The sequence below is a fragment of the Alosa pseudoharengus genome, unplaced genomic scaffold (assembly GCF_046254945.1).
Source record: "Alosa pseudoharengus isolate Yale_2024_CS ecotype anadromous, Long Island Sound unplaced genomic scaffold, YU_APseudo_1.1 YU_APseudo_1.1_scf_8, whole genome shotgun sequence".
Taxonomy (NCBI): Eukaryota; Metazoa; Chordata; class Actinopteri; order Clupeiformes; family Clupeidae; genus Alosa; species Alosa pseudoharengus.
Window position 1 is genome coordinate 33,871,212 of NW_027468870.1, and position 144,179 is coordinate 34,015,390.

At 44.6% G+C, this 144,179-nt stretch overlaps 6 protein-coding genes across 12 annotated transcripts in view; 3 read left to right on the forward strand and 3 right to left on the reverse strand.

The window, feature by feature from the left end:
• Positions 1–20,411: 20,411 nt before the first annotated feature.
• zzef1 (zinc finger, ZZ-type with EF hand domain 1) lies at positions 20,412–64,260 on the reverse strand. Of its 2 annotated transcripts, XM_076274839.1 has the most exons (54): positions 63,484–64,260; positions 62,621–62,765; positions 62,226–62,420; positions 61,908–62,091; positions 61,575–61,774; positions 61,198–61,408; positions 60,465–60,581; positions 60,076–60,254; positions 59,874–59,972; positions 59,556–59,647; positions 58,983–59,128; positions 58,627–58,732; positions 57,567–57,785; positions 56,962–57,053; positions 56,583–56,752; positions 56,175–56,308; positions 55,996–56,066; positions 55,712–55,826; positions 54,747–54,906; positions 54,216–54,337; positions 53,707–53,829; positions 53,384–53,553; positions 53,163–53,244; positions 52,776–52,977; positions 52,065–52,189; positions 51,741–51,975; positions 50,985–51,064; positions 50,513–50,600; positions 49,787–50,321; positions 49,054–49,218; positions 48,633–48,752; positions 48,196–48,357; positions 47,260–47,389; positions 46,148–46,286; positions 44,945–45,110; positions 43,890–44,152; positions 43,369–43,538; positions 42,416–42,569; positions 41,991–42,163; positions 41,376–41,677; positions 40,752–40,926; positions 40,052–40,184; positions 39,446–39,672; positions 38,734–39,096; positions 36,352–36,452; positions 35,946–36,078; positions 34,603–34,962; positions 33,958–34,101; positions 33,505–33,673; positions 31,139–31,237; positions 29,927–30,092; positions 27,832–27,982; positions 23,686–23,757; positions 20,412–23,159 (listed from the first exon to the last, which is right to left on the reverse strand). In XM_076274839.1, the coding sequence occupies exons 1-54, from the start codon at positions 63,895–63,897 to the stop codon at positions 23,079–23,081; spliced, it is 9,129 nt and encodes a 3,042-aa protein (XP_076130954.1). In that variant the 5' UTR covers positions 63,898–64,260; the 3' UTR covers positions 20,412–23,078. The 2 variants fall into 2 exon arrangements, with proteins under 2 accessions (XP_076130954.1, XP_076130955.1); XM_076274840.1 differs by lacking the exons at positions 62,226–62,420; positions 62,621–62,765; positions 63,484–64,260 and having other exon boundaries at positions 61,863–61,915.
• Positions 64,261–64,329: 69 nt separating this feature from the next.
• On the forward strand, positions 64,330–68,818 carry cyb5d2 (cytochrome b5 domain containing 2). Of its 2 annotated transcripts, none has more exons than XM_076274842.1 (4): positions 64,330–64,481; positions 66,976–67,116; positions 67,268–67,451; positions 68,538–68,818. In XM_076274842.1, exons 1-4 carry the CDS (start codon positions 64,430–64,432, stop codon positions 68,710–68,712), a joined length of 552 nt encoding a protein of 183 aa, XP_076130957.1. In that variant the 5' UTR covers positions 64,330–64,429; the 3' UTR covers positions 68,713–68,818. The 2 variants fall into 2 exon arrangements, with proteins under 2 accessions (XP_076130957.1, XP_076130956.1); XM_076274841.1 differs by lacking the exon at positions 64,330–64,481 and adding an exon at positions 64,542–64,900.
• Positions 68,819–69,854: 1,036 nt separating this feature from the next.
• On the reverse strand, positions 69,855–92,148 carry ankfy1 (ankyrin repeat and FYVE domain containing 1). The gene is made up of 25 exons (XM_076273504.1): positions 92,131–92,148; positions 89,558–89,759; positions 89,068–89,186; positions 88,393–88,528; positions 86,457–86,580; positions 85,826–85,975; positions 85,503–85,668; positions 84,776–84,980; positions 84,521–84,589; positions 84,205–84,407; positions 83,834–83,931; positions 83,057–83,267; positions 82,640–82,738; positions 82,240–82,393; positions 81,270–81,438; positions 80,920–81,038; positions 80,430–80,586; positions 79,883–80,083; positions 79,459–79,635; positions 78,803–78,950; positions 78,418–78,508; positions 72,550–72,674; positions 72,246–72,392; positions 71,975–72,065; positions 69,855–71,870 (listed from the first exon to the last, which is right to left on the reverse strand). Exons 1-25 carry the CDS (start codon positions 92,138–92,140, stop codon positions 71,738–71,740), a joined length of 3,504 nt encoding a protein of 1,167 aa, XP_076129619.1. The 5' UTR covers positions 92,141–92,148; the 3' UTR covers positions 69,855–71,737.
• A 1,809-nt stretch (positions 92,149–93,957) lies between these two features.
• Positions 93,958–102,754, reverse strand: ube2g1a (ubiquitin-conjugating enzyme E2G 1a (UBC7 homolog, yeast)). The gene is made up of 6 exons (XM_076274111.1): positions 102,572–102,754; positions 99,264–99,366; positions 99,031–99,128; positions 98,595–98,773; positions 96,129–96,255; positions 93,958–95,429 (listed from the first exon to the last, which is right to left on the reverse strand). The coding sequence occupies exons 1-5, from the start codon at positions 102,615–102,617 to the stop codon at positions 96,169–96,171; spliced, it is 513 nt and encodes a 170-aa protein (XP_076130226.1). The 5' UTR covers positions 102,618–102,754; the 3' UTR covers positions 93,958–95,429; positions 96,129–96,168.
• A 5,532-nt stretch (positions 102,755–108,286) lies between these two features.
• Positions 108,287–118,749, forward strand: spns3 (SPNS lysolipid transporter 3, sphingosine-1-phosphate (putative)). 2 transcript variants are annotated; one of them, XM_076273962.1, is made up of 13 exons: positions 108,287–108,502; positions 109,929–110,166; positions 110,326–110,391; positions 111,035–111,171; positions 111,695–111,846; positions 112,441–112,507; positions 112,863–113,005; positions 113,119–113,271; positions 113,567–113,756; positions 113,938–114,003; positions 114,101–114,199; positions 114,487–114,658; positions 118,010–118,749. In XM_076273962.1, exons 2-13 carry the CDS (start codon positions 109,950–109,952, stop codon positions 118,063–118,065), a joined length of 1,518 nt encoding a protein of 505 aa, XP_076130077.1. In that variant the 5' UTR covers positions 108,287–108,502; positions 109,929–109,949; the 3' UTR covers positions 118,066–118,749. The 2 variants fall into 2 exon arrangements, with proteins under 2 accessions (XP_076130077.1, XP_076130076.1); XM_076273961.1 differs by having other exon boundaries at positions 108,288–108,498.
• A 16,122-nt stretch (positions 118,750–134,871) lies between these two features.
• spns2 (SPNS lysolipid transporter 2, sphingosine-1-phosphate) overlaps positions 134,872–144,179 on the forward strand; it is a 75,025-nt gene continuing 65,717 nt past the window's right edge. For all 4 annotated transcript variants that reach the window (XM_076275214.1, XM_076275216.1, XM_076275215.1 and 1 more), the window contains exon 1: positions 134,872–135,383. In XM_076275214.1, the coding sequence (XP_076131329.1) occupies positions 135,152–135,383 (232 nt within the window). In that variant the 5' untranslated portion in view covers positions 134,872–135,151. The remainder of the gene's footprint in view (positions 135,384–144,179) is intronic.

Below are 144,179 nucleotides of genomic sequence, written 5' to 3' on the forward strand. Positions count from 1 at the left end.
CAATAGTTGCGTTCAGCTTTGTTGAAGGATCGACTGTAATACTCAATGACCCTCTCCCAGGCCCGGGGTGGGTAATCGGGAGATTTCCCGGTGGGCCGCTTCACTTTTGGGCCGGTCGAGGAAAAAAATATTGACATTTGTCACGTTAGTCTATCTTCTCTTAAAGTAGACTATACACGTTCCGCATTCTGTGCATGACACCGTTGCCTCTGTATGGGTTGTAGCCTACCATGTGAGGGAGTTCTCCCCTCCTAAAAAGAGTTGGTTGGGTCCATATCGCCCGTCTTTTCCATAAAGTTTTCTCAGATAGCCTACGGATAGCCGGGCCGGCCCTACAGTAGCCATAAGCGTCAGGAAGGATGGATGTAGAAAGAGGCCAGGAGGGACTGAAACGGCCAGGTAGAATGCTGCTAAATTTGCCAAGCTTCCAGATTACAGACAAAAGTGGCAACTGGTAAAGAGAGATAGCCTATAGGCCAGGGGTCTCAAACTCCGGCCCGCGTGACAAATCCGGCCCAATTCCGGCCCACGACCTATATCAAAATAATAATATTATTCGGCCCTTGAGGGTATTTTTAATTGCGATAAACAACGATACTGATTTAAATAGACGACAGATCCAAGTACGGTGACAAATCTCATTTGTACTCTCCTCCACTATTTGCTAGACATCCAGAGCTTGATTCAAACCCAAAATCGCTGCACAATGTTTTCAGGAAATACTATTACACGCGAGAAACACGAAGACGTGCATTTGTTCGTAATGACGCGGAAGCGATGCAGGCCATAGTTTTGCACAAATTGAAGCAGAAATAGGCCTACACCAAATGTTGAAAAACGTTGACGTGTAATGAAGTCTTGGGTAGGCTATGTTATTCATCTATTCTGATTCTGATGGAGATATTATATGCCTTTTGGAGATTATGATCGATATTGACAGTGATCACGGTGCGTCTGTAAATGGAGGTGCGTCTTTGCGTGTATACGACGGTGTCCACTATACCATGCTTATTTCGACCCTCTGGCCAACATAGCTTGGAGGTTGCAGTGGTAATCGGGATGATAAGTGTCCGTAATGGACGTGGTACAGACAGCAGGGGTAGTAGAAATAGGGCTCTGAAGAACTACAAAGTCACCCGCGATAGGAACTGATTTGACCAGGAGGCACTTTATTGTAGGCCTTGTGGATATAGGCTAGTAATAGTTTACTATTGTTGGTATACATCTTAGGCCTACTGTTTTCCTGTTAATTTGTTATGTGGTTAATATGACAAAAAAGAAAGTAAACCTGCTCAAATATGTTCAACTTCCAGTATTTACTGAAAGGTGCATCATTTGAGGTGCTTGCCATCCAGTGGCAAATTAGATGGGTAAATTTACCCTTCATAAACGTTTGTTTATACTCAAAGATTTTTACATTTACAGTAGGACTTTATCGCCGACCACTTTCAAGCCATGGCTTTTTGAAATTTTTGATATAAAAATCCAATGGTGTTGCTTTATTAACCCTGGCGCCTAGTTTGCCAGGTTTAAAAAAGTTATAAGAGGAAAATATTTTTATTTGGTGTGAAACACACACATAGGCTTACCTGTTTTTATGCTTTTTTTTGTTTTTATAATTTGTATTAATATTTATTTTATCATTATTTTATTTATAAGCTAAGGTTGCTAGCAGAGGAGTCTAAAAATAGATAAAAAGACTTGCACTTTCAGTTTGTAGTTTTGTGTTTGAAAATACAGTATTTGAGAAAAACATTGCATTTTAGGAAATAGACGTTCTTTTTTTTTAATTATTATTCTTTAACACTGACATGGCCCTCCAATCAGAAGACATTGGCAAAAGTGGCCCCCGGCTCAATTGAGACCCCTGCTATAGGCAATAATTAGCCTATTGGCAATGCAATTATTGGGCTAATATTGGACGTTTGTTGTCAAGATATTCGCAAGCAACATATTAAATTACTTAAAATATTAGCCTTTTGTTAAATTGAAGATTGATCTGTGTAGGCCTATGCAATAAAAATTGTAGCCTCTGAGCAGCAGATCAACCAGTTGACCACTGAAAATGATGAGCCCGAAATTAGTGATGAGGAGCCATGACTACAGGGACAAGTAGAGAGGATCATTTATAGTTATTTAATGTAAGAAAGAGCAATTATGCTACATGATAAACCTATATGCCTTGTTTGCTCAGAAGAGGGTGTAGTAAAGGAGTAAGCTAAATCACCAAACAACAATATAGCCTACCCATGCAAAAACATGTAGCCTAAACATTAGTTCAATATGCCTCTTTGTGGAAGCGTGGGATAGGCTACATTTCAAAGGCTTTCTTTCTTTCTTTCTGTTTTTGTTAACTTGTGGAATAGTGGAATATTTTTTGTTAACTTCTCAGTTGAAGTGAATTATAACCTTTACACATTTGTTGAACCATGGTAGGCCTACTAATAAAAACTACAGGATAGTAAGAGCTGAAATGTTGCTTCATTCCAATTTCCACCACTATGGAAAACGTGGGCCGGTCTTGGGCCTGAAACTCCCGGGCTGAAAAGTGGCCCCACTCCGGCCCTGCCCTCTCCCCATCTGCTGTCACCTGGGATAGGACGGCTCCGAGACCTACATTGCTGGCGTCCGTGTCCAGGATGAAAGGGAGCTTCGGGTCTGGTGCCACAAGGCTTGGTGCACTACAAAGAGCCAGCTTCAGATTCTCGAAAGCACATTGTTGCTCAGGCCCCCAATGAAATTTCTGTTCCCTCCGAGACAACTGGTGGAGTGGGGCAACCACAGTGGCAAAGCTTGGAACGAAGCGGCGGTAGTATGAAGCAAGACCCAGGAAAGACCTTAACTGTCGTAGGTTGCAGGGGGCTGGCCAGTCACAAACAGCTTCGGTCTTCCAGTGCTTGGTGCTCGGTAGCAACCACTCGGTAGCAACCACTCCAGTCACGTGGTGTCCAAGGAAGGTAAGCCCTACGGTAAGCCCAACCTAGTGTGAACCTTGCCCTGACGATCTAGCATTACATGGTGGTGCTCTGTTATAGCCATTGAAGTGCATGTACATTTATCCTGTCTTAAATAAATAAATGCTAGATTTTGCTAACAGAGTGGCCCAATTAGGGGCTCGTCATCACTTTTGTTGTCACGTTGTAGTTCGTTTGTAGTCCATGTGGCCTTTCATGTCCAACAGTTTTAATGTGAACTTGGGAATTTGCCCTTTTTATCACTTGAAAGCTGCATATCTTTCTTTCACAAGCATCTTACACTATATTTTAAGCAAATACAGTTGTTTATTTAGGATTAGTGAGTGTATGTTTTATGTTTTATGGCACCTGCTGTGGGAAAAACAAAGTAGCCACGGGGGCGGTCCTTGTCATTCCCAAGTGCCATGAATGCACCATAAGCAGACAGAATGTTGTCACCTTACAACAGCAAATAGTGTACCTAACTAATTGTTCCTCCACTAGAGACATCTTAATTGAATAAGGCCATATCACTACCCGTCCCCACCCCCTCCAATTTGACCCCAGACATGAATGTATATTCATGGCATTATAATTAGCCAGGAGTTTCCTAGATCTTTGCTTCGTTCATTACCTTGGCTTCACTTTGCGACACTGTGCTGTCCATACAAAAAAGCTACGGAACTCTGTTGTTACATCCAGAATAAAGAACTATTCTTTCGCAAGCCAGCTTCAAGCTTTTACCTGCTCTTAACTGCACTGGAATATACTCGGTCAAAGTAGTCTCCATTTGGAATTAAGGATAGCATCCTTAGCTATCCTTAGCATTTATAAAATATAAATTATAAAATAATTTAAAAACTAGAAAATATAATTCCAAGGAATTGCTAGTGCATGAAAATGCAAAATATATGATGTAAAATATACAGTGTTAATACAGATAATGTAGAGATAGTTTTGCTTTGGTAAACATGGTTGTTGCGATGCTAAATAATGCTGAAACTGACCCCAGCACATTACAGACACGAGATGCCTCGCCTTAAGTGGAGGATTAAACCGATTATGATGATGCTTTTTTTTTGGGGGGGGGGGGGGGGGTTATGCATTTAATCAAACAGGACAGTAGAGAGAGTGACAAGAAGCAAACGTGGACCCGAATATAGTAACCAATTGCTATGAATTGGTCTGAATATGTGCACATGGTTTACTTTATTGAATTCAGGATTCCCTGTGAAGATTCAATTGAATGGAATGTATGTGGAAATGGTGCTGAAGGAACAAAAGGCGGGCAATCACACACATGACCATGGGAACATGGGAAATAGCTAGGTGTTCATAGGCTTTGAGGTAAATCAAACTTGGATTTTGTTTTCCAAGGATGGTCATTCAAAATACTCTTAAAAGAAAGCCCCATCCCATCCCCAACTCCTTTCCTTACCCGAGTCTGTATCCAATTCCTACCCTTACCATATTTGAAGTGATAAACACATGAGACTGTGATGCTGAAGTTTTTATTGCAGAGACAGAATCAGAAAGAACGGTCTAACATCAGTGATCGCTGAGATAAACAGGAAGAACAAAGGATCACCATCAGCTTAGCAAGCAAAGGTGCCTCCATCAACTGGGAAGTCCATGTGCTGTACTGCTCACCCTGTTTCTACACAATGCTATCCCGCCACCTGCAAAAACAAACTCACAACCTATCAGACATGAATGACACAGCCATCACACGCCTAGCACATACAATAGCTGACACAGACCATCCTCTGAACCAATTTTTCACACTACTTCCATCTATCTATCTATCTGTCTATGCTCAGGAACCAAGTCTATTCCCAGAGTATTACTAAACCAGGCTAGTATGGCTCGGAGACACAGACACACACACAAACACTTTTTTCAGTCAAGTCAATATGCAAAACATGTTTGTGTCGAATTTAACCAAATCAATAAATCAATAAATAAACTCTTTCTTTTGTAAGAAACTTTGCACACATAACTCAAAAGAAAGCTGACTCCTCTTTCGCAGGCCTCCTCTGCCTCAGACAGATCTTATGACCAGGCACTGATGTTAGAGTACAGCGAGGACATCTGCGCTATACCAGACAGGAAAGGCTCCAGGAAGCCATTGCTCCCTGTGGTCTTCCTACCACTGGACAGAGAGATGCACACATCTTCGGCCTGCTGATGGACTACTGGGCTTAGTCAATTCAGGGTTGTGCTGTAGCACTATTTAAGTACCTTATTATTTGTGCTTTTTAGTTTCTCTCAGTGGATGGATCAGTGTTTTAGCACTTGTTTTGTTAGTCCCTGTAGGCAACTACAAAAGGTCTTGCACTGTACTGTGGCTATATTTAAATCAGGAAATGCTTTGTCTGTCCTCTAAAAGGCAACTAGGATTTAACCTGAAAAAGAAGGTTTTAGGTCACACATTTAAGAGAATGACAGGGTATAAACAGTGGCAGGACGATCAAGACGTCAGGAAGGTATTGCATATTATTAAATGAAAGGTGAGACAAAAAATAGACTGAAATAATTACATTTGAGTTCAAGTTTCTCAATGTATGGATTCTTAGTAAACACATCAAGCCTGTGAGGATGACTCTCTGCAAACAGGATTCCTCTTGCTAAGGCAAACAGTTGCTATACATCACATACACAACACGTAAAATATAGAGAATGTTTGGGTGGAGGAACAACCTAAACACAAGCCATATACACAAAAAAGCCATTGGAGAGGCCCATAGACATATGCAAAGTAATGAAATGATAACTAGGTTAGTCAGGATTCATAGCCTACAGGAGGTGCTACAATAATGATCTGATTGAAGTAATCATCAAGGCATGGCACTGGCATGGAGTAAACATGCACACACCCACGCGCACGTACACACACCCACACGCGCACGCACACACGCGTTAGTAATGGGCGATATAAACGATATAAAATTGGCCTACGATAGAGATTTTAATTCTATTGCACTATCGTGATATGCATGTTGATGATGCAATCTAACCACGAAATTAAGAGACAAGCTGCAACCAGCTGCAACGCATCTTCAGTAAACATGGCTGAAAGCGAAACGGAGGAGCTGGTGAAAAAGACCAGTGCAACATCATTATTTGGACTTGGTTCGGATTTAAAGAAGCACTGCAGGTCTGGTTATTCCTTCACTGTTTCTGGGTTTTAGCCGGATTTGGGCTCGCATTTTTCACTACACAGCTCCCCCTGCAGCTTCGGTAGCAAGTGACTGCTACGCTAAACCCCCACTAGCTAGCGAACTAGCCATCAAGAAACCAAGCTAAACACATACAGGGCTCACAATAAAACAGTCGAGCAAACACATTGTTCAAAAGACTATTAAACCACATTACAAAAACAAAGTTCACCCAATGGTAGGCTACTTACAATTTCAACAGCAACAAAGCCAAGTCAGCGTCCGTTTTGCAGTCTTCTTCGAAACTACAACCTGACTAAATTTTTGAGGCGCGATTGGATATTTCCGCTGAGTCACATCCGGATTTACCCGGACCGGGTCCAGAAAGTTACATATTTGTTTTTTTCCGCGGAGAAGCGATAGTGGGAGACGAAACACCCACCAAACGACCCAGAAAGTGTTGTAGAACCATCAGAACACTCTCAACCTGCATAATTAAGGTCATTTTTAAGCCGTCCGAGGAGCAGCAGCAAACTATACCCTGTAGAGCAGAGGTAGGCAAACTACGGCCCGCCACGCACTTTAATCAGGCACGCCAAGCATTTTATTTGGTTATCTAGGCTGTTCGCAATTTCCCCTGCATAGACAACGTTGTGGTTATCTTTATGGCAAACTGCTTTTCACTCTTCTTAGAGAACGTTTTTCAATGTCAAAACCGCATGTTACATAGAGATGATGATATGTAATCTCCATTGCAGCAGATCTAACTTGAACATTATGCTAGGCCTACTCCATTTAATTGTGAACACATTTGAGCGCGCACCAGAGGGAAAGAAAGAGAGCGGCAGGTTCTAACTGGCTTGTCATTGTTGATAATTGATATTTATTTTTTTAATAAGAAACTTAGCAAAGATCATTATGAGAACTAAAGGTGTGGACAGTGCACCATTTATAAACAGCATCAAATTTAAATGATATTGCTTTGTCATTATTAGCATTTAAATGATTGAATAAATAAATAATTCGGCCTGCTGGCCAATTTTCAAAACCCAACGTGGCTCTTGAGCCAAAAAGTTTGCCCACCCCTGTTGTAGAGTGTGTGGGGCAACAGTTCCGTGCAGTAATCGGTTCTACCACCTGAATACCAGCATTGCTAAACTTTTTTAAAAGTCTCTGCAGCTAGTGTACTTAATGTGGCAACATTATGTTGTATAATAACAGTTTTGCCCAATAAATGTTCTCATAACTACATACTATGTTTCTTTCTTTTAAAAAAAATACATTTAGCAGTTTGGCTTTCCTTAGTGTCTATGTAACAAGTTCTGAAATGGTTCTATTATAATTTTTACAGTATATCGCGATATATATCGTTATCGCAAGAGGCTGCAATATATATCGCAATATGGATTTTAGGCCATATCGCCCATCCCGTCAGACGCACACACGCGTACACACACAAACACACATGCACGCACACACACACCACCTTTTCACCTTTGTATCCGTGTAATGTTCCTGCTTGTGTTTGTGGTCCTGTTGTTTGTTTTGTGAGCATGGAGTGTGTGCATGTGGTGGGTGGGCAATCTACCATTATCGATGAGGAGGCGGTGAGTCATCACGATCAACCCCTTACATCACACACGCATTATGCGCGTGCACACACACACACACACACACACAGATATATCCAGACACACACACACACACACACACACACACACAGATATATCCAGACACACAGATAACACACATTTATATATTAGCTGGGCACCATCATCCTCCCACAATGCCCACTTAGCCACTTCTCAGTGACCCTCCACACATACCTCACATACAAAACAATATGTGTGTGCCAGAGACCACAGGCAGCCTACCGCTCCTCCTATGCGCACGCACACACACACACACACAGAGTAGAAACACACTCTCGCAATCAGATGCATCTGACTGCACTCCCTAGCAAAAAACAACCTGCTCTGATCCCCCTCTCCCACACAGAGAAATACCTAAGAGTGAAATGAAACGCTTACAGGCACACACACATGCACGCACGCGCACACACACACACGCACACACACACACACACACACTCCTTCTCAAACACAATTCCACTGACCTCTCACTCCCACACGTTTTGCTTAAAAGTGTGTTTTTTCTTTCTAAACAATCACACAAACTCAAATGGTGAAAGTCACTTCTGATACTATCCACTGGATCTCCAAAGCACTGTGCACACATGGATGCTGTTCTGGTGTGTCAGAGCAAAGTCACCATTTCAAAACAAGGCAATCTGAAAGACACCAGAAGAGAATAACACTAGTGCTACACTCTTAAAACAAACGTGTTAGAAACCACACAAACTGTTGTTCCTATCTGGACATAGAGATGTGTTAGAAACAACAAGTTGTGATATTTTCACAGGCAAAACACATGTGTTATTTTCAACTCCGACACAAAATAAACTAGATCCCTCTGTCCCTCACACACACTAACACACAAACACATTTTTTTTATTTTCTCAACAAAAAAACCCCCCATCATCTAATGGATCTCTAAACTTTGCAAGGTGAAATTGCTTAGATGGTAAAAATGTGCTTTCTCACTTTCTCTTGTCACCTCTATATGGGCTATGCTGTGCTGCAGAGTCCCCAGTGACAGATCCACAGTTGCTGTTGGAGCCTTTAAATAAAACGCTGGCCTGATTAAGTTACCTCAGGGCTGGGCACAGCCAAGGCGGTGCCTCTTTATCAGCGATGCGCCAAAAGCTCAAAGAGCGTCAGATCATTCCGTGAGAAAGAGAGACAGGCAGAGAGAGAGTGGGAGTGAGAGAGAGAGAGAGAGAGAGAGAGAGAGTGTGTGTGTGTGTGTGTGAGTGAGAAAAACCACAGAGATTTCAGGCAGACATATACAATGCAGGAAGTGGCAGGGTTAGAGGAGGATTGGGGACACAGGCAAAATAAAGTATAAAATAAAAAGACCTTTCAGAACCTAAGGAGGCAATAGGAATGTACAGTACTGCATCATGCCAAGTAAAGGTGAGAGATAGTGAGTGGGGACCTGTGAAGGTCTGTGCGTTTCCTTCATTGCACTCAGTGCATTGCTTTGTGTGGTGATTACGAGCTCGGTAGCATTTTACTGCCATCTGGATGACTGGTTAGCCCCAACAGGACTTGCACAAAGTAAAGAACTGCCTGTAGCTCATGACGGGCATCCCCTGTCGCTCACCCGCACTTCGGGAGAGAAAAGTCGGGATGAGGACTCATGGCTCATGCCGTGGAGGAGGAGGAGAGATGGAGAGAGAGAGATCAGAAGAGAGGTCAGAGTTGGCATATTTGCAACCCAAATGATGGAAGGGCAGGCCAAGGCAGTGCACACACACACACACACACACACACACACAGCCATGGAAATATGCCCAACTGATAGAGTCATCAGCAGATATGTGAGCAGACTCTATGAGCGTGTCACAGCAACAACCTCCCTCTGTGGTTTCTGCGTCTAACTAAGGCCCGTCAGCACCTCTGTGGAAGGGCATTCTGGGGTGACGAATGGACAGGGCCAACCTCTGTGGCTGTGAGACGTAGCCGTGCTGTGAAAATACAGAAAGGTTTAGCTTTAAAGAGGTTGGTCAGGACAATGCTTCTGTCTGCCTGCTGGAACATGGCTGTTGGAAGGGCTCCTAATCTTGCCTTCACAGGATTTGTCTGAGCATCACATCAATAAAGCAGTTAATTGGCTCAGCTGAGTTCGGTTACAAGCGCTTGGCTGAAATGGTCCCTTTAATAGTTTGGACACAAAAACACAACACAAAGTCTGGTGAACAAATGTCAGGATAAAGTTCTGCCTTTGTGAGCACTCATCTGATAGCAAATTCAATCTCTCCCTTTGCCAAGGCTAAAACTTGTTTACTGACCACTGCAATGGAAATGGAAAAGAGTCTGTACGAGGACATAGCTAAACAATGACCTCAATCAGTTGTAGCGGACAATGGTTCTGGATATTTTGTCTGACATTTTGTCAATTACTTTTTAATCAAATAACATCAGGAAGGGGTTAGTGGGAATGCCCCTCGCCTCTCTCCATCTCTCTCACTCTTCTCTGTGTCTCTCTCACTCTCTCTTTTTCTCCCTTTCATCCATTGTTTGTTTGTTAGTAACGTAAGGGCAATAGACTGCCAAGGGAAATGATGGGCCCCATATTGCTTACATGGCCATGTAACAGTATCTACTGGACTATGTGCTTTGGCACCCAGGTGGCTCTGACGTGAACTTAACTTTAACGTTCAGCCTGGCCTGCTGCCTCTGACGGAGAAGGACTCCGGCACAATGGATTCCTCTCCACAACCCACTCGTCCTCTCTTAGGACCACTACCAGGACTCTGCCCAGAACACCCACCTACACTCTCTCACCCCCGCTAGCACAGTTATGCTTACGAACACACACACACACACAGTCATACTAACTAACTCACAAACACACAGTCATACTAACCAGCTCACACACACACACACACACACACACACACACATGTGCCGATGTGCACTTTCCACAGGCTAGTTAACACAACCTTTCGGCAACATTAAACATGGATGAGGTCGTTTTCATATCATCTGGAGGCTTTGTATCTCAAAGTCAACAGCGTGCTGAAGCCACACAAAGCCACTGGCACGAGCCACGGCATCAAGCGCACACGCCTGGCCCGCCATCTTTTCTCTGCCCTGGCTGGCTCCATTGTGCCCGAGCGTATCGATTTCTTTCCAGCAGAAAGGAGACTGGAGTTCCGATAAGACCGCACAATAGCTACCTAGGCCTGCGCAGAGGAGCTAATCAGGATAGCGGTGCAGGGAAGAGCAGAGCAGTGGCCCAATGGCTGTGATCTCCAGAGACCTGGACAACACTGGACAGTACTGGGTCACCGAGAAGAGGAGGAGGAAGGTTGGGAGGGGAACGCGAGGTGGTGCAGGGGGTGGGGGCAACACAAAGGCAACACTGAAACTGGCACCAGCAACTCTAGAGGAGATGATGGCATGGAGCATTTGTAGGCTGGGTGAACCCAGCCTGATCTGCCGGCCATTTTTTTTTCACCAGCTCAGGCTGGAAACTAGGGCTGTCACTTTACGTTCGAAAATCGATTGCACAATCGATTGGACCAACCAACACAAGTTTCGAAAACTAAAATAGGGAATCGATTTTAACCAAATATGTACACTATTAATTTTAAACGAAGTAAACAAATGAAAAAGATAGATGTAACAAAACTCAGGAACAAGCAGAAAAATGACAAAGAATTCCGAAGTGCAGTAAGCATTGCGAAAGCTAAAAAGAAAATTCCCACCAATTTTACGCACCGGAAACAGCTTTTTCAATCGGCTGCTGTGCTGCTGGTGTTTCGCCAAAAAATTGAGGACAACGCGATCAACCTGTGCGACATGAGAGATACGAGTGATAGGCCCTAATAACTTGAGGAGTTCGATATGGAAGCACTTCGGGGTTTGGGTATATCAAACTATGGAGAAGGACAAAGCGGTATGCAAACTGTGCAGTCGTGAGTTCTACGTAGGCGAAATTTGTTTGACATTTCTAATTGTAAACGCAGCCACGTTGAAGCCTGCAGTAATGTTTTTCACTGATGTTATGGCAGTCCACTCTGCTTATTGTTTTTCGAGAATGTTGCACTCCTGTTTGTCATTGTGCACGAAACTTCACGCCATTGTGCGTCTTCAAGCGCCCCCTTTACGTTCGTCCTAATGCCTGTTAGTTGTTCGGGGATTGTCCTATATTTGGTGTTGAAAATTGAAACGTCTTTAGACATGAAAAATCGATTTTACAATCGATTCAATGAACAATTATGTCTCAAGAATCGAACAGGATTTTTTCACAAAAGTGACAGCCCTACTGGAAACCTGTGCATCTTTTTCTGCTGCTTCCATTACAGTGTGGACTTTTCGCGTCGCTCTGCAAACGTCACCCGGTTCGTTGGAGTTCAACTGAAATTAGGCTACTTGGAAACAAAACATAATTTTTTTTTTTAAATGAAAATTCATTCAAATGGAAGATATACTGTAGCGTTTTGGATCCAAATTCTAATTTTGTGCAAGCTGTCTTAAATCAGTCAGAAATAACATAGCTTCTTCTAACACTAGCTAATACAAACTATTCCGATATATATTTGCACTGACTTCACAGTCAGTCTCAAGTAGGTCTTAAAATATCTTTTATGGCTAATCTTTGTTGCTTTGGAGTAAAAGCATCTGCTTAATCCTACACATAAAAGGATCTGTTAAAACATAAAAACACCAACATGATATGAGTTGATCTTGTAACGGTTGGCATTATAGAGTGTCCCAGTGACTTCCGTTTTACTTCCGCTACAAGGGACCTATCTTTCAAAAAAATATGAACGGGAGTTAATGGAGAGATAACAATTATTTTTTGGTCCAGTTTGAATTGTCCCACGAATTTCACATATGATGTGTGTGAATTTAAAAGATAATTTTTCACGTCAAAAAAGTACTGTTGTTCGATAGACTTCAAAAGTTATGTTGGTTTTGTGCGGATCCGCTCAGTGGACTACATCTCTTGTCTCAAACGATGTAGGCTACGTCACCAACGTAATGAAACAAGATTAGCTGTTATGCTAGTTAACGGTTGCATCTTGCTGCCTGCTATATAGCACTATAAGTCACTTAACAGTATCGAATGTATAGTCTATGGACGAATACAACTTACCTGATGTGTTTAATCCTCTGACTCATGGTATTTTCATCGACAAGGAAAGCCCAATTAAGACCTGTTGCTGGTATGCTTGTACAAGTGTGGCTGTGAATGAGCTAACTTAACGTCACTAGCGCGACTGATGGGTTTGTAGTCGTTGGAATTACGATCTTTCACAATGTTGTAATTCAATAGTTACGAAACAAACTGCAAATGTCTTTACATGCAAAGTTGTCTTTAAAATTGACAAACATCATATGGGTAATTCAAGGCACAAGTCAACCGGAACCAGAAGATTTCTTTTTCGCCATAGACTGGCGTTCAACATTTTTTGAAAGATAGGTCCCATGGAGGCAAATGGAAGTGGCGTCACTGGCACACTCAATATCCATGAGGAAGCTTTTTAAGATTGACAGTCTAAAACGATCCGCGCCCACACACAGCCCTGAGGAAGGATTCCCCCTGCCGAGGGATAAAAGAGTTTGAGCTGTGTCTCCCTACCCAGCACATGACGACAGAGAGAGAGACAGAGAGAAAGAGAGATACACACACAAAGATAGAGAGAAAGAGAGAGCGAGAAAAAGAGAGAAACCCAAGGTCCTCGTTGCTACACAAAGCAATTACATTAATAAGAATCATGACTTGCATGCAGTGTGCTGTAAAAAGCAGCCTGGTGTGACCCAGTGACGTGCAGCCTGCCGTTCCCTCCTCTCTCCACCCTCATCCCAGACCCCATTTCCTTTATTTCATTCTCTTTCTATTTCTCTCTTCTCTCATTTGGTCACAAACAATTGCTTTCCTTTATCTTTCCTGCCTAATGTCTTTTAACCTTTATGTTTTTCATCCTTTGCTTTAATGGACCCACCGATAGAGACTGTTCCCAGTGGCTGTTTTGTAATACTCTTAGGTTCTTTCTCTCTCTTCCTCCCTCTACCTCTCTCTCTCTCTATCCATCCATCCACACTGCTGTTAAGTGTCATCCCAGGCCTCGGCCTAGAAGCCAGCAACTGCAGCAGCTTCAGGTTTGACCTTGCAGGGGCTTCAGTTCCTCAATGCACCACACACACACGTACACACACCCACACACACACACGTACACGTACACACACACACACAGACACTTTTTGCCAGCACCAGCTCGCGAAATCTCATTTCAACCTTTAGTAGCCGTCGGCCCCTCAGACAGACAGACAATAGCAGCATATTAGGCAGACAGACATTATTATTGCCAGACCTCCTCCATTCATACTGAGGCACTCTGCAATGGTGGAGTGACAGGACAAAAGGGAGAACCAGAGCAAACAACAGCATCTGCTCCTGCTCCTGCTCAGGCACGCAGGACTGGGAGAGCAGCAAATAGCTGCAACCTGCTCCACTTTTAAGGTGCTCAGTAAAAGTATCTTTTAATAACGAGACCTGTTATTTTTTGTGCAGTGGAGGTGGGAAGCAAAAGGGGATTGTGCCTGCAATCAAGGATCAAGGACCTTTTTTTTTATTATCATTCATATGAGTGAAATTCAATACTCAGGTCCCAGGGATTTAACAGAAACCCCATGAACAAGTTATGATCAAAGTACCACATATAAATATAATATATCAAATTGAATAAAAAGATCTAATGAGTTTAGAGTGGAAATCAGTAAGGACTGATCTCCTCATAAGACTGCCAGTAGAGATGATAACACTACTTCCAGAGATGGTAAATGTTGTTTTGAGAACAGAAGCCATTTGCAGTCAATGCCTCAAGATGCTGATAATGGGCACACAAATTGTGGTGGTAGTTCTGTGATGAAACAAATGAGACAATAAATAGACTTAATATGACTTCAGCCTCCTATATGTTAAGTAACTTGTGCTAAATGTATAAATCCAATTACATTTTTAAGCTGTCAAAACACAAATCTCTTAAAACAGACTAAATGGCGGTAGGTTTTGAAAGGAATTGAGGACACAATTCAGGCAAGTGTAAATGCATTGGCTTCAGAGGTGAGTTTTTCTTTATTTAAGTGCGCTGACTTGAATCCAGCATTCTACATGTGCTAAGAGAGGGATTGTGTAGTTTTGAGTCTAAACCAATCAGGCAAGTGCATGAGGAGAGAGAAAAGAAGCGACCGAAGAGAAAGAGCAGGACCAAGACAGATTGGAAGCGACTTAGAGAGAGAGAGAGAGAGAGAGAGAAAGAGTGAAGGAAACAGGAAGAAGGAGGGAGAGATCTAACAAATGTGTGTGTGTGTGTGTGTGTAAGACAGAGAGAGAGCGAGAGAGAAGCAGGCTTTGTTACACAGGTTTCTCCTGGAGGTCTGTAGGCAGCGGAGAGGGACACAGGTCAGGGAGGAGAGAGCTCTGCTCATCCTCCAGCAACAGAGCCGGCCTCCTCTTACAACATCCAGCCTCGGAGCATCCAAACGCCCAGACACGGAGGAAGAGGAGCAGGACTCTGAAAACCAGAGAGGGGGTGGGCGATAGAGGAAGTGTCCTGAGGTAACAACAGCATACAGGAACAACCAAACCTCCTTCTCCTCTTACCGGTTGGTCGTGCTGTCTACCATGAGCACACAGACTGAAACTTTCCAGTAGACTGGCAGGGCCTGTCAGAGAAGGGAGAGAGATGAACACCATATACTGTAGTCTCACCCCACTACTCTATTCGGCTCCTTCAACATAGCATACATCAACCTGCCATTTCAGACAGCCTGTCTGTTATTTAGTATGACTACATTAGACAGCAGAAGAAAACAAATGGAGGGAGCTACACTACTGTGTTGCTCTTAGGTACAGGCAAACCACTAAGGCGTACGTCACACTTGTTTTCACATTTGCTGCCAGGTAGCGTGTGAGCAGCACTCCCTCCACTGACTGTCCGGTCTCTGGTGGGACAGAGGTGCACTAATCAGCACCGCGGGGACCATGAGACGAGGAAGCGGCAGGAACAGGGTCAGCCCCACGCCACCTCGGCCCTCGGCTCGTCTTACACAACAGTAGAAGAATTCATAGAGAGGAATTATACATGACTGGAATTATACATGGAGGGTGGGGGGTGGGTGTTGGGGGTGTTACCAGAGTGACCCCCTGAGCAATCAAGCGTGTCCCCCTGTGGCGGTATTAAATCTGGGTTGAGGGGTCAAGAACGCCCCCTGCGCTTATAGGTTATTTAATCTACCCAATTATCGTGCGGAGCTCGTGGGACGCGGCCCGGCGGTGCCCTTCCCGTCCTGAGCGAATGGCAGGAAGTAGGTGTCATTATGACGACGGGGCATCCTGTTCATGAATTAAGGACAGATATCAGAGAGGCGGACGCCAACGAGAAACAGATGGACTGTAAGGTCTGCCGCTGCCAAGGACGACGCCGGAACACTTAATTTCATTAATGAGGATGAAGCGTTTGACATCACCTACGGATGAAGTCATGCACAGCACTAGAGGGCTGTACAATTCCGAGCAAGTGGTTTTTTGAAAGGTGTGCACATGCATAAATGTGAATGAGATCAAAACAGTTTTTTGTTGTCGTTTGTTTTGCTCACTGGGTGGGGTGTTGTCTTGTTTCCTGGGGGAAATACATTCAGTTTGCTCATTTGGCAGATGCGGCGGGAAAGAGGAAGCGGGAGTGAGATAATTGAAATAATCTGCGCTCAGGTGGCTCTGGTGGAGGTCTGACAGAGACACTGCTCCAGTAACCCCCTTTTAACTTTGCGTTGAAGGACAAATCACGCCAGCGGTCCAATCTCATTTTCAAGGAATGTTGCTGGCAAAGGGGAGATTAAGGGAGGATGAAGGAGGAAGAAAAGCACACAGCTGGAAAAGAGAGAGAGAGAGAGAGAGAGAGAGAGAGAGAGGTAGAGACAGAAAGAGAGAGTAGGAGCAGGAGAGGGAAATAAGCTCAATGTATACGTTTACAGTATGTCTCCCTTGGTATGTCTCATCATCGTGGGGGTATAGACTGATGGATGGGCAGCTCAGTGCATTCTGGGATATTTTCGAGCCGCCACCCCAGTGACAGGCCCACAGAGCTATCTCCTCATATGTGGTGTTGCGTAACAGAATTGCTGGATAATTCAGCTTGCTGTTCAGGATTCCCAGTTAATTTCAGAGAGAGGATGTTTTTTTTTCCTCCAAAAACAAGAGACTGCACAAATAAATAGAGGATGTCAAAGTCAAAGCAAAAATCTGAGATTTCAAAATAGACAAAATTCACTTATACAAAAGGTCAACGTAATGCAAGTGAAAAACTAGTCTCTAGGCTTTTATCAATTGTTTTGTTGTGTATAGAAAATGCTCTTAATTCAGTTTTTAGACGCTGTTTGCATTCTGGAATAAAGGTAGACTTGTATAACATAAACAAATCCCAAAAATCATCAGTCAACTGACTTCCATAAATATGTCACAAGCATTATTAAGAGGCCTGATGTACTTTCCAGTCATAATCACCCCCTATTCATGAATCACTAATCACGTAAAAACAAAAAGAGAGAGGGAGGGAGAGAGAAAAATCAAGCAGCCCTGCTCCTGGCTCTCTCTGGGCACTCTCACACCACCGTTACCTAACACACTGGCAGACAATACAGTGCAAAACAAATGCAGGATTCCTCTGGAACGAGCAGCCAAGAGAAGAGTTTAGCGAGAGGGGTTTCCGCCCACCTCTTATAGCAACAAGTACAGCCCCAAGAATCTTCCACACAATCTCCTTAAGAGACCTTATCCAGGAGGACACTGAGTGACTCCTATCAGCACATACTCGACTGCAGGATTTACACAATATGAAGGATGAACTCATCATGATACAGGGGACACCACAGCATTCTGGTCATTAGATGACGATGGGCATGAATGTACGATAACAGAAACCGTTTTTATAATCGTATGACCCATACAATGAGCTTTCCATTTGCTTTCCCACCACGCACCAAGTCAATCTTTGGCCTCATAGCCAACTGATCTTTTTTGGAATGGCTACAGTGAGCCTGCTTGCTCGATGTTACAGTGAAATGGTCAGGAAGTTTGTGTGAGAAAAAGTGCATTTGGTTCGCAGCACTGCAGCTGCGACTGGACCTAACCTTCCCTCCCTCTCTCTATATCTCTCTTCTCTCTATCTCCCTCTCTCTGTCTCCCCCCACCTCTCTCTCTCTCTCTATCCCCCTCCTTCTCTCTCTCTCTCTCTCTTTCTACCTCTGGTCCCTGGGCTGGCAGTGCCTGCCTGCTGCTCGTGTAATTTCCCTCGTCCTTCTCTCTGATGCATTATCTGCCCAAGCGTGGGTGACCGAAATGGGCTTTTCAGCATCGCAGTGTCACAGGTTATTTATAATTCGCTTAACCCACCGGGCTCACGTCTCGCTCTGATGACATCATTCCTCCCGCGGTGCCCACAAACTCTCCGCGTGGCGGAGCTCACCTTGGCTGGGTGAGGGGGTGGCGCTAGTGATGGTGGTGCTGATGGGAGGTTAGAGAGGAGGTGGTGGGGGTGGGGGTGCAGCTGGGGGTTGGTGGTGTGCGGAGATGGAGCTGGTGGCTGACTCACTGCAGTGAGGGGGCTGCAGAGAGAGAGAGAGAGAGAGAGAGAGAGAGAGAGAGAAGGGTGGCTCAACTCTGAATCATTCCTCCCTTTATCGAATAATTCCCCCCTCGCCTCGATGTTATTACCACCCGCCATCATCAGCCTCAGCACCACTGAACACACCCTCTCACTCGCTCTCCCTCTGCAGCTTCTGGTGAGAGAGAGAGAGGGACAGAGAGAGAGAGAAAGAGAGAGAGAGAGAGATGGGGGTGGTAGTGAATGGGGAAACACTGAGAGGAGGAAGACAGGCATTATGACGGCAGCGGAGAGGCAGACACGTCCTAGATTTAGAGGGAGAAACAGAGATGGAGACAGACAGAAAAGGAGGGAGAGAGAGAGGGAGAGTGAGAAAGAGAGAAAAGGAGGGGGAGATGGAGAGAGAGTGAGAAAGAGAGAGAAGGAGGTGGAGAGAGAGGGAGAGATCACATGAGGTAAAGCAGCACACAACCATTGAAGCAGGTGAAGAATGGGTTTAATTCAAAGTGCAGACGAGGGCTCTGCCAAGACAAAAAGCGGGTGGTGTGCATGTACAGTAGGGGGGCGACTGATTTATAAAAGGCAGGAGTCGTTTGAGATCCAAAAAGAAGGGAGGGGGTGAATGAGTCTGGGACGACTGCAGGAGAGCACAACAGATGGCCAAGCCTCCTCAGAGGACGTGGAGAAGCGACGAGAACGACAACGAACTAGCCATTGGGCTGCCGGGGTTAAGATCTTGGGTGTGGCTCTGAGAAGGTCAGCGTCACAGAGTAAACACACACACACCCACCCACGCACAGTGACTGGATAGGAACAAACCACACCTTACCTGTGCCTCACACTGGGCATCAGCTGTTGTGGAAACTAGCCGTCCCTCTCCCTGGCTCTCCCTCTCACCAGGCTGTGGGAAAGACTGACCATCAGTGACAACACACGCAAGGCCTGAGTTATGGAGGCAAATGCAAATGGAAGTTAAAAGAGCAGTCCTCAATTCTAGTGAAGTTGACGTTTGAGGTGCACCGCCAGTGTTATTATACACCAGCCTTGTGTGTCCCTACAGCAACAAGTGAATTGTCTGGGAGAGCATTTCGCTCATTTCTCATTCACAGAACCAGGCCTGTGCTCGAACATTGGAGTTTTTGAGTTGAGTGCAACTCAAGGGGAATGAGAAGAGAATCTCATAGAATAAAATGAAGAGTGTAATTGATTGCAATTAGGACACACCTTGAAAAACTGAAGTGTAAAACGGACACTTCATGCAAAGCAGGGTGCAACAGACCTTCCACCGCATGTCTGCTCCATTATAGTATGCTACACATGAGGCAGTTTAGTGCTGACGAGCATTTAGTGAATGAGGGCTGCACTGAATCATTGTGTAAAAAAATACATTATGCAACACACTGGTGATACAAAGGAATTGGCAAAAACAGCAGGCATGATTCAACACCAGTTACAAAGCAGCATTTCTCTGTCAGAGTGTAGTAGCATTGCTCTGTCAGAGTGTAGTAGCATTGCTCTGTTTGTCATCACCCATGGACCCATCTCTCACACCTTACTGATGGACATCACAACTCCTCTGCAATCCTTAGGGAGAGTAAAGATGTGTGAAGTCAGCAAATATGTCAGCACTTCATGCACCACATTTGACACTGAAATATTGCTATTATTTGCACATGTATGGTGTTTGAACCAGGTCTGCTGCTGACTTCAAAAGCAATATTTTTTTTTGCCTTGAAGTGGCGCTTGACGTAGGCCTACTGTAGAACAGTCCTCAGAAATGCTTAGCCCAAAAAAAGTCAGGGGCAGAATACAGAATACAATTTTTTGGAGTGTCTCCTCTCAAAGTGCGTAACTCACAGCCTTCGTGCAAGTGACAGACTTCAAGGGCAGAAGGCAATGAGGCGGAAAACTGCTTTGTTGGGTGCGTGTTTGACTTTAGCGTATGGGAGAAAATACCTCAAAGACATCATCCTTATTCATTAAAATGCTACATTTGGAAGGCAGCCATATTGTTTGCCCTGCTGAAAAAATTACCCACATCAATGAAACCACCACAGTAAAGAGGTGCACACCAAAGTTGTATTTTAATCAAAAAGGTCAACCACAAATCAGTTCAGGTATTCGTTCCCCAGTCACATCAATACAATAAATTAGCATTTATTTGGACTTCTTTTTTCTTTTCTTCAAACGGAATAAAGGTCTGATATGAAAGTTTTACTCATTAATTACCCAATACTTATATGTGCAATTAACAATATTCACAAGTATTTACATTCAAAAACAAAATCAATTTCAACTTAATATTGACCAAGAGGAAAAAAAGAAAGAAAAATAAACAATTTTACCAACTTGAAGGCAAAAAAGATAGAAAAGGTTTAAATGAATCAATACATTGTTTTTCTTTAAAAATATATTTCATGAGAAGAATGATATGAGAATTAAATTAAGATTGCTTCATTATTTAATCGTAGGCACATATTGTTCATATCTAAGGCGCAGTTGAGGTAAACCCTCTGGGAGTGAGTGCCCCAACTGGCCATGCAGCCATGCTGAGTTGGCCCAGGCCCAGAGCCGACGACCCTGTGGCGTGGTGGACAGCCCTGACTGATCCAAGTGTAAACAAAACCGGCAGAGACTGACTGTAAAGGTGGCTTAGATGTCCGAGAGCTCCTCTCCTCTCCTCTCCAGGCTAAACGTTAGACAAGAGGACCTCCACAGCATGTGTTTATAACTAAATAATAATAAAAAACTAAATCAATCAACAGATCAATGAATCGGCATCTCACTTCTTTCCATACAGTACTCATCGTGAATCCTACATGAGAAGCAGAGGTCACAACTGCTCATATATCTGCACACACCCACACACACACACAAACACATACACGTGTCATGGAGAGGAGTAGAGGAGCTATTGTATGGGCGTGCTTTTGACAATGAGTTTCTTTGGCATATATTTCCATTGAAATCACTCTCTCCCTCTAAAATCAAATTAAAAAAGGAAAAATAAATATCAAAATTCTACATGTCCTGGTTAATTCCTATATATGACCATTATACAGTCTTGGGGGGAAATGTGGTATTGGCATGAGACAATCTATGGTGAGATTGTAAAATTGAAGACTACATTCTTGTTCATCCACCCTTAGCTGATAGACACTGAGCGATGAGTAAAGTGATATTGTTTCTCTGCAAAATGACAGCCATGCAGTTAATATATATATATTTATATATAAAATAAATGGATGTTCTTGTCATTTTGTCAAACATTAAGACCTGCAATGTGTCCGTCTCTGAAGTGACTGAGCACGCACACACACAGACACACATACATACACAATTAATTTGGACAGCTCGAGCAGGGAACACATAGCTGAATAAAATTCCTGATCTATGAATGACAAAAATTCGGACAAGGACCTGCAAGGGGCCGTGTTGCTGTGCAATGTTATGCAAATGTGAAATGGTTATTTCACAAACCCACCAGGGCACATCATACCATGCAAATGTGCTCGTGCACGGGTCTGTAGCCTACTGGACGTGTGCCGCTGTCCACCTGACGGGAAGCAAGACTGTGAAGGCTGTGCAGTGCTCATGTCACCCGAGTACAACACACAGACTCTCTATTCGATTGTTTTAATAGTTAAACTTAATAACTGTTAACTCAAGAAAGTTTTATGATGTCCGCTGTTCATTTATCATGTTAGTATAGAGTTCTACTGACAGCCTTTTCGGGTCAGTTTCGGAACATGACATGACATTCGTTTCTATGCGTTCAGAGGCTTGACGCCCCTGGTTTGTTTTGGCATGGCACGTCACAACCCATCTGGGTTTTAGCTGCTAGCCACTGACTGCTGCCTGCGAGAAGTAAAGTTCAGCTCAATGTCAACGCTGCGGTTTAACGAGCGCTTCCGCAGATGAAGAACAGTCGCCCAAGGAGACTCATGGGTTAAAAGGCAGGATGAAGAGAAGTTTTTTTTTTGTGTGTGTGTTTCCACGAGTGCTCCGAGAACCAGTCTGAGGCCAGCGTGACTGATGAGCCTCCCGAGCGCACCGCGCTGCATTTGGGTATTTTTAGTCGCCGTGTCCGCCAGGAGACACAGCAGAAAGGAAAGAGAGAGGGAGGAAGAAAAAAAAAAAAAAAAAAAGAAAAACAGGAGAGGCAAGCAAGGTGACCTGCTTTCCACGATGATCGATTGTCTCACCTAAGGTGGCTTGTCTGTTAAAACAAAACCAAAAAAAAAAACAGAACCCGCCCAGAAGTAAATGTGGCAAATTTGGCACACTACATGTGTGTTAAAATAAAGTAAAACAATAAAAAAGAAAACTTCAAGTAATACAGCTCATAAAAGCAAAACAAAAGTGAACCGAAAAAGGACAGCACGTTCCCCCAAAACCCCCATGTCGTACGGATATATCCACTGCATTTCACCTAAGGCAACAACTGTTGTGATCAGGAGGGCATTGCTAGAAGTGATGAGAACAACAATCATAACAAGAATGAAATAGAAAAATACATCCCTTCTTACTTCACAGCCTGTCAGACAGGAACTAATGGAAGTAGTTCCTTTTACAGGCAGGTTTCTCTGGAAGACATCAGGAGGGCTTGACCCCTGGTGTGCCTCTAGCCCCCAAAATTAACCCCCCCAAGTGTCCAATCGGGAGCAGGAAGCTTTGTCCACCTCTCCATCTTTGTCTTTGCCCCCTTCGGTTTCTTACTCATTCCCTTTAAGGAGAGGTGCTGAGAAGTTTGGTGGATCTGTTGGGGTAATTGATAGCCAGGCTGATGGCAGCAATGTTCTTCAGTGCCTGCACATTAAAATGAGAGAGAGAAAGAGAGAAAGAGCGAGAAAAAGAGAGGGAGAGAGGAAAAAAAAGAGATTGATGTACGAGTGTGTGTGTGGGAGAACAGTGCATTGGTGGTAGAGAAGGTGAGAGGTAGGGGTAGGTAGGGATGGGGGTGGTGGGGAGTTGGATTATGCCACAGCGTCTTCTGTCATCCATCACGTTTTTACACCTCCTCTCAAACTCACTCACTCACTCCGCTCGCTTGCTCACAGCCAGCCACCCACGCACGCCTTCCACACACTTCTCTCACAAGCGCGCACGCACGCACGCACACACACACACACACACACACACACACTAGGTCCGCTGTAGTCTGTAACACCGTTAGACCCATTAGATACACACAACCACTTGCGTGCACGCACACACATACTCTCATGTCTGCATACACACACACACACACACACACACACACACACACACACACACACACACACACACACACACACACACACACACACACACACACACACAGAGTGAGCGTTACCTGAGCTGTGTGGTTGAGGAGCTGCTCGGTGGTGGTGAGGGCCAGCAGGTACTCCTGGAGGATGTCTTGTTCCTGCAGAGGACACAGAGAGAGAGAGAGCAGAGGACTCAGGCTCAGCGCTGGCAACACGCCACGGACAAGCACACCAACACCATCATCAATGACAAACAAGACCTTGAGACGCGCATAAAACTGCACTGACAAATCCTAATGCAAGTGCTAGCGCGACCTGAGGGCACACTCAATCTAATTTACGGGCTCCCGCCAAGTACACTGAAACTAGTATGGAAGTATGCCCGAGCAGCCATTCCTCATCAACAGTAAACTAGTATGGAAGTATGCCCGAGCAGCCATTCCTCATCAACAGTAAACTAGTATGGAAGTATGCCCGAGCAGCCATTCCTCATCAACAGTAAACTAGTATGGAAGTATGCCCGAGCAGCCATTCCTCATCAACAGTAAACTAGTATGGAAGTATGCCCGAGCAGCCATTCCTCATTAACAGTAAACTAGTATGGAAGTATGGCCCAGCAGCCATTCCTCATCAACAGTAAATGCCATTCCAATGCTTTCTTGTGTGTGCACCGTTTTCAATTCATAACCCAATAAGGGGGCTTTTTCACAAAAGCAGCATTTTCCTCAAAGGAAGAAAAGATCTTCATGCCCCTGGGCGTCTTTCTATCTGAATCACATCAGTTTAATTCATGACCCCAGAATTAAGAGCAATCTGAAGGGATTGGCAGCGCGCAGCGGATCCCCTCGGTTACGTAATCCACGCGACGGGTCGGAGGGTAGAGGTAAGCCCTTGCCGCCGGGACTCAAATAGCACGCCGCCACACAGCCGGCCAACAGGCAAGCGGGGGTATTTAGACAGATAATGTCCTGTTGGAAACAGCCCCCATGATGCAAAGCAGCCGCGGCTCTTGGCCAGGCCGTCGGTGTTTACACTGCCGGTCCATTCTCAGGGTGCTTGGTACATCGGGGAGTGCATTACCTGCGTCTGCATCTAAGCTCATGTTCGCAAGTATTTATAAAAACCCGACAGATAACTTTCGGCCATGCATGCAACCGGGGGAGGTTGTAAATGACATGGAAATGGCCTGCTATGGTAGTCTCGTATGTGTGTGTCTGTGTGTGTGACTGTGTGTGTATGTGTGTAGAGGGGTTTGTTTGGACAAGGTGAGAGGAATCTGCTTAAGGGAGGCAACCCTGGTAAACCTAAGGCCCCTGTCCCGTGATGTCCCGTAATGTCCGAGAGGTCCGGGCAAAGTGAAGTCCAAACAAAGAGGGCCGATGTTTAACTTGGCCGACTTCTGCTCTTTTTCTTGCGTGTGCATTACAGGACGGTGTGTTAAGAGCCAAATTGTTTTGAGAGCACTTGACTAGTTCATCACAAAGCACATTTGGTATTCCTGCGAGTTCAATGGTTCGTATCTTCTCTCTCTCTCTTACTGGAGCTGCCTGACAGCCCCTCTCTTCAGTGAGGCAACAAACACTGGAGGCTGACACACTCGAGATGAAAGTATTGAGACAGTTTTAACTCAATTGGCAAAAATAGACAAAAAAAGCTGACTCACTTGACAATGACAGAGGCAATGGTGTTTGTTTTAGTGTGTGCTTGTATGTGTATATGTGCGTGTGTGTGTGTGTGTGTGTCTGAGATAGAAAGAGTGAGTGAGTGAGAGAGAAAGTGAGTGAGTGAGTGAGAGAGAAAGTGAGAGAGTGAGTGAGAGAGTGAGAGAGTGTGGGTGAGAAACCAGTAGAGGGTGAGCAGTGTGCAGACACAGGGAGAGCACCAGCACATATCTTCAGGAAGCCATTGAAGCAGTTTTACAACCTTTCCTGTTCTGCAACTGCCACCTGTCAAGAGCCCACAGTGGCTCAACTACTCTGCCGTAATGACATGGCGGGAGTAAAACGCTACCTTACTGCCCAAATGAGGAGTGAGAGAGAGAGAGTGTGTGTGTGTGTGTGTGTGTGTGTGTGTGTTTGTGTGATTAGAGGGCTTATACACCAAAGTATACTTTTCCATATGCCCTGCGTATGAGCTACTTATTACTGTGGCTATGTTGTGATGTATACACGTGGTATACAATGTGGATGCTGAACTGGTGCAGAGCAAGCCCTCCACTTCATTGCTGGTTGTACCCGTGCAGACAGCTGCAGTTGATGAGGTCCATGTCTGCCCTCTGGTGGCCATCACACGAATCACAAGCTCTTCCGCACAGGGAGGACAATGACGTCCTCTTTGATTACCATAGCACACATAGGAGGGATGATAACCAAATCTACTAACCAAACCCATCACACCGGACATACCGGACAACAGAAGGAGAAATTCTTTGGTTTCAACAGCGGAGCTAATAAAACACTGATAAAGAATGAAACCATGCTCGTGAGGGGAGTGTGGATTATGGATATGGATTCTCTCCTGATTGGTCACTCTGATAGGCAGGCTACCCTGGGCACGTAACTGAAGCGCTCCGTTCACCAAGCGTCTGCTGCAACACGTAGCCTCCACTGTAATCCATGGAACTGGCTACACCAGACGTGATGGCGGCGTGCACTTTTTAAGAAAAAAATAAAAACTGTCTGTCTTCTAATGTTTTTTTACGCTCCGCGAACGGAACGTTTCACTTGTGGACCCAGCATAGCCCGGGCATGAGAGTGACTTATTGGATGTGGAGGGTCACAGAGCTCTCAGCGTGGTCTCAGACTGCCGGAGGGCCCCAGATGGCTGGCCTCAGATCAGCGTCTGGTGAGCAGCGGGGTGGACAGGTGGGCACCACCATTACAGCGCTCAGTCACTGTCAGCATCACACGTCTGGGCCTCACACACACACACACACACACACACACTCACTCACAAGGAAACGCGCACACACACATACAGTACACATGCATTTCACAGACACACACAAAAGCATACAAACAAACAAACTCAGATAAAACCATCTTGCTACACCTCAACCATTGATCAAATACCACTATCTGACACCACCCTCAAATTACATAGATAGATAGATAGATAGATACTTTATTGATCCCCAGGGGAAATTCAAGGACTCAGTAGCATACAGACAACACACACACATTCACTAACACATAGCCACAATGTAAACAGACATCCACACACACACCCACACCCACACCCACACCCACACCCACACCCACACCCACACCCACACACACACACACACCCACACACACACACACACACACACACACACACACACACACACACACACACACACAGCCTTCACTGCAGACAGGGTGCTGTATCCTCTTCTAAGACATCCCTCATCCCCTTGCCAACACGTGCAGTGCTCATCAGTATCGTCCTGGTGAATGCCCTATAACTCAAACTTCTTAACCTACTGTAACTGACCTCCATCTTGTATTCTCCATCATCTGCAGTGACTTCAAATGACCGTGTTGTGCTTGTTCATCCATCTGGGCAAACTGACTGGAGGCCATGAGTGTTGTTGGGCTTAAAAGCAGGGGTCATTTCTTTACCTGAGGTTATCAGAGATGTCTGAAGTTGCTATAATATACAATGACCCAATGATCAGGGCCTAAGAGCGTTAAATACTGATGTCATAGTGGAGATTGAGGAAGGCCCTACAATACAAAGCCCTTGACCTAGTTTATCTCCATCTTGTAGTTTGTGCGGTGACCTAAAATTAGAGGTGGACCGATGTGGGTTTTTCTATGGCTGATGCCGATGCCTGACATTTGGCCGTTTTTCCTCTCTACTTGCATGAGAAAGGATAAGATAAGAATTTAAGCTTTCTGATTTCTCACAGGATCAACATTGTTGTTCACTTCCAAAAGTTCTGTCTGGAGTCTGCTGGTAATTTAATTGACGTAAGGGGCAGCGTGTTCCACAGCGACAACAACACTGGGATGTTCCTGCATGCACCTGCTAGTTAATTAGCTTAATATACTTTAATATCGCCCGATACCGATTATTTAAAAAAATAAATAAAAAAAATGCCAAAAATCGGCCTGATTAATCGGCCGGCCAATTAATCGGTAAATCTCTATATAAAATCACTCTCAGTGAAGGTCACTGAAGGTCCTGAGGGGTAACTGAAGGTCATGAGGGGTCACTGCTGGGGGGTCATAAAGGGGGTTGAGGCTCACCACAGCTTTGGCCTCGGCGATGAAGAAGAGCTCGGTGAGGGCGCGGTGGAGCGGCAGCAGCACGTTCACGCTTGTGGGGTCCCGACTGGCCGTGCTCTCCATGGAGGTGAAGAGCAGGAAGAGCGGCCGCAGCAGCGTCAGGTCACAGGCCCTGTGTCCACACACACACACACACACACACACAGCAGGAGATAGATAGATAGAGAGAAAGAGAGAGAGAGCGAGAGAGAGGGAGAGAGAGAGGGAGAGAGAAATACACAGAAACACACACATACACAAGAGGTACACACAAACAAAACAGATATACACACACATTTTAGATAAATGGAGGAAATTGGGTTTTCATTTCCTGCACAAATTCATTTAACAACAAATTGTGTGTGTGTGTGTGTATACTGTACATATGTGTGTGTGTGTGTGCGTGCGTGCGTGCGTGTAAATGTGTGGAGAGGGGGGCGATCCTGGACGTTTATTTATTAAACACAAGCGCGTTTCTATCAAACATATTTTGCCTGAGCCACTTTTCCCCTCTTCAAGCCTAATCCATTATTCCACTCATTTACTGGCGCTGATGTCACCGCCGAGCGCTGGCCAGGCACGGGGATTCGGAAAATATGCAAACAGCCACGGAGGCCTGCAGTCCCGTCTCCATGGCAACAATCAAGGGAAGAAGCCTCTAGATGGAGTTTTATGCAAATGTTGTGTAAATCAGTAGCAATACATTGCTCAGACAAACACACACACACACACACACACACACACACACACACACACACACACACACACACACACACACACACACACACACACACACACACACACGTCACTAGGGGACTGGGTGTGTGTGGTACTCATCAGCGTTGTTGATGAGCCAGTGTTTAACCACAGCTATGCACTGCTGTGTAGCAGACATGTGAGTGAATGGCCACTGAATGTTTGTCCGGTTTCTACGGTGGGACCCACAGGTAGGGGTGAGCACACAGGCAGTGATGCATAGCCAAGAACAACAGAAGAGGCTCCACCACCCTAAGACATTCTAAAGTTATCTCTTTAGCAGATGTGCCCGCCCAAAGCAACTTGCAGAACAGGCAAAGTTTACTTTTTGAGTGTGAGTGTATGTGTGTGTGTGTGTGTGTGTGAGAGTGTGTGTGTGTGTGTGTGTGTGAGTGGGTGTGTGCGCATGTGCGGGATGGAGCAATGGAGGTCACTGACCCAACGCACTACCATCTAACCCGTCGTAACTGCTGTCAAAAACGTACAGAAAGTGTGTTATTATGGCAAGAAAAGTGCTCTTCATGATATGTGTGTGTGTGTGTGTGTGTGTGTGTGTGTTTGTGTGTGTGTGTGTGTGTGTCTGTGTGTTTTGTAAGAGCCAAACCAATCATCTTGGAGACACGAGTATCAACTGTATAAAAGACTTTAGCCATCATGTCATGTGGTAAAGTTATATACACGGTGAGTGTATAAGTGCCAGTGTGAGTTTGAGTGAGTGTATTACATGGGAGACTGTGAGTGTGTGTGAGTGTGAGTGTGTGTATTACATGGGTGAGTGTGAGTGTGTGTGTGTGTGTGTGTTAAATGGGTGAGTGTGAGTCTGAACTCCTAAGTGGAGCCTGTCAGAGCCTTGACTGCGCTGACCTCTGGAGGCGGTCAGACGGCTAGTGCTCCACACTCAGACTACTGGCTGTGGGCGGCACGTGCTCGGCCACATTTGTCCCCGAGATGGAAAGTTTGGTCAAGGCAGAGAGGACAGGAAGGACCTGTCAAAACAGCTGCAGCTGGGATCTGCTCCCAACGTTGTGTAACAGAGAGAGAGAGAGAGAGAGAGACAGAGAGAGAGAGAGAGAGTGTGTGTGTGTGAGAGAGAGCAAGAGATGGGGAGAGAGAGAGAGAGAGAGATGGGGAAATGCTCCCAATTAAGAGGTAGAGAGAGAGAGAGAGAGAACAAAAGAAAGAGTGAGAGAGAACAGACAGACAGACAGAGAGAGAGAGAGAAAGAAAGAAAGAAAGAAAGAAAGAAAAAAGAAAGAAAGAAAGAAAGAAAAAAAGAAAAAAAGAAAGAGAGAGAGAGAGAGAGAGAGAGAGAGCTGCTCACCACTGTGTGGGGCACTGCAGGAGGCGCAGCAGCAGGTGGATGGCCTTGAGGCGCTGGTTCCCGGTCTGCCGACAGGCCACGCCCACCTGCCACTCCCAAATGTCGGACAGGGGCAGGTGGACCAGAGCCTTCTCGTCCGCCAGCATCTGCTTCAGGATCTCAAAGCCTGGTGGACACAGGGGGAGAGATATACAGAATCAGAGACCAGAGAACCACGCACACACACACACACTCGTCACTAGGGGACTGGATGTGTGTGGTACTCATCAGCATGGTTGATGAGCTTGTGTTTCACTACAGCTATGCACTACTGTGTGGCAGAGACATCTGAGTGAATGGCCACCGAAGGTTTGTCTGATTGCAACCACAGCCGTAAGGTGAGCAGTCAGACATTTCCTAGGGCAACAATCGCTGCCATCGTGTGACGCACTGGAGGAGTTTTTCACACAGCAGTGTCATCCAGGCATCTTAGAGTAGGGCAGAATCACAACAACCTCCTTTGCTAACAACACAAGCAATGAACGCGTTCTGGCGGCTATCCTTTCAAAATGACGGATGCCGTGATTTCGGGGGGCGGGGTGCTGTGGCATGATGACAACTCCTCATTCTCAATGTAGAAGGAGACTTTAGACCATTAGCTATGGTGTGAGTGCCAGCAGAAGAGCATTCTCTCATGCTTAAAGTGACTATGTGTGCTGGGACATGTGTGTGTGGGTGGGTCTCTGCAGTCTCTGGCTTTATTTGTTTGCGGTTTTTGAGGCTACAGGAGGGGGAGGGGGGAAATTATTCTTCCAATTAAAAAATGACGCCACCACAGGTGACGAAATCGCAGGTGCCGAGCCACTCCGGCTGATTGCGCTGATCAATCACAAACGTTCACACCTCCAGCAAGACAGGAGACTATGAGGAGAGAGCGAAGTCCTCGCTGAATAATATGCACTCCTTTTCACTCATTGAAAAGAATAAAGCCTGGATCCTGATCTGCATCGTCCTGATTAAGTCTCAAGAGAAATATGGTAGTAAAAATATACTATCACTGTGAGAAGGCCTTGAGTAATCAGGCAGCATACTTGCAAACAGCAAAACAGACCAGAAAAATTAAAGGGACAGAGAATAGAGGGGAGACAAAAGGACAAAAAGACAAAGAAAAGAAAAGAACTAAAAGAAAAGAACAAAAAGAAAAGAACACAAAGAAAAGAAAAAGAAAAGGACCTGTTTGGAAGCGTCCTCGATGGCCCCCAGTCACAGTGAACTTGTAGCCCCATTCAGTGTTACTCATGTCAGAGACGAACCTGTAGTGGAGAGTGTCCCCTGGAGGAAAAGGTCAAAAGCATGTCAGTTACACACACACCACACACACACACACACACACACACACACACACACACACACACACACACACACACACACACACACACACACACACACACACACACACACACACACACACACACACACACACACACACACACACACACACACACACACACACACACACACACACACACACACACACACACACACACACACACACACACACACACACACACACACACACTCACTGCTCTACCCACAAAACACACAACGGTCAACCATAGAAGACAACTCTTGCCAAACACTGCACACCCCAAACACAAACACAACTCCTTGTGTGATATCAGTTGAGTCTGCTTCGAGGCAAAAGCCTGTCTGATGCTTCACTGAAAACAAACAAAACAGCCAGCACATAAGACCTTAGCATCAAGTCCAGTCCAGTCAGGTCAAGTCCAGTCAAGTCTTTCTTGTGATTCCTCACAACAGGGTCCCGAGACCATGTATCAAGTTTGGTTTTGATACATGAAAGTGTTGGGGAGATATCTTCAAGAGAAGAGAACAGTCCAATCAAGTCCAGTCCAGTCCAGTAGATCTCTCTTTGTGTGGCAGGGTCGGACTGGGAACAAAATTCGGCCTTGGCAATTTTCTCCTGGACCGGCCCACCACTGGACCGACGACCCCCCCCCCCCCAAAAAAAAAATCTGATTCCCCCCATAAATAACAAACACACAGTATTATGCTGTAGCAACACTTCATAAACTGGACCCAAACATTTAGATTGGGACCTATAGCCTAATCACAATAACACGGGGGTCTGGGGGTGTCTCTCCGGGATTTTTTTTTTAAATTCTGGTTGCTAATCACACCATTTTAAAGTGATTTGAGAGGGACAGGATTCAGGGATAGGCTATAGGCTACTAAAGACAGGCTCATCTTCTGTCTGTCTTACGTCATGTTACACCATGCATTAAACCACGTCACTGCTTGACTAAATGAAAAATATAGGCTACTGAACATGGACATCGTCATAGTTGACAGAAATTACGTTTTGTGCCAACATGTTGTAGAAACACAACCACAGCCTTTATTTGGTGCAAATCTCCTTTACTTTGGTTATATTTCGCAATTCACATTAACACCACAAGTGTAGGCCTATACTAAACGTTTTTGCCCAAGTTTGTGTGCCGTTGTCACATTTTGCAAAATTAGGCTACCTTCGTTACTAACCTACTAGTTGATACTTTTTACCTGCATCGACTCGCGATTGATTGTGCATCTAATGTAACACTCGGTGGAGAGACTTCCACTTTCCAAGTTTCACTTTCACTGTCGTTGTGAGCTAAAAGGCTATACTATATGGGAAATACTTTGAAGTTCCTTTTGAGTAGGATCAGCTCCAAAAATTAATGGGTTTTCTTTAACCTGTGCTACACTTTACCACCAAGTTGTGCGAAAATTGTAGGCTACCCGTAGGTTTTTTTTATGTTGACAGAACCGCAGTAGCCTACATGGCGCAGTAAATGGAAGCTCTTGGTAGCGCGTGCAACTAACGTCTATAAAAACAATATATATTAATGGAATAAAACTAGACCTCTTATTGCTGTTTACGGTTAAACTGCGATGATGTGAACACCAGCCAGTAGAGGGCAATTATACAGCTGCCATGCACTCGTAGGTAGACTATGTTTCCCCACAAACCTAGCGGCTGCTTGGACAAATCCACTTGAAGGGTGGGGCAGGGGGGCGCGATCGTAACAAACACTGAACCTGTCGTGAAGAGGCCAAAATGATTGACCTGTCACCCCCACTGCATTTATAGGCTAGACCTAGGCCTACATAACGGGCCGCAAATAGGCTAAATAACTTTTTTAAAAAAAATCCCGGAGGTCACCGGCAGAGGTGGGAGTAAGTCACACATGTGCAAGTCACAAACAAGTCTCAAGTCTTAACCTTCAAGTCTCAAGCAAGTCCAAGTCATTTTTTGTGACAGTCAAGTCAAGTCATAGCTAGGGTCAAGCAAGTCAAGTCATGTGACTCGAGTCCCCCATGTCTGGTCACCGGCACACATGTGGACCGGCCCACCGGGCATTTGCCCGGTTGTACAGATTACCAGTCCGAGCCTGTTGTGCGGTATCAGTTGCGTCTACTTTGAGACACAAGCCTGTCTGATGCTTGACAACCGAAAAACAAAGACAGCCAACAGATTCGGATGCAATAGTCAAGCCAAGTCCAGCACTGTCCATTCCAGTCCAGTGGGGCATCACCTGGGATCTCGAAGTCGGTCCACTTCTGGTGGGAACCGCTGAAATTGTGCATGTCCTGCAGGAAATCAGCACTGCTGGCCATAAGCAGCTCATCACAGCCCTCCTCCGTGTGACAGCGCGGGTCAAACTTCACCGACAAGTAGATGGCCCCGGGGATGTGCACCTTGTCCTGGTCACACAGAACAGAGGAATAATGGATATAATTTAAACGGAACACAAACAAATAAAGAAAGAAAGAAAGAAATAGTGGCCACAGGCTCAACATGTGGATGTGACTTCAATGGCAAGCAACAAGAGTTGTGCTTTACATGTTTTTTTGTCTTGTCCTTGTTTGCAGTGGGGGTGAACACAAACAGGTTTCAGAGGAGATGCACAATTGACATTGCTATATCTTTTATATATATATATATGTGAATTTCTTCCATGCGCAGGCACACGGTCCTCCAAACTTACCTGGAAGTTGGTGTCGTTGTCGTAGGGGTGCTTGGATTCGCGCACCTGCACGGCCATGCCGGGTTCCTCCATGAACTGGCAGGCGGTCAGCGACAGACTACCCAGCATGCCCTGGCTGCAGCCCTGCAACACCTTCTGTAGGATCTGAGAGTAAGTCAGAGCAAAAGCCAATCAGTATACAAAGAGAAGTGTAATGAGAGAGTAGGAGAGAGAGAGAGAGAGAGAGAGAGAGAGAGAGAGAGAGAGAAAGAAAAAAACAATGAAAGGCATATCTTTTTCAACAGGTTTTGTTGTTAATTGTAACAGACTCAAACTGCAACCATGGGTGTTAGAGTCTGACACTAACGCATCATTCCTTAAAGTGTTGGGGAGTGAGACTTGAAGGGAGGCTACACCAGGCACGCAACTCAAATGTTCCGTTGGCGTAGCATCTGGAATGCTTCAACTATCATCCATGGAACTGGCTACACCAGATGTGATAGCAGCACATATTTTTGAAAGAAATTACACACGTCTTCTAAAACTATTTTTTGGCGACGTGAGTGGAGCGCTTCAGTTGCGGACCCAGTGTGACCCGGGTGTTTCTCACTGCATAGCAAAGTACAACACAAACACAAACACAAACACAAACAAACACACACACACCCTTTCCCAGAGTGGGCGCTCCTCCAACTGCATGAGCATGTCCAGGATGTAAGCGAGGTGCGAGGCGCCGCTCAGCTCCAGGTCCTCCTCGCTGATGGGGGCGCCGGCGGGCCAGTCGGCCAGCAGCGAGGCCAGCACGTGGCGCGCGTACAGGATGGCGATGGCCTCGTTGACCTTCACCAGGTACTGGCGCACGGCCTTGTTGCTGCGCGCGTCCAGCTCCTTGTGCAGCAGCGCCGAGCTCTTGGTGCGCCGCTGCTTGGCGTAGCTCAGCTGCAGGTCGCTCTCCGTGTTGGTGATGAGCTTCTGCGTCACCATGTTGCTCTCCTCCGTCGCCTTCTCGCACCGGCTCGGCTTGGACTGGACACAGAGGCACATGTTATTTCCCTCACGGGATCAAAAGAGTATATATACTTACTTACATAAGTTGTAAACAGTTGTAAACATATATATATATATATATATATATATATATATATATATATATATATATATATATATATATATATATATATATATATATATATATATACATATATATATATATATATATATATATATATATGTTTACAACTACAGCTGTGGTATAAGTATAATTATGTTGTGGTAGTTGATGTTGTGGTATTGTTATTACATTGTTGCATTGCAATGATCTTGCAATTACAGTTACATCAGAGACTTTCTACTGAGGAGACACAGCACTCAAAAAATACTCCATAGAAATGCATGGGGCTAGTTTGTCACGCCAATATGGCCGTTGTCTACACATATCACACCCCTTCCTCGGCAAAACGTCGACATGTGAATACATTGAGCCAATCATGTGGTGTGATGTGAATACATTGAGCCAATCATATGGTGTGTTGTGAAGACATCGTGTCAATGATGTGATCTCGCCGCTGGAGCAAGATTGGTGTCGTGAAGCCTTGCACACGCGCAGTTCGACCCAAAGACTGTGCCCGATGAGTGCCCATAAAACGTTGGTATATGGCCACCGAGTGGAGGGACTTGCCTAAAAGGACTTTGGTTACATGCTGTTATTACTGTATGTTGCAGTTGTTTCATAGTTAATTTGCAATTATGTTGTGGTTGTGTTACACGTTGCAAATATGTTGTGGCAACAGTATACAGTACTTAGCTTGTAGACCTGATACAGTTACAGTACAGTACCTTTGTAGGTGCATTACAATTACAGCCCATAACAATTACAGAACAAAGCAGAGTGCAAAGTATTGTCTATTTTGTACATGGAGAAGATCAGGTAGAGCAAGAACCAAACATGTACAGTTTTTGTTCCCCAATTAAGTTCCTTTTGTAAAGCGCTGTGACGACGAGCCACTCACCACACATGGTACAACAACCATGTCAGTGTCCACGGCCTTGGTGGTGACCGAGGAGCGGGGGTTTTTAGTGGGCTGCCACTTCTGGGCTAGAGTGCGGATGGCCTCGTCGGTTTTGATCCGATCTCCATCGAACCTTTTCATGAGACAAACAGAGCATGTGACTGATGGCTTCAAGACACTGCAGCCATATGCAGATGGCAGAGACAGCAATATCATGAAACAAACCTCTGACAAGGCAAAAGAGATAAAAGTAAATCATGATTAAAGGTAATTGTGTAGCCTATTGGATTAGAATTACAGGTAGACATCATAATAGCCAGGTGATTCAACAGAGGTTAACAGACACAAGTGATAAGAGAAGATACTGAGGGCTTCACATCAAAACATTGGAGTATGAAACACACACCTTTTCTGCACCTCCAGGAAGAACGAGTCCGTCCTCTTCATCTGCAGCTCATACATGGCCCTCAGAATGTGCAGGGGTGCGTTCAAGGCATCATGGGTAATCTGCAGAGAAACAACATGAGAGACAACATGAAACAATGATTTTGGTGGCCACAAAAAATAGTTCCGAGACTAGACTGTGTCCTATAGGGCTTATTCGCAAACACCGCCGCGGCCATATTGTTGATATGACATTCCAGTTCTATAGGCTATTCTATGTGACAATCGCCTGTAGCGCGTAGATTTGAGCTGAGCAGAGCACAAAGCCTAACGGCTTCATCTCGTCAATATAAGTAGCCTAAATAAACGTATGGACCCATATCTAATAGCATTAAGTAAAGATCCGTCATTATTGTCAACTGTAAATTACCCCGATATTTGTTTATAGCCTGTCTTGTTCATACATCGGCACACGTCGCAGCTGAAGGGGACAAGTCGCCTGAGTCAAGGTCGGCGAACTTATATTTGTTACACCAACGACATCGTCTAACATTGCCATGATCGCAGAGAATAAAGTTGCATCTCATTGGACTGCAATTGTATCTTGCGTTTGCCTGTTGCTCACAACCTGCAGCCAAGGACTTTGCTAAAGTAGTTTAAAGTGGGTAAGCCAGTGATCTTTTTTGTCTGTCTATGATGCAACTACATGGTCTGGAGGCAGAAAAGGCTAACATATTTCTCTGTAACATTTCCAAAATCCAAGTGAACAAAACACTATACAAATCAGAAGTATCTATTGATATCTTTCTCCGCTGAGTTTGTTCCTACTATTTGCCACTTGCCGTGCCACCAAGACAAGCTGAAAAGGGCGCATCATGAATAAATATATTATAGGCTACTGTAAACGTTGGCTAACGTTGCCTACCTAGCAATGCTATCTATGCAAATGCAATATGTCCAAAGGTAATCTACGGTAGGCGACTACATCAGGCTACTGCTGATGTCTCCGCATTGCATAGGGGCAGCTGTCTGCGCTGTCTAAAACGTATTTAACTTAAGCCCACAGAGGACAATATAATATAGTATTAATAATACAAATAATAATGGCGATGTGAGGAGTTGGCTGTAAGTTTAGCCTAGGCTATTTATCCTATGTAGCCACAAGTCTCTCCTGCGCTGACTACTTCTCAGTCTCATTCTTTTCTCGTTTTCTGACCATGTCAACATTGAGCAACGAAAATAAGGGAGATTTTCCGGGTTAATTTCAACATTCGTCTTTCTGTTGCTATCCCTCTGCCGAGAGCAAGAATTCGTAGGCCTACTACAAAACTGCTGCACTAATTAAACGAGGTGTGAAGCTAAGCCAGGTCTAATGAGATTGGCGTCAAATCGTGCTCTCTCCCACACTGTTCTGTGTAGGTCGCCTTCAGGCAAGCAAAACGATGCTTTAAAAACATATTTTCGTTGGAAGGGCAGGGGGTACAGGACAACAGTACAGAGACGGCCAAGTCCGATGGGGCTAATGTTACGAAAGTAATAAAATATGGGATATTTTACGGGAAAATATTAAAACAGGAAGACAGCTGGAAAAAAGTTGACAGGTATGTTTCAGACAGTGGGTGACTCTAGGGCTATTTGCTGTTTTTAGAACGGCCTGTATTGCTGTTGTTAGAACGGCCTGCCCTGTAGCCTAGGCCTATTGCAACATAGGCCTTCCATCACGTTAAATTTTGTACAAATAAATAAATAGCCTACAGCGATCATACCGGCGCTGTCGCGCTTGTCAATTGACAGCTGCATTAAATATAACCACCTATGCATTTTCTATATCAACAAAATGGCCGCTGCGAACGTTATTACCTGATTATTACGTAGATCGAATAAGCCTATATTACTTTACAAACCCTTTAGAAGGTCATGGCTTTCTATAGATTGTAATGAAGTTATGCATAAGAATCTCCCTTTAATAGTGCTGATTCCACTCCCGACTTGCATTATCAGTAAGGTAGTGTTGTGTTATGCACTAAATCTAACACACAACACCCAGCACTAGCTATAATTCAGACCGTAGGCAGAGTTGGTGAAATGTCTGTCAGGGACATCAGCTGATTCTGAAGCTGATTCTGTGTAGGGGTAAGGCCATGATGGTTAAAAAAAAGCCTGTCATATCACAGGGAAAACAGCTCTAGGCATTGCTCCTGTTAATTGTCTTGTTCTCTCCACATCCACATTTCCGTAAGGTTTATATACAAGGTATTTTGGAATATATATGTTGGTACTTAATCCAGCTATGAAAAGGGAAAATTACATCACCCAAATTCATAGATATTTTCTATAATTATCTTTCCTTTATCACTCAAAATGATATTTAAGCGGTCGTTTCAGCAGATGATACACTCTCTACCTGGAAGCAGATTTTGGTCTCCTCGTCCAGCCCCTCCAGAGGGTCCGGCCGGCCGGGCTCATTCTCATCCGCGCAGCAGCTGGAGTGGTCCGAGTCGTGGCCCTTCTCGCCGGCCCTCCCCATCACCTCCCCCTCGTCCTCCCCTTCCTCGTCGTCGTCCTCCTCGCGGTCGGCCTCGCCGTCCGTGTCCTCGGCCATGGAGTGGATCTCGCGCTTGGACGAGTAGAGCATGATGGACAGGATCTCCAGGTCGCGGAGCAGCCACATCTTGCTGAAGCCCGTGCCCTTGCTGCACTTGCGCACCAGCAGCTGGGTCAGGCCCGAGCTCTGGATGGCCTCCTGGGCCTGCGCCACGCCGTGCTTCTGCAGGGGCAGAGGACACACGCTTTTAGGGCTCACTACAGGCTAGTTACTACACGCAGCTCAGAAGAGTGGATGTCTATGGCTTAATGGCTCTTTCAAAAAGCACACATCAAGAGCATTAATCTACTGTATGGTTTCATCAATGCATAAAAAGCATTGGCGTTTCTGATTTCATTTTCCACAAACAATTCCCTTCACATTAAGACATATTTAAGAAATAATTCTCTTAAGAAATAAATATTTGTCTATGAAGCACACGTCTTGCCATATTTTATTTGACCTGTCTGTGTGTTTGTGGTGTGTGTGTGTGCACGTTGTGTGTGTTTGTGGTGTGTGTGTGTGTGGTCACCTTGAGTGTGTTGTAGAGGCCCTTGAGGGCCAGGGAGAGGACCCAGGTGGCCTCCACGGCATCGGCGGCGCTGCTGTCCACTCCGGCCTGGAGCAGGTGGCTGATGATGGCGATGAAGTTCTGGAGGTAGCGGGACAGGTGTGTGGAGGTGGGGCTCGGGACAGGGCCCTCGCTGTACGAGTCCGTCCTGCTGCTGTCATGCTGCTGGACGAGCTGGTAGTCCTTCACTATGAGAGGAGAAAACAGCCATAGAGAAATGGAGGGGTGAAAACAGCAGTCGTACATTAACAAGCATGTACATTATCTGTGCAGCCTAATGCTTATCATGCATACATTAATCTTGTAATAGTTTTGCCTTGAGATGGATCATGGGTGGTATGTTAGCTTCCCTGAAGTCTAAGGGCTTCTACACTGCCAGCCCTGGAAATATGGCTACAGGAGTGTGTGCGTTATTATCATGGCTAGAATCCTCCATTTCTACACAGTAGGAGAGATGGAAGGTAGGGATATAGAAATGTAGGGATACACATGGATATAAAAATGGCTACATGCGGCTTGTGACACGAGTTCTGTTTTTGCTGACTGCTCTGAATTCTCTCCTCTCACCTGTTCTCCTCTTACGGGTTTTCACGTCAACCACAGCTGCCCGGTTCTTCTCAGTGAAGTGCTTCAGCAAGATCATGTTGTGCTGCTCGTTGGCATTGTCAATGAACACTGACTGAGTTCCCATACACAGAACCTGTTATCACCATGGCAGAAGGAAACCACGTCAAAATTAAAACATAAATAATCCCACCAATACAAAAACACTCAACACAGTCTCTTTAGCTGTACTATACAATTGAAAGTTGTCTTCTGTGCCAGTAATGAGTGAATGTTGTTGATGTAAATCACTAAAATATTTATACATTCATAAATATTCTGAAATATCTTTTTGGAATTACAAACAAAAACACCTCTTTAGTTTAAAAGGCATCTTGTGAAAGTACACGCCATTGGTACACTTTTGCTCAAGGATGTTTGTGAGCATATAGACACCACATAATGAGAGCATGACCCACATTCCCACACATGAGCTTTATTTGCTTTGATGTTGCAGCATTGAGCCAAATGTAGCCTGGAGGAGCAGATAGAGAGAGAGAGAGAGAGAGAGAGAGAGAGAGAGAGAGAGAGAGAGAGAGAGAGAGAGTGTGAGACAGGTGGAGGATAGAGACAGAGAGAGACAGAGACAGAGAGAGAGAGAGAGAGAGAGAGAGAGAGAGGCTAGGGGTAAAGAGAGAGACAGGTGAGGGGGTTTGTGTCGTACCTCGGGGAAGCCCACCAGCACCAGCAGGGTGAAGAGGTTGGTGCGTTTAAGTTGCTGAGGGAGCTGCTGGACACAGTGGTCTGTGAAGCCGGCTAGGACGCCCGACCACTGAGGACAGACGTTCAGGTTGCGCAGGATGTCGGCCACTGTGCATGCCCAGTCCAGGCCGATACGACTGCAGGGGACACAGACACAAACCCACACGATCACACATCTTCGTGTGCCTAAATCAAACCTTCCTTAGTGGTAAATTGCATACTTCAGTGTCACAAGTTTTAAAAAGTTATTTGAATTTGAAATCATATTTAAAAGAAGCTGTACTCATCTTACCCTCTCATGTCGCAAGTCCATGAATTATGTGTGTGTCTGTGTTGGTGTATATGTGTACATGTGTGTCTGTGTGTGAGTATGTCTGTCTGTGTGTGTGTGTGTGTGTGTGTGAGTGTGTCTGTGTGAGTGTGTGTGTGTGTGTGTGAGTGTGTCTGTGTGAGTGTGTAAGTGTCTGTCTGTGTGAGTGTGTCTGTGTGTGTGTGAGTGTCTGTGTGTGTGTGTGTGAGTGTCTGTGTGTGTGTGTGTCAGTGTGTGTGTGTGTGTGTGTCTGTGTGTGTGTGTTTACTGTCTCACCTGTCCAGGCAAACAGCGCCCAGGCTGAAGAGCAGCTGCGTGGTCTTCCAGCCGGGCGTGTTCAGTGTGCTGCCCGCTCCGCCGCCCGCTGCCCCGTCGCCCAGGCTCAGCAGCTCGTACTTGTCGGCCAGAGCCTCGATCACGGCGGCGTCGGTCTCGGCGGGTGCGATGCGCAGCAGCAGCTGTCCCAGCAGCCCCAGGGTCAGGTGATAGGTCTCGTTCAGGCAGCCCGCGTTGGAGATGACCCCACGGAAGAGCAGCGGCAGGATGGCACTCAGGCTGCTCAGGGACATGCTGCTACCCTGAGGGGGGAGGAGGAGGAGGAGGAGGGGGAGAGAAGGAGGGGGAGGAGGGGGAAGAAGATGAGGAGGAGGGGGAGAAAGAGAGGAAGAGAAGAGCAAAAAGAGGAAGATAAAGAGCAGGAAGAGGCAGAGGAAGAGAGAATAGAAGAGGAAGATGTTTTATTCTTTGGTGAAACACTGTTCTACATATTACAAAGAGAACAAAACCATGACAACCTTAAGCTTGCCAAACACATGTCTATGAGCATCTCTACACAAGCCTAACCCGTCTTAACTCAACAAAGACACTGGCGTGTTGATCTGGGTGATCTACCTGTTTGGCTGGGGGCAGCATGGCTGCCAGCAGGCCCAGGATCCTCTCCCTTGAGCACTCGGCAAACACGTGCTCCTGAAGGGGCATGCGCGCCGTCTTCTCCTCCTGCACCTTGTCCCCCTCCACGGTCTCTGTGGTCGGAGAGGTGACCGTGTCCCCCTCGGACTCCGGGGCTGTGGAGTGGCGGACATCAGTGGAAAAAATGGACACTCAGTCACGTCCACAGAGTAAACAAACACAGCTGCTGTATGGCAAGTAAACTGCACCTTCGGTTAATCTCTAGGGTTATTTTTTTTGAATTTGTTCTACTTTGCTACACATTTTCATCATTATTATTTAACTATAAACTACAAGCACCGTACAAGATTTCTTTACAAGCCCATATCTGATGCCGTTAGTTACTGTGCATGGCGTTTGCGTCTCACCTCTGACCCCAGGGGAGAGTGTGCCTTCACTGGACACGGACGGAGTCTGGCTCAGGCTGGACGAGTCCAAGGTGTCCTGGGAGACCAGCTTCCTCTTGAGCCGCTCACCCTCGGCTTTGGAGGGCAGGGGCACGTCAGCCTCCTGGCTTTTCCTCTGCACAGGAGCAGGGAGAGGAGCAGTGAAGAACATAGAAACAGAGGGTCCAAAGGACTGCAACTGTTTTTTTTTTTATTGCTGTTATTATTGTTGTTGTTTTATCATTTGGAAAGCACTTTGGGTCAACCCTGTTGCGTTAAATGTGCTATAAAAAAAACGATTTGATTGGCTGATATGACTAACATTCTGAAACGTGATTGGATATAATCTGTTCTCTGCCGTCCCCAAGCTCTGACAAAAGACCTGTCGTATATGACATTTGGTCACTGACATTTTTGATTCAACCTTTTGGTATGTTTGTTCAAACATAGCTAGGCCTGGGCCACTGCTGGCCTTACCGGTTCTACAACTCATGAGAGCACGGATAAGTACCCAACATGAAATGATATCTCTGCCCCCTAATGTCTAAAACGGTGCAATTTGATTTCTCATTCTGTGTTTGGGAACAGAAGTATGTCCACAGAGAGTCAGACCACCTGCTGAACACAATGTATGGATCTGTATTTGTATGTTAATGTATGTCAATGTATGGGTCTGTATTTGTATGTTAATGTATGTCAATGTATGGATCTGTATTTGTATGTTAATGTATGTCAATGTATGGATTTGTATTTGTATGTTAATGTAGTGAATGTATGGATCTGTTTTTGTATGTTAATGTATGTCAATGTATGTATCTGTATTTACGTATGGACCTTGTCCACCATAAGGACAAAGGATGAGGATTGTTCTACATCTAATGCAACCACAGTACACTCTGAACATGCTGACTGATAGTTTGAGTGCAGTTCCTCACCCTGTCTTTAGGGGGCGGTGGTGAGCAGACGGCGGCCGTGCTGGCGGGCAGGGAGGACGTGTCGGTGGTGCTGATCTCCTGGGAGGACTCCGGGCTGCAGGGCTCCAGCTCACTCTCTGTGGCCGACTCGGCTGAGGACAGCATCGAGATCAGAGCCGACGCCTTCAGACCTGCACACAGGAACACACAGAGAGGGGGGGGGGGGGGGGGGGGGGAGGTGAAATCACATGTCTACTCCAACACACCTTTGGGCACCATTACAAGTATACATACCTGAGAAATGGCAATGGGAACATGACATTTTATTTCTCAACGGATGTACATTAAACAACAAAAACAACTAAATAAACATAAATAATAATATTTTAAGAAGGTTTCATTTTTAAGCCTTGTGAAATAAAGCACTTACCCTGATTGCGAAACTAGCCCTTTGACCTACAATGTAATCAATTCCCTTCAGTGCTTTTTAAGTGTGTAACTTAACTAATGGCACAATCATGACCATGAGGCCTGGCGCCCACCTTTGCCCGTCTGGCCCTTGAGCAGGCACTCGGTGATGAGCTCAGAGCAGCGGGCGTGGAGCCCGGTGGCCCGCTCCAGCGTGGGTGCCCCCAGGCCCTGGCCCTCGGCCGGCAGCCGGCTGGTCAGCTCGGAGGTGAAGAGCGCCAGCGCGGCGAACAGCAGCCAGGAGTAGTTGTGGATGTAGGGCTGGATGAGGCGGTGGCGGTCACTGATGCGGATGGTCACCATCGGGTAGACGGTGATGCGGTGGGTGGGGAGGTGACTGAAAGGGGTCCAGAGGAGAGGGGGGGGTGGAGGAGTGGAGACAGAGAGAGAGAGAGAAAGGGAGGGAGAGAGAGAGGGAGGGAGAGAGAGAAAGAGAAGGAAGGAGAGAGAGAGAGGGAAAGACAGGGAGAGAGGGAGGGAGGGAGAGAGAGAGAGAGAGAAAGAGAGAGAGAGAGATAGAAAGAGAGGAAGGGAGGGAAAAAGAGAGAGAGAGGGAGAATGAGATTGGGGGGAAATGAATTCAATAAGACTGGAATGGGACTTAAAAATAACAGCTACTATGGTTCTGGTAATTACTGAGGGACTGTAAACAACACATAGTAGCAAGTACAGCAGTAAAGGCGTCAGTGTTTCCTCTATGTTGATTTGGTAGTGGCGGCCCCCCACGGTTTAATTTTCTTCCCCCACTGTATCAGAAATGGGGCAGACGTACAATAGTCACAGTTGCCTTTCAAAATTCATTGTGCAGACCTGTTGTAGATTCTCAAAATATACAGCTCAATCACAACTGAAAATAATGCCTCATTGTGTGTGAATAGAGGTGAATACATATAATTGTTTGTGTTGCAGCGAAGTGTCAGTTGTTAGTTCCGTGGGACGGGGGGACGGTGGGGGGTTTGGACAGGCCTGCCCCCACTGCTTAAAAAAATCCTAGAGGAAACACTGGGCGTAATTGTTTTGTAGAGCAGCAGGGGCCACTCCATTTGTGGAATGTCTATTTAAGAGCAAAGTTCAAGATTTATCTTTTGTCCAACACACCCAGGTGACGGCGCTCCAGTCCAGTACTTACCTGTCTGGGTATTTCTTGGCGTTGTAGCAGCCGAAGCACAAGTCAAAGTCCTCACACACGTTGCAGTTGATGCGGCTGCCCACGATCAGGCCTTGGCAGTGGTCACAGGCGTACTCCATGTTGACCATTTCATGGTCATCCTCGTGACCCTCGGGCTTGGCACCACCTGTGGATCAAACACACTGATTACCGTTACCTGTGCTTCAGACATGAGTGTTCACAAGGATCTTATTGGAACCTGATACTGTCTCACAGAATGTATTTTATTATTACACATTTACTATCCTAATACTCTACTACTTTATTACTACTTATCATAAACATTATGACCACCTGCTCAATATGCTGTTCTGTATCCACTACATGCAACTAAAACAGCTCCAGCCTGCCCTGGCATAAGAGCTCTGAAGGTGCCCTGGCATAAGAGCTCTGAGCCTGCCCTGGCATAAGAGCTCTGAGGGTGCCCTGGCATAAGAGCTCTGAAGGTGCCCTGGCATAAGAGCTCTGAGGGTGCCCTGGCATAAGAGCTCTGAGGGAGCCCTGTGATGTCTGACACCAAGACATCAGCAGCTTCATCTGTGAGAGGCCATGAAGTATGGGCCCATCAGCACGCTATTTCAGCACTGAATACTGAGAGTCTATAAGATCTTTTTCTGTTTTCTAATACTGTACTATGTACTATAACATAAGACTTCTGATACTGTACTATATATAATGCTATGTACTATAGCATAAGACTTCTGATACTGTACTATATATAATGCTATGTACTATAGCATAAGACTTCTGATACTGTACTATATATAATGCTATGTACTATAACATAAGACTTCTGGTGATAGTGTTGTCTTCGAGGCCTCAGTGAGACACTCAGTTTGGAATCTGTATAGAGAGACTAACTACCCAATGGTAATGGACTTATCTCTACTTCACCTGTTTATTTTTGGTCAAGTCAAACATGCCAACGTTTCGGCCACATGGCGTTCATCAGAGAATGCTGATAAACAGGTGAAACAGAGAGGAGTCCAGTTCTATGAAGATCGTGTGTGCAACCTCATTACTTTTGGGTAGTTAGTTTGGTATTTGTGTCATTTAGGTTTAGCACCACACAGCAAGGCTGAGAAGGCGCATCCTCTCTTATACAGACTGGGCCCTAATGTGCAATACTACTGTATGTGCATCTGCTGTGGCGCAGGGACTCACTGAGAAAGCAGGTCTTGCAGAGGTCCATGTCGGTGCACTGCAGGCAGCGGTAACGGTGCCATGGGGCGATCCTCTCACAGCCGTCACATGAGATCTCCACGTTCAGCAGGTCGCAGTAGCGCGCTATGAACATGTGCATCTGAGGAACCGCACATGCACACACACGCACACACACACACACGCACACGCACACACACACGCACACACACACGCACACACACAGACATACACACACACACAGACACACACAGACACACACACACACACACAGACACGAGGCCACTGTGAGATGCCTGCTCATATCCAGTCATGTTAAGGCAGATTCATCTGTTTGATACTGGCAGTTGAATGGATACGTGAGGAGTTTGAATGACGCAAAAGTTGAAATGTCATCATGTTGTACAACATGAAACTTCACTTACGGTAATCCTCCTTTTCAATGCACACACAGGGATCATAACATGGCTCTTGTTGACATAAGAGCTGATCAAATGTTTGCTCAGAAACGGATGACCTCAGCTCACAATGCAAGATAAAAGACAGGTCCTGGTCCAGGATGATCTCAAACACGGGTACAAATAGAGTGAGTGCTGCAATTGCTGATACACAATTGTTGGATAAACAACCCAGAGATCACAGTTACAATGCAGGGCAGGCCACATCTGTAATCAATATTTGGAATAACTTAAAAGCCAATGAGCAGCTGACACTTGTACATACAGCCCACGGTAGACTGAACAATAATATGACTTAGACCTGAGAGAGCCAGACGTCATGTTAACAAGACTCTTTAAAATAGATGTACAGAACATAAAACTGTGTATAAGTTCCAAAGTTGACAGTGTTTGCCTAGTTGCTATTCTGGGTGCTTGGACCCCAGAGATCTTATTTTATTGACCATAACATTCCACTTCTTGTAAAGACACGGCTAAGAGACCTAGCTTTTACCACCACAGCGAAAACAGAGAGCATATTTTTACAAACTCTTTATAGCATGTACTTCTCAGCTCATCAACAAAGAGCACAAAGTCAGTTAAAGAGGAGGATTTGTGTAAAGAGGCGCTTATGTAACTTCAGAGGACCAGAGCAGCAGCCGGTCTCGTGGGCTTTACCTTTCTTCTGCTCTCCATCGTCCCCTGGATCACCTTGTCGTACCACTTCTCCAGCATACCGTCCATGCACTCGTCCATCCACTCCATGTTCCTCTCATAGTCCGCAATCTCATCCTCCTCTGTCCACTGACTGGGACAACACAAAACAAATACAACATAAAACACTGAAGAAAAAAAATGCCTCTAAAAATGCCTCTAGTTGAGGCAAAGATAGTAAAGAGGGACGTTTACACCAGGAACAATAACTATAACGGCAAAAAAGTATCGCTTCAGCTAATATGAAGGACAACGTCCACACATAAACTATAACAATAACGACATGAAGAACGATATAGTTGGGGATCACTTTCAGAGCAATTCTGAGAATGATAGAAAGCTGAAAGCCAATCAGAATCCATCAAATTGTAGACGTCACATTGTTCCACACAACGAAAGACTTTCCTTATCGTTGGTCAGTGTGGACACTTTTATCATTATAGTTATTGTTACTGGTGTGAATGGCCCTTAACTGGGTGTAATGTACTGGGTGTAATGTGTGTGTGGTTGTACTGGGTGTAATGTGTGTGTGGTGTAATGTGTGTGTGGTTGTACTGGGTGTAATGTGTGGTTGTACTGGGTGTAATGTGTGTGTTGTTGTTCTGGGTGTAATGTGTGTGGTTGTACTGGGTGTAATGTGTGTGTGGTTGTACTGGGTGTAATGTGTGTGTGGTTGTACTGGGTGTGGTTGTACTGGGTGTAATATGTGTGGATGTACTGGGTGTAATGTGTGTGGTTGTACTGGGTGTAATGTGTGTGGTTGTACTGGGTGTAATGTGTGTGGTTGTACTGGGTGTAATGTGTGTGGGTGTAATGTGTGTGGTTGCACTGGGTGTAATGTGTGTGTGGTTGCACTGGGTGTAATGTGTGTGGGTGTACTGGGCTGCATGCTGCAGCTACCTGATGGCGATGTCATGCACGCTGATGTTCTCCTGGGACATGGTGAGCAGCAGGTCGGGCAGCTTGATGTCCAGGAAGAGGGACAGGTCCTCCACCTCCCAGCTCATGTCCAGCAGGTGGAGCAAGCAGGTCTGCACACACGACAGGGCGGGCAGCAGGACCCTGGGGACACGGGGGGGAATGAGAGGGTCAGGAATACAGCACTGCTCAGGTTTAAAAACAGGAAGAACTCTTTTAGACCAATCAAAATACATTTTTTTGTAAACCAAAAAATATGCTACAACTAAAACTGCTCAGTGCTGCTCATACTCTAGTGCTGTTTTTGATAGAAACATACCTAAACATGACTACTGCATATTCCTTTTTGCAATCAAGTATGTGGGCTACTGGTGGGATGTGTATGTGTGTGGGTGTGTGCAGAGGGATGGAGGCGTTACTTTGCGTTGAGGCTGCTGAAGCTCTGGACGGCCTCCACGAGCATGAGGACCAGCCGGTGGTAGGAGCGCCGCACCTGCTCCCTCAGCTCCTGCCCGCAGCCCGACAGCTGGGAGAAATAACTACACACACACACACACACACACAGGGTTATAGGAGTTGGCAGTGCAGGACAGTGCACACACAGATGCACTGCACCAAAGTTGAAGAACATTCAGTACACATTACAAAATTACAACAGCTGTCAATTAATGCATTTAACCCCCCCCCCCCCCCCCCACACACACACACACACAGCACATGGCTTAACCTAGTCCTTAACCTAGTCCTTTTAGTTTAGGACTCGGCTTAATCCCTGTAGGGGAAAGCAGCCCATGCTGATTGAATGTGTTCAGCAGAGTAGATGGCCCGTACGGTCCCTACCTGGAGAAGTCCTTCTGACAGGCCAGCAGCTCCTGGAGGAAGAGAATGCAGGGGGCCTGGAAGAGGTGCGGCTTGCCCATGGAGCGCAGACACCACTGGACCGTCTCCAGCACCTTACACACACTCTGGGCCTGGGTCTTCTTTAGCGACAGCGTCTGCAGGACACTACGGGAGGCAAAGCACTGGACATCAACACCCCACACAACACAGGGTACACAACACAGGGTACACAACAGGTGGCAGAGGAGGAGTTGTGCGACCAGTACGTTGATTTGAGCCTGACGACTCCTGACCTTGTCGAGGTGTCCTTGAGCAAGACATTTAACCCCTAACTGCTCCCGATGTGCAGGTTGGCGCCTTGCATGGCAGCCTCTGCCATCAGTGTATGAGTGAGTGTGTGTGTGTGTGTGTGTGTGTGTGTGTGTGTGTGTGTGTGTGTGTGTAAGGCATGCATGCGTGCTTTGAGTGCTCAGAGGATTAGAAAAGCGCTACATAAATGCAGTCCATTTACCATTTACAAATGATTCAAGCTGGTTTCAAACCTGCCATATGTATTAGTATGTTAGCATAATTTGCATTAGTTACTTGATTCAACAGTACAGTGCTTGTTTTTGTGTTTGAAATAATAGCAGGTAAGAGAGGACAACAAGGACAAGTTAATGATGAGTGATCACATAATAAGGGACACTCTCCTGTTCATAAGTATTCATGTGAGTTTTGTGCTGACCAGTACCTGGCCACGCTGATGGCCTGGTCCTTGGTGAAGTTGAGGATGTCCTTGAGGATGGGGAAGCGCTCCTTGACGGAGGGGGCCATGCGGGGCTCCTCCATGGAGCGGAACGAGAGCAGGCGGAGACGCTCGCGGCTGAAGAGCGAACGCCGCTGCAGGGCCACGGGCGAGACCGGCTCTGTGGTTGCAGCAGCGCTCCCGCTGCCGCTGCCGCTGCCGGACGCTCCGGGGTCCGAGGCCGAGGACATCTGAGAGTGGACCCGGCTCGGGTGAGACGACGGCGGCAGCCCCGGGGCGGGGGCGTGGTTGCCGGCGATGACGGGGGCGGGGGGATCGGCGGAGGCCGCCTCGGCCTTGGGGGGCTGGGACGGGGAGGGGCCCATGCTGGCCTGGAAGTCGGCCTCGGATATGGAGATGGAGCGGAGGAGAGGGTTAGCGCCGGCGCCCCCCTCTGGTTTGGAGGACTCGGACACCTGAGAGAGCACTCCCCTGGGAGCAAATCTGAAGAGCAGCAGGCTCTTCTCAATGCACACCTCCGCTGCAAGACAGGCAGACAGACACAACAAGGCAAACAGGGGAATAGGAACAGGTGAGTGACAAGTGAGTTAACGAGTTCTTTGTGTTTAATACAGTTACAGTACATTTTTAGGGTATTTGAGGTATTTAGCACATAAAATGTTGGAGACTAACTCCCTGTGGACCACAGCGGGACGCAAGAACGGGGCTCACCTAATGAGTCCATGCTGACCTCTACCTGCTCCTGGTCATTCTCCCCCACGTTCATCTTTCTGACCAGGTAGCGCTGCTTCATCTCTAGCTGGGAGGGGAGAGGAGGGTCAGACGCGCGTTACTACACATGACACGCTCTTCATTCAGGCAACCAACATGTCATGGACAAAACGTGCAACACTATCTATTTCTGCTATTTCTATCCTTTTCTGAGCTGGACAGCAAATGCTACAATGTGTTCAAATGTTTTCAAAATGTTCTTCTCTGCAAGAAATGACTTGCCAGAGAAATTAACACAGTATAGGCAACATTATCAGAAATCATCAACATAGTATAGGCAACATTAGACTATCATCCACATATTCTTTTTATTGAATAGAGCTTGAATTGCTTTTATTGAAAATAATTACACTACATCTCTTTTACATTTAGCTGTGTAATAAAACGCATTATTATTGTGTGACAAACTTACCATCCATGTGCGGATACTATCTGCCAGCTTGTAAACCTGTACCAGGTCTTCAGGGAGACTGACCTGGCCACCCTTGGACACTGCACAGAGGACAGAGAGAAAACATTACAGCCAACAGCAAGCCAGTAGGACCCTTTGCTAATCAGTCACACTATCACTAGTAAGATAGCTCAATGCTCTTGTTCAAAGTTACTGGTGCGGAGCAGATAAGTATCATATTTGCATGAGGCTTCCTCAGACCCTATACCGCCATGAAGACATTAAGCTGCTGCTAGCAGCCTCTTTGTGTGTTGTGCTTCCATTCATTTCACTTGCTCATGTGGAAGCACATTTGTGGGAAATGCAAGGTGGATCTAAACTCGCTTCTGCAATATGCCTGCAATTTCATCTGGCCATCTAGACAGCTATTGTCTCAGAGCTCCTGGGCTCAAATTACAGGAGAGACCCTAAAAAAACCTCATGCAGAAAATGGCTGCTTTTATCTGTAACAGTAATGTCCACTAGGCCTAGTAGACCAGCTCACTGTGCTCTTTTGCCCTTTTAAAGAGATGCTGGGTGTTACCGTACCATAGAGTCTGAGGCTGTGGTGGAGGGCTGTGTGTTACCGTACCATAGCGTCTGAGGCTGTGATGGATTTGGCATTTTAAAGAGATGCTGGGTGTTACCGTACCATAGAGTCTGAGGCTGTGATGGAGGGCTGGGTGTTACCGTACCATAGAATCTGAGGCTGTGATGGAGGGCTGGGTGTTACCTTACCATAGAGTTTGAGGCTGTGATGGAGGGCTGGTGTGTGGTAGACCATGGCTGACCACACGGCATTCACTGCCTGGTCCACCTTTGCGCCGCCGGCAATCTCGTTCCGGATGGCCTGCTTCTTGCAGGTCAACATGAGGCCTCTCATCAACTCCACCCTGGCGTCAGGGGAATCCGGAGATGGCTCCCATTTGGCAAAGGCCACAAGGAAGTCCAGCAGCCCATCCTCCGTTTCCACCTGGACAAAAGGGTGAGAGGTTGAGGTCAGCTGCAAAAAACATAAAGGTCCTCCAGGACATGACGGGGTCCACTGCTGGGGACAGTTACCTTCTCTCGGTCCTGACTCTGGGAGCCAGCGTTGCTCAGTCCGTGTCTGAAGATGGTCTTCCACAGCGTGGACGAGAGGACATGACTCATCTTCCCCGCAGGCTGCTCCTTCCCTTCATGGGTGTCTGAAGACATGAGTCATGACAACACAATGCTTCATTACTACATCGTCCCCACCTATGTGTAGAAACCCTGGCTTTGACCGTCTGACCGTCACACTGTCATATTCTCAATCCATAGCAACATTTCTAATCTCTCCAAAAGCATTTGATGGCTGAAACAACCATTCGCATTACTGTGACTCTAGATAAACCCTACCAGCCATTCCAACTGGATATAGAACGGGAATATGTGAAATCCATAAATAAAGAAATCAAATAGAAGGCCGGTGGCCTGGTTCTCACAATGCACATCCCCCTCTTCCCTCCTCAACATCATCCTCCTACCACACTTTGACTAGTACTTAGAAATGTCTGCACTCTTATCCTGCAGTAATAGTATTGACTGATGCAGTAATAGTATTGCACTCTTATCCTGCAGTAATAGTATTGACTGATGCAGTGATTCCTAGCTGGGGTCTCCTCTGCACTGTAGCTTAAATATTATTCCTCTTTCTTCTACGGCGCTTTGGATAAACGTGTCTGCTATGTCTTGCTGTACAATGACAATAAAGTATCTATCCAAATGTAAATGTAAATGTGTAGTCCTGACCCAGTGGCATTTTGAGGGCCATGGTGCGGGACGCCAAATGGCCCATGAGTCTGGACACCAGCAGTTGCAGGTCAGAGATCCAGGAGACGGTGACGTCGGGCAGGCCATAGGAGGTGACGGTGAACTTGTAGCCCCACTCGTTATTACTGCTGTCCGAGTGGAAGAGGAACTGCAGCTGAGGGCCTCCTTTGAACGTCACTTTCTGCAGAGAGCAAGTGTGGCAGAGCACAAGAGTACAAGGGTCAGAACTCCAACAGCGAGATTCAGTTTCTTTGGTTTCCTTAACATTTAGCGTAACAGTCGAATGTCCCAAAGGTCCACATACACACACCGGCTAAATGGAATTCCTTCAAAAAATGTATATTATGACATGTCCTCCATGATTACCTTTGGCCATTTCTCTGTGCCAACCTTCATGTCGTATCGAACCTTCCCACCTCTTGCATCAGTGAACTCCAGGTAATCGTACCTGCCAGAAGAAGAACGGAAGAGTACGCCACTTAAGTCACCTCCGTCACATTTTTGGGAAATGGGGAAATTAAAAAAGACATTATTGGGGAAATTGCTTTTTTGCACCAGACACTTCATCAGAAACACAGCCAGGCTACCTCTTCTCTGTTTCACAGCGGTCATCGAACTCCACCTCAAAGGACGTGGCCCCGGGGCAGACGAACACGGTGGTCTCGTGCTGGCTGTTCTCGTAGTTGTGAGGTGACTCCATGTCCCACGTCTTCAGGACCACTGGCTGCTGAGGCTGCTGACAGTTCTCCATGTCCGCCTGTCCCAACACACAAACGCACAGCCTCAGAAATCTAATGACCCCTGAATGTACATCCCTACACGCGCACACGCACGCACACACATAAACACTGTAATGTTGGAATGACTGTAAAGTTTGATGCAAGGATAGTGCTGCCCATGAGAAACTGACCGAGGAGAAGATGTCCCCTGTGTCGCAGGAGAGGCTGGACAGCAGCTCCACCACAGAGCAGAAACTGTGCAGGAGCTCACAGTGAGGAATGTCCAGAGAGCACAGCTCGAGCAGGAAGATGATCTACACACACGCACACGCAACACAAAAACATATATCACACACGTTGACATGTGAAACTATGCCAGCTCTGAACAGAACAAAACGGAAAGATATCTAAATTTACCAACTTACTACTTTTTATGGAAAAATGCTAAATATTTACCAGCTTACTAGCAAAAAAGTGCAGTTCCTATTCTATATTTCTGTTGGCCACTACCTGGCGACAATACTATGTGATACTTTAGTCACTGACAAAAGTCTTGTCACCCCTTTTGAAATGTTGGTTTTTAAGCAAAATACACAGATATTTGGAGTTGATCTATGCTAAGTATGCTTAGCCACCATAAAGAAAGGAAGCGCCTGATCTAAGCTGAAAGGCCAGTGAGTGCGTGCGTGAGAGTGTGTACCAGCTGCCTGGTGGCGATGGCCATGATGGAGCCGCTCAGCTTCTCCATGAGCTCCGTGGTGCTGTGGCGCTGCAGCAGTGACGTTAGCATGGTGCGCGCCCCCGACAGGAACTGGTGCACGTCTACAGGAGGAGGAGGAAGGGGAGGAGGGTCAGGGTCAGGCAAACACACCAACAAACTGGGTAAAATGCTGGTGGTGACATTACAGAAATAGTTTGAGAAACTATTATGGTTTACCGTACATGGATTACCGTTAAGTCTTAGTTAAGTCATAGACTAAAAGACTTAAAAGACTAATAGACTTCATTGAAGTTTTCTTCCAGACTAAGACCAGGCTTAATCCATGGAAGGGAAAATCGACTCATTATCTCTGGGTTCTTTCAAAGTTTTCAAGGCAAGTGGGACATTAAATAACTTGAAATGGCATTGTTCATGCCAGCTCCTAACAAAAAAAATTATAATAATACTGAATATATATTTCATATATAAATACATTTAAGAATTGATCCCATCCAGAGGCAGATGTCTTACATTCGGTGAGGATGGCCTTGGCCAGCTCGGAGGCTGTGGACGGCCCTGCTTTGAGCTGCAGGTAGCACCAGGACAGCAGGTTCCCCTGCAGCGCCCAGTAGAGGGACAGCAGAACCTTCCGGCTGGGCCCCCCGCTCGGTTCCACCATCACCGCCTCACACTGATGGACAAAGCACACATGGACACACACACACACACACACACAGACACACACACACAGACACACAGACACACACACACACACAGACACACACACACACACAGACACACACACAGACATTAGATCCCAGTGCAGCAGTGCTATGCTCAAAGGACAGAGGTCCAGAGGGGGGCCTACAGTATAGTTTGCATACTTTCAGGCTGCATTGAGAGAGCAATGAATAATGCAAAGCATGGGAGAAGCTGACAAACTGAAAAGCCTATGAGGTTCAACTATTTAACTCTGTTTGGAACCTGATTACACGGTACAATTTTATCACCAAAGCTTTTGGTTTAACCCTTTGACAGAACAAAGAAAATTATTTTAAATCAATCACAAATATCTGATAAATGACTCTGCCAGGTTCAAAATCATTTAAAAAAGTGCACAATGTATTTCAAGGCTTGGCAAGTTAGGAGGCTAACCAGCTAACAATGTTGGGTAAGCAGCAACACACTCCAGTATAAGAGCAGAGCAACAGTGAAATGTACTGCAGAACATCAAACGAATCACACTGCTCCAAAAATAACACCTTACAAAACATTTATCCAGAGCACATTAAAAATAGCAAGAGCTCTTCTTTTATTTAGACTGTAGCAGTTGGAGGGAAATTATGATGAATGGGACTCATGAAAGGATAATGAAGCTCTTTTGGGTTGTCAGGACCTATACATATTTCATGTTTAAAGAGGCATAAACAGGCATGTTGTGGGCAGCTGAAATCACTAGGCCCCCCATCTCTGAAAAGGTAACCCCATCAACCCACCTCTCGCATTGCTACACGGATGAGCGTGTCCATCACACTGAGGACAGGGCTGATGTTGAAGTCTGGGGGGGCATCTTTTGGGGGCAACAGGAGCAGACCGCTGGGGTCTTTGTCACTGTAAAAGCATAGGACATGGACAGGGTTAGGTGTTGAACATATCTGATTAGTGTGAGGACTAGGCGTGACTTGTAGTGTATGTACGGCATGGACACGTTAAGACCCTGAACAAATCCGATTAGTGTGTGGACTATGTGTGACTTGTAGTGTTGGAATGCATGACTCACCTGAAGTAGTTGCACAGAGACTCAAAAGTCAGTTTCACCGACTCCAGCTGATCTTCCTCAGTGATGCTTGTCTATTAAGAAACGTAGAAAAACAAATGTTCAACATTAAGCATTATACAGTATAAATACTGTGATTACTTTAAAAGAGGTACATTTTTCAAACTGATCACTCAACTAACCATCAAGTCAAAAAGCTTGTCCCTCCGACTTTGTTTGTAAGGGAAGAAGATGACCGCTCCATTCAGTATGGCTTTCACGGCTTCCCGTCTGAGCGCTTTGTCCACTGTTGCTTCGCCCTCTGGACCATCCACCACTAATAACACAACACAAATCCTCTGCAATTACACAACATGTCTACCAACGTGTTCAAAATATTACATAATACAAAATTAATTTCATAATACTGCTCTCATAGCCCTGTCCAGTAGACAGAATAGCACTAGTAACAACCAATCAGAAAGCAGGTCGTGTTAAATAAACACCATGTCGTTTTTTTACCTAGAATAGCAGATTCAAACTCATTTTGATTGTGTATTGACTTATAATAGGCATTCCAGAGCTAAGAGAGTGTGTGCTGGGGCTCCTACCCTGACACAGGTGACTGTAGAGGTCCCACACGGCCTCGGAGTGGTCTCGCTCCGTGCTGACCGAGGCCTCCGTGGGGCTGCGGCACGCCGGGGGACTGGGCAGCACGGGGAAGCAGTTCTGCAGCAGCTGGAGAAGCAGGACCCTCGTCTTCACCGCCTCCTCTCCCTCGCTGGGCAGGTGCACACACACACACATGCACGCACACACACACACACGCGCGCACACACACACACACACATACACACACACACAGACACACACAGACACGCACAGACACGCACATACACATACAGACAGTCAACACACAAGATGCTTACTACATATTCAGAGACAGTTGGTGATTGGAAGTAACTGTGAATGTACTGTATGTGTACTCACATATTCCTGAGTTTGTTGTAGAAGTCCCAGAAGAGTTGCAGGTTTAAGCCACTGAAGTCCAGCAGGAACTTCTGCTTGTAAAGGGACACATCCTGCACCAAATCACATCAACAGCTTGATCAACACATCAACATCAGAAGCCACATGACCGGTAGACAGATGAATGCAACAGAATGGATCTAGATCACAATCACTTCTGGTGAATAGAAAATCAGAACGGTGAGTGAAATGCACTGACAAGTTCTGTGAAACTTAAATAGGCCTTTGTACCTTCAATAAAATTAACTAAATACATCAGAATACATCAATACATTATTCAAAGGATAGCATGACAAGAAAACTAATATGTACATGTGCATAACTGCTAAATAGGAAAAGTGATGCTACATTATTGCTAAGTGAAGTTGTAAATGATGGTGGTGGATGACAGATGGCCCAGACGCCCCACTGTAAGTAAAAGCGATGTCTAACTGTGGTAAGTAAAAGCGATGTCTAACTGTGCTAAGTAAAAGCGATGTCTAACTGTGCTAAGTAAAAGCGATGTCTAACTGTGCTAAGTAAAAGCGATGTCTAACTGTGCTAGGAGGTGCAGCAGCAGTGTGTACCATGTCTCTTGTGAGCTGCTGGATGAAGAAGAGGGTCTTCCTCAGGAGGGTGTGTCCTGTGGTGAGGCCGCTGTCGGCCCCCTCCGGCTCGAGGCTCAGCTCCTCCAGGGGCTCAGTCTGGTCGGCCCCCGGACACAGGTAGCCGCTGAAGCTGAGCTGCTGCACCCCCAGACGCTCTGCAGACTCCTGCCGCGCGCACAGGAACTTCACCATCAAGAACTGGACAGAGAGACGGAGAGAGTTTTACTCATGTGTTTAGTGTCCAGCAGCCAAATCAATGCCACACACACGCACACGCACGCACACGCGCACACACGCACACACACACACTTTAGAAATTGCTTGGGGAAAAAAGAGCTTAGCTAATTCATGAATCAGAGGAGCTGTGGCACAAAAAAGGCTGCAGCAAGCGGACCCGGGTTTCACATCTGACCTGTGGTCATTTCTGATCCCATGCTATCTTTTGCTTACTGTTCTATCTGAATAAAAGCAAAGAGCCCAAAAACATACTTAAAGATTAACAACAAATAAGTTATTTTACAAATGAGTAACTGACACCTACTTAACCTCTCTGGCACAAGTACATACAATAAGGTCAGAGTTCTGTCAGGGTTATACAGTGCTGTTTGAGGGTCAATAGTTAACAGGTAGTGCTGTGGATACGTCAGGGTGGTGTTTTGTCTGAAAGTGTGGCATTGTGGGTGGACTGTGTGTTTTATTGTGCTCAGTCCTATGACTCACAGGCACTGAATGTGAAGGGGCTTTTCACACGAGTTTAGAAACAGACAGGTACGAATGCTGACCATTGACAGCGAGAGGGAGAGAGAAGTAGACACAGAGAGAGAGAGAGAGAGAGAGAGAGAGAGAGAGAGACAGAGAGAGAGAGAGGTAGACAAGGAGAGAGATAGACAGAAAGAGAGCAGGACAGATAGAGAGACAAAGAGAGAGCAAGAGAGAGAGAGAGAGAGAGAGAGAGAGAGAGAGAGAGAGAGAGAGAGAGATGGGGAGAAAGTGAGAGTGTGAGAGAGGAAGAGAGGGATAACAGTGAGTGTGTGCATACCTTTGACACCCGACACTGGCGCAGCTTGATCTCCACATCGTTCCAGTCCTCCTCCAGCTCGAAGCAGCCAATGGGATCATCCTCCGTCTGGCCTACACTGCTGGTGCTACGCAGGACCAGAGGCATGCAGTGGTCAACACACACACTCACACTAAAGGTTGAGTCATATTTACAGCCTGACCGGCCAGAAATACACCTACTGACATTACGGTACACGCCACAACTGCACATGTCATATGTCAAGCCAATACAACTTCACAACACGTGGATAAACATATACATTTGGATAAAAGCACACAAGCCTGAATAAGGCTTAAACATATAATAAACGAGCAAAATTGCCATGTGTTACTTACCCGTTCTGAACAAAGTCTTTATAGTCCTTATGATCCCATACATCAAACTTTTTGAAGCGTTTAAAATGTTTGTCTGCATTAAAAGCGTCTGGATCATTGTAGGCAAACACAAATCCACACTTGGCACCTATTGCTCCCTTGCGCACCTACAACAATAATGGGGTAAAAAAACAGCAACTTTTCAGTGTTTCCAAACAAGCCATTTTGAAAACTACAAAAGCTTCCTTTGGCTTCTAAAGGCTGTCTACAACAATGACGTAATTCTAGTTGAAACCAACAAAGGTAAAAACAGTACTTCCCTATTGTGCCTTATATGACATGCATTGTCTTACTTTACTTTTCTGTTATAACTAGAACTCCCTGCTATCTTCATTCTAAGCTCAGAGAAACATAGATGAAGGCAAAAAGTTCAAACAAATCTACATACACTACAATTACCATTGGAATGCTTATCTCTGAATATAGACCGGTATTACAGTACTCTAAGTCTGCTGTCTAAACAACATTACTCCAAGACAGACATGCATTTCATTTGGGGACCGCAGGGTTGAATCCATAAACACATGGGCTTACTTTGATTTTTATCTGTGTGACCTGGAAGCTGCTCTGGTCCTCTGTGGACAGAATCACACTGGCTCGCTTCTTACCCGCCTCAGTAAGAAACCCTGCAACAACCAGCAGACAACTCACGTTAACATCTCAACTCAAATTCCAGGCTATTTCATGCTGTCTAACGAGCAAAGACAAACAAACTTTTCAAACCTATGAATCTTGGATTCTAATTAAGTAAGCTGAGGGTTTTTTTTTGTACCACATCTATTGAGATTGTTCAAAACTAAACAGAAAAGGACCACAGCAAAAATGAAAAGGCTGCATCCGAATCTGCCCTACCGTCTCCTGTGGTTGGTTCGGTCAGCATGCTCTCTGGACCCGACTTCTCCTCTTTGCCCTTCACATCACAGGCCTGCAGGCAAAGCTGCAGGGGTTTCCCTGTGGCCCAGGACAACACAACCGCACAAGTAAATAAACAGCGGAACAAACCAACACAATGGTGAGTCCCATCACAGTTCCATGGGTCTATAGGAGGGCTTACCGTGTCTGTGCAGCAGGCGTAGTCTGACCGTGGCCATGGACTTGAGGAGCGAGGATGCTCTATACTCCAGGTCCAGGTGCTCACAGATCCCCGACAGGGACTGCAGGACTTTGGCCACGTTCCCTCTGGCCAGGGCGAAGGCCAACAGGGTCAGCTCTGCATCGGGTGTCACACAACAGCTAGGGACACCATAGACAAAGACAGAGATATTTAGTAAACATCCAAATCGCTTGATAACGTACAGTTTCCTTGCCCAAATTACGCTATTCACGAAGCCTGAGTGACACATAACTTGACCCACATGGGGTCACTGCACTGCACCTACAACACTGACCAAAACCTAGATCGCTTAATGCGAGGGCATAATAAGTGTGGGGATTTGGAATTACTCTGCTATTCGGAGAAGGAAGCCGTCCACTTCTTCCAGGACGTTTGAGGAGAAGAACTTGGGGAACTCGGTGGAGGCTGGAGTTAAGGACAGCGGGGGCATGTGCTGTAAGGCTTTCCTGCAGACAGAAGGGAGAGCAGAGAAGAGTTAAGGCAATAGGGAACTTAGAACATTTTGTGGTTAGGACCAACAACAACAGTGGTTAGGACTTAAGAGTTTGACTGCTGTCTATTATAGCTTATGGGTGCAGTAAAAAAAAATAAAAAATCACTGACACTAGTTTTATGTCTCCACTAAAAGCCAAAATAATGCATGTAATGCCATTTAATGTCATCATGACAGACGGAGTGGAAATGTGTCTTGGAAATGTTCAGCCAATGATCATGAAACACCTACATAGATGAAGAGGACACCACACTGCAAGTTTTCTCTAGCAAAGAAATTCAGTCAAGAGCAATACTGGCTCAGACTAAGACATAAAAAACAACTAGCGAGGCTTAAACTACAGTTTTTGAAATAGGCTAGACAGAAATCAATGCATCAAAAGCATATGCCAATATAAGTAACCATAAGTCAGTAAAAAAGCAGAACGAAAAGACAGTACTTTGGAAAGAAAACAGTTTCCAGAAACCACCACCTCTGTTGGCCCGGAGTGTGTTCTAGCCTCGTAATGGCATGAGGTGCGATGAGGTAACCCTTATAAGCCATAGAAGAAAGCCCAGATAGTGACTCACTGAGTGTTCTGTAAGACCGTCTGAGCCAGGACGGGGTTGGTCTCCATGGAAGCGGTGACTAAGGAAGTCAGGAGCGACAGGTACCAGATGGCTGAGGCGTCGGTGACGGACACCTCCTTGCTCTTGGTGATCTGATAGCCCATGGTCTTCAAGCCGTGGATACGGGTGTCACAGCCGTCACTCAGACACCGCTTGATGTTGATTTGTACATCTGAGGTAGGCAGACACAAGACAACCATATTAATAAGACTAAACCACCAATACAGAAATGGACTCTAAAATAATAACAATAACAACATATTATAAGCTACATCTTTTGTATTATTGTAGTTGATAAGTGAAAGAGAGTTAATAGAGAAGAGCGGAGGGTGGCTGACATGGATGGGTGATGTTGGCGTTCTCCAGCAGGGCCACGTAGCCCATGACGTTGCTGGGGATGCGGACCTCGCGGATCTCCTGCAGTGAGTGACGGTTCTTCCCCACCGCCACCGACACCAGCTGGGGCATGTAGCTGTGGTCGTTGGAGGCCACGGCAATGGACAGTCGTCTCAGCACCACGTCCGGCTTCATCTTCAACCTGTGGGGTAAAGCGACAGCCTCTTACTTCACCAACCGTGCCCTGTCCACTGCGCAAGTGATCGGAGTGCTACGGTGATCAAACACACTTTTGGGGGGGTTTTGGAGGGGCGTTAGGAGCTCATTTGTATAACCTTATCCAGTGGGAGCGGGCGCTGCCGTCGGACTGCCAGTACGACGTAGTCTCTCCGTTTGTCATTTTGCTCGCTTCGTGGGTGTTGGAGGACACCTCGATGAGGCTGTAGCACTGAGTGACGACCTTCACCTTGTCTACTTCCGGGTCACGATGAAACTCCGCTCTGTATTGAATGTCTAAATCTAGAGGAGGAAGTCATCAGCAAATATGGGATCAGGTCAGTTTATGAACTAAAGAAATAGTCAACTCTGTTTAAAATGAAAATGTTTTGAACAGCCTAAAGCTTGACTGCGATATAATGCATGTGATTGCTTACCTTTCTCTTTTTGCAGCAAGTAGTCCAGATAGTCCTGCATAACCTTTGCCCTCATAGTGCAGATGCTGTTGTAGCCCTCCAGGAGGGGAAAAGGAATGGCATTACTGGGGATACGATTCCGGTGCAAAAACTTCAAGATTTTGGAGGCGTGGTCCCCCAGGCGATCTTTTGACTTAGAGAAAATGTCTACAAAACCTGGAGGGGGGGGGAAACCCACAGATGACGAATGATTCACCATAGCAATCTCATTACAATCATTCACCTCTTTACCGCTTTCAGATGTAAACAACATCCTGCCAGACAGGCAACCTTAACCTCTAATCAGAGTGTTTGTTTACCTTCATAACATGATCACCTGGACAGAGGTTTTATCACCTGAAGGGAGGTTTCTGTACCTGGTGTGAGAGAGCAAGCCTGGAGCTGCCTGATAACATGACTGAGTTCCCCCTGCAAGTTGGCGCCATTGCAGTTCTTCAGAGCCATGAGCATATTCTCCACATCCACAAAGCCATCGCCCTCTGCATCAAACTGCCCAAAAGCCTACACATAGAGGGGGAAGGCACAAACACTTTCTTTGAGCTAGGTGGTGAATACTGATGAAGTCCATCAAGCCTCTCCTAATAGGACAATATCACACTGCATAGGCCTAGTAGCTCTACAGCATGGCTAAAAGCACAGCTATAAATGAAAGCCCTTGAAAAAGTATTGCTTAAAGTTCTAGACAAATTTAATAGGCTACAATTTAAAGAACTGAACCTCTACATTCAGTCCTTGTTGTTGCCATGACAGTTGCCGAGGGAGGCTACAGGCAAGGGACATAAAGTAAGCCTGGGAGATGACAGATGGTTCACTGACACGATGACTAAACAACAACGTGAGCGTAACTAGTATGTTTATGTTCTTCTGCTTGAACCATATTATTGGTTTACATTTTGGCATCCCGAAGTTATTTGTATTGCGTTGTCGATGCCTGGAGACTAGCCTACAATGGTGAGCACATGCAATGATCACAGTTTTCAGATATCCACAATCAGTGTCCGTGTGTTTAAGGCATGGAAGGTGACAGCAAATAAGTTTGCGAAAGAAAAATCAAGCACTTAGTAGGCAATCAATGAGCTCTCACAATTTGCCAAGAAAACGAAAGCAAGACAACAGTTAGACCATAAGACCGGGGAGATCAGTTCACCCCTCTGGAACATTGATCACATTAAACTGAGTTGACGCCTGTTTGGCCTGCTGTCAGCCTGGCTTTTTATACCTCCTCGCACTCCTCTCGTGGGGCGTCTCTGCTTTCCAGCATCTCACAGAATTGCTCCACAGTTACCGACTCCTCTCCCCGGCCCAGGCGTTCCTCCAACCACCGCACCAGAGCGCCCTCATTCCGTGTAAGGACCGACTCGGATATAGCGACCCAGGAGTCGCTCATGCGGGCCGCTGCCTCTCTCAGTTTGACTTGCTCTAAAAGGTCTCCGGGGGTGGGCAGTCCGCTACTCGGTACGGCAGGGTTATTCGATCCCTTTCCGTTTCTTGCTGAGCCAGAACCTCCGCCACTGCCAGCCCCTGCGCCCGTGGCCGCAGAGGCCGGGCTGCCTTCCGCAAACCCTGGGCTTTCCGTCTCGACATCTTCCTCGTCACCACTACCACCACCGCAGCCGCTCTCTCCGTTGCCCATGCTGATCAATGTCCCCAGGATTTCTTTTGATTTTCAGCGGCGCGGTAGGGGTCAGTTTCACACTTGGGCTAAACAAATCCACAGCCCTTCCCAGCCCGTGTGTTCCTTCGTTGTCACTAACGTTAGTACTACCGCATTGACGTACTGTACGCAGCACGTAAGCTACGTCGGCACTTATTTGAAACTTCCTTGTTTGGTTGGGTGCCTCTAGTGGCTAAATGAAAATAAAATCGGATCAAACAAAAATCTTTTAGATAGATCTTTTTAGCCCGTGTGAAATACTCTCTCCGTCACACATTCAACTAGTAACGGCATCAGGCAGTAATTATTCCATAATGGCTGACAGTTTGACCTGGTATTCCGTTTTCCACAGAGAACATGCCATGTTGTGAAAATGGTTCTTAGAGCCTTTTCATTCGGCCAACGAATGGACTAGCCAGTTAAACAGGTGAACTTTACACGCTTCAATTGATAAATCTGTCTACAGACACTGTACGACAGGTCACCGATTAGTATATTATACCTCAACAAAATGGGCATTTCATTTCTACTTAACGACGGCTATCCAATTGATGAAAGATCAGGTATGCTACATGACACCACCAACAGACATGCGCGGTACTGACATAATGATTGACTTCCGGGGAAAGCCTCTGTAGAAGATGTTTGTATTTGGCTAGGCTAGCCTGTTTATGATATCTTTCTACGTTATAGTAATACGTTTGAAAAGCGATGTTGACATATTTCATTGTGCTTGTAGTGGCGTGTTTAACTGCACTCATGGTTCCATATGATTGGGCAGCTGTATGGGATGCTGTGTCGATGCTTCGCTCACTTGGAGTATCAAATGCACCTGTCCAGATGATAACGAAAAGTGAGCTCTCTAAATACAACGGGGAAGTCAATCGCCCAGGGTTATACGTGGCAATTTTGGGACAGGTATTTGATGTGAATAAAGGACGCAAACATTACGGCCCAGGTGGAGGTTACCATTTCTTTTCAGGTAGCCTTGGTTTTCATATCTTATGTTTGGTTTTGGTTATGTCAATCACGACTTCTATCCAATTAGTCATATTTTGTTGCATTTTACTAATATCCTGATGTTGATCCATCCCACCACACAATCAACAAAAATATGTCATATGCATGGCCAATCTTTGATGATAGGGAGACCTCTAGGGTTAGGCCTATAGTCTAATTTGAACAATATAGGACTGGACATTTGATGACCGAGCATGCCATATTTAATAGCAGTACAGTGGTCTGATCAAAATGAGAGGCTGGTGGTCACATGATAGCCAATTATATAATTATGTATGCCCAATCATGGCACAGACACCAGTTTTGCAAGGATTTGCAATAAACTGTGCATACTGTACAGTGTCATAGGCCTATAGTATTTCCAACTTACTGCAGATGTTTACACACACAATATTTGTACAAACCTGTAAGTTTTATGACTAACCAAATCACTGGTGAGTTTTTGTAGCTTGTTGGTAAGCAATATCATAGTGGGCTCAAAAATGACTATCACAGTTGTAGTTCTACAGTTTTCAGATATGAAGTAAAAAAAATAAATGAATACATGCATACCCTTTCTCATCTAATCTTTTAAGAATACCATCCAATTGAGTTTAAGTTTAAAGCAACAAGGAGTTAGGTCTAAAACTAGCAAGCCAAATGGGCCATCTAATGGCCTTTGGGATTTGGGAAAGATTCTTGAAAGATTGGAGTCTTTTGAGTAAAGCTTGAATGGGGGGCATTAGTTAAAAGACTACACAATCTTTCCGAAATCTTGTCAAAGTTGTTTGGTGTAAGGTGGCCATTAGACATCAAAACAATGTTAAACACCACCAAGAGGCAAGAATCCACAGCTATATTTCTTTGCTCCAGTAGAGGGCAGCCACACACCTAGTATAGGATCATTAGCAGTATGGTGTTACATGTAAACTAAACCTTTGTGTCAGAAATATAAGTACAAGAAACACATCCGTTATAACAAAACTTCGCACTCAGCTAACATCTGAGATTTTGTCCAGGATATTGTAGTCGTAAGCCTTCTGATGTAGGTCAAAATTATCATAAGCACATTACACACAAGATTTATTTGAATTTGAATTTGTTTCTACTGTTCATTCACATTATTTAGATTGTTGTGATTTTATAACTATTTTATAACTGTCCAAGGGCACAACAAGGGGTCTTCTGTGCCTATGGGTCATTCTACAGATTTGGTGACATTTAGTGTAGTAGTGTCAGTGTCCCAAGCTGTTCACCTGTTATAGCTTTTCAGAACATTTATCAAACTACACTTAAATTGCAACATTTCAAAGTTTTATATGTAATTGAGAAGATAATTTAAACAGAGATTTATTTCAACAGATATGTTTGTTTTTCCTAAGACTATTAAGAATTTCCCCATTGACCATTATGGAAACAGCATGACTCATTTTGTGTACATATAGTGTTAAATCATAAAGCTGTTTTTTGTTGTTAAATTCAATGAAGATGACCCCCTTGTTAAGCGTAAATTTGAAAAGAGATTGAAAAAAAGATTTTATTTTCAGAGAAATGTAGGCTTTTAACCCTGTCCCTATGTTTCAATCAATGCTGTAAAGCAACCATTTCCCCCTCCCAATAAAATGGTAGTTTGATCCTTTTCCTTTTCAAATCATTTATGAAGGAAGTGGCATCATCAGTTTTCAGAACAGCATGGTATGACAAGTGGTCCGTTTCTCTCTCACATGTGCACTTATGTGGACTTATGCACATGTGAACTTGGTCAATCTCAGGATTCAACACTGTTATAGGGGAAACTCATAGTTAAGAAAAGGTTTTACAAAAAGGTGTTTTTATAGCTTGGAAGTATAACAATATCTAAATTGACTTATTCAATGTGACAATGCTAACAGATTAGCGGAAAATCTTCAACCCCGTCACATTTTTCAATGTTAATGGGTTTAATGGCTGAACATTGTTCATGTTAAGATGGGAAAAAGTATTTTCTATCAAGTACACACATTACTTTGTCACATCAAATAAAAAAGCTTAACATTGTAATGCTTTCTGTGGTTTCAGGTAAAGACGCATCCAGAGCATTTGTGACTGGGGATTTCACAGAAGCGGGACTGACTGATGATGTGTCTGACCTTTCCCCCTCTCAAATTGTGGCTCTGTATGACTGGCTGACGTTTTATCAAAAGGATTACACCCCAGTTGGTAGGCATACACCTTACACTTGTCACCTACAGAAAGTGCACAATCTCAAAGGTTTCTATCTTCAGATGAAACATTAATTTACTGTTTTAGTTAAGTGACATCTTTAAATGTATGTTTTACCTTAGGAGGTCCTATGTGTCCTGTGTTAAAGGAAGGGCGGAGGGCTATTTCTACAGCGCTGATGGGGAGCCCACAGAGGCCCTGCGGCAGGTGGAGGTGGCCTTAGAGCAAGGCCTGCAGCTCAAGGCCCAGGCCCAGGCCCACAGTGTGCAGTACCCACCCTGCAACACAGAGTGGAGCTCTGCAGGGGGGCGCGTCTGGTGCTCCACACAGAGGTGGGGTCTCGCTGACTGTAATCATGATAAGAAGTTAGGGGACTATTCTCTCTGGAGCAGGAATGAGAAGTAAATAGACAATGCAACAAGTCATGATCTGAACTGGTTATGATCAATTAGTCAAGAGACTATTTCGGTGTATAACCATGCACAAAGAACCATGCATACAGATGTAGTGTAAAATGCACATATGACTATGGAGGGGCAAGGGATTGAAGTGGTAGAGGAGTATACATTCTTAGGAACAATAATAGATGCTAAGCTATCATGGAATCCCAACGCTGATGCCATCTATAAAAAGGGTCTGCAGCAACTATATTTCATGCTGAAGCTGAGACAGTTCAGAGGAGAAAGAGACATGATGGTCCTTCTGGACAGCAGTTAAATTCTCTGACCACGATCTGCGAATCCAGGGTGGTGAGGAAAGGACAAGCAATTTGCGGTGACAGGTTACATCCCCTATTTGAGGCGTATGAGGTGCTGCCATCAGGCAGAAGGTATAGGGTGCCATCCTTACAAACCAACCGGGCTCGCAAATCATTTATTCCTACCAGCATTACACTGATGAATACGTTAGGGAAAATAACTTGATCCTTTCTGTGTGATGACCTTACTACTGATAGCCTACTGGTACTAATGATACTGCACTTTACTATTTTATAATGTAGAGATACTTGGTGCTGTGTATTGTTGTTGTGTGGGGTTGTGGGAGAGTTTAGCGGTCCTATTGTTGTCTGTTGTCTGTCTATCTGATGAGCCGTATGGTGCAAGATGAATTTCTGAATCAATAAATGTCTATCTGTACTTGATGTGCAGTAGAAAATACACTTGATGCAGCAACACCTGATCAGTAGGGTAAAACTAACCTGTCTCACAACAGCCTAAACCCAGCTCACATTCCCCATGTGGGTGGATAATACAACGCTTGGTGAATTCTGCTTTACAATGATAGGAAGACCCGAAAATAGCAAAGAGTATCTAATGTGCTAAGTATCTGACTTTATGGAAGCTCTGTTTTGAGTTCTTCATATATTCTTGGTGATTTCAATGTATTCATGATGCTTACTGTGTTATTTGTCTGTCTAGTGGCGGTGTGAAAAGAGAGTGGGTTGGCGTTCCGAGGAAGCTCTTCTCTCCTGGTTCCAGCCGCTCTCGCTGTGTGTGCCTGCAGCAGGAGCTCAGCCGCTCGGACAACCCCAACCTGCAGGAGTACAGCGGCTGTCCAGCTGAGGCAGAATCCTGCTTTGTCAGGGAACACTGAACTAGCACAGACATTTCAATCACACAGTCCCTCTTAATCCTAATCTGAAATTCTTGAAGACTAAAAGTCTTTATCACTGGTTGAAAATAAATGTTTTAGTATGTCACAGAGTTTCTCACCACAGTTATTTAATGAATTGTTGAGTTTTGGTCTAAAACAAGCATATAGGATACAAAAACTTTGCTAACAGTATGGTTGGCATTGCTAAAAGCTTGCTAATATGCTAACTGACAAGCATTTTTGCGAGATGTTCCATCCTGAAGCAGTCCACAGGACTACATAGTGCATAGCCTGGATGGGGTGTGCGGGAACAACAGGTGTTCATTTATCCTTCATATCACCATGTTCACCATAAACGTATGTGTTCATTCACTCAAGCCTGCTAGTTGCTATTATAACCTTGTTGAAAGTCTCCAGCTAGGTCATGTGTGGACTTGAATTTGAGGGAACAGGGGCCTGGAAAGTCTTTGACAAGTTTAAGAAGGTGCGGGAGTCCTGGATCAGTGGAAGAGCAGATGGGGCATAGATCCTGCTTGGGTGAGATCAAGTGCAGCACTGTCTGCAGGTGTTTGGCTGAATTCCCAACCTGGCTCATTCAATCTGGCCCCCTAATAATCCCCCAGTGTAATTGGCTCATTCATTCATTCCCTCGCTCTCCACCTCAAGCTGGTGCGTGGTGAGCGTTCTGGCACATAATGGCTGCCATGCATCACCCAGATGGCTGCTACACGTTAGTGGTGGTTAATGAGGCTCCCCCCCTGCACTCTGAAGCTCTTTGGGTGCCTTAAAAAGTGCTGTAGAAATGCAATGTGTTGTTGTTATAGCCACTCACTATGACCCACAACAAGCTGGACACAGCAACACGCATAAGATCAACAGCTCTCTCCATGGCCTAGGGAGAATGTTTGATTTATTACTGTTAGGCCTGAAATTAAAGATGATGGATGGGTTTCACCTGATGGTATTGCTGAGAAATTGGGCACATGAAGAAAGAAGTATCCAAAAATCAGAAATGTAATTTCCCAGACTAGTTGATTTTCTGTGTTCACATTAGTATGAACAAATTAACCTTCATGAAGGACTTGTTCTTGGCGCTGCCATTATAATTTACACAGACAATGCAAAATAAGCAAAGATGTGAACATGGTTATATCAGGCTATTTTTATTATTATGACCTTTATGTAAAGTTGTCCTCCCTTTCTTGAAAAGGATACTAGAGGAAGTGACAGGCTAGATATCTGAGCATACAGATACGATACAATGTGCATAAAAGATTAAACAATGTGCATAAAAGATTAAGAGGCGAGATTTAGGTTTGTCACATAGACAAAAAAGCACAAACTGCATTAAGTACAAAACAGTTGTAGTGGTCAAAAATATCATACATTTTATCTGTACAATTTAACAATACCTAGAGCGGACCATAGACTGATCAGAAATGTCAAAATGTAATTTGATAAAGTGCACCTGTTCAGCTCTGTCACGGAGAAGCATTTTAAAACATGATAGGTCAAGATAACATGAATTTATGCAAAATCAAAAATACAAAAAAATATAGAGCAAGACCTCCCACAACTCACACACGTAGGCCAAAGACTGAATGGAATGGATCCTTTGGTGCCCTTAAAGAGCAATGAACATGATTATGATACAACACTGAGGCTGCAAATTAAATGGCATGCATATGCATAGTAGGTGTGTCATCCAACTGTTTGTTCCACCCGAAGGACAGTCTTTACTTGAAAAGTTTACAGAGAAACAAAACAAACGTAAATAAGCTGATTCCACAAGCGCAGTTCTTACTACCCACATAGCTACAAACTGGAATGGATCCAAACCCAACTCTGATCCATTCCAGACTGCACTATTGTCTGGGTAATACATACTGAAAATCATGAAGGAGATGGAAATAATGTTCACAGACAAAATGTAGGTATATGAACATATCAACAATGCCGAAGTCGACCCGTTCATAACGGCCCTTTGAACTGTTGACAATGTCCTTGAATGTATACGAAGATGCAAGACAGGGCTGGCAAGGCGATGTTCATTTAAGTGTAAATACACTTCCTCTTTATTGTATTAGTGTTATACCACTTCACACTTCATTGAATCATTGATTAAAATGATAGTTTCAGAAAACATGTTTTGTTCCTGAAACACAGTATGCCTGGCCAACAGCACAGCCAGAACCAGAAGCTTTCCCTCATGACCGAGAGCTTAGGGACTGAACCAGAAAATCACTCAGAACATTTGAGGTCGACCACTGCCCTTTGGCTCAGCATCATATTGTTTTTGGAGACAGTTACACAAATTCCTCTAATTAGGTCCACTGGTCCCTCCCGTTAACAAACACCTTCCTGCGTCAAACAGGGGACTCAAACAAACAAATCTTTCTGTGAGGATTTGTCCACTGCATGTGGTGCCATGAACTGTTTTCGATATACAATTTGAGCGCTGCTCTAATGTTGATTGAGAATGTCTTGCCTGTACTGTGTAGGGTATGCGCCCTTCATGAATGACGAATCTGTGGGGTTTAAATGCTAAACGTAAAATGATATCAACGTCTTATCATGACTTGGCTTGGTCTCTCAAATACCATCTCCTCCATCTTCATCTCCCTAATCTGTAATACTCATAATGCATGACCGTGATAGATCTGAGGTTGATTACATGGACTTGGCAGCAACCTTGGAATCGCCTTCATCATCAGCTAAGCCGCTTTCTCCTTCTAACGCCTCGTCAGGTTGATCCGCAGATGATGGTGCACTTCTAAAAAAGTACAGCTATAACATACACATCGCTTGATTTTTTTGTTTGTTGTTTCCTCTGACAGACTGGAATAGTACAGTAAGTTGTGGTCCAAATACATATATATATATTTATATATATTTTGTCCAGGGCCTCTTGTTTTCTTTGCCACTTCATTCCATTGGCATGTGCCACACCTCGGTGCCAACCTGCCTCTCTGGCGCAGCGATTGATGCCCTCCACTCTCGACGGCGGCGGCGGTGGTGATGAGTGTTAGGACACCCCGCCCAGAGTCAGCACGTCGAAGCAGATGTCACACACGCGCACGGGTTTGTTCAAATCAAACTTTATGATGGGGATCTCCTTCACAGAGCACTTGTGGCAAAGCAAGCGTCCACAGTGACGGCTGAGGTGCAAATGGACACAGAAAAGGGAAAAAAAAATGTTTGGTAAAGAATGGTGTATAATATAATATCATACAACATAATATAACATTTTGCTAATGCTTACCAGTGATGTTTTCTTGTGGTCACTCCAAACTTGGCCACGCACTCATAGCAGTTTGATCCATCACACCATGGAGGCTCTTTGGATAGCATATCTGCATGAGGAAAGGGAGAAAAAAAGAATACGCAATCTCACTCTGAGTTCCCTTCCACAATCGTCTGACTGGACACGCCATGCTGCCCACACTACACCAGCAGTCCCAGGGTGTTTAGTGATGGCCATCTGAGAGCAGTCCCAGGGTGTTTAGTGATGGCCATCTGAGAGCCTCACTTACCTAGAAGGCGGAAGAGCAGCTGCTTGGTTGCCACCTGGTAGTTGAAAATGTTGACGCCCTGGTTGTTATTGACGCCCAGACGAGCGCCTGACCTCACGATGGCACGGCACAGGTTGGCATTTCCTTTCATGTAAGCTAACAGAAGAACTGAGTGGCACACACAACAACAGCCAATTAACCTGGGATCAAGAAGGTTTCTAAAATAGAATGTGAATGGTAAGAAGTGTACAGTACACATCCGCCTTGAGCCCTCGGGCGATCATGGCCACGGTGTCAGGATAAATTCACCACTGTGTCCACCTACCCGTGTTCCCTTCATTGTCCGGTTTGTCCAGAGGGTACTCAGGCATGCACTCCAGGAAGAGCTCGAAAATGGCAGCAGCGTTCTCCTTCCCATAATGACCGAGCACATGCATTGGTGACTGGCCCCTGGAAATCAATAGGCATTATGTACACATGTAATGGTTGCTCATACTTGAGATACAGCTGTCTAGGGCAGGGCTATTCAACTTCATTACCAAGTGGGCCAGACAGGACAACCACTGGGTCTTCGCAGGCCACCCAAAATATGGCGTTGCTAAAATGACTATTGTGGCTATACGGCCATATATATATATGTAAGGGATAATGGACGACACGGTGGTCTTTTGGCGGTCAACCACGGTCGAGGTTGTAAAACGGCCCCGACGCGAAGCGCAGTGCCTCGTAATGCCTCGTATGTGCATTAACTTCTGTGAACAGACCACCGTGGAGTCCATTATCCCGCTTATTCCACTGTTGCCACTTGCGTTGTGTTCATTTCCTGTTACAATTTAAACGTTTTAATCGCTAAAACTTGTATTGTTTGTAGAACTACTTTCTTCCAACACATATCAACTAATTACAAACTGCCGTTACTAGTTCTAAATGGATGGTTGCTACGGCCAAAGGCCAGTCGTTAGTTATTTCTCCCGTTGTCAAGCGGGCGTATCCCAAGATTCTGATGAACTTTAGCTTTGAAACATTGCTATTTTACTTAGCCTGCTGTCATCAATCTAGCTAAAAGCCACCTCCGTTATATGCTACAATGTTGCTATGTTCTGAACGTCTGCATTTTACAGCTTGGATGCAACGTGACAGTTCATTCAAACTTCACAACGAGTCCGGCGAATTAATATACAAGTGTGATACGGCCAAAAATCTACTTCATAGGTGTGCAAATAACATACGGTTAATGGTCGTTCTAAATTAGGACAAAGGGAAATTCAACCAAGCAGTGGAATAAATATATATATATAGCCACAATAGTCATTTCATATAAACATGCATTCATACATGTGTTCATAAGTATCCAGCTACATTTAATAAGTTCAGTTAAAGATATTCACAAATACAGAGGTGGAAAAAGTACGAAAATATTGTACTAAAGTAAAAGTACCAATACCTTGATGAAATATTACTCAAGTACAAGTTAAAATACCGATCTGAAAATGTACTCAAGTAAAAGTAAAAAGTAGTTCATTTAAAATGTACTTTAAGTAAAAGTTACTTAGTTACTTTTTTTTTTTTGGGGGGGGGGGGGGGGGGTACCAGAACAACAAGTTTTACCAGAGACTTTCTAATGAGGAGATACAGCGCTCAAAAAATCCTCCATACTAATGCATGTGGTTAGTTTGTAACGCCAATATGGCAGTTGTCTACACATATCACAACCCTTCCGCGGCAAAACGTCGACATGTGAATACATTGAGCCAATCATGTGGTGTGTTGTAAAATACATTGAGCCAATCATGTGGTGTGCTGTGAAGACATTGTGCCAATCATCTGTTGTCATCTCGCTGCTGAAGCAAGATTGGTGTCGTGAAGCCTTACGCACACGCATTTCTGCCGAAATAGATGCACGATAAGTGCCCAAAAAGTGTTGCAATATGGCCGCCGAGTGGAGGTACTTGCCTGATAAGGACGTATGTGAAAAATCACCGGAGTTCTCCTTTAAGTTTGAGCAGTAGTTGATTTTCAAAGTTAGTTGCACTCATCTTTGGGTCGCTTTGCAGTGAACAGTAATCCAGCACAACTGAAAAGCCCCTCACAAGCAGCTGAGGCAGGCAGGCCAATGTTGAGTTGCAGAGTTTTTTTTATATTTGAAAACGAGCAGAAGGTTCAGCAGATTAAAGGGTGTCGAACTGGGGGGGAAAGTGGGAAGTATAGGGCCCCAATGGAGGTGAGGGCCCTTGAAAAGTGGAATACAGGGGGCACAACATTTTCACCAGGCATTAGTAATAACTCAGGTAACCCACAGATAAAAAATCCAAACAACTCCATAAGTAGAGTCATGTGTAATGAAGTGGAATAACACAGGGAAAAAGTATTGAACACGCTAAGAAAAAGCACTAAGGCAAGGAAAGGGAAGGAACGAGCTGGAATCTGTAAGTAGTTAGAGAGTAGTTATCCTTTCTATCTGTGCAAATTAATATAAGCTTGGTTAGTAGCCTACATATTGATGGGCTATAAAAAGGTTTTTCATTACCAAGGTGTCACACAAGAAACATTTCATGATGGATAAAAGCAAAAAGCTCTCCCAAGACCTTTGCAACCTTATTGTTGCAAAACATATCAATGAAACTGGTTACAGATGCATTTCAAAACTTCAGAATCTTCCAGTAAGCAGCATGGGAGCCATTATCTGCAAGTGGAAGAAACATCACTGCATCATCAACCGGCCTTGCACAGGATCTCCTCGCAATATTTCTGACCAGGGAGTCAGAAGGATAGTCAATTCCAAGAGCCAAGGACCACTCGGAGAAAGCTCCAGAAAGACTTGAAGGCAGCCAATTAAATTAAATTCAATTAAACAGTTCTGGAAGTAACTAGAGATCAGGATTCACAAGAGGGACCCCTGCAATCTGTTTAGAACAATGGGCCAAAATCACAGCTGATACTGCGACTAATAAGTTTTGTCATACAGGAAAATGTCTTGAAGCTGTCTTTACAAACAAAGGCTTTTCCAGAAAGTGTTGAAGAAGTGTTGAAGTGTTGAATTTCAGTAGGCACGTTCAATACTTTTTTCCTGTGTCATTCCACTTTAATACACAAACTCTTATGTTTGGATTTTTTATATGCGTGTTAATATAATGTGTGGTGAAAATTTCGAATAGACTCACTGGAAGTTTAGGCTAATTACTGAAAAAAAAAAAAAAAGCGTTCAATACTTATTTCCACCATATATTTATTTTACCTGAATATTTTAACTTCCAAATTAAATGTCAAAATGAATGTCAGACAAAATGTAAAGTTTGACTGATTGGATTTTGTATACAAAACATAGTGAAAACTGTCTAAGGTCACTCTCACTCTCCCTTGCTAAAGAGCTAAATGGTTTAGTCCGCCTACACGATTCATAAACGATGAATTCACGATTCATCTTTTGTTTATTTAGTTGAGCATCGCTAGTAGTGGACCACTAATTGTTGTGCTGCTGGTGCAATGTTTTTCTCCAAGAAAGCCAAGTCAGGTTACTAAAAACAAAGGCCAAGACAGGAAAAAGAGAGACATCAAAATGAGGGGAAACAACTGCTAATAAACTTCTTTCCAAAGAAAGGTGAGCACAAACGTCACAACACGAAATCCCATGGTGTTTGCTTGAATATCTCCGCAATCATTGGTGCTAAAACGAACTGAGACAACCCATTGGAATAGCGGAAAATACACTTTCATAGGTTAGGCTAATCTGATGCATCTCGTGATCCAGCTCCATCTCCATCACTTTCAGAAAGACTGCATGGCGCCAGCTTGATTCATGTCCTGTTAGGCTACATGCTGATCATTATCACTAGGCTAGTGGTTTAGGGCGCGATTTTTTTCCTCTCCCTTTCTGTTTTCGTTAGTCTTAACTTTTTTTTTACTCAAGTAACGGATGGGATTTTTGATGTAGCGAAGTAGCCTACAATACTTCACTCAAAATGTAATCAAGTAAAATTTAAAATACCGATTTTATAAACTACTTAAAAAATACAAAATACACAGAAAAACTACTCAATACAGTAACGTGAGTAAATGTATTTCGTTACTTTCCACCTCTGCACAAATACTGGATGTGGTGGACATTCCTTTATTCTGAGATACATCAATAGGCTCTCAAAACAATTCCAACGCGGGAATTCCTGTGTTATGGGTGAGTTCGTAAATTGCCACACCGAGCGCTCCGAGCACACTGAAACTTTTTAATCATGCGTTATTCTATTTTTAGAGTGTAGATTGAATTTACAAACTCTGACAGCGCAGTGTGACAGGCGCGAGCCACGCGACATTGTTTACTTTTGTAGCCAATCACTGCTTATTTTATTGATTATAGCATAGTCATGAAAACCAGTTGAAGGCAGTTTGCGGGCGGGCCGCAAGTAAAATTCAACAGGCCGCTAGTTGAATAGCCCTGGTCTAGGGTATTCTGGCCCAACCTATTTTATCTAATACCATCGGGCTATTAACCTGACTCTCGCCAGATGATTTTCATTCCGCCTAGCTACACTCACATCCAACTGGGATCGGTTCCGTTGAGAGTGATTTCGGCACGAGATTGTATGGTGGAGCCAATCAGGACGCAGGGCGGGAGTTTCATAGATGTGACGTAGCGTAGAAGCGACTGTGAGACTGTTCTCAGCGTCAAGGGTTGGCTTCGATGTGAGTGGTTGAAGTAGCACGTCAATAGATGACGGACAAGTGGCTTATCCAATCTTATGCAAGGATTTTTTAATAAGGCCCAGCCTTCTGAAGCACCACTCCAATGGATCGATAACAGATAGATGAGTGGAGCTAGGCGGAACGAAATTCATCTGGCGAGAGTCAGGTCATCTGGCTATATCAGCTGACCACGCAATGCTAATGAGGATTTGTTTTTAATTTAAGATTTGCTAGGTTACGGGTACGCTGGCGGGTCACGCCGCTCCGTCTAGCTTCTTGTTTATGTTTGAATGTTTGTCTTTTTTGTCTTTTTATGTATAAATGTGTCCTGTCGAAGTGTGCACTCTTGAAGATGAACATAATGAGCATCTGTAGGCGCTTTTTTCAACGCGGTTTGTCGCTAGCCTAACACCTGTTTCGAGTCCGAGACCCCGACCACAACATCCACGTCCACTAGTGAGGATTCTGCCTGTCGCTAATATGCCTGATGACTGCACTACGAGAGATACCTTCTAGGTGTCTGGTGAGAGATTACATCTGTGGGAGCTGACTGTGAGCTTTTGAGTGTTAGTTGAGCTGAACTGTCATCCGACGTCTGGATGTCGACGTAGTGATGCTAGCTAGCTAACTAACTAGCTATCCACTATCGTCAACCATCAAGACGTCAACGCACAAGCTGAGTCAGGATTTCACCTTGAGAAGCTGCTGGTATGAACTTTTACATCGTCTGCCAAGGGAACTCAAACTCACCGTCTGCCACCGCCTGCCAACTTTCACACCTCTGCCATCTAGCTGCAGGCCTACGTTTCGCCACTGGACTGTCCAGGAGCAACGTACAGGAACATCATGCAAGGGACTTTTTAATCACCATGCCGGAGAGAAGAGAGAGCTGCCCACCACCACGGCCACCGCCCCCTAATCTGCTGGCTGATCTGCTCACCGGGCTGAAAGGGGACTTGTGGACTAAACTGCTAGCGAAGCATCATCACCTGCCTGCGGACTTATTGAGTGTTTTTCTGTTTGTCTTTATCTTTGTCTGCATGAGCGCTGAGTCCGTTTGTTTGATGTTTTATGTCTGGTCTTGTTCTCTAAGCCTATTGTCTTTGTAAAGACAGGCTTGCTTTACTGTCACTGTCTATTTGTCTGTCTGTTTATTTGTGTAGCCTATGTCTTGGTGTGATGTCACAGGTACGCTGGCGATTACGCCGCTCTGTCCGGCACCTGTCTTGTGTCTTTTGTTATTTTGTAAATTGTTTGTTTGTCTTGATGTCACGGGTACGCTAGCGACTACGCCGCTCCGTCCAGCATTGTTTGTCTTTATGTGTCAATGTCTTGTGTGTGGAGCGCTTTGGATTGTACTAAGTACATGTTAAATGCGCTTTATAAATAAAAATGACTTGACTTGACTTAATAACATGGCTCTATGGACATGCATCATGCTGTCCCAAATGGAAAATACGTGCAGGTGCAACATACACACTATATACTATATGTGTGTGGGTGTGTTTGTGTTCACCTGAGATTGTAGGCCTCCGCATCTATGTTGGACTCCGTGAGGAGCACTCGTACGTTGCCCAGGCGACCATGCATCACAGCCAAGTGTAGAGCTGAGAACAGCCATGAGGAACACAGTGAGTGAGTAAGTGGAGAGAGGGGAGAGAAGCACTTCATGGCATAAACACATTCACAAACCACTAAAACCACCAATCAGCCTCAAGGACCAGTCAGGCTCCCCCATTGACCATGCAGTGGTGTAGCATGGGTGTAGCTCAGCACTCAGACAGGGTCACGAGATCAGTGGAGGAGCAGACAGACTCAACAGGGCATGAGTAGTGGTGGTGGTGGTGTTGTCTGTGTGTGTCGGTGGTGTGTGTGTGGGGGGGGGGGGGCACGCCACTCACCGTTGTTGCCGTTCTCGTCGACGGCGGTGAAGTCCACGCCGTTCTCCAGCAGCACGGAGCAGATGGTGGCCAGGTCCTGCTGGGTGGCCAGGTGCAGCGCTGTCTGCCGGTGTTTGGTCAGCTCGTTCACTTTGGCCCCCGCCAAAAGCTGCACATGGCAACACACAACAGAGTAAGAGCTTGAGCATAGCTACTGCTTAGATACAGACCACACACACACACACACACACACACACACACACACACACACACACACACACACACACACACACACACACACACACACACACACACACACACACACACACACACACACACACACACACACACACACACACACACACACACACACACAGAACCAAGCAAAGCAAGATTTTATTCCCATGACAGGCTTTTGGCAGGCTGTGGTCAGGTCAGTTCTGCATATTGCTGATCTCAAATAAGACAACATTTTACTGGGTTGACCGACATGGCTCACATCTTCAAGGGGTTCTTAGAGAGAAGGTACTCATGAACCAAGGACCATGATTAGCAACCACCATCACAAGGGTTGGTGTAGTAAGAGACCATGCAGACAGGTACACACAATATACAATTACACAGGAGGGAAACTAACCAGGAGCGGTCAGACAAACAACAGCACTTTGGCGGCTCACCAGATTGCGGACGATGATCTCTGAGCCAGCCTGCACGGCCAGGTGGAGCGGGGTGAGCTTGGCAGCGTCCTGGACTCTGGAATTCACGTTGGCCTGGACGCTGATCAGGAACAGCACGCTCTCGATGTCAGAGCCCTGCACAGCCACATGCAGGAAGTTGCGCCCTTTGTTGTCCACCTGCACAATATAGTGTTTGTGTGAGTGGAGACAAAACATCCGGACAAAAACACCTGGATCTGAACAGATGTGAACAGAGATTCAGATCAACATCCCATGCTAGCCAAAAATGCCCATCTGACAATGTAGTCTACAATGCTTTCCCTTCCCACATATAAAAACATGTGAATGGATGTTGGTGCAAGTGCACATGGCTTGCTTACACACACACACACACACACACACACACACACACACACACACACACCTGCTCGGCTGCTCCTGGCTCTCTCTTGAGGATGGCCTCGGCGGCCTTGTTGTTCTTGTGGGTCATGGCGCAGGCGAAGGGCGTCATGCCCTGCCGGTCGCGCAGGTTCAGCCGGATGTCCGGGTGCGAGATGAGCAGCTGGATGATGACGGCGTGCTGGTTACTGATGGCCACGTGGATGGGCGCCCGGCCCTCAGCGTCCTGCCCACGGCAGAAGGGACAGGAGAGCAGAGTGAGGGGTCACAGAGAAGCAGGGGTCAAGGGGGACAGGGAGTCCTGATGGGGACTCCATTCTATTCAGCTATACTCCGCTCCAGTGCATTCTGTCAGCAATCTAACTGAAATCCACTAACAAAGTTCTTGAAAATGTAATGTGTCTAAAGACATGACCGCATTACAACCAAACATCTGTCACCAAGTAAAAAGCTGATCTTGGGATCTTGTGCAGCAGAAAATAGACCCGTTATTATCCACAATTGCCTCCCTAACATCCCCCCACCCCCACGGAAGAACCATAGCTCAGAGACCAACACTGTGTGTGACAGACCTGTGCGTTGACGTTGGCCCCAAACTCCAGAAGGCACTGGACCGCCTCCTCCTGGCCCCAACACCCAGCCAGGTGCAGCGGGCTCTGACCGTCACGAGCCTCCTCGTCCCCCTCACCGTTAGGGCCGGGCTGCCGCGGGCTGTTCACGTCACACCCACTGTACGCGCACACACACGCGCACACACACACACACACACACACACACACATACACGGAGGAGGGGGGGGGACAGGGATTAGACAAAATACTACAACAAACATCTCCGGCCTGCAATGACCAACCAATGGGGGTGACTACCCATCAAACACTCTGCATACTTCCCGATTATGCTTCATTTTACAACTCCTACACAGATGCTGGCAACAAGGACCACAAACAGTGCAAGGTAAAATTGTCTTAACTATATCAAATAACTGACTCAATACAATCACTATTTTCCTTCAATAGGAAATCTTGCAGTTACAGGAGCAATGTAAGGATGAGCACCGACCTGCGAATCAGGAAGCAGGCGGTCACCTCGTTGTTCTCATCGATGGCGCGATGGAGGAGAGTCTGCTGGCACCCCCCGGGGCCTGGACTCCAGCAGGTGGCATCACAGCCATGCCTGACCTATCAGGAGCAAGCACTCGAAGAATTAACCAATGGCATACTACCAGACGTGTACGCTCCACCCCCAAACACACACAGAAATAATTAGACTGACAAGTCAAAAAAGGACCCAACTTCTTCAAGGAAAGTGCAACTGTTTTAGCTTCCCGTTTCCTGATCACCCTTGTGATGATTTTTACTGGACAATAATTGACCATAAAAGCTCAGGGCCACCGTGGCCCTCGTCCTTACCAGTGTCGAGGCGATGTCCTCCAGGTTGCTCTGCAGGGCCAGCCACAGCGGGGGGTTGCCCTTGTCATCAGCCACAGACATGTCAGCCCCGCGCGTGCACAACGCATCCACCACCAGGGGGAGCTGGTTGCTTATGGCCAACTGCAGAGCTGTCTGTCCATCCTTGGTCCTGAGCAGAGAGACAGTCACACGTCAGTTACTTTCCACTAGGCACGCCACTGCCATGCCAAAGCATGAGACTGACCAGTTCAAATCTTCAACAGGAGTATCACACTAGCCACGTTTACATGGACACTTCTATTCCGATTAGAAACTGAATAATGGCTCAATCTGTATAAAAATGGTCAGATAAACACCTCAATCGGAATGAAAATTCCTGATCTAATCAGTATTTTAATCGGAATGAAAGAGGTGGTGTAGTCCGCTCCTATTCTGAATGAACAGTCATGTATACGGTCATTAGGATTGACTGCTGTACCTTCTCAAGGAAAAGTAGGCAACAACAGCTATTCCGATCAAAGAATCAAAGATTCTAAAGCGCTTGAGAGCACCTGATCGAAATAGAACATACCCCATGTAAACGGAATAGTACTCGGAATGACCAAAAAAAAAAACTGTCCGCGTAAACGTGAATATTGATTATACTCGCTGGCAGACGCAAACACACACAACTGCAGACACCATGGACGCATAGCTGTTCTTATTATTATACTTTCTAGTCCACTCCGTCCGTGCACAGTTGGTGCCCTTGAAGTGTAGAGGGTACAAAGACAAGAGCTGTGCGAACACCCTCCGGTGACCAAATCTGTGTCACTCGGACTCTAGTGGACCCTGACGTACTCGTGGACACTCAAAGTATGACATTGGATCAAGTCCACTAAATGCCCATGCTGATGAGGCATTGGACCCCATTGTTCACAAAGGGCAGGGCAACTAGTTTGTTGACCCCTTGTTCTGAGGGCACTGGTACCTGACGTTGATGTCCGCCTGGTGTTCCAACAGGAATAGGGCACTCTTGCTGTCCTGCCTCTGGATGGCCATGTGTAGAAGGGTCTGCCCGTCTGACATGGGGTCATTAATGGCCGCCCCAGAGCCCAAGAGCTGGGCAGCAATCGTGTGCATACCTAGTGATGGCAAAAAAAAACACACGCTTCATGTTTGCCTGTCCCAGAAATGTATTTCTGTAACATCATATTCATTCTCACTTCAATCAATTAATGTTCATTTAGCTTTTTTGACTTTTTTTTAGGCACTTAAACTGACCTACAGTCATCTGTTGATTACATAACATCCCATGATTATTGATTACTTCAGTGATACACTTCTGAATTTGATGACTGAGACATCTGTTTGATCGAAGACGAACCTACCTGTCCATAGGGCAAGACCCAACACGGTCTGATCCATGGAGTCTTTGAGACTGAAGTCTGGAATGATCTGTAGGTTGTTTGTGGCGTGGAGTGCGTTAGCTGCAAGTCAGTACAAATGGTTGTGGTTAGGACTCAAAATAACACAAGACAAACTCATGCTCCAACATGCACAACATGATGATGATTAATAATTATTGCATAATGATTGCACAAATCCATCAAGAAGTGTTCAGGTTAGCTTTTGATCATTCATTTCAATTCAGTTTTATCATAACATCGTAACTGAAGAGTATGTTTTAAAACCCTTTCCAGAGCTCAGCTTGCATTTGACCCTTGACCTCCGTAAAAGCCAAGCATTACAGCAAGAACATGTCAGTGTAACAGGTGCTGGTCAGGGAGCGATGTCCGGGGCCGTACCTTTCTGTTCCAGGATGACGGACACCACGTCGGGGTGGTTGTAGGCGATGGCCATGTGGAGGGGGCTCTGGAGGGAGACGCCTTGGCCGCGCTCCCCACTGTCCGGCACGGCGCTCTGGGTCTGCAGGTTGGGGTTGGCCCCCTGCTGGAGCAGCTCGGCCGTCAGGTTGGCCAGGCCACAGCGGCAGGCTGTGTGGAGCGGAGTCTCTCCCTACAGCAGGAGGAGGACAAAAAGGATGGCTTTAAGCTGTGCGATGCATGCAAGATGAGATACAAAGATGCCCACACTGTATGTTGAGCTAATGTTTTCATCAGTTTTATTCTGGCAACATTTTTTTTATCCAGAGCAACTTGCAAAAACAAAAACAAACACACACAACTATCAAATGAACAAAAGAGTAGGTTTACCAAGCTTATGACCAGACTCACAAAAACTGAATAGACTCAAGAAGAAGATAGCTGCATAAAGCACTTGAGCTCCAGCCAAAAGGCAAGGCTGAGTGCTGTAAAGTACAAGTACTTCTCTGCTAACATTCTGTAAAATACCAGCCATCAGATTCAGTTTGTGCTCCAGCTATCCTGAGATGACACACTGTGACAACAGCATCAAGGCCACATGGTTCCAGTTCCAAGCAAGGTTCACATCATGTGAGCATATTTGCACAAGGTATACATTCACACAGCTAGGTCTTTTTTTACTCTGGAGTCTAGACGGACACTCCACAAGCACAAATGCTCCTCCACTGAAAGACCACTAAGCACTGTGATTCTGCTTACCCATTTGTTGGTGTGGTTGACCTTTGCTCCGTGGGTAGCCAAGAACAGAGCCGCAGCCTCACTGTTGGCAAGGGACGCCCTCTGCATGAGGCAGTTATCTAGTAGCACAGGAGACAGTTACAGGTTAAACACACACACACACACACACACACACACACACACACACACACACACACACACAGGTAGAGGCAGGCACCAAGAATTTCACCTTGAATCCAAATCTAAAAATAGACCCAATTTTTTTTTTTGGTTTGGTTATCGGACTCCAGGTGCTATTAATCATATCTGCAGGCAACACAGGAAGACAAGATCATTTGGAGGATGCGGCTGGGCTGTGTGTGTGTATGTGTGTGTGTGGGGGGGGGGCGTACCTGTGGCTGAGTCTGGACCATCGGGGTTGCTGCCCCTCTGGATGAGCTGGGCGGCAAAGCTATTCTCGTCAAACGTTGTGCCGTTGACCACCGGCGCGTTGTCTTCGAAGGGGTTGACGGAAGGGTCGGAGGCCACGGTGATGTACTGGATCGCCAGCCAGAGCGCCGTGCTGCCCTCATGGTCCATCAACTCCAGATCTAACCTGGGGGGGGGGGGCACAGCAGGGGCAGGCGATGGTGGTCGGGTGTTATATGGCAGCGGTTGTTAGCCAGGGCTCTGTTTGGATGGTGTTTGGATGGTGTTCGTGGGACTTACTGTTTGCACTGGAGGAGTTGCTTGAAAACTGTCTCGTTTCCTGAAACCACAGCTTCATGCAAAGGGGTTCTGAGGAAATGTTTCGAGAAATACAATCAGACTTCTGCTTTTATTTAACCAATGTGAAACAGCTAACAACCAAGGAATAATAAAAAATAAAAAAACACATTACTGTTGTTTCCCTTTAAAGGACCCATATCATCTTTTATCAAATGAGTTGACATCTTCATTAAAGGTTTGGACTACATTACCCACCTGCCCTTGCTGTTTTGCATGTTGGCATTGGCTCCGGCCTTGAGCAGGGCCTCTGCGATGCTCGCCATGCCCTTCATGACCTCCTCGCTGTGCTTCTTGGGGCTGAAGGAGCACACCAGATGCAGCGGCGTCTCCACCGCGCCCACCGTCGCCGCGTTGACCTGCGCCGAGTGCCGGATCAGGAAGATGGAGGCAAACTCATCCCCTGCGGATTCAAGTCAATTTAGCTCAGCTTTATCAATATAGCACCATAACAAGAAAAGGTCTCAATACACTTTACAGGCCCCAGCTTGAACATGAGTCTTATGATACACGTGATGATACATGGGGCAACTTTCTGAGCAATGTTGCTGGGCAACCACATAGCCAGTTCCATGTGTTCTGGTTGCATGATCATGAAAAATTGTCAACTGATGATTAAAGTTCTTTAGACAAATAATTGTTGCCCAATATCAATGGGAACATGCCAGAACCACAATACTTAGGATGACTGCACAGCAACATTGCACAAAAAAATTGCATCATCAGCTTAAAAAAGCAAACACTAAGGTGACAGAGGCAAGAGAAACTCATTCCCTTCTAGGAAGAAACCTTTGATCAAGACAAGGGGCAACACCAACAGCACGGCATATTTTTTCACATCTTTTGGTTTCAAACATGGAACACACGCACACTTCATTCAGTTGGGGCTCTTCCCATTTAGCCAGAGGTCAACACGTGTTCCTACCTCGCTGGATGGCTTTGTGCAGGAGGCTCCAGCCACTCTGATCCACCATGTCTACGTCGGCCTTGTTGTTGACCAGGGTGGTGGCTATGCTCTCCAGCTTGCTGGACAAGGCCAAGTCCAGAGCCAGATCTCCATTGTTGTCGAGCTCATTGAGCTTCCCTGGCAGCTAAGAACAGGAACATTCATTCCAAGTCAGACTCATTTGACTTCTGTCCACATTCTCCATATGACAACATGACAGCAGTAATTCTCCAAAACGCTTTACTGTGAACAAACATCAGTCATGGTGGACATACAGCATGTGGAATAGGAAAGTCACACACCTGCGAGTCCATCTCGATGAGGTAGAGGAAGACCACGTCTTCACGCTCCACCTTGATGGCTTTGTGGAGAGGGTACTCCGTCTTGGACTTGATCATCTTGTAAAGCAGCTGAGCACTCATGGTGGTGAAGTCCTCTTTCCTCAGGTCATCCTGCCAGAGCACAAGTCACAGACGGACCACTTCAGTAATGGGATGATATCATTACTCATACAGAGAGTGACAGAACCATTTCTGTCATCACTCACAGCTTCAGGGAGGGCACGTTATACGTTATATGAAGTCACTGTATAAATGAATGTGTCAGTGTGCTTTGCCAATCCCCTGGGAATCCAATTATCTTGTCAAATGGCTTTAATCGCAGGTGGAGCGTCGAGTAATAGTGATGTAAGACTTGATTTAGCCTCTTAGAAGTCAGAAGTCAAGCCGTGCAAAATCCGCCAGGACAGAAAAACAACCTGAGCGACTACATGCAGATTTTCCTCTGATGTGAAGTCTTCGACATGACCAGAGCAATGTGGACGACCTGTATGACCGCCTCGGGACTTGGTCACAGACACTGTGCTGCGTGATGAGGTCCAGTCACAGTGGGCCAGGTGGCTGCAGAGAGGACAGACAGCAGAGGCTGACTCACCCAGTGGCTGGCGATGATCTCCCCGCAATAATTCATGAGCGTGGTGGCGTCCAGCTCTTCGGCCGTCTGGTAGAACCGAATGCAGTTCCTCACGTTGACCGACGACATCACACCTTTCTCACACCTGCCATACCATACACACCAGGTTAACACTTCCAAATCTTACAACAGATTACAAACGATTAATTCCCAGTTACAATGGTAGGAAGTCAGAAGTGAAAAGTGAAGCCTCGAGACCAAAGAGTGATCGTACTTTCCAAAGAAGGCTTTCTCAGTTCAAACTCTTTTAACAATAGCAACGAATACAATGTAAAAAAACGTTGGTTAATATTACATGACTATAAAAGTGTATTTATTATTAATAATAATACAATAATAATTATACAATTAATCTGGGAGCATAAACGTTCATTTTAAACTAGCCCGTCATGTACAGACTAGAGGTTTTTGTATTGTAACAGTCAGGCATAAAACCAAAAACAAAGTTCAAAAGTAGAGAGTAAACCAAACAGCAAACGGTAAAGTGTGTGAAGTGATAGGCACACAGACAGTCACACCTTCTAGAGGACTGAGTGATATCATTAATAGACTGCAACACATACTGGCAATGTATAAAGACCCTGAGATATTGCTGAGTCATGACAATAGTGTTAGCCCCGGAACATGTATGAGTTAGTGGGCAAATTGCCCAGCACGTAGCACAGGATTTAGGCCCCATGCTCTTAAATTCCTAAAGCCCCACGTTCCTCAGTCCTGCTCAGGCACATGGCAGAGCACAAGCAACAGCCATCACTTTATCTTGCACTCTTAATGCAAGATTGATCACAGTGTGGTCCAATCAGCCTGTTCCTTACTCCACACACTTTGATCAGGGTGTCTTTGATAGGGTAGCTGACACAGGGGCGGGAGACCCTGTCCAAGATTATTATAAATTTGACACCACTTCCCTCTTAAACACCGCTTCTAAAGTAATTAGTCCCAAGGGCATAATTGAATGACTTATAAAAATGAGCGTTTATGACAAAGGCTGTCCACATTTTCAGACCCACTGCTAGACTTAGCACTACTCCGTTTACACCTACAACACCTACAGAGGAAAATAACATCCCCTGACATTTAGAAACGCCACACTTAACAGCCATCGACATTCAGCATTGACATTCAGCAACCACTAGTGAGAGCAGACTGGGCTTAAAGGTGCAACAGCGATGTTCAGCAACTACTGGTAAGAGGAGACTGGGTTTAAGGTGTGAGGCATTACTGTTAAGAAAGAAAGAAAGGAGAAAATAACAGACAATGGTCTAGCATCGGAAATAAAAAAATAATCAAGACAATTCAGGGAGCCGTAACAGATGTCTAAAAACAAGGACTAATAGATTTAGGAATAGCTTCTTTGCCAAAGCAATAACAGTCTTAAATGAAGCTAAACGTGTTTAATAATGCAGATTGCAATGTTACTCAGCACTTTATCCACATTAGATATTTATTATCCACTTATTGTGAGAATGGGCAAGTGGCGTTTTTATGTTCATGGATAGGATGCGCTCGCAGGAAGATGAGAAAGTGTTTGCTATGAATGATGGGTGAGATGTATTCAGTACATGTGTGGTTGAGAATGTGGGCGTGGATGTTCTGATGTGTGTGTGTGTGAGATGATGATGATGATATATATATATATATATATGTGTGTGTGTGTGTTGCAATGATGATGCACCTTACTAGAGTGGTTCTACAATTTCATTGTACTCAAACGCAATGACAATAAAGGCATTCATTCATTCAATATTAAGCATGCTTCATCTAAGAAAATCCTTTTAACGGCATGCTATTCACTGCTCCCTATTCAATTCTGCCTATTACTTCCTGTCTTAAAGGCAATGCGGCGGCTTATTGCTTCTTTGAACGCTGAGCAGTGGGGTGGGGGGGGGGGGCCCACCTTTCCCGCAGCACTTGCAGCTGGAAGCGGTTGGCCAGCTTCATGAGGTCTATGAGGAAGGCATCATCTTCACTGAGCTCCAGCTCGTCCGTGTAAGCCCAGCGTAGCATCGCCATGGCAACCTCTGTCTTGGCTTCTAACGAGCCGATCAGTAAGGAGAGAGTGCCATGGAGGAGGGAGAGAGCGAAGAGGAAAATACACAACAGCCATGATTAGGAGTCGGTACTCCATACCAACTTTCATATGGTTTGTTATCAAACCAGCTTCATACAGTCCACAGCATAATATTTTTGTTGTTAATTCATTCATATACAAATTCACATTACTGTCAATATGTTACAACAGTGTTTCCCATACATTGACTTATTTGTGGCGGCCCACCACAATATCAACATTGACCACCACACAATGATTTTCCAGGTTGTACTAAAAATTGTGCTTAAATCTAGTTAGCATCATAACCATGCTGCGCTAATTTAGTAAAAACTGTTGCTTTCAAGTTAATTCTGCAAACCTGCCACCACAAATAGAATTCAATTCTGTGGGAAACACTGACCAATATTAAAACCTTTTATTTAAAACAGCTAAACGTGCTCTATGGCAAACAGAACAAAACTCAGTTTAGTCTTCCACGCAAGTCTATGAATTCCTGAGCAGGTAGTGGTCTGCTCTTACCTGACAGGTCCAGTTCGGAGGTGGAGGCCATGTTGGCCAAGCTCCACACATCACTGCGAGCAGCCAACACAAACTTATGGGCACTGAAGCTTTGGTCTCCAACTTTCACTTTCAAGTCACTGAGGAGATACCACACAAATAATTAACACTTACGTAGAACACGACACTTCCACCTCCACCTCTATAAATAACCAACGCAATTTAAACTGCTGAGACAAAAACAAAGCAAACTATTCCTTCATGTAGGTGAACTCATTTGCACTGGTGAGAGCATTACTGATGCAGGATACTATTCAATTCCAAAACAGCACTGCAACAAAACTACACCAATGGTTGTGAATAATAAGTCAATAAAGACATCTCACACTCATCAACCCCAGTGTTCACAACCCACCAGCATCTACCCTGACCAGGCAAAGCACCATGCCCAGAAGAACCCAGAGGAACCCAGGGTAGATGGACCTGTGGAGCGCCCTGGTCTCAGCCTCACCTGTACTGGTCCTGCTGGTAGAAGTCGGCCACGATGGCCAGCAGGCGGCTGATGAAGGAGTCGCTGACGACCGAGGTCCCCGGGCCTGAGGCCTGGGCCGCCAGCACGGCGCACTGGCGCTCGGTTTCCACCAGCTTCTGCTGCATCTTCACATACTCCTGCCGCAGCAGGCTGAGGTGCTTCTGCAGCTTCTGCACCTCCTCTGAGAGAGCGAGAGAGGGAAGGAGGGAGAGAGTGACAGAGGGGGACAGAGGGAGAAAGAGAGAGAGAGAGAGAGAGAGAGAGAGAGAGAGAGAGAGAGAGAGAGAGAGAGAGGGGAAGGGAGGGAGAGAGTGACAGAGGGGGACAGAGAATGTGAGAGAGAGAGTGGGGGGCACAAGGCAGGGACAGAAGACACATCAGTGAAAGGACTGGTCATTGTAGATGCCCAGCAAAGCATGTGGGGAACAGGTAGAGATTCCCTAAATGGGAATACTTGAAAGAATCTTTTCCAGGCAGTTTTCCAATGGCTAAATTGGTGAATTATGCCACAAACTGTGCTAAAATTGTCTGTTCATTGGAAAGAGATTTATTTCAAACATCAACATCATTAAGGAGGAGGAGCATACTAGCACTGTTTATGGTTGCTGTTGAAGATAAATCAGATCTAAAACTAGGCTATGCCTTCCCTGTTTAGTCTCCCATTAGTCTAAATGAACAACAGATTGTATCAGTGTTAGTATAAGCTGATTGGTCCTGTAGATCACATGGCTGAGCATGATACTATCATGGCCACTGGAGGTTACATTAATATACAGTGAATCAAACAGCATTCACCACCAGGAGACAGAATGCTCTGCAGGAATATGTCTGTGCTGAGCGGGTGAAGTTTTATGTTCCTGAGAAAGTGATTCATGTCTTCACTTCCTGAAAAAAAGTGATTCATGTCACAATCCCTGCAATCGGCAAATCAGAGCTTCGCTTCCCTCCTCGTCTCAACTTCTGAGACGATCCTGCTTCCTTCCCCCTTCTTTCTTTTGTGGGCCCTGAATGCCTAGTGGTTTCCACATAGCGCTGATGAGGCAGTTTGCCTCTGCCCGCCCTCGGCACTGGACGAGGCTGACGACTGGCTGGCTAAGGAAGTCACTCCCAACCACCTGACTTATACTCAACAGGAAAGCTCAATAGTGCAAAAACAGCAAGTTTTGTCCGTAACGTGACAAAAAAGCAAGACCTCAGGATGACATGAACAAGGCCCATAAAGGCCATAATGCTTATGCAACTTGAATAAAAATCCAATTCTACTAAGTTACCTATCTTGCAAGGAGACTCAAACAGGGCAATAAAGTGTTATTATGAGCATAAGAGAATTGTAGTCACCTGAGCGGTGGGAACAATGAACTCTTTATGCAAGATCTGGAAAAATAATGGCATGTCTGGATAAAACACAATTTTCTTTTTTTAATGTGAAAGGTAGGCTGGACTCCTCACTGCTTAACCCTTGGACAGCAAACCTATAATGGGCAAGACTTCAGGATTAGTCCTTAATTTAAGGTGGCAAAAGAAAGTTTGAAAAGCATTAGCCTTTTGCTGCACTTAAACCTGTCCCAGCGCAGATGCAAACGGCAGGCTGCTGCTGCTGATAGAGATAACTCTGATAATGGCAACGGAAACTTTACCAGTGACAGCGAAGAGTCAATCAACCTCGCATTGAATTTCTGAAATCACAACCTATTTCGCCAATTATAATTCTGTTGATGGGCCTGAACATTGCTTTTCGCACACTATTTCATGCACCTGATTGATCCCCCAAAAATCTAGCAGCTACAGCTGTCATCGCATTGTCGATATCATTTTACAGTGAAACGTAAGCCTACATACTAAATGTGTTACACTCAAGGTAAGTAGCATACAGCCAGATATAGCCACATTAGCCAGCCATTCCAAAATGAATGAGTGCAGGCTACTTTAATTGCTGCGGTGTCGGCAAGTGGTCTTTTTTGTTGAACAGGTTGTTAGAGGACACATTTTGTTGGCAAACGGGAAAAAAAACAATTCTGTTTATTAATAACAGACAACACAGTCATAATCAACACGCCAAGAAACGTTGGATACTGTTAAACCCCATCTGTAACATACTAATAAACGACAGCAGAACTAGTCCATGTCATTTACACCGGTGCACATTGTCTACCCATTCTCTCTCAAGGGCGACCTATATAAAAATTAACACAATTGGCAACCATAACACTGTAGCGACGCATAATGGTACCTGGCGTACACTACGACTTAAAGGGATTTTGTACCAGCAGCATTTTAACACAACCACCGTAGTATGGAGCCACAAGTCACCCGGCAAATTAATAAGCCACAGTACCACCGCCCAACCCACCACTTGACTGACAATCCTAACTCAGGAGGTGAGCTTGGAAAATTAACATAAAAACGATGACGCCAAAGTAAATTAGAATCATCATTCTTTCTACTCGACACGTCTAAGTTTCCATTTTTCATCATGCAGCCGATATCCACCCTAATAACGCCTCGACAAAACCAGCTTGGGCGTGAAAATATGAAAGAAATCAGTCACATACCTTCCGCCATGTTGGATCCGTGGCTAGTCACCCTCTATCGCGAGAGAACGTAGTCAAGAATATTTGGGCGGGGCAAGGAGCAACTCGTCAGACAAAAACACTCCAATTAAAACCATGCAGAAGCGCACAACTATCCATACAATGGTTTTTGAGGAATATGGGTCGTGTCTACTAGGTCAGTTTCCTACGTGAACACCTGGTGAACACGCAGAGTAAGCTACTGAAAGCCTATGACAGTATACAAAGACTACGACCATGTCCAAATGGCAAGCGTAGCCTAGTTTTGTAGAGACCAGTGGTTTTCAAAGTGGGGGCCGCGAGGGGGTGCCAGGGGGGCCTCAGCAAGTTGGAAGAAAAAATAAAAGCAACAAATAAATACATTTAAAAAATGTTAAATATACCTATTACTATGAGGGTTGTTATACAATGCCATTATAATAATGTGTTGCATATCTGAACATTATATTTTCCATGATGACTGGGAATAGTAATACAATTTTTACACACTGTATGCGCCATCGCGAAGTGCTTGTGGCTAAAATAATTATTAGGATTAGCTTAATGTATTTTTACATTTGCTGTTATTCTTGATGGGTTTAATAACACATCAAGGGGGTCCTTGGCCAGAACCTAGTAATATTTGGGGGGCCTTGTCGTGGAAAAGTTTGGGAACCCCTGGTCTAGACCACTCAAAACTGGATGAAGTCACTAACAGATGTCAGAAATTCATAGAAGGAAACTGATTCTGGGACATCCTGTTGCATAACCTCATTCAAGTTTAAAATATCCAAATATTTTTAAAAAGATATGATTGCATTACTGTGAAGGTTGATATGAACAGTCAAGTTGACGCAATGGGTCCAAAAGGGGCTGAGATTTTGGTGATGGACGGGTATCAGGTTGGTCCAAGTTGGACAGCATCAGGGGGTATTCCAAGTATGTGGTTTAGTGACAAACCTGGGTAAGTTTACCAGGAGGTATGGTAAAACTCCTAATAAAAGAGCTGTATGGCTTCATTCTCCTAACAAAACAATGACATAGGGATTTCTTGTAGGTTCCCCATAACTTACCCAGGTTTGTCAATAAACCAGTACTTGGAATACCCCCAGAACCAGTGATATGATAACGTAACACCTTTGTCATTGGATCCAGGGTTTGGCCTTGAGTACATATTAAAGATTAAATGAGCTATGACTTTATAGCTTAACAAAACTAGCTAATACATAAACATGCTTGCCCTAAAAAACACACCGATTCCACATTGTAGGCCTTTATCTTTCTCAACAGATGATCAGAAGATTTCTTTGTTGTCAGAAAAATGCACTACTTTTAAATAATGTATCTTATATAACTTATTTCATACATCTGACCTGATCAGTAAACCAATAGGTGCAGTGACATGTTTGGCAAGTTACATCGATCAAAATTGACTTCACACATGGCACTAACTGCCATGAGACACTTCCACTTCAATGAGACATTTTTGCTGAGTTAAGGCTCAGGAAGCCACAGCCGAGCCCTTTAGGATTCACACATGGGTAGAGGACTGGACGAGATTAAGTCAGGTGGTCTGCTCTGAAGAGGGTGCACAGAGTTGAGTTCAGTTTCTGGCTGGGCAGTGTTCTCCAAGTTAGCAATTTCATTTAGTGCTGATGATGCTCACCCCTCTCTCTGATGACTTGTTCACAGGACCTTCATGACTATGATTGATCAGACACCAGTTGCGGCATGGTTCTGCTGATGAAGTACTATTGGGTCACTGTACAGCAGTGTATAAAGTAAGACTTCTTTGCTACACATGTCCAGGAGCCACATCAAACACAAACATGCTGGAAAATTTTTATTTTAGAAGAACTCACTAGAGAAGGTGACCGTTCATAACATGAAAAATATACATCAGTATTTTTGTCTTTGTACATTAGGCAACATAAACTGCAGTAGTCCACCAGAGCCAGAATAAAATAAATTGAGAACACAAAGGTTGGAGGGTGGGGTGGGGTGGGTCAGAGAAAGGGGTACAGGGTAAATTAAACACACTCATCCAGACAATATTTTTGTCTTTTTTTTTTTTTTAAATAAAAATCACAGGAACTCCTGCAAGAAAACCCTACTATTGAAGCATGCTGCATAAATGCTACCAAATCACCACACAAAATGAAAAAGCTCTGCAAAGTACAGGTATAGGCAAGGGATTATTGCTACACCAATGCATTAACAACATTTCAATAATCATAATGCTGGTACAAAGGGTTATAAAACAAAATGAAAAAAAAAAGCAAAAAAAACCACCACACACACACACACACACACACACACTTCACACATACACACACTCGGGGTGTATAGCAAATTTGCTGACATTTGCTGACATATTACACCCTTTTAACGTCTGTTCAATGCAGGTGTGTAACAGCCAGGCAATTCCTTAGGAGGCACTTTTAAAAAGAAAACCAAATGAAACCAATAGAGCTCAAACATGCATGAATTACCACTGATGTGCACTGCGGCTCCCCAGAGGCACCCCAAACAACTGGACCCGGTTTGGGTGCGGCCTTGAGGTCTTTCAAACCGAACCAACTCCACTTACTGATGACTGACAGGAGCTTTCGGGCCATTTGCTGTTTTTTTTTGTGTTTGTTTTAACCTGAAGTGTTAATTGAGAATGTGTCCAAGATAACAAGGCATGCTATAGGTATCGATGGACTTCTCTTTACTAATCACACAAAATGACCATTTAAGTGGCTTTGCATCTTAGCATTTGTGAATGAGTGAGCTTACACAATAGTGGGAATCTACTCATAAAAAAAGTTAAATAGTCTTACCCTTCTCAATTTTTACCATGTTGGCTTTCATTGCACCTGTGACAGAGCTAATGCACACTACTAAAAGACTAAAAGTCTTTGTCGATAGGAGGGATGTGAATACTCTCAAGAATTTACAGGATTCAAAACTAAATATTATTTGGTGCTAAGTGTTTTACTGGATGGAGAGGTTCAGTCTTACCTTATATTATCCATTTTTTTAAGTCTGTGCTATGTACACGTCTTTACAATTGCTTCCTGAAAGGCTGTATCACTTCCAACGATTAGAGAGAGTGAGTGATGCTTTGTTGTTTTATTTTTCTTTGCTTTTATTATATTGGCACTTGCTTGGCCTCTGCCAGCATGTGTGATGGTCATGTGTTCTACTGCAGTCTATTTTTTTGCCCTGTCTGTCTCTGCAGAAGCTCAGTCAAGACAAATCCATCAGGGTGGTAGAATGCAGGTAAAACAGTGCCATGTTGTTCCTTAGCTGGAGACCTGACAACAAGACCAGAGAAATTATGTCAACACCAATCTAAAAATGCACATAATTCTCCTTTGTCATCTGGATGTGGGTTTTGTTGGGAGTGACATTCTGATCGGAGAGCAGATCAAGTAAGGGATAACCGTCTTTGAGGTGACCCAATATACGGAATTAATGGATGATGTGAAGGCAAAGAACTCCCTGATGCAAAGTGCAGTGGAGTTTCCTTGGCCAAGTCTACTCATTCTGTATAGCAGGACACCTTGGGGGCCGTTATCCTGCTCCTCCCCCTGGTTGCCACTCATGTATAGAGGCAACAGTAATGCCTTTATAGCACAGAAAGGAAACATGCGGTTCAGTTTAAAAACACTAAAAACTGAAAACTGAACTGACAGTAGTAATAGTGGGCTTACCACTATCAGTAGTAATTACTAAGCTTAGTTACAATTCTATTATTACAAAGCTTGCCTGCAGTGATTTTACTTTTTTACCAGATCTACTTTACAGGTGTCCTAATATACAGGATAAATAACTGTCAACCAATCAGAAAATAGTATTTCTTGTTTCCGGGATAACTGGATATATGTCATGGGACATAAGGCATTCAAGGCATTTTGCTAGGCATTCAACAGCATTTTAACTAGTCCAGAGTTTAGGACAGTCACAAGACACAGAACTGTAAAACAGTGCAGGTAAAAGTACAGTTTACTTACCCTGAAAAAAATTGTGAAGCTACAAACTGCTGGATTAGCATCAGTCAAAGGCAGTCTCTTGGCTCCTCCTTACACAGCGTGCAACTTTCTTCTTAAACTCTCCATGCCTGTCTTCCCTCCATTCCTTCTGTAATGTTGAGAAACACACAGGACTGATTACAGGACTGATTACAGGGCACCTCCACAGCATCGCCCAGTCCTGTCCATGCAAACAAAGAGATTTCTGAATATGATCATGCTACTTCCACTGGATAGACTGCATTTACAATCCTTGCAGGGTCATTATTTATTGCCTGATGAACTTGGCAAACTGATTTTACATGTTTGTCAACGCAATGCATACACACAGGGTGGCACAAGTGGCTATCTGCAAGTGCAAGTGGCTAAAACTCCAAAAACCTTTAACCCAAACCTCTTGACACTTCATTCATCACACCAGAAATTAAAGTAACAGTTTAACCAACATGGAAACGGTAGCTTTTGTGATTACATGCAAACTGATATATGATTACAGTGGCAGAGGCAGTGCTAAAAATAAAGATAATAAGTCAGCAAAGCTCCCGGGTGAACAGAAGAGAATTCCTGTGGATCCACCACCATGATACAAAGAATGTGTTGTTCTATCAAGCAGTTCCTAAGCAAGCTAATGTTTATGAAGGCAATGTTATAAGTAGCCTAAATATTCTCAAAAGAATGCATTATATTTATATATGCCATTACCCTGAGTTGCACACATTTTGCCATTTGGGATCTGCACCCTAGCCTGGCCCCACGACCTGTATTTCCGCTCATTTTCATCTCACTGAGCTGACGTTTGCTTCGAAATCAAAACTGGTAGTGGTCAATGGTAGTATAAAGCTCGGTTAATAGTTGGGGAATTACACCTTGATTGGAATGAAAGGGGTTGTGTTTTTCTTTCTTATTCCAATTGCTTGCTGCAGGCAAAATATTTGTGCTTTCTTGGCCCCTTTAATAAGCCCTTACAAAACAAAGTTTTTTACAGTGCTTTTGTGAATACCAAATTGGTTGGGAGACCTGGGGCCCGTTGCACAAAAGCAGAATTAAGACATCCGGGATAAGTTACTGAGCTGCGCTCAATGAATCCAAAACAAGAGCGTACAGGCTTAATTGGTTGCACAAAGACCAAGCCAGGATGAGCAGACACGGATTCATCAAGCCAGGTGCGTGCTCACGGCTCCCTCAAATAGACCCCGCCACCGATCACAGATTCACTGATTCACCATGGCAACTAGTAGCGGCTTCATTGCTTCTTCTACGGTGTAAAGTAGGTAGCGATAGCCTTTTCACAACAGCAACACCTCTGTTTAGGAGAATATTGCAAGTGGTCCCGTGACGTCACATTGTTGCATGACAGGTCGGGAATGGCGATATGTAAAAGTTCATTAATGATCACAAATGTTTAAATAATGACAGTGGGTCTAGTTATATGTGATAACAATGTGTAGTGGACAGTGGAATAACTATTGGTTTCCGTTTGCGGTGACTGCTGACTGAGATAAGGGATGAGATTAAATAGATCCTGGAACTTAACCTGGTCTGGAGCAGGCTAGCTCCACAGAATAAATCGCCATGGTGACTTATACCATAACACATCCTGCTGCCCCCTATCCCGCTTTTGTGCAACCGGATCACGGATAAATTGAGCCAGGATAACCAAGATATCCCGGCTTAATCCCTTATCCTAGTTTTGTGCAATGGGCACCAGGTGATATTCAGCACAGCTACCACGCCTGTAGAGAGTGGCTGTGACATGCATACTTCAGGGTATAGGAGCTCTGACGGAGACTTCATCTGGACCCATAAATCTCTCACGTCATCCAGAAAGTTTTATTTCCATTCAAGATCTGAAAATTCAAAGATGGCTCAAAGTTGGACCACCAACAAAAAGCTCAGCCTCTTATTCTTGCCTTCTCCTCCCCATAACGCCCAGTAAGAGCCATGCGTTATCACGTTGCTTGATCAAAAGTACGAAGTGAACGGAATACTAGCGGAGTGATATGAAAGACATAAATCAGAAGCACAAAACCTGTTGCCATTGACAGCGGTAGTTATATGTTTGCAGCGGTAATTACATGAATTTATTTTACCGTAGAATGTTGGGAAATCCCATTCAAGTCAATAGAGCTTTCTATTAGCATTGTGAAGAGCCGTATAATAAACTAAAATAATGGCTTCAAACTCATTTTGAGTGCATGCCAATTTATAATAGGCAAAATGGTATCTCATGACCACTATACACCTTGAATGTCTGGTATTGCACTATTGGTGTAGGAGCATGACCCTTTTCCCACCCATACCCTTCTGCATCATTTCCAACCAACGGACTGGACATAAAAATGATGCTTAAGATATGCCCGGTACAGGGTTGAGGCCAAGGAGTAATTACCAATTTTTTATTATGTTGCCTGCAATGTTTTTTTAAACAGAGAGTCTGTAAAGACTTACAGCAGCATCCACATTAGCGGGGGAGTCTCCGTTGGGGTCTGCTAACATAGAGATGACACTGATCATGATGGTCTCCACCGTATGGATGGGTAGCCAGCGCTCTTCTGGCTTCTCATAGCCGTACTTATCCTCCCCAGGCTCGTGCAAAATAGAAATACAAACATCACCGTTCTTGTCAACTGGAAACAAGATTGTGAGCACAAAATTAGAGAAGGGGAACATTAAGGGCAGGCAAAGTTGACAGTAAAATATAAACATGGAACAAACAAATAACAGATACTTGGATAATTCAGGATTAACATAAAAATCTCATAAAAAACAATCTCCTAAGTAAGACCTCAATATTTGTTTAGCTATTTGAAGGAATGGACTACAACAAAACAAATGTCCATGGTAGGTAATCCAGGGAGGAAAGGGTACTTGAACAAGCTCTTACCATTTGGGTGCCATATTTCTGTGATGAATTTCATTTTGGGAGGCCTGAGCGGGTAGTCTTTGGGAAATGTGAGGTGTGCTTTAAACACTCCCCCTTCGCTGAATGCATCAAGAACAACACATGTTAACTAGAGTGCCAGTGCTTAACAAAAATAATAACAAATTGAACATCTAACCTCAAATGGCAAAATCAATATAGTCTATGGCAATTCATTATAAATGGGTCATACTTACTACAGTGTGTCTGGAGGTCCAATTATTAGAACTTCCCATCTGTAAAGGTCATTATCATCTATCAAACCTGCGGAGAATCCTTCCACTGGGTTCTTATTTAGTTCTATAAGGAGAAACAAAATACAATATAATCTGTATTAGTGTACTTGTTTTGTTTTTTTAAATGTGAGGCTGTATACTTTCTGTGTGCTTGTTAAATGAACTGAGAGGTTAACACGGAACTGTGTCAACATCACCACTGATGTAAGAAGTTTTGGCCTAAAACTAGTGAGCTTTAGCCTGGGAACCAGACAAATCTGTTAGCTCATTTCATTTGGCATATATATCTGGCCTCTCTCCCATTCCAACAGATTTCCACTCAGCTGAAAATGGCCAGGCCAATTGCAATCATTTGTCTGTTGTGGGGCAGGCTTTATACAATAACAGACAGACGAGTCAAGTTGAGGCACTTTAGTAAGCAACCAATGGCTGTCGCTGGTCACATCAGAATTATGATATGGAAGTTTATTTTCTTTCAAAGGCTAGGCTAAGGGAGCTCACCACCTACAAGGCATGTAACAACCCTGCCAACATCAAGACCATATTTAGCACTGTTGAAATCTTGCTAGCAAGCTAACTGGTATCTGCCAATGTTGGGCTGTGAAAGCTTTTTTCATATTTTCACATCCTCATGAAATCCAGACCACAGAACTATATACTGCACAGTCTACATGACTAGTGGAAACACATGTGTCTATCTGCCACTAATATGACAAATAATAACAATACAAAACATTGGGAAGTAGTTCCTTATAAAAGCAATGACAAACTGCTAGGCCTACATGTTGGTTAATGGTAGGATCAGTGATGAATTCCATTTTTAGCAAGTTGATTAGCATGGTGCACAGTGTGTCATTTTCTACACCTTCTTTACAGTTATTGAGGTGAACAGACACTGGTATCTCTCTATGTCGGTATACATTCATAATACAACCATTTTGTGGTCGCCAGTTGTAACACAATAATGGACCACTTTGGATATGTTTTGTCCCAAAACAATTCGACCCAAAAGGATGGGAAAATTAGGCTCAGATTATATAAATAAAAATACAAAATGTTTTTTCTTAACTCAAGTTCTTACACATCTCATGTTATTGTGTTACAACTGAAACACATTAATGGCTGTTCATGTTCACAAAGTGCAGCCGCAGTGCCCTAACTGGTTGGGGGAAAAAGAGACACCTGATTGGCTGACATTGACACAAATGTTACAGAGGACCTTGTGTGTGTGAAACAATAGTTTTGCACAGTTAATAGCCTTTTGAACACAGACAGCTTGGAATCCATGTGAAAACAGGTCTCTTTCCACAGACAACCAAGATTTCTCAAATGATCATTGGCAAAAACGATTTGAGACAATCATGTAAATAGTCAAGATAGTAAAAAAAAAAAATAGTCAAGACAGATTAATGACCAATTTCATTATTAATGCAATCTAACCTTAATCCACTAAATAAAACAATTCATTTGCCCTGTGTTTGTGCAAGAGCTCCTTTCTGGGTCCATTTGGCAAATAGTGGCAGCTTCACACCGTTTCAAATTGGGGGGCCAAGCTGTAGGCCAGTTGTTGGAGGATCCACAGGGGGTGCGCTGTGTGAGCCGTTTGCTCCCCTGAATCCGCGCACCCCCAAGAACTGCCTATGGCTCAGCTTTCAAGCAGTGATTGTCTTGAAGCATGACATGACTGCATCTTATCTATACTGACAGGTCTGAAGAGAGAACTGAATATCAAAACCCAAACTCAGGTTTAGTGCAAAGCATTTTGTCAGGCATATTTGAGCTGCTACATAAGCAACCACACAATTCTATTGTGTCCAACCGAGTCGTCTATGCGTGGCCTATGCCCAAAATATGTCATTTTTGAGCAGAGAGCTTGACTGGGTTGCTGAATCATATGGCCATATTAGTCTACTCGAACTCTAGAATCAAAAACTTCTGTAGTTTACAACAGAAAATGTAGACTTGCGTAGAGCTAAATATATCTGCACTGGCTTCCACATGATTTAGGTGGGGCTTTAAAACTTACAAACATAATCAAAATCAAAACAAACAGACTGAGGTGAATTGCTTAGTGCTCCTAGTATCTCAAGCAACATACCTGGCTAACGTTATTTGGCTGGTAAATGCCAATGTACAGACTAAGCCAAATGTCAGTACTGCAGTACACGTTGATGTAGCTAGCTAGCCAACTTACCAAACCGAGTTTTGCTTTTGCTGTCTACAACGCAGTAACGTTAACGTCACAGCAAATAAACCAAGTGAAATACTCCTGGTCAACAAGCAATGTTAGGATACAACTACCTAATGTCATAGTAATTATCTGACATCATTAACTAGCAGGTGACAAGTCATAACTGGGTAGCAGTTATGGTTAACAGTTTTTAGGTCAACGGAATAGCCAGTTTTCAAGCAATGTTAGCCAACACCGACAGCTTATGGCTAGCGAATGCCGACGTTAGCTAGGCTTCACAAGCTAGTTTGAAGAATTCGTTAGCTAGCAAAATATCATGACATTTGAATTGTCACACAACAGCTTGGTGAGACGATTATCATTTCCCTCATGAAGGAAAGGAAACGGTGCCCACTTGATTTCAGCTAGCTACTGCACCGTCAGGAATAGCTCCATAACGTTACATGTATTTTAAGATTTTTATGTAACGTTAATTAAAATGACTTCACCTAACGTTAAGTGTTCTGGCTTGGCGTTAGCTACTAACGTTAACGTTAAACTTCAGCGACAACCCTACTTAATGTTACACAGAGCAGCTGCCGGCTAAGTTAGCAGAGGCAAACTTCGGTGGTAGAAGATAAAACACCAAACAAAGTAGCGTTAGGTCCTAACGTTATAGATTGATGATTCAATGAACTCAACGTAACGAGCTATTTGTTAGATATACTTAGATATGCAGCATATAGATGTACACCTATCGTAATTAACGTTTCCACCTATGTTAACGTCAATGATGTATAAATTGTTGATTCTCCCTGCATTGCATTGTTTACAAGCAAAACAAAGAGGCATGTATAAATGGGCCAACGATTTGCATTAACGTTAACGTTAGCTAGCCAGGACAATCTGCTATGAGTCTTACGATTTAACTGGCTAACAACTTATAATGCTAACCCTTTGCTAAGAGACATATACAAAGTTAGCTGGCTAACTTATTATCGTTAGCAAGCTAACAGTCGTTTGTAGGCTAGTCTTTTACTAGCTAGCTAACTAACATTAGCTAGAATTGCTATCTGGTCAAGAGCCATAGAAGAATTACCTGCCAGCTGTCTCCTGAGTAACAGCGCCGATTGGGTTTCCGTCATTGTTTTACACACTACAAATGAGAAAATAAGGTTGGCTTTAAGAAGAAAATACTAGTAAAGTTTAATTTTAAACGCCAATGCCTGTCTGTCTTTTCTAGTCCGTTTTGCTCAACATTCTGTTCGACTATGAGCATGCGCTTAAAAACCAACGACACCACGAGAACAGGCTGCTCGAGAGCACCTAGTAGCGTTTCAATGGTGCAATTGCTGAACCTTAGGTCTGTAAAACAGGTGGATTCAATTTAACTTCCTAGTCAAATAAAATCACAATAACTAAGATGATGATCAGGGCATCAGTATAGCTACAGATCGGTGTTACTGGTAGGCCTATTTTAAAAGTTCATTACATTGTAGACACATGCCTGATGACAGGTAGGCCTAGAGTAGCCTAGGCTAACTATATCTGATGGTGTCTTATGGCAGGCCTACATGTTCATCAATCATTTGTGAATCGTCATGCTGTTTAAAACATTTTAAATGGGTTTCATGTAGTGGTGTTCTAGGCCTACAATTACATTGAAGAGTGAGCTGGTAGGAGGGATTGTCTGATAACCTAAATCAAAATGTCATCTAGCAAGGTCTGTGGTGTGGATCAGGAATGTGGTGTGAGCAGTCATCCCAGTCCAGCCCAATGCAATTTATACCTATGCTGATCCCAATTAACTGGCATGAAACTGGAGAAAACCTAATTTATAACCAGCAGCAACAAATAACATGTTCAATGCAAAGTATCCCAGCTCATGATTGTCCATCCATTTGTCAGGTTGTGCATGTTGCATAAGCTCCAGCAACAAGGATAATATGAGAATGTTCATCAATCTAAATGTGGAATATGACTGACAAGCATCTTAAGGTATTTACATTTTGTTACTCATACTTCAGAAATATAATATCAACACATAAAGGAACACATGGCTATGATTTTCCTTTACCCCTCAATTTATCTTCTTTTGTTTGTGAAGACCTGACCATTTAATTCACTCTGTTTTGTATGTCACATTGCACAAGTATAACTCAGTTCAAAGCACAGCTTGTAATCTTAGTTTGTCACAGTGAATCCACACAGGTTCCTTGTTGCTGCAGTAAAACAAGATAATCTCAGTCAAGATGAATGTTAGTCATCATATATTTAGACATTCAGATGCCACACAGAAATCTTGTGTATGTGCCTCAGAGTAGAATATTACAGGTCTGGGAGCAGCTCCAGTGACATGCAGGGTGAGTGGCAGACCTCCCACTGGAGATTTGGTTCACATGTTTTACAAGCTTAAATTTCAGAGTAGTTTGTTAAACCAAAATTAGAAAAGTTCTCAGAGTCATTTTCCATTTACAAAGTAATTGATAATGTTATAAATGTTGTAATGTAAAGTCCTAATGTACTTAAAGGAGTACTCAAGGACACCTCTGTGCCAGGGTGCCATGCTGATGTTTTAGCAATTTTATTTAGAAAAGAAATAAAGAGGAGTGTGGAACCGCTATCCAAAAATATCCCAAAAGCGATATTTGCGGAATATGTCACAATTCAATATTTTCATTACAGTTGCCATTGTGGATGCAATGTGAATGCAGTGTTCATTTTCTGCAGTATATGGGGGGAAATTAAGGGTGATTTGAAAGGGTAAATTCAGCTTTTCTCCTTAATCGACCTTAATCTATGCACATTTCTACTTAAACTGCTTAATTATAGAAGGTTTTTAAGGTCAAAGCAAAGGTAAGGCGGGGTGAAATTAAGGGGTTTTGTTTCATATAGTGATACGGATGGATTAATATGTAATGTTTTGCATGTGATGCCTGGAATATTCCACTGTCTTCAGAGTTTATAATCCTAAATACAGGCTAACTTTTATTGTGCAATTAGGATAATTCATTGATTATAATTCATTACACTTTTTGCTGAACTTCTTCTCACATTCTGGGGTGTCAAGAAATTATTTTTTTGTTCATGAAAACCTTTGGCTCTATAACTGGGAGATGAAAGGGCTTCATCAATCAAAAAATTGTTTCAAGAGCATGGAGAGGGGTGTAATTTGATTGGCTGTTGACAACCATCAGCAAACAAACATCAACAACCCTTTGCCAGAAAGGTCTAAATTTATCATGAAGCTAATCAGAAAATAGCTTGATACAGAAAGCATGATGCAAAGCACATTACTTTTTCATATAGTCTTATAAACTTGCAGTAGAAAAGTTCTCAAAGAGTTATTTTCCATTTACAAAGTAATTGATAATGATATAAATGTTGTAATGTAAAGTTATAATGTGCTTAAAGGAGTATTTAAGAACACAGTGAGTCTCCTTGTGCCAATGCTGTCCAGTAGATGGGGGTGGAGTATCTCTGCTGTAAAGATGGTTAGATCTTCTTGATGTTATGGAATTATTGGCCTGTTTTGTTGTATACTTGCATCTTTACTATTTCAAGCTTCCACATCCTGCATCATTCTTTTAAAACGATTTTAAAGATTTACAGTAGTAATGAAAAATCAAGTTAATGGCATCATTCCAACTGATGAATGGTGGTGTCCCTATACCCCACTTTAGCACTGTAAGGATGAAGTTGAGAAGCTTTTGATGCTCACAATATCACTTCATCAACACAGGAAATAGCACTCTCAATCACAACCACACACTCATCTTCCAAGGTCCACACCAGCATATGGCTGGCTCGAAATCAAACCGGCTCTTCACCATGTGTCACCATGAAGCACAAACAGAAACCCTGTCTCCATTAGATTTTTTTTTTAATTAATGGATGTTGAATTCTGCCAGATGTCTCAACCATAGAGAGACTTCTCAAGAAGTTGACATTCTATGTATTCACTCTGCAATTCATGAACATCACCTTCACGTCTTTCACCGAGATAGAACTATCGGTATACACCTTGTAAACGAGGGCCTCAATATGTGTATGGGCAGTTCCAGCGTTATGGATGTGACAATTGGACTCATATTGGTAAACAAAATGCCTTAGAGTGGGGGCAAAATTAGTTTCAGTGAATTAATTTGCATAACTTTTAATGCAACCTCTGTCCTCTGAATACTGAGAAATCCTCAAATTTCATATAATCAATTTCATCCTAAGAATACAAGGCTTTTTATTAACGTTATGGATGTGACATGAAATGGACACACTTTTGTGAGAGATTACAGGTTTTCTACAAACTCTGTGAATTTTAAAGGAAACTGCCGAAACTATGACATATGTACCATGAAGGAGACTTGAATGAACACAAAAAGTGTGTTTTTGAAACTATGCGTCATTTTCGTAATGCATTATGTAGGAAAAACTGGCGTTATGGATGTGACGGTTTCACGTTATGGATGTGACGTGTCTGAACCAGTCCTCGACAAACTTCATAAAACACATAATTAAGTAGTGAATTTTGATATGAAACAATTGAAATGTTAATCATGAAAAACTAGCGATGAAATTATTGCTTCCGCAGTGCCCACTAAGATCCACAGGAAGAATCAGGACAACAAGTCATTTAAAATATAAAAAAGAAATTAATTTTTTTCTTTTACCATCATCAATTTTGGTCAGTGATTCCCGGGTTACTGAAACACCAGGGAACATGAAACTTGGTGGCCACTCCCCTAAATAACTACCTGAACCGTTGCACCCAAGATGACAAAATATTTATGGTATGTTAGTCTCAAGAGCCCGCATCAACCTAACCCATACCCACTCATAACCCATACCTACACATAAAGTACATGCACGCGCACGTGCACACACGCACATGCACACACACGCATGCACACATACACACACACACACACACGCACGCACGCAAACATACAGACAGGCAAGCACACACACACATAAACACATACAGACAGGCACGCACACACACACACACACACACATGCACAAACACTCACCCACATGAATGCAGACACATAAACACACACACAGGCACGCCTACGCATGTGGGCATGCAAACACATACGCACACACACACACACACACACACACATAAACACACAAACACAGGCACACATACGCACATGCACACATACAGACACACACACACAGACACACACACACACACACTCTTATAAACAAAAGCAAACACACATATGCACACACTCATTTACATGCACATGAGTTGCAGGAGTAGGAGATGGAGACAAATTGACAAGCGTGATTTATAGAATAGAGAGAATATGCAGGACTGAGAGGCGGTCATATTTTGATATTTTGTACCGCTATGGGGTACATCTAGTTTATTGCTGCCCTTACTCATGTTACTCTGTGGGTATTAGCTACAGAGGACCTGACACTTCAAATGCTGTCATATCGCGTCACATTTAAAATTAAACTGTGTTAAGCAGACGTGAACGGCAGGCTGAGGAGATCTGCAACAGAAGGAGGTTGCTATGTTAACTCCAGCTGCAAAGTCAGCCATCTTCACCAGCTAACACGATAATCCAGTTACTGTACAACATTAGTATGACAGTTACAGGAAGATAATCGCTCAGATTTTCGTTATTAGGCCACTTGAAAATAGGCTATGGCTAGGCTAATCACTGGAGGTATTTTAATATTATGTTTGTTTTGCTAATGGTTAGGCAAGGCCTCCCTGTGGTTTTGATCAACCTAATAATCTTTTAAATGTCAGTTGTAAACACTAAGTTGAAATGCGTTGAAACTGACATGCCACCAGAACAGACGTTTTATCGGCTTTGAGGTATAATAAAGTCCCCAGTCTTGTAAATTCACATTATGTAACATCCATAACGTCACATCCATAACGCACCATTAAAGGTTTTAAAAGTAAGAAAGGGGCACAATTTGGTCATCACACTTTACATTGATATAAATCAGCTTTGCACAGACACTATGGACATTGTCGCATCAACACTGTATGTGTAGCATAAACTTTTCCTATAAAACGTTATGGATGTGACATGGCCATGGAACTTGCTGACTTAAAAACAAAAGCCTTACAAATGTAAGGAGTTGTGCTCTTAAAGGCAAGCAGAGCATAGACATTGCTCTACCATTCCCTTGTCAATCTGGAATTTGTCAAATGACACAATTTGTTTGAACATTGGGTCCATTTATCCACTTTTGAAATATGTATAATATTACCATGTAAAAAAAGTTGTTTATGTATGGTTGCACACCATATTTATGATGTAAAAAGAGTGTCATTCTCCATCAAATTCAATCAGATCAGTTACAAACAATAAAATATAGACCTAAATGAAGATTTTGACAACAGTTCTATTTGCGTATGCACAACTTTTTTTTTCCATGGTAAGGATGACCTTTGCATGGAATTGCCCGTATACGTATAACACATATCTTATAGTAATAACAAAAGATTCCCATTTAAAGTTATATACCCTCACAGTAAATAAAAAAGCACTTTAGTTAAACCTATATCTTTTCTAAGATGTTCTCTTGCATTTCCCCTAAATTAAAGAGGAACATATGTGTTGTAGACAGACTACCAGACTTCTTGTTCAGTAACAGCATTGCACACTCAAATTAAGTAAGACCTAACTTCTCTTGAGAGTCGAGGGCTGTTGCAGTCCCACAGCACCACCTCAGTGCTCTGCAGTGAGTGTTAAAACAGGAGAAAGGGCTGCTGGCTTGTGGTCAACAATACGTCACAGTGTGGAACTGTGTTTAAGCGTGTGACTTGCTAGGGGAGGGGACAGGGTTTTAACTTGATAACAGCAGTTATAAGTCACCGAAATTCTAGCTTTTGCTCTTCCTGTTCTAAATCAGTGACACAGCCCTTGCTACTAAATTCTAAAGAAGCTACAGAAGCTACTGAGAAAATAAAAACACAGACGAAAAAGGAATGAAAGAACTCACAAAAGAATAGCATGGAATGAACAGATCAAGATTTCCTGGCATCATTCATCTGTAGGTATAGTTATCTTGTTCCATTATAGCCTGAGATGTTTGAGCATGCCTGATTTTCTGATTTTTTTTAAATTCTTTTTGGCTGGAAACGTCTGGAATGCCTGTAGCTCTTTCCCCTCTAAATTCACACTAGTCGAACGGATATGGATATTTCAGGGACAGAGCTAGTTCTTTTGCAGGTCTGAATTGAAGCAATTGTTCAACATTGTTCGTTGTTGTGGAGAGCCATGGCGTCCATAATGAGTTCAATTGTTATGGAGACACAGTTCTGCAAAAGCAGCCTCTCAGCAAACACAGATAGGCCAGAGGCATTTTATGTATTAAATAACTTAATGTGACATATATTTTACTTATCACTGACACAAATGATTGGATACATGCAGATTTTGTATGGTTAGCGAAATGAGCACTATCCAGAACATGAGTTCTTGTTCTTATCATGTAATTACATAATGCAATTTAACTCTTTTCAAAACAGTCTTTGATGTCCATTGGGGAGACTATTCTCATGAATAGGTCTCACGTGAGATTGTCATTGTCCTCTTTGTCCAGTCCGTCACACAATAAGATTAAAAAATCTTCGGCTATTTGGATTGCACAGCCCAGGTCGAGTTTATGTGAAGTGCCTTAGCAAATGAAATTAACTCATTTGAAGCTTCTCTGTAAAAATAGTTAAGTGCTGAATAGTGGATAACAGGTTTCCAGAGTCTTTAACCGAGTTAAAGACATGATATAAATACATTAACCACAACCATAACCACATAAAGGTCTAAAATCTCTAAAAGAATTAATCATATTTTTCTCTTCAGACTTTCTCTCCTTAGTCACTGGAATATTGTACATAGAGGACTGGGTTAAGACTGGGTTGAGATGTCACAACTGGTCACAAGTTGTCCCAGAGGAGTCGAGTTGGTGAAAGTCTTTAGCCAAAAGGCCAATTGTCTCTGTTAGTGGGGCAGTTGTATGCATTATACCAGAGCTAAGAGGACAGTGACAATCAAAAACACACACTCTCTCTCTCTGTGCACACGCGCGCACACACACACACACACACACACACACACACACACACACACACACACACACACACACACACACACACACACACACACACACACACACACACATTATATCGCACAGTAAAAAAAGTACACCCTATGAACAATGTTTTCTTTCAATGACCATTTTGTGGCACATAGTATAGAAAAGCTATCAATGATATTTTCAGGCTAAAACAATTTGACAACATGAGACTAATGAGAGGTTCTTCTCCTGCTTTCAGTAAAAACATCAAAGAGTAGCTGCACAAACATTTCACAAAAGCAATCAAAAAGCAAGTTGAGCCCATTGAGTCATTTAGTTTCAATCCACGTATACTAGAACTATAACTGAGCTATGCGTTCTGACTTCCTCTTCCTGTGTGCTACCAGCACTGCACAAAGTGGTTTGCCATGGAGACTGGCCCCCCTGCAGGGACCAGTTCCCGTGACGAGAAAACTCACCTCCGTTCCAACTCAAAAGGGACTCCCCACTATGGAACCATTGCCAATGGCCAAGTGGACAACTCACCGGAGACCACACAAATCTCACCAAGACGAGCCTACATAGCCGTGGCTGTACTGTGCTATGTCAATCTACTGAACTATATGGACCGGTACACAATCGCAGGTGAAGAAGTGACACTCAACAGTTTATTTATTTGACTTTGCCATCTTCACAATTAGGGGGTATATCTCTCCCATGAAATATGTATGCATTTGATGGTGGAAGTCAACAAGCTCATGTGCTTAGTCCACCTGCCATGTACTTGTCTTGTTGTCTTTCAAGGTGTACTTCAGAGTATCCAGACCTACTTTGGTATAAACGACAGCACATCTGGCCTGCTGCAAACAGGTAATGAACCATTTTGTCTAAAGAAATCACGATTAGCGGTTGTGTAGGTTGCATCAACAATTACTCAGAACAGGAACTTCAGGTCATGCAACGTACCACCAACTCAAGATGCCGATCATCTGTCGTCATAACATTCCTCCCACCATTCACCCAAATCATGCTTCTCTGTGGGGTTTGTTTTTCACTGGTTATAGTAGACTCCTAGTACAGGAGATGAAGGAACGTGTGAATCATGCTACTATAACAAGGAAATACCAGCTCAACACACTGCCATCCAGTGGCAAAGATGAAAGAAATTAAGTTGTAGGAGCAGTGTTTTCCTTGCGTAGGAGAAAGACCCTATCATGTTCGAGGTTTATCAGATGTGGGCTCTATAGATTAATAACAGTGGTGCAGTCCACACAGTGAATTTAGTGTGTGAATGGGAATGCATGCTAGACATAATCCAGAATGACCTTAGTACATCCAGTGACAATTAATGATCAGAGATCATTTAATGCTCTCATGAATAATGAATAATATACAGTACCGGTATATAAGATTGTATACACATACTGGACATCAAGAAAACATCTTAGCTCACATATGGCTCCATTGGCAATGTGCCTTAAAGTTCTCTTATAAAATATTAATGTGTTTACAGTTTTTATCTGCAGTTTTATGCTACTGGCTCCAGTCTTTGGCTACCTCGGGGATCGCTACAACAGGAAGCTCATCATGGTTGCTGGTCTTGCTGTGTGGATTGGGACCACACTTGGCAGCTCTTTCGTCACCAAATCGGTACTAAAGAAAGGCGAAGGGCGAAAAAGCAAGATGCATAATGCAATTTCCTAATTTTATTGCCCATGATGCACATAATGTGCAGTAACACTAACATGAATTATTTTAGATAAAGTCTGGCAAGTGTTTTTATTTACAGATGACACAGTTGTGCATAAACAGCCACAATTACTCAAATACCAGTTATTTGCAAACTTTTTTTTAACAATTTCAAACAAGTAACACACATTCCCATGACATGTAGAATTGCTAACAAATGGAAAAGCTGAGTGAGAACCACTGACTTTACAGAGACTCTGCAAAGATTTTAGACATTGTTCTCTTGCACCCCATCACTTTTATGTTTCACCAGATCTCCCATCATTGCATTTACAGCATGCAATGAGGCAGATAAAATCATGCTAACACAAGCTGTACAGTCCCAGAAATACTTGCATGTTGCAGCATTACAAGCCTCAGTCTGGGAATAGGACCCTGAATGTGAACCCAGTGTGCCTGATTGCGTGTGTGTTTATCTGGGCAGTATTTCTGGGTGCTGGTGCTGATGAGGGCTTTTGTGGGGACAGGAGAGGCCAGCTACTGCACCGTCGCCCCCACCATCATCGGGGATCTCTTCAGCGACTCCAAGAGGACCCTGATGATCTCCTTCTTCTACATCTTCATTCCTGTCGGAAGGTCTGGGGGCTTTGCAGCTTTAACCCTTAAGTACCATCACACCAGTGGGATATGTTGCAAATAACGTTCTAAGGAATATCCAGGTCCATTGAATTGAACATGGAATTTTAGAAACTTTCATTGTTGGGGAACAAAATCTTCTGTTAGAATGTTCAAAACTCCCCTGCTTAAGGGTTAATGTGATAAAGTCTATATATGTATTATAGTTACATTGGGAGTTAATTATAGACCCTTTCAACTACTTAAACAAAAAAGTGTGTTCCTAATTCATTTCTGGTGGCCCAGAAAAACAACATTGAGCTAAAAAAAAAACAAGATGATCGACATTTTGTTGAGCATTACACTAAAGTTTGATTCATTTTCATTTCAAAGTATCTGCGTTGGTGCACTGGTTTTGAGCGTTCCAACTCTCTAGGAACATATTGAAAGGGTCTATAAGGCTTTTGTTGCCATTACCTCATTGTGTTTGCAGTGTAGTCTATGTAGAGGACATTAGGTAGTCTGTGCATGATGCTACCTAGTACCAAATGCTAACTGAAGGGAGAGGATAGAAGTGTATCAACTTTCACCTTAATTCTTTGTTTTGGTTGTTAGTGGTCTTGGATACATTGTCGGATCCACAATTGCCAGTGCCACAGGAGATTGGAGTTGGGCACTTAGGGTAAGACTGCATTATAATTACATAGACACATGACGTAAATGTTTACGCAAAGCAATTATTTCTGGCTTGTTTAGATGTTCTTCCTTTTTTGAAATGTTTTTAGCTCACCCTCCTCATTCCTGTTTAGACTGAGTGCAAAGTGTAAGGTTCCTCATCCGATCACAGATTCACACGCAACGTTTCCTGTATACACATAAACAGCCTCCATCTCCATTTCAAGCTAGTCACTCAGATGTCAGCAGCATGTCAATAAGAGTAGTCTAATCAGGTTATTCTGACTTTCACTTTCAGTGTGTTGACAGAGGGCTCTTTTGAGCCTCTCTTAAACCTCTCTGCTCTGGGCCTCTGTTTACAGCTTAATCCCATCCTTGGAGCGTTTGGACTGGTGCTGTTGCTCTTTCTGACCCCTAACCCGCCAAGGGGAGCCTCCGACTTGCAGGGAGGGGTGCAAATCGAGCGGACATCCTATCTGGAGGACATCAAGTACCTCTTGAGGAAGTTAGTGTGGTCATTAGTGTAGTAAAGCATTACACTTTTTATAGCGGTGAAAATGGAAACTAGGAGGACTGACTGATTTTCTTTGGGGTTTTTTCTCTCCCGTTGGTGCTCAGTCGGAGCTTTGTGTGGTCCTCGCTGGGCGTGACCGCCATGGCGTTTGTCACGGGGGCGTTGGCCTTCTGGACGCCCACGTTTCTGTCCCGAGCCCGGGTGACCATGGGCCTCAGACCTCCTTGCGAGAAGGAACCTTGTGACACCTCTGACAGGTGACACCCAAGACGAAGGGATACATGTTGCATGTTATATGTCACAGGCTGTATGTGCTGCCATGTGTTACATGTTATATGTGTCATATGTGGTGCTGTACTCACATTCTTGGCTGTTGAATATGGAATGATGTGTAGAAATGATTTCCCCCCTGGGGACATTAAAGACTCTATCTATCAATCTATCTATCTATCTATCTATCTATCTATAACTCTAACAGGTTATCAGGTTATCGTGTTTTATCGCTTTGTTGTAATGCATACCCCCCCTTCACCCCCCATATCTTTCCTAAAGCTATATATTTGGGGCGATCACTGTGGTGACAGGAATCTTGGGTGTGTCCCTGGGCACCTGGATATCTGGCCGGCTTCGAGACAGAGTGCCCAATGCTGACCCACTGATCTGCGCGGTGGGCATGCTGGCTTCTGCTCCCTGTTTCTTTATAGCCATCATACTGGCGTCGACAAGCATCCCTGCAACATATGTAAGCACCAGCACCGATCTTTCCTTTTCTACAGAAATCACTGACTGATCTTAATTGTACACAAGTCATTCTGATGTTGCGGTTGTACAATTCTAATGTGGTTTGGTCTCGCCATACTGTTGCTGCTCTAACCCCATCATCTCCCTTTGGGGATAACTGAAGTCATCTATATCTGTTTTAGGTCTTCATTGGGATTGGAGAAACTCTTCTCTCACTAAACTGGGCCATTCTTGCTGACATCCTGCTGGTAACTGGTTTCCCTGGCTATAAATGAAATCTAGTAAAACAGCGTCCAAGTGAAACCTTTACATGCATGACTTTACTTGAATTGCATTGTGTTTCAGTATGTTGTTGTGCCAACAAGGAGGGCTACAGCAGAGGCCTTGCAAATCATGGTGTGCCATCTTTTTGGTGATGCTGGGAGCCCTTATCTGCTGGGTGCGGTAAGTCCAAATATTACTGTTGGTTTTCACCAGCTGTCATGCCTGGCTGTCAGTAATGAAAAACAAAAGATACTTTGGAAATAGCATACAGTGTGGAACATGGGCAGTGTGACAGACAATTGCTTCATGGGCACTTTTTAAAGTGTGACTTTATACATATAACAATACACTATACTGTATATCATAAAACTATGTGGGCTATGTGTTGAAAAAATGACCGGTAGACCTACTCCACACTCTTTCAGTGACGCATTGGTGGTAACACATCTCTGTCTCGCCCTGTACAGATCTCGGACGCTCTGAGTAAATACGACCCAGACTCTCTGACCTGGCGCTTCCGTAGTCTGGAGTACAGTGTTCTGATCTGCCCGTTCATAGGCGTGCTGGGAGGGCTCTTCTTCCTCATGACGGCCCTCTACATCAACGAGGACAGAAAGGCAGCGCAGCTACTGACCACAGGTGACCAAAACTACTTCACTGTTTATGTTTCGGTTTAGTCCACTCAGCATCTCTGTCCACTGTTCACTCTCTAGAGAGGATTTTCCGCTCATTGGATATGTGATCGCTTTCGTACAGTTAGCATAAGTGGTCTCTGTGGTATGACCTTTCTTGTGATCTCATGCTGCTGTTCCTTGTTTCTCTGTGTTTTGTTTTCTGTTTCTGTTCTGTCTTGTATCTCAACCACAAGAGCAAAGTAGTGACCTGTAATGGCCACTGACAACATGGGTGTGATTTACTGATGTGATAAATCTTGCCTGTATTACAGTTTTTGCCTATTGCTTACACACTTTTTGCAGAATTTAGCTCATTATGACAAATAAGACATACTGTAGCACAATTCTTGCAACAAAACCATACACATATGCACCATTTGAATGACTCTCAGATCAACAGCAACACACTGATGTGCTTTATATAAAACACTGCGGTCTTTGCGTTTCTTTTGTGTTGTCATTTTCTCAGACTCAGTCTTTTCTGAAACTCAAAAGTTTTTTTTGATTTTTTTGAAATTTTTTATACAGAAATAAATTACAGAAATAAAGAAAAATAGAATCGCAGTTATCAATGCAATACTGTAAGAGAATGTACTCTAAACAAACCAAAAATGAAGGTCCATTCAAAACGCAAGGGATGTCCTCTTGTGCTAGGCAAAGGGGAAAATATCGCCCTGTGTACCGATTCCACCCATCCCACCTCAATGTTTTGCAGAAGATTCATTTTTAGTGTGTACACAATGGGCAAAAACTGTATGAGTCACTTTGTATAACAGTCAGTCAGTGTTACAAGTGTTGTACAGACAGGTTCCCTGTGCTTGTTTTGAATATTACTCTGTGTGTAGCCTAAGTGTTGTTTGTGGTGGCTTGTGGAAAGCTGGAGAAGCTCCAGCTGGCTCATTCAGATATGTCACATCCATGTGACTGTTTAAAAGTAATGAACATGGCATTGTCATGGATACCATTTGGTATTGTCAGTCTCTTGCCCAGCCTGTCTGGAATTTACATCTAGGAAGCAGTGCTACCTCCTCTTCCTATGGCCCCATTGTATTGGAGACCATCTGAAGGAAACACACCCCACAATGTGTGTGTGTGTGTGTGTGTGTGTGTGTGTGTGTGTGTGTGTGCGTGTGTGTGTGTGTGTGTGTGTGTGTGTGTGTGTGTGTGAGGTGTGAGTGTGTGTGTGTGTGTGTGTGTGTGTGTGTGTGTGTGTGTGTGTGCGCGCGTGCGTGTATGTGTGAGTGTGTGTGGTTGTGTGTGCGTGCGTGCATGTCTGTGTGTGTGTGACAGTGACAAACAGAGAGCCCTGTGTGTGTGAGGTGCATACTCTCCATCTCATGCATCAGGACGTCGGGAGTCAGGACAGCCGTGGCGCTTCCTCTGCATCTCCGCTTCGGACAATGAGGCTCTTTGTGGGGCTCCATCTTCCACGGCCATGCCAACTTCCTGTCAGATACCACAGGGCCAGCTCACGCTGGAGGGGATAAAGCTGCCCGCTCCGCGTTTCGGACGGTGCCTGCACGCACTCTTAACACCCTAATTAGGTTACAGGGAATCAGGGTGGGCGAGTCAGGAGCTGATGAGTAGAGATAGACAAATACCACTGTTTCTAAGCACACTGCTGCCGCCGAACCCGTGTCAACATCTTTCATCTGCCGTCAGAGCCAGGCGGTAACAGAAGCCACGAGTTTACTGAAACCAACAAATTTGCAGAGCCATTGATACATATCTGGGCGAACCGACAGATACAACATTAGCAGAACTGACCACAAGCACTTCCAGCTGAATGCACCAAGGCTAACCAGGAAGAACAAGCTACTGAAAAAAGTGCCACATATAACCACAAGTTCCTTCCTTCTGATAAAATTGTCTACTTTTCTCGTTATCAGAGCTCATGCTTACTCAAACTGACTAGCTTAAGACACTCTACATGAAGAAGAGCTGAGTGATATCTGCGTAGGTCATCTCTTGAAACGACTCCACGGGTGTCTCAACACAATGTTCTCATCTCAATTCTTAACTTACACTATAGTGGGGAAGGGTAATAAGGGCTAATACAGTTATTTTCTGCTTACACACTAAATCTTGTCACACAATTTTCTAAATATGTCTTCCAAACATCATAACCCCACACCAAATCTGCAAAACCATACACTAATTCTCAGTGTTTGACTCAGTTTTCAATGTACTAAAACACATTTTTGCAAAACACCACACACAATTTTCTACCTAACACACACAAATCTAACAGGAAGTAACTTAATTTCGTTTTTCAAACACAACCCATCAAAATGCCACACTAAATCACCAGTGCTTCACTCTCTCTCTGTGTAAACACTCATTACTTTACTGAACACCATCCAATCATTACCTTAGTATAGGCCTATGAATAGATATACTCTCTATATAGGTATAGACCCTTTCAATCTGCTCCTAGAGGATTTCCGGTTGAAATATTCAGAACCAATGCAGATACTTTGAAAGGAAAATTACAGTGATTGGACTTTAGCTTACAGTAATGTTCTCCAAAAAATCGACTTTATGTAAAACTTTTGTCTTTTTACTCTATTTTTGTTTGTCCCCATGTTACCATTAGCTCAATACATTTTTCTGTGCCTCCAGAAATTTCTTAGGAACGCTTAGGATTGTTTGTTTCTGCAGTTGAAAGGGTCACACACACACACACACACAGACACACACACACACACACATACACACACTTTTCTTTGGAAAAAGCAAAGCAATTTGATAGTAGTCAGTAATTTCCGTCTTAGGCAAAATCAGTGTTTTCAAAACTCCATGTACATCTGGTGGTCATTGTATTTTGCTTTGCTTTTTTCTTGTTAGCTGTAAAATACTGTATTTGCAACAGCAAATTATTTGGGGAAAATCACTATTTTTGGTTTCAATATTGCTTACATTTTTACTGTGTATTTCAACTTCTCTTTGTAGATACCGTAACTTTTACTCTTGTATAGAAATACATACATAAAGCCTATGAAAGACAGAAGAGCTTTAGGTTTTGAGCAACAGTGTGTACATGATGTATCCAAAATGTGAGATTATGACAAAAGTGTTTATAATGTGAGGCGAATGTTTGCTTTAATGATGTGTTTACGACATTTTGAATGTTGTGTGTCATTTTGCTGGAGATTTGAGGCATTTTGCGTGAGCAATTGTGGGTTTTTTGTGTGGAGTTTTGAAAAATAGACACAGAGTTTTGAAAACGTATGTAAACAGTTGTAAAAAACTGTAAGGGATAGTCACAGGTGCCGTGCTCTATTCTCACTGCTGTCTTTTCTCTTTGCTCCTTCAGGTGAACCTCCAGTTCAAGTTGTCCCACTGGCAGTGGAAGGCCAACCTGTAGCATGAGGAAGAGTGTGTGTGTTTGTGTGGGGGTGGGGGGTCACTACTGAATGAATGGCGCAAAAGCTATGCAACAGTCTGTGACCCACTCTGGACACTTCCCTGGAGTGGGGGTGTGTGTGAGTATAGTGACACTTTCAAAGCTTTTAAGATACTAACAGTCTACGGTGAGCCCCATGTCCTGCTATAAATTCAAGGGCTGCTACATAAGGGTTGTGTCAAGTCAAGACATTGCTGTACATTTTGTTGTTATTTTTTTCCTAAACTGCTAATAAGGTCGACTGTCACAATAAGAATTTTGTTTTATACTGTACATAGCCCTGAACCTGTATCTACTGCCAAGTCATGACTTTTTAAAAAAATAAATAATAATTATAGTCTATTTAATTAGGCCCACCATATGTCTCTAGCTGAGCTACACCCTACACAATGTCTTACCTGTTCAAAACATGCCCGATTCAGCTTACTGTAGCTGTTCCACACTCTCGGCACAGCTGGTCTTCGTTAATGAGAACGGCAGGGGGAGTAAACTTACCTGAGGATGCTGCGCAGTGTATAGTGCAGTCTGTCTCCAGCCACCATCTTGGACTCCAGCCATGAAAAATGTACAACTATTTTCTACGCCTATGCCTTTTTTGTTCTGCTTTTATTCTGTTTTTTTACTCTTTTAATTAAAACTCAAAGCTTTTACAGTGGACTCAGCTGAGTTTTTTATACTGTGGCCAACCAAGCACTTCTCAAAATAACCACATGGTGGCACTGTTGTATCATTGCTAAATCTGTGCTCGCCTAAACATCTTCATCCCCAGCTCTGGGCCTTGTACAGTAGCCATTCATCTTCAGCGGACATTCATTTATTTCTGCCATCACACCACACTACCACAGAGGCCCTAGCATCTGTGTACCCGTTTAGGAGGAGGTCCTCTGTTGCTCGCCGGGGCTCTCTGTGGTTGGTGACGAGCGGAGGTCGTCCGGGCAGTTTGAGGGCCCCTGCTCTCGATTGATGGCATTTTAATGCCCCTCCGTGTCCCCGAGCCGCACCATAATTAAGAAGGCCAGTAGCAGCAATCTGACTCATTAGCACATCTGATAAAAGCAATTAACAGTCTGCTCTAATCGTCAGGGCTTTTAAATAATGCAGCACTTGGAAATCAGCAGTGTTCTCAACAGGGTCCTCTCTCGATGAGGGAAGATGCTGACACAGAGGGGTTTCTATGACTACCACACACCTATGTTTACATGTCATAAGCTGACCCTGCTCCATGTCGAGTAAGTGTTTTGGTGTTCTGCTTAATTAAAACACTCATCATAGTCAATCTAATGAACCGCCCTGGGCGCACCCCATGCCCCCACCGCTGTCTGAACTGGGCCCTGATTAAGATTTTTTCTTCTGCTCCTGTGCTCATAACCTGACTTTTGCAGCTTTAGATAGCTCTGCAAAATTGCTGTGAGAATGATCTTTGGGCCTGAATGGATACTATTGAGTTGAATTGAATTAATGCATAAATGTGTTGAAATGCTCTCTCACTCGTACACACACACACAAATACAAATACACACTGACACACACACAAGACAAACTACTAAACGCATATTTACAATCCGACCCTCAAACAAAGCCTCTGGTTCATTAATGGCATTGGACATGCATGCAACTCCTGCCTGTTCACATACTCCAAAGTGACAAGGAGCCGCCAGTCACCCAGTCCCCATGGCAGGCCTGTTTACTGTGGTGCCGTCCCCGGTCACGCCACACTTCCTCTGGGCTGTTGGTCCCTGTACCGCTGGGCCTGTCGTGTGGAGGATCCGCCGGCTGGCCTTGCAGAGGATTGTCACATGAGTTTGGGCTTATGAGCTGCCAGGTTAAACACAACTCTACCCGTGTGAGCTTCTCAGGGCTGGCATGATGCAAGCACACTGCTTTCGCTGTAATGACATTTCCCAGCAAAGCAGTGGCACATTCTGTGTCCAAGCTTAAACAATAAAAACACTGCGTTGCATGGTATGTGGTGATATTAAATATACATACAGGAATTTATAAACATCTGTTCTTTAAACTGTACTCATGATCAGTTATGCATGAGACCTTTACCCGGACAACAGTTGTTCAGACCGTATCACCGGCAGGGGAGGAAAAATGTCAAGGTCAAATACCGATGTCATTGTCACCCATTTGATGTATTTGCTGGCCCGTGGGGGGGAAACCTTCCTCCTCCAGCCCCTGCTGTGCAGGTCTTGCGTGTGTGTTATTTTAACACCATGTTTGGAGTTTCCCTCCGTGCTGCTCCCCTACCTTTGTTCTCCAGCCTCAGTGGTCGAGGAGCCACATACGTGCAACAGGAATGCATGCACACACACGTACACACACACACACACACATGCACACACACACACATACATACACACACGTACACACACACACACACACACATACACACATGCACACACACACACACATACACACACACACACACACACGCACGCGTAAGAAAGCGTGTGGAAAACATTCCAGCGGGTGATGGCTTGACCTGTAATTAGTACACAATAGGTATTGTGTGTGGCGTGCCCTCCCGGTTTTGCGCAGAGTTTATCTTTGCAGTTATGCGTTTCCCCTGTTTTTGCCCAGGGAGGGCAGGAAGCTGTCACAATGGCTAATAAATGTGCTGGGAGCAATCGATGAATAGAGAGAGACGCACGCAGAGCCAGAGGAGGGATGGAGGGAGAGAGAAAAACAGTGGGAGAGAGAGAGAGAGAGAGAGAGAGCGGTAGAGATAGACTAAGAGAGACTTCAGAACCTCTGAAGAGTTGACACTGTGACAACGGAGGGGGGTGGACGGAGGGTGGACGAACTGACACTGATGATACCCCATAGAGGAGGACATTCCATACCGATACACACATCCATGCCATGATGCTTCCACAGGAACAGGAGTCACTCAGGAGGGGCCATGGCCAAGAACATGCAGGCCCCGTCCTGCCCTCAGCTCTCTCACCTTGACCACATTGTTCTGCGCTGGAAAGAATAACAGCTACCAGCAGCCACAACAACATTTGTGAATGCTGAACCATCTGAACCATACCTCGCATTCCTCAAGGAACCTTGTGAAATATTGTCAACATTGTCCCAAGTCGTGACTGATTAGTCCTGCCCTTTTTCCCTCAAATACACACACACACACACACAGACACACACACACAGAGCGCATTGTGATTTCTGTGGATATGGTCAACTTTATCAACTCTATTTGTGTAGTTGTATGTGGGACATGTTGCCGCACTATTAGAAGTGCTTTGTTCAGAGGTGTGGCATTTGAATGAATGAGTAACTTGTTGTTTTCCAGCAAGGTCTCAACCTCCTTGACCCGCTCTCTGTGTGTGTAAAAATATGCTCAGCACAGTCTCCTGATGGTATCCAGCACAAAGTGAATATTTTTATACTCTTTTCTATGTGTTCCTTTTCTTTTCTTGACTTATGTCTTACTTTTTATCATCTTCAACTGGATTTGTCACCATCTTGCTGCAGGATATTTCAGTCTACATTACTTTATATAATCATCATTGTTTATTCATGCGTGTGGAACACTAGAATCCATCCTAGAATCCCATTGGTATCCCAAATGTTTAGAACCATGAGCTGACTGATCTCAGCTGACTGAGCTGAATAACCTTCTTGAGAGTATGCTTTTATTTATTTACAGCATGATTAAAAATAACGATCAATGAACGCAATAAAACGCATGTAAGGTAACGCGTGACTTTCAGTGGAGTTTCCAAATGCACGTGACATACCATGACACCTCCCTTCTACGATGTGCTCCAGGACTGTGTTTTTCTGTGTGGTGCTGCACTGCACTGCACTGCGCTGCGCTAGGCTACCATTTATAGTGGCTCATGGTAAAGGATTGCGTCACAATGACTATGCAGTGTGCGCTGCGATGCACACTCATTCTCTGAGGAGATCCCATGCATGGATAAAGGGGCTAGGACTCGCCTGATAGGTGCCCAAGAGGGCAGGCTGATCCTCCTTATCACAGCCCACTCAGCGAGGGATAGAGAGTGACAGCGGGAGGGAGAGAGAGAGCGAGAGAGCACTCCCTCCGTTATCAGCCTCCAGCTGGAGGCCGTGGATGTGACATCAGCTAGTGGGGTGGCACCAATGGGCCTTGGGCAGCAGCAGCATTACATCATCCAAGGCCCTTTTTTTTATATCCCAGAAAGCTGACTTCAGTGGACTCATGCCAGCTCCAATTTTAGTGTCTCTTTAATACAGCCTATCTCATCTGCCAACCATGTGGAAGAGCCAACAGAAGAGATCACACAAAAGAGCAAAGGGCAGGGGATGGAGGAGGAGGAGGAGGAGGAGGAGGAGGAGGAGGAGGAGGAGGACAGTGTGTTTTCATGTAGATGGGACACACTTCATCTATGACATTACCTACTACGTAGAGCTGGAGTTTATGCCTTTCATTGATATGATGTCAGTTCTCAACATTTTTTTTAACTGATATATATTTTGGGACTTTTGTGCCTTTAATGCGACAGGACAGTGAAGAGAGAGACAGGAAGTGAGTGTTGGGGTGGGAGATGGGGTGGGATTAGGATATGACCCGGGTCGGACTCGAGACCCAAATGTGGTATGAGCCAGTTGCGCCACAGCGCCCCCCAGTACTCAACATTTTATAAAAGTATGAGAAGAGATCAGTCATTTTCTTTCTTAGATCAAATACTTTGACAATTGCTAAAAGACCCATAGCCATCTTGCAACATGATTGATTCATTCGATTGATTCATTCAACCTTTATTTATTCTCTGAATAGGATGCTCCTCTGCACTGTATTCTCCGAACCCTGTTTAATTTTGCTCAAGCATGGAGTGTTGAATGAGGCTATATTTACCACAGCAGCATGTGAGGATGCCGTAAATGTGTGACTTGTGCTGCGGCAGTACCTGCTGGGGCTGTGATGATCACCCTGTTCAGTGCTAATGAACTGGAGCTGCAGTACAATCTGGTGGCATCAGCCCTCTCCATCTCTGCCTCTTGTTGTTATATTTACACAGCCAGTTTGTGTATAAATAAAGACGCATGTCCTGTGGTCACACTGCATGGGCAGCCCCTGGTCCTCTACTGGTACTTTTGTTATTTTTATTCATGATGGACGGCAAGTCGGACATGTAGTGGCACATCTCCTTTCTCTCTATAGCTGAAAAATGATCCAAGATATTACATAGCCATTTTAATCAGTGACAGTGAACATACTGCTGTCACAAAGCACTCACCTGGACATTTGTTAGGGATAGGGTGTGCTAGAACAGCGTGGAGTGAACTAGTATGCATGCAAAGTGTACTCTGTAAAATTCAGTGGAGCATCAAAACTCCTCCCGATAAGGTCACGGGGCCAAATCAGTTGGGTGGTTTGTGTGCTGCTTCAGCTCCAGCAAGGGTTGTGCCGAGCGTCGGAAAAAATGCAAGAACCCAGAAGAATGGAGCCAAAGTTGAGGTCGGGGATCTAATCACACAGTGTACGTGTGGTGCACGAGCCCCTATGTATTTAGCATTCTTTTGCTCCCGGGTCCCGGTCTGCCGCTGTGGTGCGGCGCGCTGCCTCGCAAACACTGGAGGGTAATTACAAAGGCCCCGGTCGCTAAAAATACCGCCGCCGCGCACTCACTCAGATCCGGTTTCACTGCCGTCTCACCCGCCTAGTGCTGCGTACACGACGGTCAAAATCTGTCCCATACTTTCTGCCCTTCACGCAATGCAAATGCATCGTAAGTCATGGGCGCTGGCTGAGGCCGTGCTGGCGGATGTGCACAATCCAAAAGGGGAGCGAGCTAATGTGCGGTTGGCCTGTGTTTCTCACGCATGAAACACGCACGCACGCTTGTTCATAAGTGGTAGCTAGCTAGAGTTGCTCTTCCCTTGTTTTTCAGCAGGATGCTGCATCGTTGACCTGGGTAAACATCCTCAGCTTGAACATAAATCACCATGTTGCAGACTAACCAGCTAAAACAATGCACTCCAAGGAGAGCTGCTAGCCAGTTGGGGTGGGAAAGGCTGAGGAGGCAGAGTCAATATGGCAGCACGTACAGAGTCAGAGATAACGAGAGACACAGAGAGAGACAGACAGACAGACACAGAGAGAGACAAACTGGCAGACAGATAGACAGAGAGAGAGAGAGAGAGAGAGACAGAGACACCCTATGTGTATCCAACCTAGATGCTTTGGCAATACTATAGAACTTTTTGGCTAATAGAACATCTCTGAAATGTAATGAATTGTACTGAGAAAGAGAGAGAGCCACACACACACAGATGCAGACAGCGAATATCTCTGCACTCCTCTTCTTCTCAATACTCAACACACCGCTCCAAGGCTTGTTTTATTTAGACAGTAATCCTGTATCTGGTGAACACTGCATTCGCTCCAGCCTTCATTGCTGTTGATTTGTTGTCCTGGTTTTGTGTTGAAAACATCATCCTTGCACATTTTCAGTTCTCTCACTGTCAGAATCATGTCTTTGTTAGCCCAGAGATCAATGTCGGGCCTCTCGACTGGAACTCCTTGAGGAGGAGGCTCTCCGACAGCCTCGTCTGAGGTGGACGTCCCGAGACCAAGAGTCAAACTTTTGGCTGGGTCTGTCTGATAAATAATGAAATGGCGAGATAAAAGAGTCGTAGCCGCGAGACTAAATTTAGTCCCGGCGCTCAATCCTCTGATTGAGGTGCAGATGGGAACCCTTAATAGAAAAGATGTCAACCCAGATCTATCAGAGTGCTGCACTGTAGTGTGTGTGTGTGTGCATGTATGTGTGTGCATGTGTATGTATGTGTGTGTGTGTATGTACACGCACGCACACACACGCACTCACACACACACATAAAGAGAGACTGGCATGTGCTGAGTGATGGCTGGAAGTATGGACGTAAATGTTTTCTACTTTAGTAGCTGCACTAGGATGACTGATTAATTGTTCCTACCACAGAGATTAAAAGCCACTTCTTCAACAGCCAGACTTACTCAATGACAGTTTCCTATGTGTTTGGTAGTAGACAAGGGAGGATTATCAAACTCATTCACCTCTAATGTGAATGAATCTAATATAATTGCTTTTTGTTTGGAGTGTAAGTGTGTGTGTGTGTGTGTGTGTTTGTGTGTGTGTATGTGTGTGTGAGTGTGTGTGTTTGTGTGTGTGTGTGTGAGTGTTTGTGTGTGTGTGTGTGTGAGTGTGTGTGTTTGTGCAGCTCAGCCCATAAGGAATCTCAGTGCCTGCTGGCCCTTCCACAAGGGACCTAAAATAGGAGAGGTCGCCTGGGTCACTCATGCCATAGCCACCATTTTCTGTCCGGTCCAGACAGCTTTTCGGCTCCAACAACAGCGCTGGACATTCCCTTGGCCAGTGTGTGTGTGTGTGTGTGTGTGTGTGTGTGTGTGTTTGTGTGTGAAAATACACCACATTGTTTTTGGTTAGGGTTTGCTTATTTGTCAAGGTCAGTGCGGTGAGTAAATGGGGACTCTTTTACGAATATACACTTTAAGATGTAGGTCACTTAGATTTAGGCATTTTCAGCCAGGAAAAAAAAACAGGATTGTTCTCTGGTTATTCTGGCAAAGGACTGCTCCATAGATTTGTCTTATCTCTTACACCCATGGATGATCACATGCACACACACACACGAACAAACACACACACACACACACACACACACTCACACAAGTATCCATCTTGTTAGTTGGAATACATATCACTTTGAGTCATATTGATAAAATTGCTACATTTTGTTACTTTAGTGTAACAAAAAGAGTGAAGGGAGTGAATGAGAAAGGGCACTTGAGTGCAGACAAAACGAATATTAATGTATCCACCATGAAACATACAATCTATTCATGGAGCTTTTCTGGGAACTAAGACCAGGAAATGGATGCTTAAGTGGATAAAATGTGTCAAAACTGAAAACAGCTTTTTAACTCTGTGACTCCTGTATGGCTTTGAGTTATGGGAACAGTTTGCCTGAAGCCATGGGAAAAGTGACAACGTTTATCAGGGAAAACAACAACGTCTAATGCTCTGTTTCCTCAAGAGACAGCTCAAACTGTCCATCCGCATTACACGCAGGAAACGAGGGCTAGCACGTGTCCCCCCGTCCGGCGCAAACAAAGGACACGATAATGAGCAGACTAGATAGCGCTTGATTGACAGGAGCGCCAGTCTTATCCATTATCCCGGCAGGATTCCATCTGATGGACCGCGGAACATGGGGATAGACTCAGCTGGACATGCTGGTGCTGCTGCAGCAGCAGCTCTGTCCAGAAGGATCCGGTAAACCAACAGTGGACGCAAGATAACGGGCCTGGCCTCGAGCTGGAATGTCTTGGGGTTGTGAAATCAACAGGCCCTTTGGTCGTCAGCCTCCAGATGGACTCTGACACCCCCGAGACAATGCTGGAACGCAGACAGCAAACAGGTTGATCAAGGTTGTGTACTCCCAGTGCACAGGAAACAAGAGCTGTGGGTCAGTCTGTTCTTTGGTACGATGGGGGTGTGTCTGACCTGTCACTCAGAAAGCCTGGAGGGGACAAGGCCTTATTTTCATGAGAATACTTTACATTACTGTTTCCTAAATTAACCTAATTAATCAAATGCAGTCGTTAACGACCACTGCCATCACTAGTATGTATTGTTTGTTAAAACTGAAGGTAACTGCTTTTTTCATGCTAATTAATCACATGAATAATGCTAAGTTACAATGGAAAGTGAAATTTAACATAAGTAGTTAATATTACTTGACTTTCTCTTACTCAAATACTGCAGCTGATTACAGTGTTTTACAACTGTACACACACATTTTCAAACCTCTGTGTCTATTTTTCAAAATTCTACACACAAAATCCACAATTGCTCACAGAAAATGCAAAATGCCTCAAATCACCAGCAAAATGACACACAACATTAATTTCCCCTTGGGGATCAATGAAGTATATCTATCTCTAACTATCTACATTTAAAATGTCAAACACACCTCTAAAGCAAACATTCGCCTCACATTATAAACACTTTTGTCATTACGACATTTTGATTACATCATGTTCAAACCTAAAGCTCTTCTGTCTTTCATGGGCTTCTATGTATATTTCCATAGAAAAATGAAAGTCATCTTGAGACAAGTTGAAATATACATTAAAATGTAAGCAATATTGAAACCAAACAGTGATTTCCCCCCAAATAATTTGTTATTGTGAATACAGTATTTTACAGCCAACAAGAAAAAAGGAAGCAAAATACAATGACCACCAGATAGAGTTTTGAAAAAGCTGATTTTGTCAAAGACTGAAATTACTGTATTTCTAAAGAAAGAAATTACTGACAACTATCAAATTACTTACTATATTACTCTGTGTGTGTGTGTGTGTGTGTGTGTATTTGGGGGGGGCAGTTGGGGATGTACATTCATAGGCCTATAGACGCTTTCAACTGCAGAAACAAACATGTGTGTTCCTAAGGCATTTCCTTTGCTTCCATGCTTTCTTTGTGTTTACCTTTTGCCTCTTGTGGTTACCATTATGCATCACAAGTACATCACAATGCAAAATGTGTTTTACTGCATGATAATGTGTTTACAGTTTTTCAAAAAGAGTCTATGAGATCTGCCAATTGTGTTTTATATGTAAAAAACTGTTTAAGGTTTTGCCAATAGGGTGATCAATTCAACAAATGTGTTCAGGCAACTGAGAAATTGGTTCAGAGAATGTAGTTTAGTGTTGTGAAAATGTGAAAAAGTGTAATGGACTCAGAGGGGATTTTTGGCACCACACATAAATAATTTAGAGCCGTATGAAGGAAACGTAACCATGAAGCTACTCACTCATTCCACACATGTTGAATGATAAGTGAGCTTCCAGGGAATAGAAGTGGATGCAGCAGGCCAATTATGAGCACTACCCAGAGATAACATACTGAGAGCTCATGTACACAAGCACATTTTAACAGAGTATTCAAGGGCAGGGAGCTTTAAATGTACAGGGCGTTTCTGCACAATGTGCACACGTGTGAAGCAACACCCTGCTTATTTAAAACCCTGTCTGTGTGTGTGTGTGTGTATGTGTATGTGTGGGTGTGGGTGTGCATGTATTGAAGTGTTCACTTGCATATAGACAACAGCAGAGACACCCACATGGTCGGGGACATTTAAACTTCACGTGCTTGTCTTTTTAAAAAGGGTGCCCCCCCCCCCCGCGCTTATCGCTCCGCAGGCAAGGAAAGGGGTGCGATGATAGGCTTTATCTCCTATCCTGCACCGAGGCCCTGCCTAGGCAGGAAGGAAGGCTGGGACACCGGCTGCCTGATGGGCAGAAAGAGAGAGAGAGAGAGAGAGAGAGAGACAGAAAGAGAGAGAGAGTCTGGTTAGAGAGAGAGAGAGAGAGAGACAGGGCGGAGAAGAAAGCCACCCTCCGGTCCCAACACACAGACCGAGCGAGAGAGCAGGGTGAGCAGGCAGAGAGAGAGCGCACAGGAGCAAGAGCACAGGAACATGAGCAGCATGTCAAAGACCTCATGCAGGAGCCCAGAGAGAGAGAGAGAGAGAGAGAGAGAGAGAGAGAGAGAGAGAGAGAGAGAGAGAGAGAGAGAGAGAGAGAGAAAGATAGAGAGGAGAGTAGAGAAATGGAGAAAGAAAGAGGGAGAGAGAGAAAGAGTGTGAGAATTCTTCACTGTGAGAAATATACAACTATACATAACTCATACTTTGACAGGCTTACAAGCCTAATCCCAGGGTTCCGAAATCTAGAAGAACAAGACATAATGGCAGTCTTACTTGGACAGTAGGGACAGACAGCAGATCTTGCTGCCAAATACATCACTGAATGCCATAAGGCAAGGACAGTGGTTAAATAATTATTACTTTTATACGGCACCTATCCATATAAGTACACAGACAAACACCATACATGCACGCAAAGACACACATACACCAGTTTGTTTGTTAATCTTGGATGCTTATCTATTTGCCATGTACTGTATTCCAAGCATTCTCTATGTAAATGTATGTCTAAATGTTCTGCTTTGGCAATGCAAAAATATGTCATGCTAACAAAGCTCACTTGAATTGAATTGAATTGAGAGAAAGAGAAAGAGAGAAGGAAAGAGAGAGAGAGTGTGTGTGGCTGGGTGAGAGAGAAGAGCAACCCAGGATGGGGAGATGGTAAAACAAGGCATCAGAGCATTAAAAAACAGACTGAGTGAGATCAGAGAGATCAAAGACAAAAACAGAGTGAGAAAGTGTGTGTGTGTGAGTGAGAGAGAGAGAGAGAGAGAGACCCCCTTGTTCCAGAAAACTCTCCCGGCATGCCAAATTTCTTTCTTTTCGGTCCGTACGAGACCCTTCTTCTCTCGGCCATTCTGTTACGCATGGGGCACTTTCAGCTGAGTCAGAGCCTATTCACCACTCCAGCCTGTGACGTCCCCTGACAGCTAAAGAGCCTGTGGATCAGAGCCTCAGCCCCAGTCCCCCTCCCATTCATCATTCAGCACATTCAACCAGCCTCCCGTCACACTGGGGCCTATGGCAATGCCAAGCACAATCTAACCCAACAGAGTGAGCCCTCCCCTTCATTAAGCAGAGCTGAGCCTTTGTAAACATGGCCTATGTGTGATTTTACACGCACCACAACCCTGTGACTTTAGGTACCATAAAGCAGCGAGACCGGCGTCTCTCTCCCAGTCCCTAAACGCTTGGACGTTTGTCACTTGTCATTGCTGCGTCCATTTCTCCACCCCAGAATATTGACGGAGTGCGCCAACAATGGCTGCTTTCAATTGGCAAGGCAAGAATAATCAAACACAGAGTGGCACTTTTATGGCCGGGGGAGGAGCTTGTGCGGTAAAACTCACTGAGTCCCCGTTTGAGTTCAGTGCAAGCCTCTTTGGCTCTTGGCCCGTGTCCAGTTTGGCACCCTTAAAATCCACAAGCACAGCCCTCCTTTCTATATACTAGCTGGTCAGCCCTTTCAGTCCACTGTGGTTTAAATGCATGCTAGCGCTCACTGCATGGACACAATGGGACTCAGCAGTCCTTAGTGTCACATACTCTATGCTGGAGCTACTGCTCTGCTAAATCCACTAGCTTATAAATATCTCTACTGCCCTGCACTGAAAAGCTTAAGCTCAAGTGGCAGGTTTTTGAGGGAAGAATTTGGATGGTTTATCACCCTCTTAGGACTACAACCAATGTCTGTCATCACATTTAATGAAGCAGAACTCTCAAAAGGGAAAAAATGAATAACTTGCACCGTGTTGGATTCTAGTGCTGAAATGAATTCATATTGAAATATGACTAACATTGGGATAAAAGACTAAGCAGGTGGTGGAGGTGGTAGTGGAGATCCAGGAGCAATTGTTCACTGAGCATGCTCCTGAGTCCTGAGTTCAACTCTGCAAAACTCTTATTCTGGTCTTACACATACAAACATACAGAGTTTACAGGAGCTTGACGTACTCAACAAATTGCAAAGCTTCAGCCCAAAACGAGAACGTCCTCATTCCTCAACTCTCCTTATCTGAACACTCCCTCTAGCCTTTTCATTAGGGCTCACAAACAGGGCCCCAAGACGCTAACAGACCTAGAGGACTAACACAACACTCTCACAGGGAGGTTTGTGTGGCAAAGAAAAGACAGGGCCACAGACATGCAGAGTAGCAAACTCTTGGTCATTATGAGGTAAACATCTAACAAAACATTAGGATACATAATAAACATAATGAATTATTGATTTAAAAAGGCCCCGAAATCTTTACATTTACATTCATTCATTTGGCAGATTTGTTCATCCAAAACGACTTACAAAAATGAGCAATAACATTCAAGCTACAATGCAGTCTCCTGCATTAGTATGTGTTAACTCACAGAATGTGTAATTGCTGTTTGGTTGCCCAACAACATCAATGAGGCCAAGGTACAACCAAAGCAGTGGCATTCTCTACCCAACAAATGAACACAATTTAACAGAGAGAGGGACAAACGACAGAAATGCCAGCTCTGTGCACAGGCTGCCAGGCTAAAGGTACTGCTGGTGCATCTGCCTGTGACACAGGTGGGGCCCAGGGTGTCCTCCAGCTTCTCAGTGGCCTCCCACACACCCTGGCAGCACTACACAGTGGCCCTGCACTGGGAGTCTCCTTGACAGAAGCCCCCCTCTCAGTGATCAATGAGCCCTGTTGTTCTGACCTCCCCTCCCATCTGTAACACCCACCCACCCCACACCGCCCCACCCCACCCCACCACCACCCCCAACCTCCACCATCTCCTGTGACTGCATACCAGCACACAGAGGCCAGAGAGACGAGGGTCGGATGGGCGAGGGTTGGAGGTGGGGGTGGCTGGCTGGGGCAGTGTGGGAGAGCACAGTCCTATCTCTGTCCACCTCTCTCTGTCTGCCTCCTTCGACAACTCTCGCAGTCGTTCACCCACCCTACCTCTCATTCTCTCGTTTTTCTCTCTCTCTCTGTCCCTCGCTTTGATAGAGGAGCTTTGCCGCTCTGCAGGCCTGCTGCAGAGCAAGCTGCGTGTTGCCACGGTGAATCAGTGCCTCTGCCGGCGCTCTGTTTGCCTACTTACCCTTGCACGTCCAGACGGGTGGTGGGGGAGCTTCATTTACCAGAGCAGGGAGGGGGGCCGGCAACTCTCACTGATTTCCATTCCAAAGCCACTATCGGAGGGAGTGGGTAGTGAACAAATTGTGAAACCACTGGGCAATTTAATACGACTTTGAGGAGTGAGAAAAACATGTTTTTTAGAGACGCTACACGTCTGTGTTCTCTCGTGATTTCTCTGCAGATTGAAATGTAATCCGGTCCCAGGTATTTACATACAGCAAAACACAAACATAAATAAGTATATAAACACAAACATAAATAGGCTCACATTTAAAACGTCGCTCTGAAGAGACACTGACCTAAGCCCCCAATCTCCTGGTAAGCAAAGCAAGAAAAAAACAGGCCACTGACAAGTTGTGATGCATGCAAAACATACCATCACACAATCCTGATTAAATTCTGACCTTTGTGTGTACAGCATTATATTATTGCTGTGCTTTTATTGTTGTTTCATTTTGTTTTCATGTTAATATTGTTTGACAGGCAGACAATGATGGAGAGAGAGGGAGAGAGAGAGAGAGAGAGAGAGAGAGAGAGAGAGAAAGAGCATTTCTGCCTGATGGTGTGTGAGGTTCTTGCTTATCTGGCGTGATGCATTCTCACACAATGCTCCTGTGATGATGTTTCTATCTGAGACATGAAATCAGAGCAGTGGCCCTGTGGGGGAACACATGCCTGTGTGACAGTGACTGAGATCTGGAGGTCATGTCAACATGTCACTCGCTTTAGTCACGCTGTTTCACTCAGTTTAATTCTGTCACTTAGCTCACTCATCCATTTCCCTTCTCACTATTTACATATGCCTCACACTTTCATCCAGTTCTTGCAGCATGTTTATTTATAGTACACACAATCTACACATTGTTATTAGAGTGTATGCTATCTGGGAATCAAGCATATGTTAGCACCGACCTTACTATCAGTTGAGGTACAGGAGCAAGATAATCAGTGATGAGTTTGTCATGAAGGCAAGGAGCCTTCCATTAAGCCAGTAGATCAATAGCAGTAGTTTGGAGAAGGTTAAGCCTCAGGGAGCAGTGGTCTTTCAACGCATCTGGTGCATTACCTGATTGATTGTACAAAAGTCTCCCTAAGTTGTTCACAAGAGCTTCTTGCATCCCTATACTGACTTGGAATTGTGTTAAAGTGGAATGTCGTATTCTAAAAACTGATTGATATATGATGATCATCATCATGGTTCCAGCCATAAACGAATACTAAGTGTGAAGTCTGACTAATCACCCATTCATTCTGCTGAAACAAATGTTTATCTTCGTCAGAGTCTATTCGGCTCCATAATTCACGACAATAAGCAGACTGTTGCTTAAGGTGGCTATAGCCTGTGTGCAAGTGGAGGTGGGAGTAAGTGAACTTTGCCGTGATCATTGTAGTGATGTAATGCAAGTCGCACGCCAGACGTATTGTTTAGACTAGACTGCGTATCAGTGATAAATAAACCATATCAAGTTGCGATAATTACCTCCTTTGTGCAAAAATGATATGTCTAGCGCCAGGCTTCCTGCTCTTCCGATAGGGTTGACCCAAGCACTTCCTACGGGGTAGCTTGGGTCCCCTGGATAAACTCATGACAACAATTTCCCAGAGACCTTCTCTTTTTTAGAGACGCATTGTTTTGGTTCCCCCCCCCCCAACATATTTTAGCATCATAAATTCCACTTAACAATATTTTGCAGCTCGATAGGTGCCAATTAACCTACTACATCGGCTACTCCAGAGGGATGCTTTGTTTTGATTTATTTTATGATTTTCTCATGCGCATATTTTATGTCAGGCCAACAGTTGCTTTCGCGATGCTGATTAAAGCGCTGGAATCTGGATAAGCTCAGCACTGTTACAGATAAAGGCTTGCAATTGAAGTCGGTGTTCTTTAATTATTGTGAAATTAACATAATATTATCATTTCCCATTTTCAACACTTAGCTCTCCAATGGGGGAAATAAACCAATAACATTGAAACAAAGACGTGTTAATCGGAATCAACTGGATCTGATGATAATTGATTGGTTTCGGTGAGGCAAACCTGTGCAAATCCACTAATGTCCGAGGGTAGGATTCGATTAAAATCTAATCCTACCCTGTATGCATTTTAAGGAAGAACATTGAAAGTTTGCTTTCCGTGTCACTATAAACATGGACTAGGTTTAGCATGGTGCAAACAGAGTGAAGATAATGACTGTTGCTAGTCAATCTTACTTGCTCATATGCATTTGATGATGTGTGTTGCTTGCTGATCCTAGGCTTCTATTTGGCTGTAATGCTACTGGTTGCATTTTAAGACATCTCAAAATGATCAAGATGTGAACAGTTGGTTGTCTACCACAGCATTTCACTATCTCGACAAGAGCTGTCCACAGTGCTGAAGAACACACATCATATACAAACAGAAAACCCATCTATTCGAACTGACACAATCAAATACAAATAATTCAGTGTTATTGTCCATGTTTTGATACCACGTTTTATCCCAGTCTTAAGGGGAGAATGCAACAGGTTGCATTAGCCTACAATAGAAGACATTTATTGTTCATGATTGATTGGCAAGCCGACTTGGAAGTCCTGTCTCCTGTTCACTGCAACAGACATCAACCATAGGCTACTGCTTTGCGACCTGTGATGAGGACGTAGATAGTCTGGTATAAAAAACTTGATCAATAGCCTGAGAGTCTAGGCTCAACCTGTGCGCAACGATGATTACTATGAGTGCGAACATTTCAGTCGATTGTGACAAGGGAAAATTCTACTTCAGATACAGACATACTAATCAGTTAGTATTAATATAGAAATAGGCTACTAATTAATAAAAATGTTGATTCGAAATAAAACCCGTACAATTTATTCGCATAACTGGTTTCATGGACAATTGGCATCTTTGTGTTAAAAGTTCTGCACGGTCTTTCATTTTTAACGATTTACAATAAATATTTCTGAGCTGTCGTGGGTCTGCCTAGCGTCACAACCAGTTCAGTCTGCAAAAATTACACAACCTATAGACAATGGTCCAGCAGCAAAGACGACGAGGGACGGGTGTCACCGCCAACATTTTTTGACATGCACTCAGCTCGCTCCAAGACCCAGGTTGCAATTCCCCGCATTCCCTTGTCCGCACATCAGGTGCCACCTTCTTCATTCGCTCTGGGGCATAGGAGAGAGGCGGAGTGTCTACTGGCGGCCACACCTCCTACTCTCCACAGCGCAGTCAGTCAGGGAAAAACGCCTTGAGGAGCTGCTGAGTCCGTCACTATATTGCTGGTAAAATATGAGCCAGGACAGGAGATTCACTCACCAACAATTAAGAAATCAGAATAGCGATTAGCATTTGACTGCAACTGTTCTGCTACTGGGATTTCCCTGCCACTGCCATCTGTTCACTTGTTTTTATTGGTAGTGTGGACATTTCTCGTTTGCGCTGGATCTCTCGTGTCAGAAGATGTGTGTGGAGAGCGATGGATGCGAGATAGAGGGCTGCGGCAGTTCGGATGAGGTGCACACACTCTCTGGTAGTATGAGCCCGGCTCTGAAGACGAACCCGGACCTTCATCCGTGCAAGCCTGGGCAGAAATTCAGAGCGGCGTTGCTCAAATGCCGCTCACCAACTGCTGCCGCTGGGATACTCAGTTTTGGAAACGTGCTCAACTACATGGACAGATACACAGTTCAAGGTAAGTCCCTCTTTGTGTTAAACGACACCTGACATAAATGCTTTATCAAAGCACATTGGTGAGCACCAGCCTATATCGTAGTTTAATACAAGAGATGTTTGTGTTTCACCATTAAAAATCATCAGCGATATTGTAAACGACCGTGAAATGACAATGATGTGGTCCCTCTCATCATGTTCGTGTTCAGTTGATGCCAACAAAGCCACTCTTTGTCAAGCCTCTGTTAAAATGTCACTGCCTCCTTGGCCACTACATTCCCCTGATCTAAAGAAGTAACCTCGTTGACATTTCCAAAAATGTATGTTACCACAAAGGTTACTGAATGTATCTGTGCGTAATTGTGGATCAATAAATTGACCGAATTGTTCTTTGAGCCAACTCCTTGGTGTCGGTCACACACACGTTTTTGACACAACAATGATTCGAACAGAAACAAAATTCCAAAGAAAACTTTACATTTTACACATAATTAATTAACTCCACAGTCTCAAGGATAAAATGATAAGCCCAAGGCGTTGACAGCGACCATGAAAGACAAAGGGACATGTGTTACTTATTTAAATTTGCTGTTGAACAGCTTATGTGTCTCATACTTTTCTCATTATTTGGCATATGCTTCGTGTGGCGTACTGTAGCTGTTTAATAGACCAGATATGCATAGCCTTTGTCATGTGTGTGTCCACAGCATGCAGTAGCTTTAAAAAAAAAGTCAGTTAATTATTATATTTTAATGTCAGAAGAGGAATGGCGCGAGACAAAGAATTTACTGGAGCAGTAGCATTCTCAGCACACTCGTTAGGATATTGCACCTGCAAATAATATAATGCAGGGAATCAGAGAAGCTTTCCGTGTAGGGCCCCTCGAAAGGCCTGCCTCCGTAGGCTACTTCGATGGGTGCCCACGTTTCCATAGAAACTAGACCATGGTTAACCAATTAGTTTTCATCCTATGTCTAAAAACTTTTCTTCAACGAAATCCTGGAGTGTTAGAATTAGGCATCGTAGACTCCTTGCCTCGGAATCCTATTTAAATGCCAGTGCCAATATTTAAATATATGCCAAGCGAAAACCGAAGCGTCTTTCACCATTCGGGAGCTGCTGGAGGCTAACTGACATCACGTCATAGACACGGTAGCATGTGGACATGGCTTAAAGTCTTTTACAATTTTTTTTGTAAAAAGTCTGGTGCATTCGTCTTTTGAGCCACTGTGACCTATTTGGAAATTTTAATTCCAAACATGCATTTGGTGGCATTCTTGGAGACACCTAAATTATACCTAAACTATCCATTAACTACGACGAGAAACATTTGCTTTTATTCTTAAATCCTCGATCATTATAAAAACACTATTTATAGGCCTAGCTATTATATTCCCGTAGCTCTTAACAGGAGCTTCACATGGCATTGCACGCTGGCTTGACAACTATCGTAGTTTAAAGTGGTTGCGCGTTGTGCTACCGAATCAAGTAGCCTACAATATGTAAACATAGCTTTACACAAGTACCACACACAGGCTACTAATAGTTCGCCTATCACCGATAAACATAATTTATACCTTTGGTCTTTGAATAAGGCGTTCTTCCTTCATGCACCAGGATAGAAACTTGCGCGCAGGGCATTGCCTGGTAGACAGCAGCGAAAGAGTTAAATGTTGTGCCGCAGCAGCACGCTGTGTGTGTAGGCTACTGTATAGTAGTAGCTGCAAGACAGATTTTCTAAATGCTATAGGGGCTGCCGTCGCAATAGTTGCAATCATGTTGGCCAAGCAAAACCTCTGTCACCCTCAGTGTTCACCGAAGATACTTGCGTTTTTACTTTACTTTACTGATTATTTCAGAATGAACTAAACGCGTAAATTGATGCAGATTGTAATTAAACAATTCAGTGCTCCCACGGAGCGCGATTGTGTTATAGTTTACTAGAACCAACCTACTCCACTTAGCCTGTAGTGTGAACAGCGATGTGAGCATAGTCGGAACAACCTCATTATTAGAAACGAGCAATAACGGGTGTCTAATATCACTTTTCCAACTAGAACATGTCTTGAAATGACTTAAGGAACTCACTCATAAGCAAGGCTCAGGGTTCAGTTCAACATTACATAACCGATGAGCTTGTCAGCCTTTGTGTTCCGAGACCGTGGCGAGATTGCGCTGAAATACCTTATCTGCTGTCATAGCATCTAGTATCTCAAAACACAATCAAGTTACAGTGCAGCCTGTGCAGGCTGTTGACAAAACATTGATCACTGGGCGTAATGGGATGATTAAATGATGTAAGATGTGCTGATGACACCTCTGTTATCACCTACTGTGTTGCATGTTGACTGTTTTCTGGTAGCTTTGTCTGCTCTCACACACTCGCTGTAATGTCAGATTTCTAATGTGCATCCTAATCCTTACTTCTAAGCACACGGCGTAGATGGAGGGAGAGGGAGAGTGGGAAGGAGTTAGACTGGGTGGGAGAGATTGCCGCAGCAGCGGCTGTAGTAGTAGTAGCAGCAAGCAGCGGCAGCGGTAGTGGTGTCTGCTGTGTGTAGTCTCTGTACAGTAGCCGTTCTCCCACGGGGGCGAACTACTGCTGCAGTAACGTTAGCGTTGAGAGGCAGAAGAGAGGTGCGCAGTGGGACAGGGACCCTCTCCAGTTCCTCCGAGTGGGGATGCTGATGTATTATGCATGGTCTTTCTGTGTGCGGCAGCAGCCCCCCAGTGGAGCAGAGGGGCTACAGGGTGAGAGAGAGAGAGAGAGGGCTGACGTAGTGTACCCTGCAGAGCCCTGTACAGCCACTAAAGATATGTATTGGGTCTGGGAGAGGGAGAGAGAGAGAGAGAGAAGGGGTGGATGAAAGAAGGTGGGAATGAAAAGGAGTGCAAAGGAGTGCAGAGAGAGGTTGAGTGAAGGGAGGGGGTAGATTATGGAATAAGAAGAGGCGATGATACAAGGCACCAGAACTCCCCATCACATGCCACTTGAGGTCCAAACTGGCTGTCACTGGCCGCGGGGTAATTAGGCCCAAGCGGTCACCTCTTCTGAGCATGCAGGAGGACAGGGTCATGGGGGGAGGAGGCGATTATAAACCCAGGGGTCACTCCTAGATGCTTTGCCCTATGATGAGCTCAGTAGTGGCCTTTGTTGACAAGAGCACAATGGGAAGATTACTCCTGGAGGTCTCCAGCCTCTCCTTATCACATGGGTGTGCACTGTCCACACAAGCTCACACACACTTGTAGTGCACAGACAGTATACATTGTTTGTGATTTCTATGCAGACACACACTGAGAGCTTTATGAGGCTTTGATCTTTCAATGAGTTTGTTATTGAATTAAGGTGACTTGTTGCCAAAAAAAGAAATTGTTGCTGGCAAGTGCCAGATGTTGCAGTGAGGGGGGACAGGATTTGATTTTGGCTGTTGAACCGAGTCATGTCATTTATGGGGCAACACAGTGCTTTTTATTTGCCGTTTCCCTTAGAATGTGGTCACATTAACAAGCTGCAACCGCTCTGGAAAAAATATATTAAAATGTGTCACACTGTAGCATGTTCTTTCATTTACTTATTTATTTATTTATTTATTATTTATTTGAGCGAGATCTCGACAAATCCAATGAACTGCTTCAAAAATGTCCTGTCTTTAAAGCACAGGCTCGCAAACGGGTCTCACAGAGCCAAGCCTGAATGAAAAGTAAATGTGGTGCAAAATGCCTGTATACGTCTTCCATGTCTATTTCCCTTGAGCCAGATCCCCTGTAATTTGGGTTGGTGTTTAATTGATATCCATATTGGGGAGAGAGTGCAGTAAGGTTCTAATTTGGCCTCTGTCCTCCTCAGCAAACAGCCACGGAGGGGAAAGCTGTTTTTAGGCAGACAGCGGAGGTAGCCAAGAGTGTAGACACTCAGAGTGTGTGTGCGTGTGCATGTGTGTGTGTGTGTGTGTTGGTATGTCAGTCTGTCTCTGTCTTTGTGTCTGTATGTGAGTATGAGTGTGTCTGTGTGTGCTCTTGTGTGGGCGTGTGTATGAGAGAGAGGGAGTTTGTTGGTTTTATGCCTCTGAATGTGGTGTGTGTGTGTGGATGTGTGTGTGTGTGTGCTTGCCTGTATGTGAGTATTTGTGTGTGTGTGTGTATGCATGTGTGTCTTTGTTTGTGTGTGTGTGCATTTGTTTTTTTGTGTGTGTGTGAGTGAGTGACTCAGTCTGTGTGTCTGTGTGTGTTTGTGTGTGTGTGTGTGTGTATGTGTATGTATGTGTGTGTGTGTGTGTGTGTGTGTGTGTGTGTGTGTGAGTGAGTGAGTGAGTGAGTGACTCGGTCTGTGTGTGTGTGTGTGTGTGTGTGTGTGTGTGTGTGTGTGTGTGTGTGTGTGTGTGTGTGTATGTGTGTGTGTGTGTGTGTGTGTGTGTGTGTGTGTGTGAGTGTGTGTGTGTGTGTGTGTGTGTGTGTGTGTGTGTGAGTGTGTGAGTGTGTGTGTGTGTGTGTGTGTGTGTGTGTGTGTGGTAGCAGAGCGAGGGGGAGAATGCCAGACTGAGACCCCGCGGTGCTGGGAGCCGGGCGGCTGGGGAGACGGGCTCAGCTGTTCCGCTGCGCTCCCTGCTCTAAGGTCGTCTGGGCCCTTGCAGCCGTAACTCACTCAGCCAACACACACACACACACACACACACACACACACACACACACACACACACACACACACACACACACACACACACACACACACACACACACACACACACACACACAAGGGCATGCTTTCCAGGGCTTCAGGCCAGCATGCATAGTTGACAAAGAATTCCAGAAAAATGTAGAAAAAAATAACATTGATATGTATGAAATACTGTGTGTGTGTGTGTGTGTGTGTGTGTGTGTGTGTGTGTGTGTGTGTGTGTGTGTGTGTGTGTGTGTGTGTTTGTCTGTGTGTGTGTGTGTGTGTGTGTGTGTGTGTGTGTGTGCGCATACACCTTTTTTTCTTTCTCTCTCTCTCTCTCCCTCTTTTCTTCACCTCTTTAAGAGGGTGAGCTGCGATGGTTTGGTGAAGAGGCTGAACAGGTGTGTGGGGTTTGATTGACAGGACTGACCTGCCCCCTGCTTGACACTGCCCAGCTGATTGCTTTTAGCAGCCCTGTCAGGAGTCAGTGCTCTGGGGACCTTGGGCTACGACGAGGGGGCCTGCGGACCCGTATACGTGTCGATACGGCCGAGGGGGTCGCAGACCTTTGCGATTGATTAAATTGGCGGACAATTTAATGCCGGGCTGAGCTATGGCGCTTGTCGCTGTCTGCCCTCCCCTTACGCAGACAGGCCGGAGGAGGAAACAGCTTATCATAAAGACTGGATTATGTGTTTTAGGAGAGTTCCAGAGGGAGGTGCAGACGAGAGGCACTTAGACTTATTTGATGTTTGTCGCCCCGCCCCACGTTAGCCACTCACTCCTCCCCCCCTCTCCTCACCTCTCCTCCCCACCCAACCACCCAGGCCCTTCCCCAAAGGAGAGGGACCAGTTCTGCGGATCCCTAATATCTCCTAATCTGGATTAGAAACAAGTGTGAGAGAGCAATAGATTAGTGCCTCTCCTCGGGGCATCTGTGGCTTTGGGGCTATTTGTCCTAGTCAAGCACTTAATTAGGCAGGGAATAATGGAGAAATAATCCAACAGCCCCAAGGAGCCCAGGAGAGAGAGAGAGAGAGAGAGAGAGAGAGAGAGAGAGAGAGAGAGAGAGCGTGCAACATGGCCTTTGGGCTAAATGTGTGTTCTAGTTTGCCAGCAGGTGTGCCGAGCTGTGCCGACCGGCTCGTCTCGCCCAGGCTACGGTGGCCCCAGTGGAGTGAGCACCTATTTTCTCCTTTACAAAGAGGATTCTCTGGAAGTGTGAGGAGGGTTTTTCTGTGTGGGTGTTTAAGAGAGAATAGGAGGCGCTGGTGTAAAATAGCACAGGTTATCATGCGTCAGAGCTGCAAAATGTTAATAGGATGTAGGCTAACATTTAAAAAGATGAGCCTTTCTGTGTGGGTGTGTTCATATGTGTGTTTGTGTGTGTGTGTGTGTGTGTGTGTGTGTGTGTGTGTGTGTGTTCACACACACACTCTGACACCTTTCTTTGCTTTTAACACATTTCTTTGGCTGACAACACTTTTGTCAGTGTAGAAACACATACCGAAGGGATCGGCCACCCGTAATAAGCTCGCTACAAATTGGCAGCCTGTTAGCCAATTAAACTTTGAGGTTTGCCTCAGTCACTTCAGGGGTTGGCTGCCATGACACCCCCCCCCCCCCCCCAGCCTTTCTCTCCCCTCTCTTTATTACATTCATATGAAAGGCCTCCCCCCAAACAACAACGAAAAAGCCAGTTTAAGGGATGGAAAGATCTCCAATAATTGAGTTTATGGGCTCCTCTCCTCCCTCCCCCCAGTGCTGGTCTCAGCGAGGCCTAAATCATCTCCATTTGCCAGAGAGCAGTTCTCAGGGCCCGGTTCCTCCATTGTGTTGATTTCAAAAGCAGCCCTTCATACTACATTTGGTTTAGTCCTGACAGGGTGCACTTGTGTGATATACTGCATAAAGTTTAAATTTAAATGCTGTTGTTGTAAGTGCGCTTTTCATGGTCAAAGGGGTATTTGCTAATGGCTTTAAAATGTACGTCCACCATATATACTGCTTCCTACATGCTGTTCTTATCAAATGTATAAATTTATGCCATGTCTAAAAGAAAAGTGCAAGAGAGTGGAAAAAAAGTTCTCAATGACAGTTAAAGTTTATATTCCTCATAACAATACTTTATGCTGTGCATTAAATTTTGATACATGCCTAGTATCTGGGAAGCCCACGCCCCTAAAGCACTTCTGTTTGACTTCTCCCAGACGACGGTTGCCTCAAAACAGATTTCCCCTCCAGAGCGCTTCCCATCTCGTGCGTGTTTGCTTTGGAGAAGCGGGCCTTGTGTGTGTTTTCACTGGGTCAGGTTTAGCGGACGCTAGCGCTCTCAGTAACCGGAGCGCCCTGGAATTAGACGGAGCCTCTTCCCCTTGTGACGCTGCCCCCCTTTCATGTGGCCACGGTGGGCATTACCCCAAAGAGCTGTGCCATTTCCCTGACAACCGACCACCACTAACCCCCGAGGACGAGCTCCGCACTACTCACGTCAGCTGCATGCTTTAGGCGCGGTTAGGGAATGAAAGTGACGGCCAGTCAACCCACGGGGCTACTTGTGCCATGACCCCTCTGCATAAAAACTGCATTCAGATCCTTGACCTTGGAAAGACCTTGAATGTAAAGCAGGCCTGGAGTGCGCGTTTGATGGTCAGCCACAGTTATTTTTTCCCTCGTTGTCAACTTGGTGTCTCTGGTCGGGTCCCAGCACGCTGACTTCTAACATGGTCCCATGAGGAGATGGGTGTTGTCGGGTGGGGCACCATGAGCAGCCATCTCAAAATAAACGCGGGCCTGAAGTGGGAGGCTAATGGGGTAGGACGCGCTTATTTTCTCAGGCTCATCTTTCCCCCCAGTGGTAGCCGCTCCGATATGAATCGCGCACGAGATATCCAGCCTAAACAAGCATCCATGTTTGTTTTTCAAGTGAAGAGGGGGAATGGGGGGGGGGTTTGTATGGAAGGCTTTCATGTTTGTTTGATTTGCAGTGACCCTCTCCGTGTAATTGGTGTGCTGTCTGGCCGGTCCTGGCACGTTCAAAAAGACATTTGGAGAGGAAGTGTGATAATGACTCGACTCGGGGGGTGGGGTTGCGGGGCAGCGGCTGTCTTTCATGGTGTCAGCTCCTTATCGTCCGAGTGCTGTTTGTTTTTGGGATTAAAGGCCCGCTAGTGGATGGGCTTGAAGAGCCGCAGGGTGAAGGACCGGGTGCGTTCACAACACCACACCTGTGTTTTTCCCCCTCATCTCTCAGGTATGTGAGAATCGGGGTTGGGTGTCCGTCACTCACGATCCCAAAAGTCTGTCCTCGGGCATCAGCTCTTGGCTCTCGCTGAGGATCCCACAGCCCACAAATGGGCCGCGTCCACTGCGGGGCCACACGAGACGTCGCGTGTGTGTTAGCCATTATGCCATCAAAATATGTAAGGATGGGGTCATTATCTGCTCGTTAGCTTGAGTAACATGACATGGGTTAGTAAGAGGGCTCAACAAAAACCACGAGAGAGATTTTGAAAAGGCCTCTGAATGGTTATGTGATGATATTATGGTGTTTGTGAGAGAGGAGAAAAGGAAGGCTCGGATTTACTGCTGAACTCTGCTGGCATCTCTGCAAACTCAGCCCCTTTTTTCTCTGTCCTCTCTACCCTTGCTTCTCTTTCTCTCACAAACACGCACACACACACACACAGACACACACACAAACACGCACACACACACACACACACACACACACACACACACACACACACACACACACAGACACACACACACATGGTAAAAATGATATTCTAACCTTGAGGAATACCATCTATCAGGATGTCTGTAAATGCCCCATTAAGTGGAGTCTCCCCTACGGGTCTGAGTGACATGATTTTCTGACGTGTGCGTCACAGTGCATCACTGCCCTTACGTCACCCGCCGGACACACGCACACGCATAGGGTGGCACTCAGCGTCACCACGGGAAGAGAAAACGGAACTCGGCCTATTTTCAATAGATTGTCTAGGCCCCCAGCCTCAGAGGAGAGCGCCAAGAGACTGGGAGACTGCAGTCTGGACAGCCAGTGGACGCGCGTCTATGTGGTGGTCTTGGGCTGACCAGCAGGACAGTAAGTCCCTCAGTTCGTCCACCACTGGTGACCTTAATCTGTTCCATAGA

What these genes read in the sequence shown, in the direction of transcription:
- ube2g1a (XM_076274111.1), bottom strand. Translation starts at nt 102,617, where the DNA reads ATGACGGAAACCCAATCGGCGCTGTTACTCAGGAGACAGCTGGCAG. An exon ending in ACTCAGGAGACAGCTGGCAG is followed by an intron (nt 99,367 to 102,571) that starts GTAATTCTTCTA and finishes TTCTCCTTATAG; the next exon opens with AACTAAATAAGAACCCAGTG. An exon ending in GGACCTCCAGACACACTGTA is followed by an intron (nt 99,129 to 99,263) that starts GTAAGTATGACC and finishes TGATGCATTCAG; the next exon opens with CGAAGGGGGAGTGTTTAAAG.
- zzef1 (XM_076274839.1), bottom strand. Translation starts at nt 63,897, where the DNA reads ATGGGCAACGGAGAGAGCGGCTGCGGTGGTGGTAGTGGTGACGAGGAA. An exon ending in CAGGGGACATCTTCTCCTCG is followed by an intron (nt 53,554 to 53,706) that starts GTCAGTTTCTCA and finishes GTGTTGGGACAG; the next exon opens with GCGGACATGGAGAACTGTCA. An exon ending in GGCGCTGTTTGCCTGGACAG is followed by an intron (nt 40,927 to 41,375) that starts GTGAGACAGTAA and finishes TGTCCCCTGCAG; the next exon opens with TCGTATCGGCCTGGACTGGG.
- ankfy1 (XM_076273504.1), bottom strand. An exon ending in CTGCAAGTGCTGCGGGAAAG is followed by an intron (nt 86,581 to 88,392) that starts GTGGGCCCCCCC and finishes ATGGTATGGCAG; the next exon opens with GTGTGAGAAAGGTGTGATGT. An exon ending in GCCTGCTTCCTGATTCGCAG is followed by an intron (nt 80,587 to 80,919) that starts GTCGGTGCTCAT and finishes GTGCGCGTACAG; the next exon opens with TGGGTGTGACGTGAACAGCC.
- spns3 (XM_076273962.1), top strand. Translation starts at nt 109,950, where the DNA reads ATGGAGACTGGCCCCCCTGCAGGGACCAGTTCCCGTGACGAGAAAACT. An exon ending in GCTCTTTCGTCACCAAATCG is followed by an intron (nt 111,172 to 111,694) that starts GTACTAAAGAAA and finishes TTATCTGGGCAG; the next exon opens with TATTTCTGGGTGCTGGTGCT. An exon ending in GCCCTTATCTGCTGGGTGCG is followed by an intron (nt 114,200 to 114,486) that starts GTAAGTCCAAAT and finishes CGCCCTGTACAG; the next exon opens with ATCTCGGACGCTCTGAGTAA.
- cyb5d2 (XM_076274841.1), top strand. Translation starts at nt 64,630, where the DNA reads ATGTTGACATATTTCATTGTGCTTGTAGTGGCGTGTTTAACTGCACTC. An exon ending in AAAGGATTACACCCCAGTTG is followed by an intron (nt 67,117 to 67,267) that starts GTAGGCATACAC and finishes CCTGTGTTAAAG; the next exon opens with GAAGGGCGGAGGGCTATTTC. An exon ending in GTCTGGTGCTCCACACAGAG is followed by an intron (nt 67,452 to 68,537) that starts GTGGGGTCTCGC and finishes TTGTCTGTCTAG; the next exon opens with TGGCGGTGTGAAAAGAGAGT.